Source organism: Lissotriton vulgaris, chromosome 12 (genome assembly GCF_964263255.1).
Source record: "Lissotriton vulgaris chromosome 12, aLisVul1.2, whole genome shotgun sequence".
In the NCBI taxonomy this organism is placed as follows: Eukaryota; Metazoa; Chordata; class Amphibia; order Caudata; family Salamandridae; genus Lissotriton; species Lissotriton vulgaris.
The window spans coordinates 402,525,342-402,640,280 of NC_141700.1; the positions used below are offsets into that span (position 1 = coordinate 402,525,342).

Genomic DNA, 114,939 nt, shown 5'->3' on the forward strand with positions numbered 1-114,939 from the left:
GGACGCGCGCTCGGGCACGTCACTTCCGACTAAGACGAGTGTGTGGTTTACTGGCTGACGCTGCGCGCTAACACCCCTGCGCACGCGGCCTTAGCTGCCTGCTTAGGCCTACACACACCCGCACAACATTGGCGACGAGCGGAGGGAGCCCAACCCTCGCCTTTTCATTGTGCGGTGCTGTCCGCTCACCCCCGCGGTGCTTACCGCGTGTGTACCGACGCACCCTCCTGTGTCCTGTGAGCCGGCGCGCTCATTTCTGCCCCCGCCTGCTGGAGGGTGCTGACCGCCCGCCTGGGGGAAGACCCCCGGTGTGTATCTGCACCTTCGACCGTCGCGGAAAGGAAACAGAGCTGCCCGACGAGGCGCACGTGGTGCCTGCTACACGCCTGGGCCCGCGTGGGAGTTGAAACACCTCAGCCTATCAGTTCAACGATCCCCGGGCACTGCCACCATGGGGGACGGAGATGCAGCGGCCCCGGTCATCAACATCCCGTTTCAGCATGCTGCCGCCGGGGTGTTGCCACCCTTCAGTGAAGCGAGCGACCCCTCTACGGCCTCCCCCTGCTGGAAGATCTGGCTGGAAAGACTCGAGAATTACTTCGTAGTCACAAGAGAAACGGACGACGCAGTAAAACAATCACTGCTCCTTCACTACGCGGGGGATGAGGTCTTCCGGCTCTTCAAACATTTGCCCAACTCGGCGGGAGTGACCACGTACGCTGCCGCAGTCACCGCCCTGAACAATCACTTTGACCCTCAACTAAATGTGGACTTTGAGGTCTTCAAGCTAGGGCAAGCCCGCCAACGTGAGGGCGAGTCTATGGACCAATTCCATACCCGGGTCCGGGAACTGGCTAGTTCCACGGACGAAGACCAGCCAAAAGCCATCCGACGCCAGCTGATACAGGGGTGCCGAGATAAAACCCTGAGGGGCCACATCCTGCGAAAGCCTGGAATCTCACTAGAGGAAATCCTCGTCCTGGCCAGAGCACATGAACTCTCAGACGCCAGAGCAACGGCCATGGAGCAGGCGTTGCATAAAGTTCCCGCCAAACCGGAAACAGCCAAGGTTGAGTGGGCTGACGCAGTACGTCCACGGGCACGTGGCCTAGGGAAAAAGGGATTCCGAAGAGACGCGCCACAGAGCCGGTGCGGATACTGTGGACATGAACCGCATGCGGCCAAAGACTGCCCCGCCCAAGGTCAAACTTGTGGGAACTGCGGAATCCCCAATCATTTCGCAGCAGTTTGCCGCAGAAAGAACAAACCCCAGAATGCCAAGAAGTCGTGGACATCTACCAAAGCGGTCCGCCAACTATCCCTAGCAGACTCACCTCCGGGAAGAACGGACAAGTTTCGACCAACGTCATATGACGAGTCAGACTCGGAGGAGGAGGAGGCGTACGTAATCTCTTTTGCCAGGGAACTCAAGATCAGACGTCGACCACAACCAACATGCGTGGTCCAGGTAGGGGAGAATGAGGTGAAAGCCGTCATTGACACTGGGGCCACCGTCAATGTCATGGGCCTGCAAGAATTCAACAAACTGCGCCCTCGCCCGGATGTCCTATGCTCCAAGACCAAAATCTTTGCATACGGTGCCGACACTCCCCTTCCTCTGAAAGGAAAAATCATCATACCCATACGAGCCGACGAAGCCGAAGTAACCGCAACGATCCACATCATTGATCGAGAAGCCGACACGCTACTAAGCAGCCATACGGCGGAGGATCTGAAGCTGATTGCCTTTGCCAACCGCATCCGGAACCACCAGGTGGAGGAGCTCCTGGAGCGCTTCCCCGAACTGTTCAAGGGTCTGGGCTGCATCAAATGTGCTCCAATAAAGCTCCACATTGACAAATCCGTCACCCCCACAGCCCTCCGCCATCGGAGGATACCATTCCACCTGCGGCCGCTGGTGGAGAAGGAACTCGAGAAGCTCGAAAACTTGGGGGTCATTGAAAAAGTAACGGGGCCCACCCCCTGGGTCTCTCCCAAGGTCATCGTCGAGAAACTCAAGCAACCGGGCGAGGTCCGGTTATGCATTGATATGAGGCTGCCGAACACCGCAATCAAGAGAGAGAGGCACTTAACACCAACCATGGATGACATAATAGCGGATGTGAATGGTTCGAGGTGGTTCTCGAAGATTGACCTCAATGCGGGCTACCACCAACTGCCCCTTGCCGAAGAAAGCCGCTTCATTACCACCTTCAGTACCCACCTCGGCCTCCGGCGGTACAAACGCCTCAACTTCGGGATATCCTCGGCGGCGGAGGTATTCCAGAATACCATCAGGGAGCTACTATCTGGACTACCGGGGGTCATCAACGTGAGCGACGATATCCTCATCCATTCCGCCACGGCATCCGAGCACTACAAGCAACTACGCGATGTATTGAAGAGACTAAGCACATATGGAGCAACTCTCCACAAGGAGAAATGCCAGTTTTTCCAGTCCTCGATCGAGTTCTTCGGTTACGTGTTCAACCAGGAAGGGGTCCAAATTGATCCGCGGAAATCGAAATCCATCAAAGACGCCCCGGCACCGAAATCTCCCACAGAGGTGAGGAGTTTCCTCAGAATGGCCACGTACTGTGGCCGCTTCATCCCGGGATTAGCCACCCGCAGCGAGCCCCTTCGAGCACTGACGAAGACAGACGCCGCCTGGGCCTGGGGCCCAAAAGAACATGACGCGTTCCAGAGCATAAAAGACGCACTCCTAGAGAACGCAACACTCTCGTACTTCGACCCAACCAAGCGGACCGAGGTAATCGTGGACGCCAGCCCAGTAGGGCTAGGGGCGGTCCTGACACAAGAGCATGAACCAGGGAAATGGACAGCCCTAGCATTCGCTAGCAAGGCTCTAACCTCCACCGAGACAAGGTATGCACAAATAGAACGCGAAGCCTTAGCTATCAAATGGGCCTGCAGCCATTTCCACCTTTATCTGCACGGACAGTCGTTTGTAATGGTCACAGATCATCAGCCCCTAGTGCCGCTCTTCAAGGGCACTGCTCCCCATCCGCCGCCACGCATCGAGAGGTGGGTGATCCAGCTACAAACATACGACATGGAAGTGGTCTACAGACCAGGAGCCAAAAATCCTGCCGATTACTTGTCACGTCACCCACTACCCCGAGAGCCAGCAGCTGCCGATGAAGAGTGCGAAGGCTATGTCCACTGGGTGGCTCTCACATCCTGCCCCCAGTGTATGACTCTAGAGGAGATTAAGGAGGCGGCGGTGGACGACCACCCATATATGCGGTCACTACAAGCGGTGCAAGAGGGGTCCTGGACTGACTACCTACGCCCCCCCAACAATTGGACGGCTGCGGACAAGGCAGCCCTCACGAAGTTTTGGCAAATTCGTCACGAGCTCAGCGCCACGGAGGAGGGCATACTACTGAGAGGAACGCACCTAGTAATTCCAGGACGCCTTAGACACCGGGCTACCCAGCTTGCCCATGGGGGCCACCAGGGTGTCACCAAAATGAAGGCGTGCATGCGCGAGAAGGTGTGGTTCCCTGAACTAGAAAGCACTGTGGACGAGTATGTCAAGAACTGCATGTCCTGCCAACTAACCAGCGACCCTGAAAGACCAGTTCCCATCATAACGGAAGAAGCATGCACGGCTCCGTGGTCGAAGGTTAGTGTGGATTTCGGAAGCTTCCCCGGAGAGGGACATACCCTGGTAGTCATAGACTCATACTCCAAATACCCCATTGTAGAAAAGGTACCATCCACTGCGTTCACACATGTGGGGCCAGCGTTAGAAAAAATATTCTCCCTATTCGGACTGCCAGGCGAAATCAAAAACGACAATGGACCACCCTTCCAGGGAGCGGAATTCGCCACCTTCTTGAAAACTCAAGGCATCAACCATCGGCGCATCACTCCCCAGTGGCCACAAGCCAACGGGGAGGCAGAGAGGTTCATGCGAACACTCAATAAAATGTTCAGGATCGCGGTGGTTGAAGAGGCCGACCCCGAACAGAGACTGCATGAATTTCTGAGAGAATATCGCGGGACGCCCCACTGCACCACTCAGAGAAGCCCGTGGTCCTTGATGTTTCAAGGTCAACGCAGAGACCTCCTCCCCATGTCCCCGAGGTCAACACCGGAGGGAGAAGAGATGAGGGAGGTACAGGAACGTGCGCAGGAACGCCGGCGCAAGAACAACATGCGAACGAGCCACCGCCGCAAGGCAGCACCAAGGCAGCTACACCGAGGGGACCGGGTTGTCATCAGGAACCGACGCCCGGGAGGGAAGTTCCGAACATTCTATGAACCGGGACCATGGACCGTCACCAACACGAAGGGCACAATGGTGACCGCCAGCAAGGAAGGAGAAGAAGTGTCAAGGAACTCGTCCTGGTTCAAGGTGGTCCCTCCCAGCTATAATGCAAACACTGAGGTCACGGCTGAAACCAACAAATCACCCAGAGCAGCGGCACCAGGAGTGATGGACAGTCCACCAACAGATGCTGGGGGCCCAGTACCCGAGCTTGAAACATCAATCAGCTCTACTCCCGTCCGGAATCAGGCACGCAACAGAGATCGAGGACCGGGCCACACACCCCGCTACAACCTGAGGCCCAATCCCCGCCCCAACCAAAGACTCAACGACTACGCCTGTCAGCTGAATCCATGAATCCATCATCTGAGGGACACGCAAGTACAGATCATCTGATTTGAATCTTTCATGAACAGTTTTGTTTGAACATTCTCGAACTTGTGTATAGTTGGATAGAGATGTAGTGCGGTTAGCACTCTAGCAGACGCACGTACGCATCCATGCATCCGCAGGCCAGGCGTGGCCTGCGGGGTCCAATAAAAGGAGGACGCGCGCTCGGGCACATCACTTCCGACTAAGACGAGTGTGTGGTTTACTGGCTGACGCTGCGCGCTAACACCCCTGCGCACGCGGCCTTAGCTGCCTGCTTAGGCCTACACACACCTGCACAACACCTAGCACTGAGCATCTGCACGGTTGACTGACACGGCTGGTTGATGCCTCTATTTAAACAGCTTGGTTTTGAGCTCTGGTTCACTAGTCAAGCACGGAGACATCCCAGACGAGCAGCGGCGAGTAATCATGTAGCATTCGGCTTTTTACTCTTCTTTCACGCACACTCTGAGTGCGAAGTTCGAGTTTACTAACTGGAACCAGCCACGGACGGTAGAGGGAGTATCTGCCGGGTGGTGATGAGGGGAGGGGCAGGGTGGGGTGGAGGGTAGTAATCTATGGATTACGGAGGTTTACAGGAAAGTAAACATATAAATAAAGAAAACGAATTTTGTTGCACGCACTGCATCGCATTTGGGGATGCAGTGCACACAACGAAATTTCTTTTATTTATTTATATGTTTACTTAACTGTAAACCTTCGTAATCCATATATTACTACCCCCCACCTTGCCCCTCCCCCTCCCCACGTCACCGCCCGGTAGGTACTCACACTACCGACCGCGGCTGACTGGAACCCTTTTGTTTCTACCATTTTGAATGTGGAAGAAACCAGGACTATTTTGGCCTATACCTTTAAGTTCAGGTAATTTAATCCTTCGTTGAATACAAGGTGCACCTTGTGCCATGTTTACCTTGCGCACAGCTACTGTGTATGTTCTTAATAACCTCTTTTAAGTGTACTGGTCGGTTTTTACGACAACGTTTTCTGTATATGTCGACAGATTCACTCTGAACCAGGGACTTTTCTGCCTAACTGCTTTACTGTAGCACAGGTATTTCACTCCTTTTCGCTGTACGTTTTGTAATACAATGCAGTTTAGCTATTGTGGTGTTGTCACATTTTAGGTCCTTAATAGCGCTTTTTCATTTATGTTTTCAGATTTTATTAATTATGCCAGGTGCAGCCGATTAATCCAGCATGGCCCAGCTAACGTTTAATTGTCTATAAAGTAAGTGACCGTTTCTGGTCTTCTTTTCCCCAAATCAGTTTATCGGTTTGTTAACCTGATACTGCACCTTAACTTTTCAGGTGCTGGTTCTCATTCTTGCGATCTAGGAGTCTAAGCGGCCTATTCTGTCCTCAGCCTCTATTGAAATGCTTCACATGGTTATAACCGTTTTGGGCATAGGCCCATTTTTGCATTTAGATCTTTTGGGATGACCCCAGTTTTAAGGTGTTTTATGTTTTATCCCTAGGTTACTCCCCCTCCCTTCCCTCCCACATCTGTCCTGAGGAAGACCCCGGCATAAGGGATATAGCAGCCTACATTTTTCTTGGGGTCGAAACGTCAACATCTATTTTTTTAGCAGCTTGAACAACAGAGATTAAAGACTGTGTTATTGTTTAAAACCATGGGTATTTATTGTTTTGATACATTGTGAACAATAGGCTCTAAAAACGAGCCACGTGTTTTCTAAGTAACAGGCTGTTGTGATTTACACTTGATTCTGCATTCACTTCCTTACACTCACTTGAACCACAATCACCCCGCTTCCCTTCTCCCCTTTCCTTTCTAGGGGCACTTTACTTGCAATTGTGTTTAAATGATTATACTAATTTACCTATGATTAAATAACACTGAGTACAACAAATATCTTTTGTGCTTTCCAAAATATTTTCTGATCTATGTAAATTACGTGTGTTGCATTATTGTTTTCTGGGACCATAGTTCCTACATACTAAAGAACATGTGGGTGCATTTCTGGCAGTGTGATCAGTGAATAACTTGGGTAAAAACTTGGCAAGTTCATGTAACACTGTTTTAACACTACCATCACCCCTTCCCTCTCATCATAGCACATTTTCCCCATTGGTTTTACCCCAACCCAGAGGTCCTAAGTGTGTGTGTTTACTGAAAGCAATACCATTCAAGGCAGGAAAGTCATTCCTGCAGCCCATTAAGCTGCTGACCACATCACTGATAAACAAGGAAAAAAGTGTAGGGGCTAGCACGCATCCCTGACGCACCCCATGCTGTATTGGTATTTTATCAGTTAATTCACATTGTGTACCCCATATGACCTGGGCGTAGCTGTTCTCATGGAGTCTGGCTATCAGAGTCACCAGTTCAATTGGGGCCCCAAGGTCGAGCATTACTTTTCAAAACAATTTATGTGGCACTAAGTCAAATGCAGCTCTTAGGTCGACAAATGCCACATAAAGTTTTTGTCTACTCATTAGCACATACTTCTAATTCGGGAGAGTAACTCTAAAAGCCTGGTCAGATGTGGTAATTGTGTAGTGAAAGCCTGCTTGATAGGGGGACAGCACTTTCTTCTTGTCCATCCAGCTCTGTAGTTTATCCAGAATTAAACTGATTGGTCTGTAGTTGGATGGGACAGAAATGTCACCCTTCTTAGATATAGTGATTATCTCGGCTTCCCTCCATGTTGAAGGGCTAGACCCTCCAGCCGATATGCAGTATGTTAGGGTGTTTATTTATTTAGGGGGCCCAAACCATAGGTTCAGATTTATAAAGATCAACTGGTATTTGATCAGGGCCAAGGGCCTTTCCTGCCTTAAGTCTATTCATTGCTAATACTGCCTCATCCAAACTAAAGACCAATACTGTGTTGGTCGTTGACATAAAGGAGAGAGTAATCGAAACAAATTGTTCAGTGTTTCCACTGTGAATGCAATCGTCATCTGAGTTCTTAGAATATAGTGGGGTAAAATGCTCAACCCAAACCTCTGGCTGGATGTGATAACTAAGAGTGTTTGAAGTATCCAAATTGCCCTTTGTGAGGATGTGCCAAAACAGGCGAGTATCTTTGCAATTAGCTGGTAATACAAGTTCCTGCCAGTTCTTATTTAGTTCAAAAGTTTTATTTATTTTAAAGGAGCAAATAAATAGTAAAATACAATAAATAGTGATATAGCTGAAGAGCATTGAAGAAGAAGAATATAATAAGTATGACTAGATTACAAATATTTCATCAGATAAATTCCATACGTATGTTGTAAAATATGAAAAAATTAGAAAGCGGAAGCATAAAGAGCATCAAAAGTATCACTGTGAGATAAAGAAGATATATAAAGAAAGAAAAGAGAGAAGAAGAAAGAGAATATAGAGAAAAAGAGGAAGAAAGAGGGGAAAGAAGAAAGAAGAAAGAAAGGAAAGAAAAACGATCTCCCGTGGGGCTACACATACAAACAAACTCCACTCACTCAGGCACCACAAAGGGATATTGATCAACCAAACCTTTCGAGGCCAAATCCATATATGCATCCAAAGCTCTCCAAACGCCACTAGAGATCGCAGGGGAAAGATGGGCCTTGTCAACCGAAGTGTGTGCACTTCTCAAAAAGGAAACCCATGCCCACCAGGTATGGTATGAGACTGAGGAAAAAGACTTCCACTCCACAAGAATCACTTTGATAGCAACAGTCAATAGAAGATCCATTAATTGTAATTCCAAGGAATCTAAGGGCAGAGGGACTGGAGAGGCCAATGGGCCCAACATATACATGGGAAGGAAAGCTGGAATTGAATATCAAAAATTAAGATAAGGTGTTTATGTATCAAAACCCAAAAGGATTGAAGAAGCGAGCACTCAAAAAACATATGTGGATAATTACCAGCCAATAAACCACAACTCCAACAAAGGCCATTCTACTTCAGATTCAGGGTATGTAAGCGTACTGGAGTCCAATGAAGAAGATTAATAGAAAAAAACTTAGACTGAATCAAAGAGGGGGCAATTTCATTGCGAAGAGAAAGCTTCCCAATCAACTGCCAGGAACCTGGTGAAATATGTTCTGTGAGATCATGATCAAAGTGGCGCAGCCATTTTTGTTGGGTAACAGTATGCTGGACAGAGGAAGTGGAAGACAGAAATTTATAAATTTTGGAAGCCACATGACCAGTTCTAAGCCACAAGTGAAATAATGTAACGGTAGGAAAATTGGGAACTAATCGCAACTTAGCAAGAGCAACTTTAATTTTTAAAAAGGTGTAGAAGTCTAAGTTAGTGAGAGAAAATTGTCGAGCTAAGGATGAAAAGGGTAACAGATAATTATTTGAATCATAAAGATGACACACAAGCGAAATCCCTTTAGTAGCCCAATAAGACATCAAAGTAGGATCAATAATAATTTTAATCTTAGAGGTACGCCAAATTCAGGACCATCTCGATTTATGTATTGAAGTAGCAACCCTCTTGTCGACCAACCGAACTGCTGCAATGGTATCTAAGATGATCAAACGAGAGAACGGAATAGATAAGGTGGATGTGGTTAAAAAAGAAGAAGTTGGCAAAGGGGAAGAAAGCTCCTGCTCAATCAACAGCCAAGAAGGCATATGACCAGGGGCAGAGGAAAACCAAAGAGCCCCTTGAGAGGCTAAAAAGGCAACTTGGTATTTCTCCCAATCAGGAAAATTGCAAACCCCATAACATAAGGTTTTCTTAAAAACGTATATGCAATTCTAGCTTTTTTGTCATTCCAGAGAAATTTAGAAGTAAGGACATCCATCTCATGAAGAAAGAAGAGGATAATTTCACAGGAAGCATAGAGGATACAAAATTAATGATAGGTGTTATCATCATTTTCAGAGTTTGGAGACGACCCCACCATGAAATATGTTTAGGAGACCAGGTATATAAAAGATGTCGCACTTTGATTATAGTCTGGGATTCATTGTAAGCCACAGTATCATAAAGGGTACTACAGAACCAAATCCCTAAATATTTGAGCTGTTTAGATTGCCATTTAAAGCCTGCGGAACCCATATGCGCTGGGAAACAATATGCTTTCAAGGGGAACATCTCCGTCCTATCTCTATTAAGGGTATAACTCGAAACCTTGGAAAAAAGAGAGATGGTGTCAGAGATGACGGGAATAGCTAGCACTATGTCATCAGAGAAAATAAGAACATCGTCCGCATAAGCAGCCGTCTTTATACAATGGGAACCAAAATTAAAACCTTTAATATCAGGGTGGAGATCAATCAGTCTAAGGAGCGGGTCAATAGATAGTAAAAACAAAAGCGGGGATAAGGGACAGCCTTGTCTGGTGCCTTGGCAAAGATTAAAAAACGAATACTTAGCCCCATTCACTCTAATATTGGCTCTAGGCTGAGCATATAGAGACATAACCATATGAACAAAAGAGTCCCCAAGATTATGTGTGTCAAGCGTACCTCCACCAGGTTCCTGTTGTTTCCGTCTTGAAGATGCTCAATCCCAATTCCTTGAAAAGCTGACCAAAGTGACAAGGAAGTAAGCACTTATCACTACCAGTCAACTCCCAAAGGGAAGGGGAAGTGGAAGAGAAACAAACAAAGAAACACTGGATCTCTTCTGAGATGTCTGGCGTTGTTTCTCTTGAAGTATTCTGGGCAGTGTGTCGTGATTTGCAACACCTTGAAACATTCAATAGTTTAACAATTTGGTTACTAACATGTCTACCAACAAGAAGATACCATGGACATATTATACATACATTTAAAAAAACATACCTAAAGTAAGATCAGCCCATTCCTATACTTCTTTTGCAAGGACATAAACTCTTTGATATTATGTTATGTGCACCTTCAAAATAAACACATATTTATGATCGTTACTACTTAATTCCAAAGATTGTTCTTTTTTTTCAACTGGTTATTTTGTTAGTACAACTTATTAGGTAACACCAATTAAGGTAACTTCTCTTACCTTGCTTATGTATTCTAAAGCCGTAAACGGGGGTCTGTAAAATAAGGTAGACAAGAAAACACAAGGCAGCCTAATAGTCCTTGCACTGAATTGTTGTGCTCACTTTTGGTGCAGTTATGGCTCACTGCTACAGTTATAAATCACTGCAGTATTAAGCACTGTGAATGTTACTATATTGTGAATATTAACACTCTCTCACAAATGAATCTAAGTAATTACAATCATTACTCAAATTAACAAAAGCGCTACAGTTTTAAATGTCCCAAAACGTTACTAGAAACAGTCTCAGAAATTGTCCGAATTGCATTTGCCAAGGAATATTTGTTTTCGCACTGTCTCATTGTCTATATTCTTACTGTCTCCTAGGATACCGGAAGGAGCATGTTGGGGCCTGGATCGCCGTGGGACAAGGTCCGGTCGAAAACTCGTCCCGTCTGGAAACCGGAAGTTCGGGTGTCAGAGCGCCAACGGAGTCTTCGCTGCAGCTCGGAGATTCCTCTGAAGTCCGGCGCGATGGAGAAAGACGAAGGGAAAAGGAAACTGAGGTAAGCGGGAGCTGGGACTGGAACGCTCGTGAAGGGACGCTGCAAACTCCAAGCGAAGCGTCTTTCACGAGTTGGGTGGGGTTTATATAGTCTTTTCCATGCGTGAGGTTTACGTGAGCCTGTGTCTTCACGTGCAACAGAAAGACGGTTTGGGTAGGGCTTCCACATGTATGTTTAGAGAATATTCATCGGCCTTCTTGATTCTCAAAGGAATAAAGGAATAACAAGCCTTGGCAACATCAATTCGTAGCAACTACCCTTGGTAACATTATTGCATACAATAACCAACAAGCATTGCTAGTGCCAAAATAAACAATGCATTCCAGATGTGTTTAACCCTACTAAACCCTATCTAAACCCTATTTACTCATAACAGTTCCCCCCAAAGGTCTTCTAACTGGCCGTGGTTTGTTTGGGTGAAGAGCATGAAATAAACAAACCAATCTTGGCGCGTGAACATTATTCTCAGGTTCCCATGATCTTTCCGAAGTGTCATAGCCTTTCCAGTCTATTAGATAATGTAAACAGCCACAAATGCGTTTTGCATCTAGAATTTTCCTGACCTCAAACTCTTCAGGATCTCCAACTATAATAGGGGGAGGTGGGTCATCAGGACGAGTGTTGGGTTGTACTGGTTTTATGAGAGACACATGAAACACGGGATGAATTTTATAATCAGAGGGTAAGACTAGTTTAATGGAAACTGGATTGATGATTTTTTCAACAGGGAATGGACCAATGAATCTAGGTTTCAGCTTTTTAGGTCCCTCAATTTGTATGTTTTTTGTAGATAACCAAACTTTATCTCCTGGTTTATAAAGAGGAGCTGGAGTTCTACGTCTATCAGCGTACTTTTTCATAGTATCTTTGTGTTTGGCCAATGACTTTTTAACACTTTCTTGAAAGTTACGTAAACTGTTTAATCTTTCTGAGATTGCAGGCACGGCACTTGTCTTTTCAGGAAACAGAATTGGTATGGTTCGGGGATGCTGACCGGTAAGAAAATAAAATGGAGAGCATCCCAATGCGGAGTGTTTGTTATTATTATAGGTAAACTCTGCTAAAGGTAAAACTTCCAACCAGTCGGAAGTCAAGGTAGTGGTCAAGCATCGTAAGCTTTGTTCTAAATATTGATTTAATTTTTCTGTTTGACCATTTGTTTGAGGATGGAAGGCTGAAGATAAGGCTACATCTACACCTAATTGTTTGCTCAGTTGTTTCCAAAACTTAGATAAGAATTGTGGGCCCCTATCTGAGATACTTTTTTGTGGCAAACCATGGAGTTTAACAATGTTGGCTAGAAATATATCACTGAACTCAGCAGCTGTTGGCAATTTAGGTAAAGGAGTAAAATGCCCCATTTTGGACAATAAATCCACTACCACCAATATGGTAGTCATACCATGTGACTTGGGTAAATCAGTGACAAAATCTAAGCTGACCGTATGCCAAGGAGTGGGAGGAATTTCCATGGGCAGTAACAACCCCATTGGTAGAGAGTGAGATGATTTCTGTCTTGCACATACCGGACAGGTCTGAACATATTGATGTACACTTGTCAGCATTCCATCCCACCGAAAATATCTTTGACATTACTCCAAAGTTTTACTTTCTCCTGGATGAGCGACTATCGCTAGATCATGGTTCCATTTTATGACTTGTTCTCTTAGTATTACAGTAGGAACAAATATTTTATTCTTACGATAGAATAACCATTCGGAAATTGAGGTGTGTTTTTGTGAAAGCCAATGATCCTGATTTAAATTTTTACTTTGGTTTCTGAGTATGGTCAAAAAGTCTGTAGAAGTTATTTCAGCACAAACTTTCTCTACAGGGATTATACTCTGTAATTCTGAGTCTTGTTCCTTGTCTTTATTACACACTAAACATGAAAGTGTATCTGATAACAGTTGTTTTACTCCTGGACAATACGTGATTAGAAAATCAAATTCGCTAAAAAATTGTAACCAACGCATCTGTCTAGGAGTGAAAGCTTTCACTGTGGACTAGAACTGCAAATGTTTATGATCTGAAAAGATTGTGATTGTATGTTTGGCCCCAAGGAGGTAATGTCTCCATTCTTTGAAAACCGCCTTAATTGCTAAGAGATCACGCTCTGCAATGGTGTAATTTTGTTCAGCCGGTAACAGTTTTCTTGAGTAGAAAGCTATTGGGTGAAAACGTCCAGTTTCTACATCCTTCTGTAATAAAACTCCACCAATAGCTGTTTTAGAAGCATCCGCTTCTACAAAATATGGTCGGTCTGGAAAAGGATGTTTTAAGATTGGTGCAGAAGTAAATGCTAGGTACAACCAGGACTGCCGGAAAGCCAAGACAGATCTAATTATAGCAGTCAGGGGGGGTTCAACGGACATCGTGAGAACTAAGAGAGCACAGTACAAAAGAATTTTATCAAAGGCCAAGAAAGAATGGGACGAAAGGGTTTGGTCTGACTTACTGGATGCATGTAAATGTAAAGATCAGACCACTTTTTGGAGCCTCATTGCTAGAGGCACCAGGGGAGTGACAGAATGTAAAGATACATTTTTAGAGGAAAAGACATGGGTCGAGCACTTTACTATGCTATATTCTTGCACAAGCTCAGGTGAAAGTGGAGGATGGGACAGTTTGCAGGCCCCCTTGGTAGCGCACGATGAACCTCTTGTATTTTCTTTAACAGAAACTATCTCCGCAATTAAGGCAGTCAAATCAGGGAAAGCACCAGGCCCTGACAGAATACCAGGTGATCTTTGGAAACACGAAAATTACATCTGGGCCCCTTACATCAATTTATTATCCAATGAAATCGCCCAAGGAGCTGCCATTCCGGAAACCTGGAAGGGGGCAGAGATTGTGGCTCTGTTCAAGAAGGGTGATAGGTCAAATCCCTCGCATTACCGGCCTATCAGCCTTATTGACGTGTTACAAAAAATCTTTGCACGACAAGTTCTTGGTCGGCTTACCTCCTGGATTGAAGAGCACTCTATTTTTACAAAATATCAGGCAGGTTTTAGATGCAAGATAAGTACCGTTGACCAGGTTTTTAGATTTTTATGTTTAGTCTGGAAATATACCATTATAAGGAGTTCCCACATATACGTGGCTTTTGTTGATTTGAAGGCAGCTTTTGATATGGTCCCTAGGGCAGCCCTTTGGAAAACATTAAACAAAATGGGTGTCCCTGGAAATATCCTTCAAATTTTAATTAGACTCCATGAGAACAATTATGCACGTGTAAGATGGGGACCGAATGGAGAAGTCACTGAGAAAATAAAAATAGCAAAGGGGGTAAGGCAAGGGTGCGTAATGGCACCCACCTTATTTTCCCTATATGTCAATGACATCCCTGATACTCTTTTGGGCTGCGAGCATGACTCTCCCAAATTGAGTGGGCAAGCCGTTCCGGCACTATTATTCGCAGACGATACAATTTTAATTTCTCAGACACCTAGGGGGCTCCAAAACCTTTTAAACACATTCAGTTTGTATTGTCATGATAAGGAACTAGAAATTAACTCCTCAAAAACCAAAATCATGACAATCAACCCCCATAAAGGTTTCAATAAGGTTTTTAAAATAAATAACGAACCTATTGAAGAAGTCCCTAATTTTAAATACCTGGGTATTATTTTAGACAGTGACATCACATGGAAAACGCAATTGGAGAATTCAAAACTAAGGCTAACCCAAAATCAGGCACCAATCCTAAGGAAACATAGGAATAGCCATTACAAAGCAGTCTCACCAGCTATTGAACTATTTAGATATAAAGTGCAATCTTCTTCACTTTATGGTGCGGACCTTTGGGCTTATGCTTTAAAGGATACCTTCCGAGTGAGGGAAAATTCCTTCATTAGGAAACTTTTAGGGATACCTGGGTCAACCCCAATGACACCCATATTATGGGACCTTAACTTTAGGCGTACTGATGATTATGCTTCTCTTCGCCCGCTACTCTATTGGGTCCGTTTATGGTCCACGGAGGAGCTGGCTGTCTATAGAGAAGCTTTACAAGAGATATTGGCAATAAAGAACATCACGTTTTTACCATGGCTAGAGTACGTCAAAAAATGGTTCGAAAAGTTAGGGTTAAGCGACTTCTGGTTTGACCCCGATTCCCTTACAAATGGTTCAAAACACATCCTGAAGCAAAGGTACTGGGACTATATTAGAGACTCAGTGCTTGCAAATCCCAGAACAGGGACTCTAACTTCAAAATTTTTTGAAATTAAAATGAACATGCAACTAGAGCCCTTCATGGACGAAATCCACCCTCCGTTGGCTAAAAGCCTATACCTAAAATTCCGCTATGGCATTCTGCTATTAAAAGATAGAACAATTGGCTGGAATTGTAATAAGGGGTTGACTGGGGTTGCGGGCTCTAGCATATGTGAGTTATGTGAAATGGGGGCAAAAGAAGATGAGTCCCATGTTTTATTTATATGCCCAGCATACCTTAAAGCAAGGAAAAAATGGCTCAAGCCGATTTGTAATAGGCTAGGCCTTAGACAAACCAAGGTTGGTTTAAGAATATTTAAAGGCGATACTGCACAACCGATTGTGTTTAGCCTAAGTCGTTTTTTCCTATGTGTTGCCTTGATTAGGAAAAAGAAAAATCAGAGAACTTAAATATAAAGGGGCTATTTTACCATGTTATTGACTGTCTGTTAGTATAATACTGCCTGTCTTATTGTTATGGTGTATATCACTTTTTAAACACAACAGATATTTAATTATTTTAACTATGTGTATATCTAGTTAGTGTTCCTTACAGAAAGGGGACCGACCAGGAACTAGTCAACTCCGGTGTGGATGACCTTGGCGTAATTTTGCACAAATAAGATGTGGTGATAAAATTTTACCCACTGCTGCTATTTACTATGTATTATAATGATGTACTGTGATTTTAATGTATTGTATCTTACAAGGTTTTTTAAACCGAATAAAGATTGAAATGAATGAAATGCTAGTTTAATGGTTTTGAAAGCTGAATCAGCCTCTGAATTCACTGAAACTTCTTTCCCTTTTGCAATAATCGTGTAATTGGCACCACAATTCGTGAGGTTTACGTGAGCCTGTGTCTTCACGTGCAACAGAAAGACGGTTTGGGTAGGGCTTTCACGTGTATGTTTAGAGAATATTCATCGGCCTTCTTGATTCTCAAAGGAATAAAGGAATAACAAGCCTTGGCAACATCAATTTGTAGCAACTACCCTTGGTAACATTATTGCATACAATAACCAACAAGCATTGCTAGTGCCATAATAAATAATGCATTGCAGATGTGTTTAACCCTACTAAACCCTATCTAAACCCTATTTACTCATAACAATGTGCACAAAGAACAGCACGCAAAAAAGGCCAAGAGACCTTATCAAAAGCCTTTTCGGCGTCAAGGGCCAAAGCAGCAGCCGGAAGGTTAGAACGTTTAGCTGAACCCAAAATAAGGCAAAAGGTACAAATGTTGTCCCTAGCAAGTCTACCCTTGACTAAACCCGTCTGAGATGGGTGGATAAGCTTAGGAATATAAAACTCCAAGCGCCTGGCCAGAATCTTGGCAAAAATCTTTGCCTCCATATTAAGCAGGGAAATAGGGCGGACATTTTTGGGATCGGAATGATCCTTACTCTCCTTTGGAATCACCACAATAGTGGCGTTAGCTGCCGAACCCAAAACTGACCCCCCTTGAATAAATGCCTCAAAAACAGACTTAAGATAAGGAACAACAGAAGCAAGAAAGGTCTTTTAAAACAAAATGGGTAGACCATCAGGACCAGGAGCTTTTCCAGATCGTGTAGCTTTAATTGCAGTTATAATTTCCTCAGAAGTAATCAAGCCACCCAATTTGCTTCTATCTTCCACAGACACAGATTGTATAGGTATTGTCTTCAAAAAGTCTTGGCATTGGTCAAAGGAGGATTGAGTGGTGGGAGTATAAAGCTTACTATAAAAATGTCGAAATACGTCGGGAATCTCTGTGGTTTGAAATGTTTTAACACCAGAGCTATCATTAATAAAGGAAATCTGAGAAGACTTAAAAGAAGATTCCTGAAATTTCAACATCGCCGCCAAGATTTGACCTGCACAAATTTTTCAATAGCCGTCGTTTAGATTTCTGAGCCTGTACCCCTATATGAGCTCTCTTGGTTACAAAAGTGTTATAGGAATACTTTAAATTCTTAATGGTTTGTAAGCAATTTTTGTCCTTAGAACTTCGATAGAGAGACTCTTGTTGCTTGATCTCATCTGCTAAATATGCAAATTCATTTTTGATGCCAGCATTCCTCTTCACCATACATTTAATAATTTGACCACGAAGAGTGCATTTGAAAGCATCCCACAAAACTATTGAAGAGCTAACTGAACCTTCATTATTAGCGAAAAAAGTTTCAATTTCTTTGGACAGAGCCAGAACCTGAGAGTCATCATGTAAAAGCTCTGTATTTAATCTCCAAGAGCGAGGTCCTGTTTTAAGAGCAAAGGTCAAAAGTGAAAGGAAACAGCCGCGTGATCAGAGACGAGAATAGGATGAATGTTCGGGGAAGAGGAAGATTGTACAAGAGACGAATGGACCAAAAGTTAATCAATACGAGAGAAACAAGAATGGGGAGAAGAAAAGAAAGAAAAGTCACTACCCGTAGGATTATGGAGACGCCAATTATCCTGAAGATGAGCAGAAGAACACATATTTGTCATCTGCTTATGTGCTTTAGGAGGACAAAAATTCAAAGCAGAATTCCTATCTAACAAGGCATCCATTGGTAAATTGAAATCACCACCCACAATTAGATTACCTTTATGCGGTGTGTCAGCTAACTTTTTAGTAATCGTTCGCCAAAATGAGGGGTCATCACTGTTTGGAACATAGATATTCAGAACATAAAGATCATCAGTACTATCAGAGAGTTTGGATAATAACCACCGGCCCTCTGAATCATGTTCAACAGAGATCACAGATAACCCAGAATTCTTAGAAATTAGCGTTATCACACCATTCTTTTTTCCCAAGGCATCAGAGCAGGCAACATCAAGGACCCATTCTTTCTTCAGAAACAAAGCCTCCTTGTAGGAAAATATTGTTTCCTGAAAAAGTACCAAGTCTGAAGATAAGGATTTACAATAATCCAGAATTTTTGATCTCTTCACCGGATGATTCAATCCTCTAACATTAAGGGACAAAACAGTCAATCCAGGCATAATCCTACTAAAAAAGAGAAATCATAATACATAGATAGCAAAAAAGAGAATATAAATACAAAATGAGATATCGAACGACCCATTAGAAACACCACAAAAGAAGAGCCCCAACAAGAGATCCGAGAAAAGAAAGAAGAAGGGAGAAAAGAGAAAAGTGAAAGAAAAAAGAGAAGGGAGACCGAGAACAAGGAAAGTAGAGAGATAAGAAGAAAGAGACCCACCAGGGGAGGTCTGTAAAGGACCAAATTCATACCAGGGGGGACATGGAGAGGCAAGAAAGGGAACTACCAGGAGGGATAACGGAATAGAGATATAAACCCCCCATAACTTAGCATAGTATAAGTCACCAAAATATTGGAGGCAATATATGAAACATTAAGAAGAAAAAACCATTATAAATATATATGAGGAAAAATTAGAAGAATAATCACAAACTGATAAGCACTGCTCAAAAATACTAAATCTTAGCCAAAAACCGAAGAACGAAAACATAATGTGTAATATAAGCACGAAGAACCAATCAAGAAGAACAATAAAAATACATCAATGCACGCAAATTTCATTACACGGAATAAAATAAGCATCCAAGTATGTACAAACAATTAATGAACAATATATCAGCAGGCAAAATAAATAGGAGGAATTAAATAAGTAAGCAATATAAATAGATACATATGAAGACAAAATAAATCAATCTCAAATAACTTCTAACATATACCTTATCTATATATAGGGTAGAAGAACTACCTGGATCCAACACACCTGAGAAAAACAGAGCAACAAGGACCAACAAACATCTTCAACGTAATCGCTACGTATATAAGACAACAACTCGACAGAAAGGGCTAACAACAAGAAACAAAGTAAGAGAACAACTCTACACAGAAAGAGAAGAAGAACACATTTCACAGCTTTAGAAGACAACAAAGAAAAGTAACATTCACCAGAAACAGAAACGATAGACAATGAAGGGAGAAATAACAGAAAGAAGAGCACAAAATCCAAAGAGCAGCATAACGTAATAATAACAAATATGACTAAAAAAGAGTACAACAAAGGCCACGTTGTTCACCAACAAGAGGCCTATGAGAGAAAAGAAAGAAAAACAGAAATCAATAAAACATAAGTGGGAAAAGACGTAAGGAAAACCAAACAACTAAAAGACCTAACTACGACTAATTACAACATGCCATCTATAAAGCTGATAGAAACTCTTCCTGAAGCTAGAGGAATATAAAATCTAACAAGCAGCTCTATGAACATAAGGCATAACTAGACCTAGGCAAGAAAAATCACCACAGAAACAGCAAAATATATCAGGAACCAGAAGGACCAGGTGCAGGCGAAGAGTCCATCTGAGATTCCATCTTATTATCCAGGAAGGAAGAAAGGCCAGAAGGCTCATTGAAGATTCTGAAGCGACCCTTAAAGGCGATACGGAATTTCGAAGGACCAGCAAAGGAAAAGAGGATGTTCCTATCAGTGAGACGTTTCCGTAGGTTAAGAAATCCTTGCCTTCTGATGACCGTATCCCTGGCAAAGTCTTGGGATATTGAAATCCGATAACCTTCCCAATGAACTGCTTTAACCTTTCTCATATGAGCCAAAATTTGTTCTGTATGTTGATGTCTTAATGGCTTAAAAATTATCGCCCTTGGATGAGTCGAGGACTTAGGTCTAAAGGTAGGTACACGATGGGCCCGCTCAATTTCAAAATCTCTCTGAAACGAAATCTGCAGAGTAGATGGAAGCCATTGATGTAGATAGACTATCATCGAAGGAGCGGATTTTTCCACCTCCTCAGGTAGACCAAAAATGCGCAATTTGGATCTACGATTGCGATCTCCTTCTCTGTGAGGTCCCTCCGCAACGCCGCCATTGATTGTGCCATCTGTAATATAGATCTAGAGTGCTGTTGCGCGTTGTCCTCCACACCACTAATACATGTCTCTGCAGTCGAAACACGAAGGGATAGTGCTTTAAAATCATTTTTGGTACCTGCCACCTCAACCTGTAGTAAGTCAGTATTTGTTTTAGTAGATTGCGCAATATCATGAACAGCATTCAAACGTGACAAGATGGTTTCCAGAGTGGAACTTGTGTCCTTTTGAGATGACTCAGGAGTCGGGGAGACTTGTTTAGACCTCTTTAGAGAACCTTTCGAGTTCTTTGAGTCTTTAGCATTCGGTGACAGACCCATGTTGTCAGCCATAAGGCACCCAGCCACGGAAAAACCAACAAAATCACTCCAGAAAAATGCTTACAAGGAAGGACAAGAAAGGACAAAATCTCAAAAAGACCAGCAATGTCTTCAGAGAAAAAATAGAAGGAGGTCAACAGCTATAGGTTGAAGCATTGAGAAACAAAATGGCGGGCATGTGCAGAGAGAGCAAAGGAAGCCATCTGACAGGTGAAGAAAACGTTGAAAAAGCAAATTAACAAGGCTCCAATGACAAGTAAAGCAAGGGCGACATCTCAAATCGCAAATGTGAACCAGCTCCTATCAGTTGGCCTCAAACTGAGGTATAAGGAGTCAGCAATGAGGACCAAGAGTCACAAAGGTCCCCAAATATGAGCGAAAAACAGGAAACGACATCATTGGAGCTGATACGTAGACAAATGTGGCCAACAGTACCTTGTATCCAGCATATACGACCAATTTCTGTGTGATGTCACAGATTCCTGAGGAGAAAAACACGAGCGACGCCACCAAAACAAAATTGGGGACGCTCGCGAAAATCCAAGAACCAAGCTTCAAGGCTCCAAAAGTCAGGATACAGCTGTAGTAGAGGTATAGAAAGCACGTCGAGACCTCCTGACAGCCGTTGAATGCCCCGGAGCTCAAGCACGAGCCGCCATCTCGCAGCGGCGTGCAAGCCAAGTTCCTGCCAGTTCTTACCTGAAAATTAGCTTTTTGCTTTTGATATTGCAATTCTATATTTGGTGCGTGCTTGGACAACCCCTGGATGATTATGGGCCTTTATGGCTAGCTGGAGAGCACTCTTGCAGATTTACATTCCGGGTTGTACCAACTATTAGTTCTTTTACTAGCAGGTCTACCAACCGAACTTTACTTGGAGTGCTTCAAAAAGATCATTGTGTATGGGACGTATCAGAGTTAATCCACCTAGCAGTTTGCAGTCTGGACTACTTAAGAGCCTCAAAATAAAATGTACAAATAATTCATAAATCAGAGTATATAAAGAACAATTGGCAAGTAAATTGGGCCAGGACACTCTTCTGCAATTGTTGGTTACAAGGGGTTCATGCCTTGAATAGTACCAAGGTACCAATCCTGCTCATTGCGGACGATTCCTTACTTATTTCCACAACCCCAGTGGTTTGCAAATCCCCGTGGATACGTTTTTGGATTTCTGCAGGAGTCTGTAACTAAACGTTACTAAGACCAAATTAATGGTGTTTGGGAAATCCAAGGGTAAATCAAAAGAGGTCAGGATCGCACTGGAACCCCTTAGAGCGGGTGAAAAGCTTTGATTACCTGGGCATAAGACTGAGTGATACATTAGGTTCTGAGCAACAATTGGAAAAAGCTATTTAACTCTTGTTCACAGGTCAAAATCAATACTGAGACACTTTAAGCAGTCTTATACTCGATCACTGACTCCAGCTCTTGAAGTGTATCGAGCAAAAGCTCAGAGTGGTGCTTTGTATGGAGCATAGATATGGGGGTATATCAACATAAATAAATTGACACTATCCAAAAATATCTTTGCCATTCATCTCAGTACCTATGAATACTACCCTAATTCCACTGTTCTTTGACAATGGGATGAAAAGAATTGGTGATATGGCGTCACTGAACCCTTTATTGCAGTGGCTGCGCTTGTGGATAACGCTTCAGCTCTCTGATTATTGCAACACCCTAAAGGAGGTCTTGAATATTAGTGGTGACGAAAGCCTCCCCTGGTTTTTTTGCGAGTTGGTTTACAACTCTTGGTATGACAGAGCTTTGGGAATATCCAGAGGAGGCAAATAGAAAGGATTGTTCAAAGTTGAAGATAAGGTATTGGGCGGCTGTGGAAGAATGTTATGTCACCAGGCCAGCAAATGGTCAATTACCAACACAGTTTTTATGTGTCAAGCCATGCCCTTCCTTTGAAACCTTCCTGGATCTAATCACGCCACCACTTGCAAAAATCCTATATGTTAGAGTTAGGTATGGTAACCTTCTACTACGGTTTTTTAGTGATCGGACTGCGGGACTATCTTTAGAACCCTGCCCTGCATGCACTAAAACTTTGGAGACAAAAGCACATCCTTTTTTTCTGTACAAACATCAGGTTGCCTATAGAATCCTGAAAACTAACACCACAGGACCAATTGTTTACGCGGTCAGTAGTTTCCTATTCTCATTCTGGATCAAACGGGAAAAGCTTCTGCGTATAATTGGTGCTGATTGTTAACACTAAAAATAAATCCTTATGATTCGAATTGATTTGCTGGTTTAAATGAATTGTACGCTATAAGCAAAAAACTATTTATTACTGTTACCCTAGTGTCATGCTCCTCAATTCTATGCTGTTTTACATGTTATTAGTTGATAAATGTGCTGATAATTGTTTTTAGAATTTTTAACTACGCACTCTATTATCGATTTTAGATATGTCTGATGACTTTATATTTGGTTTAAATACTTTTAAAAGCCAAGTATTGCTTGTACTTGAATTTGTACACTTTGATGGTTTTAAACCGAATAACGTTATTCAACAACAACTACTCAATCAATCAATCAGGAGTTTGTTAAAGCGCGACTACTCACCCGTAAGGGTCTCAAGGCGCTAGGGGTGGGGGGTGTGGGGGGGTGCAGGTTCCATTCCATCAAGGAGGGGTTGTGTCGAAGAGCCAGGTTTTGAGGTTTCTTGTGAAGATGGGGAGCGATGTTGTCTGTCTGAGGTGGAGCGGAAGGGCGTTCCATGCTTTGGCCGGGAGGAAGGAGAAGGAGCGGCCTCCCGATCTGGTCTTTCTGGTGCGGGGGACCACGGCGTAGGAAAGCTGGGCTGATCGTAGGGTCCTTTGGGGTGCGTGGAATTTGAGTCGGCTGTTCAGGTATGCTGGTCCGGTGCCGTGGAGGGCCTTGTGTCCGTGGGTGAGCATATTAAAGGTGATTCTCGCCTCGACGGAGAGCCAGTGGAGTGTGCGCAGGTGCTGGGAGATGTGGCAGTGTTTTGGCAGGTTGAGGACCAGTCTTGCGGCGGTGTTCTGGATGTTCTGGACGTTCTGTAGCTTGCGGATGAGGTTTTTGTTTATTCCGGCGTAGAGTGCATTGCCGTAGTCGAGTCTGCTGGTGACCAGGGCGTGAGTGACGATCTTTCGGTGTTCGAGGGGGATCCATTTGAAGGTCTTACGAAGGAGGCGGAGGGTGTGGAAGCAGGAAGATGAGACAGAGTTGATCTGGCGGTCCATTTTGAGCTCGGAGTCCAGGATGATTCCCAGGTTGCGTGCGTGGTCTGTGGGGGTTGGCGGGTTTCCGAGGGCGGTGGGCCACCAGGTGTCGCTCCAGGCGTCGGGGTTTGGGCCCATGATGAGTACTTCTGTTTTGTTGGTTTTTAGTTGAAGGCAGCTGTTTTTCATCCATTTGGCGACGGCTTCCATGCCTTCTCGAAAGTTGCGTCTGGCGGTGTTGGGCTCGTTGGATAGGGAGAGGATGAGCTGGGTGTCGTCTGCATATGACACGATGTTGAGTCCGTAGGTTCTGACGATGGGGGCAAGTGGAGCCATGTAGACGTTGAAGAGCGTCGGGCTGAGGGAGGAGCCCTGGGGGACTCCGCAGGTGATCGGTGTGGGGTCCGAGAGGAAAGGGGGGAGTCTGACCCGCTGCGTCCTGCCGGAGAGGAAGGAGCAGATCCAGTCGAGGGCCTTGTCCTGGATTCCTGCATCGTAGAGTCTGCGTATTAGAGTGCGGTGGGAGACTGTGTCGAACGCCGCTGATAGGTCGAGGAGGATGAAGGCTACTGTTTCTCCTTTGTCCAGTAAGGTGCGGATGTCGTCTGTTGCAGCGAGGAGGGCGGTTTCCGTGCTGTGGTTTTTTCTGAAGCCGGATTGGGAGGAGTCGAGGATGTTGTGTTCTTCAATGAATGTGGCGACTGAAAGCAATAGGTTTAAAGCCATTATGCATGTGTCACACCAGTGTTTCCAGCACACGTAACCAGGAACAATATGAATCCCTGGAGATTTAAGTTGATACACAACCAGCCCTGCTCAAAACGTTCTGAGGCCAGTTTATGCTCACACTAGAGAGTGTGGCCTTTTTAATTTTGTTTAAAATAAGCTTATTAGAAATGAACAAGGTACAAGAAGATAATGCAGTCAAACCAATGATGAAAAATATAGTTAAGGGGAGGAAAGAGGGAGGGAAGACATAAAATGGGAAAAATATGGCAAGATAAATATACACTGTCCAAATAAAACTAATCTGATATCAATGTGAGAGAAAGCTTAAGTATTTAAGCAATTTAAAAAGAAACCAAATTACTTTTAAGTTATGCGTTTAAGAAATAGGAGAATCAAGCGGGTTGACGCACTTCTTCTGTGAGAAGTTGATGTTAAAAAGAGAATTTTTCATATTAATCTAAAAAAGCAGTTACAGGAGACCAAAAGGCAGAGGGGCATATTATCAGGACAGGCGATAAAATTAACGGCGTTTTAGCAGCAGAAAACTGCTGCTAAAACGGCAATAATGGGCTTGATAATATGTTAAATGTGAAGGACATCTGACATGGGCTTCAATTGGAATTCCATAGAGCATATTATCAAGCCTTTATCTCCGTTTCAGCTGCAGTTTTCTGCCGCTAAAACAGCGATAATTTTATCGCCTGTCTGGATAATATGCCCCAGAATGTTTAAAAACAAGAGAGAGAGGGTGAGCATATGCTATATTGAGTCTAGGAATGTAGCAACCTGTGTACTACCAGGACTGAAAGGATAACTGGTTAAAAGCTTTCCACTGCTTTGATATTTGTTGAAATGCTACAACAGACAATGGATCTATCATTTTTTTGCGCGGTGAAACTTCTTTCCAATTATTAAATAAAATGCCTAAACATATATAAGCAATGAAAAAAAGGTACTGATGAGCTGAAAATAATATTGAGTTGGTCCTAAACTTATGTCTAGAAAGTATCCATTAGAGGGCAGGTAAATAATAAAAATGTCAAATCTGCGTGTTATGAATGACATGACCAAAACAGAAAGGTCAGCTTAAATGTGGTGAAGAGTGAAAGGAGAAAAGAAAAGTCTGTTATAAATATAAATTAAGGCTTGGGTTGTGTTAGCGGCATGGGAGGTTTACCGCAATTTACTCCAAACTTGTCTCCAAGTGGACATAGGCCAGGTTACACCCAAGTCAAGTTCCCATGCTAACTCAATATTATGTTTGTGTCCATCAACAGAAGCTTGTTGTAACAGGCAGTAGATCATTGAAGCTTTAGGAGATGTACGATGAAGAGTACCTAATTTAGAGGGGCATGTTGAAGGTTGTAGGCTAGAAAATGGTTATGAGCATTAGTAATGATAGTTTGTAATATTTAAAACTTAAGGAGTAAGTATATTTGTTATGGGGTATAATTCCAATTTTTTCCTGATTTAATGCTGAGATGAGAGAATAAGCATCTACTTGGTTTAAAAAAATTTAATGTGGTGGTTGTGAGATAAATAAGAGAATGCCATCTGCAAAATTAGTCATTTTAGTTAGGGGCGGGTGGTAAACTCAGCTCCTCTGGCAGAGTTTGCAGAGTTTTTTCTTGCTCAAGGCTCGTAAATGATAAGTTGGCAAGTGTGAGCAAGAAAATAGAGCACTAGACCAAATCTCAGAGAGATTTCTCAATGTTGACGCTGCAGCAGTCACTACTGCTCAGATTGAGAAAGTTGTCACCCGGTTTCAGATAGCTGCACCACGAGTAGGAAATCTGCTTAAAATCAGGGTGAGCAGTGCAATGCACCAAAACTCCACAGCACACGGAACTCTACACAGTCTCTCAGTGTTTTAGGGTAACTCTGCAGAACTCTGTGGGGTGAAATTCTGCAGGTTCCACCCATTCCTAATTTTAACTTGTTGGGTGTTCCATGAAAAACCAAGGATAACTGGGTTTGGTCTGATCCTAGAGTGGAAGGGCTCCAATGCTAAGTTACAAAGACAGGGAGCAACCTTGAAAAACACCTCTATTCAAACTAAAATGAGAAGAAGTAAGCCCATTGGGAAAAATTGCCACTTGGGAGAGGTATCTAAAAGAAAAATTATAGCGATGATTTTCGGCCCAAAATCCAATTTGAAGAACTATGTGCAAATTCTGCAGTAAATCTATCAGGAACAGGGAATTTGTCTGGTTATAGGCAATAGTGTGGTCTGAAATTCTGGCACAGTCATGCCTACCTCTAGTTCTGAGAGATTAAAATGAGGATCAAAAGATGTATCTATGAATTTGAAGTAATCAATAATATCTGGATCCACAGAGTTGTTTTCTAGAGTATCAGGGTCTTATAAAACTGGACACATTTTTGCAGTATTTCTGAGTCTTTATTCAGCATATCTGAGTGTTTGTCATTGAAAGATTCATTTATGTTCTTGTCCTTTTTTATTTTAGGATAATTTGCTTGTAGTTTGCCTGACTTGTTTTAACCTCTGTAATATCTAGCTTTGGATTTGAGTAGGAAAGAGGATGCATTATCAATAGAGAATTTATTAAACTGAAGATTGGCATTATAAGTTCATGTAAACAATCCTTAGTATTGGAAGTATAGTATGTGTGTTTCCAAAATTATTTTTTTTTTTAAAGTTTGTTATTTTTATTTGTGAAAAATTAGCTTCTTTTTGGAAACATATCTAATATTAAAGTCTCGAGCCAACGTTTAAAGCATTCCAAATACAGGTAAAGGCAATTGCATCTGTATATTGTAACTGAAAAGTTTGTGAAAGAAAGAGTAAAAATCTAATGTGAAAGACGTGTCTGATAATATCTGAAAATAGCTAATTATTAAAGCTACATCTGTTAAGTTTGACAGTGTTAGGTAAAATGTCTAATTTAACAGAAAATAGTTCATGATCAGAGATTAGAAGGAAACCTATTTCTGCACAGTGTAGAATTTGAGAATGAGTATGTGAGATGAAGACTTAATCAATTTGTGGGTGTGAATGATGTACTGGGGATTAATGAATATATTCTCGGAGAGTAGGGTTAGCTTGTTTCAAGCTAGTGCAAGTTGTTTAAGGACATGAACGAAAAAAATTGAGATTTCTTAGGAACATATATTGTAGAGGAGTTTCTATTGATTAAAAGGTCAATGATCTGATAACAATCATCTGAAAAGATAAAATGATCTTCTGGCTATTGTAATTTATTTTTGAGTAACTGCTGACCAAAATTGGCAATCTGTGTAGTGGTCGGATGGTATAAATAAAAAAAATGAAACAGGAACATTGTCAATGATAAGGTGAGTCAGTAACCATCTCCCTTCAGTATCAGTGTCTTGGGATAACAATCAAACATTGAGAGATTTGACATGGAGTGGCAACACCATTCTTTTTACCAATGCCTGGAACAAAATAAATATTACAAGTCCACCCTCCTCTCAGTTTCAAAGATTTCGATTCCGTTAAGTGAGATTCCTATATGAGAGCAATGTCAACTTTGAGATTACATAAATGTGTTAAAATCTGTTGACTTTTAATGGGTTAAGCTAGACCCTGACATTCCATGATACAATTTGTAATCACATAAGGAGAGAATATTGAGTGATAATACAAGAGGTATACCTAACAATGACTAAGTTTGAAGTAAAAAGTAAAAAAAAGATGAAGGAAAAGAAGTAAAAAAGGAGATACAGAAATGAGAATAGAGACAGTGCAGGATAATGGAAACAAATAGATATAAAGAAGATATCATACAATAAAATAGGAACAAGAAACAAAAAACATGAAGGGAAAGGGACATAACTAAAAATACTTTTAGAATCCAGGGGGTTGTTAAGACCACATGGAAGGATGACACACCTGGACTCTGGAAAAAGGACGCAGAGGAGATTTGAAGAGCAATGGCATCGATTCAAACAGAAATATAAAACCTGTGAAGGGAAAGATAACTTTTGTTGCTGAAAAATATTGAAAATTGCAAATCTAAACGGTTACAAATAATGTAAACAACAACAAAAGCAAATCAGTATCAATGTTAAGATGAGCCGCCTGTAAAAGAAAAAATTGAGAAGTAAGTGAAAAATGTCGTCTTAGTAGATTTGGAGATATCCATTGCCCCAACTCGTAATCAATGAAAAAACACTTTCTGACATGGAGGTTACTCCTAGGTGGAGTTCTATTTTTGTAAGTGACCTAAAAACAAGCAATGGTGAAACATGCCACAGCAGGTGCCAAAGGAGAAAATAGCTGGGTTTGTATGGAGAAATTATTTGCATTGGTCTGCTGTGATTTTTGGCATAATCTTGCAAAAAGTAAATGTTATTGCCAGGCCGAGAAATCGCCTTTATCAACCTAGTTACTGAGAGAAGAAAATCGGTTTATTCTAGAAATTAGAGACTAAAACTAATTTCCTCCAATAAAATATCCACAGAAACCAAAGGAGGAGGTTTAGTAGGAGAAGGGGGATATAATTTGTGTCTTTTTAGTAGAATTATTTCTAACTGTGGGTGGTGGTATGATGACTCCAGCAGTAGCAGCTGAAAAAGGATGTGATCCATGAGTCGTGGGAAGAACAGTATCTTCCAACTCTAAATTACTTGAAAGCTGAGGAGGATGTTGGTCAATATGTGAGTGTCCTGAGGAACACTTATGAGGTACCTTAGCCTTTTTAATCTGCCCATATAGCTGTAAGTATTAGGAAATGCTGTGAGTCTTCAGTCAGGTAAATGGCATAGCAACAAGAGTCATTATTGTAATGGTGATGCTGAAAGAGAATTAAGAAGTAAGGTATTTGTCAGGTAAATAACTGAGCATTGAAAGAGGAGAGGCAGTCTCACTTCAAGACTTAGTGGAGAACTAGCTGCATACCTAAATGAGCGCTTATGGTGAGGCAATATTTGGATACCTAGAGAAAAATCCCCAGGGAGCCATATGAATAAAGAAATATGGGGTTGATGTAGCTGTATTTACTCAAAGCAGTCAAATCCGAATCAGGAAAGAGTTGCAGTGGATTCCACATTCATTGTAAGTTCTCTATTATGGGCTTTTTAGGAGGCTGTCATTGGGGCAGAATTCTTAGATGGCAGGTACTGTGAGAGAGATGCATGTGTCACAATGAAAAAAATCATGACGTAACCTCCTCTCCAATGATAAAAGTGGCAAGATTTTGCTCTGGACCGTCGCAGCAACATAAGAAAGAAGAGCTGCAAGTGGTGAAAGGAAAAGGTGCTGTCACTTGAGAAATTCTCTCCTTGGCCTGCTGAAAACTATGTGGATTCCGCTATCCTCGGTAGGCACAAGCCATCCCTCCCCCAGAGTGTGGCCTTTATATCTAAGCTACAGCCTCTCCCAGGACCTGAGGCCCTTCTTCCAAGTTTGCAGTGACTCCGCTAACTCTGAGCATCTGTTTGAGAAGTCCATTCAACTTTATCTAGTACTTCTTTATACCAACAACTAGTGACCTTCAAAGTAGAAGTCTCTCCCTCTTTAAATTGTGCATCATGTTACCAGTTGCAATACCGCTGGCCGTGTTGACCTGTTCTAATATCCTCCACTTGTTGGCACTAACAAAATGAATGCCCGACTACCTATCTCAAATGTGCCATGACCAAGAACCAATACCTTTGAGTACAGCACAAGATAAGCGTATCCCATTGGGTGCTCATGATGAGCTCAGCTCATCATGGCACACAGTGCTAGTGTGCTCATGACGAGCCCAGCTCGTCATGACACCCAGCACCAGAAATCCCTCTGGTGCGGGAACCAGAGGGATTCCCTTTTCTCCCCCAAAGCCTCGGGAGCTGGGGAAGAGCTTCCCCAGCTCCTGAGTTCCCCTCCTGGTTTCCCTGAAATGACGAACAGCGCGCACGTCGCGCTGATGTCATTTCAGTGAAACCGAAACTGATATGAGCCAAGGGGCTCATTTCAGTTTCAGTTTCTACATGCTCAGGGGTCTATCTCAGCCTCCTGAGCATGTAGAAACTCAGGAGAGGTATTTTTGGAAAGGGGAGAGTCTCTTCTTTTCAATGGTATCCCAGGAGGGCGATCCCCAAGCAGGCATCCACCCACTAGGCACCAGGGTGGGGGAGCGGCCCCTTGGGCAAGGGCCTTTGCTCCCCCCAAAAAATATTGGCAATATTAGTCTTTCTGCCCCCCCCGGGTAGATGGGGCAGTAGCCCTCAATCTGCCCCCCCCCGGCGGGCATGCCAATGCCCCCACACCTGGCCCCAATCAATACAGTCTTTCTGCCCCCTGGGGGGCAGGTGGGGCAGTAACCCCCAATCTGCCCCCCGAGGGGGCAGAAAGCCCACTAAACGCCAGGGATTTTGTTTTTGCACCATTTGTTTTAGGGTGGGGGCTGCCCGAAATGGACACGCCAATGCCCCCACCCAAGCCAACATTACAGCCTTTCTGCCCCCCAGGGGGCGTATGGGGGCAGTAGCCCCCAACCTGCCCGCCAGGGTTATTTTGAAGCAGATCTAAATTAGGGTGGGGGCTCCCCAAAATGGGCATACCCATGCCCCACCCCCACCCCTGCAAAAATTACAGCCTTCCTGCCCCCCCAGAGGTGGATGGCCGGGGTGGATGGGGCAGGAGCCCCAATCTGCCCCCCAGGGGGTAAAAAGCCCAATAGACACCAGAGCTTTTTTGGGCAAATTAGCTCAAAACAATCCCTGGTTTCTATTAGCCTTTCTGTTCCCTCTGGGAGGCTGATGGGGCATTAGCCCCCAATCTGAACCCCTGGGGGGGCAAAAAGATCACTACTTGCCACAGATTTCTTTAGGCAAATTAGGATTAGGGTGGGGGCTGCCCAAAACAGAAATTTCCATGCCCCCACCCCCTCCCCCACAAAAATGACTGCCTTCCTGCCCCCTTGGGGGACAGATTGAATGAATGAAAAAATGAATGAAAAACAACGTATAATGCGCAACTAAAACCAGAAGGCATCAAGGCGCCCAATATGCCCCCGGGGGGGGGCAAAAAGCCCAGTAGACTCCAGGGAATTTTTGGGCAAATTTTAATTAGGGTGAGGGCATTGGCATGCCCATTTTGGGCAGCCCCCACCCTAATTTAAAGTTGCCAAAAAAAACCCTGGGTGTCTAGTGGACTTTCAGACCCACTGTGGGGCAGATGGAGGCATTACCCCCCAATCTGCCCCTATGCGGGGGCAAAAAGCCCTCTAGATGCCAGGTTTTTTTGGGGGGACAAATTTAAACTAGAGTGGGGCAGCCCAAAATGGGAATGCCCATGCCCCCACCCCCTCCCCCGCAAACATTACAGCCTTCCTGCCCCATGGGGGGCAGATGGGGCAGTAACCCCCAATCTGCAACCCTGGGGGTGCAAAAAGCCCATTAGACACAAGGGATTTTTTGGGCAAATTTATATTAGGTTGGGGCACTGGCATGCCTACTTTTGGCAACTCCGGGCAGATAGGTGCATTAGCCCCAATCTGCACCCCTGGTGGGGCAAAAAGCCCACTAGTTGGCGGGGATTTTTTTAGGGCAAATTTGAATTATGGTGGGAGCTGCCCAAAACAGGCATCCTGCCCCACCTGGGGAGCAGATGGGGCAGTAACCCCCTCTATGCTCACCCCGGGGGGGGCAAAAAGCCAACTAGACCCCAGGGATTTTTTGGGGGAAATTTTTATTGGAGTGGGGGCATTGGCATGGCCATTTTTGGCAAACTCCACCCTAATTAAAATTTGCTCAATAAAATCCCTGGTGTCCAGTAGGCTTTCCGCCCTCCCCTGGGGGGCAGATTGGGTGCAATAGCCCTCAATCTTCCCCACCAAGGGGGCAAAAAGCCCTGTAGATGCCAGGTTTTTTTGGGGGGCAAATTTGAATTAGAGTGGGGCAGCCCAAAACGGGTATGCCTATGCCCTTACCCCCTGCCCCACAAAAATTACAGCCTTCCTGCTCCCCCGGGGGGCAGATGGGGGCATTAGCCCCAATCTGAACCCCCGGGGGGGCAAAAAGCCCACTAGTGACAAGGGATTTTTTGGGGATAAATTTGAATTAGAGTGGGGCTGTCCAAAACGTGCATGCTCATGCCCCCAACCCCTCCCCCACAAAAATTGCAGCCTTCCTACCCCCTTGGGGGGCAGTAGCCCCCAATCTGCCCCCTGGGGGGCGCTAAAGGCCCACTAGACACCAGGTAATATTTGGGGGAAAATTGTAATTAGGGTGGGGGCTGCCCAAAACGAGCATGCCAATGCCCCCACCCCCACCTGCAACAATTACAGCCTTTATGCCCCCCCTGGGGGAAGATGGGGGCAGTTGCTCCCAATCTGCCCCCCTGGGGGGCAAAAAGCCCACTAGAGACCAATGATTACGCTGTCTTTTTTATGTGTGGGGGCTGCCCAGAATGTGCCCCTACCCCCAAACAAATAGCCACAGTGTTTCTGACCCCCTTGGGGGCATATCAGGGCAACCCCATTCCCCGATATCCCCCCCAGGGTGGCAGAAAGCAGACTTGGCACTGATTTGGTTTTAGCAATATGCCTACCTGTCGATTTTGGGCCCTAGCACAGCCGGCAAATAGGGAAACCTAGCCAACCTGTACATTTTTACAAACGAGACACCAGGGGAATCCAGAATGGGGTAACTTGACTGTTACCCAGAATCCCTTGCAAACCTAGAAATGTGTCCAAAAAACCAAATTTTCCTCACATTTCTGTAGTGGAAAGTTCTGGAATCTGCATGGATCCACAAAACTCCACCCAACCCGCGTTTTCCAAAGTCTTCCAAGAAAAATGACACCTCACTTGCATGGGTAGGCCTAGTGCCTGCGACAGAAAATGGCCCAAAACCCAATGTGGACACACAGCATTTTCACAGTGAAAACTGACCCTTTTTTTGCAAAGTGCCTAGCTGTAGATTTTGAATCCTAGCTCTGCCGGCAACTAGGAAAACCTAGTAAACCTATACATTTTTTAAAACTAGCCACCCAGGGAAATCCAGGATGGGGTGACTTGACTTGCGCTCACCAGATGGTGTTACCCAGATTCTCATGCAAACCCAACAAATTGTAAAAAAAAAAAAAGCACATTTCCTAACATTTCTGTAGTGGAAAGTTTTTTTTTGTTTTTTATTTTATTGAAAAAGGTTTTATATAGCGCTGGCTAGACCCAGAGTTATCAGAGTGATTTACATGGGTATCAGACAATAAATTGCAGGTTACAGCTTTACAAAGGTTACACAGTTATTAGAGCATGGCAATTTTAGTTATAAGTATGGTTGAGACAAACAAAAAGGAAAATATAGGTAGGGGAAAAAGCTGGCGAGGGGAGATAGTCTGGGGAGTGGGGGATAAGAGCAGGGGAAGTAGACGGAGTGAAGGACGGAAAGAGGAGGGAAGGGTTAGAGACATGGCATGGCAAGAGGAGGGGGGTGACAGGGACACAAACAGGTAGGTGAGTCAAAGCTGCGCCCAAAGTTCAGAAGCTGTGATCCCAGGGGGAGTGGTATCATTTCCCCATCTCTGTTGCAAGAGGCCCCCTAAGTGCAGTGGACTCTCTCAGAGGGGTCTCTGAGACTTCAAGGCCTATTTACAGGATCCTTCCCCAAAAAGGGGAAAGGGAGTGCTTTGGCAAGGGGTGCCATACCATACCTCAATTGTGAGTGGCACCCTTGGCGCTGTGGACTCTCTCAGCGGGTATTCTGAGACTCCAGCGTATATAACTTGCATCTTTCCTCAAAAAGGGGAGATGGAGTGCTTAGTCAAAGGGCACAAAAGGACAGAGGGCTAGGTGGTGAAAGCAGGCAAGGGGAGATATTCCGTGGAATGGGGGGTAGGAGCAGGGGAAGTAGACAGAGAGTGAAAGAGGAGGGGAGGATTAAAGACACGGCATGGCAAGAGGAGGATGACAGGGACACAAACCAGTAGGCGAGTCAAAGCTGCACCCAAAGTCCAGTAAGCAAGCTGTGAACCTAGGGGGAGTGGTATCAATTACCCATCTCTGTTCGAGAGGCTCCCTAAGTGCAGATGACTCTTTCAGAGGGGTCTCTGAAACTCCAAGGTCTACTTTATTGGATCCTTCCCCAAAAAGGGGAGAGGGAGTGCTTTGGCAAGGGGTGCTATACAATACCTCAATTGTGAGTGCCTCCCTTTTGCGCTGTGGACTCTCTCAGCGGGTATGCTGAGACTCCAGCATATATATCTTGGATCTTTCCCCAAAAAGGGGAAAATGAGTGCTTAGTCAAAGGGCACAAAAGGACAGGGGGCTAGGCGGAGAAGCGGGCAAGGGGAAAGATTCAGGTGAGAGGGAATAGGAGCAAGGGAGTAGACAAAGAACGAAATAAAGCTGAATAGGAACAGCAAGGAAAAAACAAAGTCACAGAAATACAATGGGGGTGGGCAAGACAAGGAGCTGGGGAGAAAAACTGTGCCCAAAGTCCAGCTGGGTAGGTGACGGGTCAGGGGATGAACCAAGGCCGATCTCCATAGCTGAACAGAGCAACACCACCGGCTGTCAGACATAGTGCTCGGACTCCGCTGTCAGGATGGGGATCTGGGCTGGGCACTGCCAGAGCAGTTCCTGGTCTTCGTTACGTGTATCCACCATTTTTTCAAGGTCATCTGCCCTCTCCCCCATGTCTGTTACCTGCTGCACTGGGTCTTCCTTGGCAGTCCACGCCTGATCCACTGCATCTTCCTCCGGCTCCTGAGAGACTCCAGTCTAGCGGCCCCTGGGCTTGCCCATGGTGGTAGAGACTCTCCTAGCACCCCTCCACTTCGCCTCTTGTCCGGTGAGAAGTGCTCTGTAGTTACAACTCAGACCGTGCTCCCTGCTCAGCTGAGATGCAGTCCCACTATATTCTACAGGGGCCTGGCCTTGGGTGCCCGGCGCCCACAGCCCAGGCCAGTCCACAACTGCGATGCCCAGGCTCTTCTCTTACTTCCCAGACCCCCATTCACCAGGGCCGCCTATGAGAGTCATCTGCTCACTGACAGAACAGCCCAGACCTGCTCCACAGATACTGTCTCCACTGGGGTCGCCATAGATTCACTCTAGCCGCTATCTGCGCCACCCGCTGTGGTACCTCGTGTCTTCAGGTCTCAAGCCAGTAATACCCTACATGTGTTGCAGGTCACTTCTAGGCGCTGCTATGCTGGTGTTCTCGCTGCAATCACCACCTTCCCATCTGGTAGGGCGCTCCTTTTCAGCTCAGCAGCCAGCACCCAGGCAAGGCCTCAGTCATTCTCAGGGGCTCCCCTCAGGGATAATCTCCTAGGGAGCCAATGCCCCTGCCAGCAGCCCCTTCCAATGACTGGCAGGGGCTGATATCTGTGGGACCCTCAGTGATCGCAGGTTGTGCCCCTGCCAGGGCCTCCACCAGGCAGCAAGACAGTCTTTCCCAGGCAGCCCCGCCTATATCACCAGGTTCAGTCCTCCCGGGGGGGATCGCAATCTTCCTGCTGCCACGATTCTGTGTCCCCCCGGGCGCCACTTTTAGTCAATGTCACGCAGCTCTAGACTGATGCTGATCCGTGTTTCCTGTAAACGGCCCAGTTTGGGGTCAAGGGGTGGCAGCACAGTCCCCTAAGCCACCATGCCCCGCGTACCTTCTGAGAGCCGCCCGCTCGCTCTTCATCACCGGCCCAAAGGGCAGGCCGCTCCTGGCGCCTCTCCAGGGGTCCACCGAGCGCCTGCAAGCATGCAGGGCCCTTTCCTCAGATCAGCTCTCTCTCGTCTCCTCCAGCCGGCACTTCAACAACCCCCTTCTGCCATCAGGAAGATTTCCGTACAACCTCTGTGGAGACCAGTCAGGTCACGGCTGCCCACCGCTCTCTGATGGCCCCACACAGTGCTAAGCCGTCAATCGCCTCCAAATTATAGCAGCGCTGCCCCAGTTACTTCCACAGGGCCGCTCGTGCTCCGGTTCGGAGCTCAGAGCACTGCATTCGTTGCTGCAGCTCTCGCCGCCATCTTGAGACCTCCCGGGACGATTCCTCGGTCTCTGCCGAAAGACTCTAGTCTCCGTTCCAAAATACAACCCATCATTGCCCCAATTTTGTCCATCGGCTGGTAGGCTCCCACGACAAGCCTCAATGCCAAAACTAGTAACTTTCCCAACCGAAGATGCGCCCCTGCTGCTAGAAAGAAAATCTAAATCTGGTCCCTTTTTTCGTTCAACCCTACTACCTTTGTGACAGCTTCAAATGTACTATTTCTTAAATGGAGCTCACGCTGCGGGCATGGATACTAAACAAATAATACTTCAACTCAAACAAAGGGAAAAAAAATAGTAAAATTGAGGGACTCTCCAACAGTAAGGCCATCATTTCCTATTTGACTGTCAGAACCCGAACACAACTGCAAAGCTCCTGGACAACACAGCCTGACCTCTGACAAGAGACGTAACCACGCACGCCAGGCGCGACCACGCCATTCTAGAATCTGCGTGGATCCACAAAATTCCACCTACCCCACGTTCCCCAAAGCCTTCCGATAAAAACGGTGCCTCACTCGTGTGGGCGGCCCAAGTACCCGCAACAAGCAGGGGCCCAAAACGTATTGAGGCAGCATCAAAATTGCCTATCACCAAACAACCTGGTTTTGAAAGGGTCGTCACCTGGGTTTTTGGCCCACGTACTCGGCGGCCATCTAGGGAAATCTAGCAAACCTACACATTTCTGAAAACTAGACACCCGGGGATTCCAGGGAGGTATGACTTGCACGGATCCCCCAACATTTCCTTACCTAGAATCCCCTGCAAACCTCAATTGTGGCTGAAAAAATCACTTTTTTCAAACATTTTTGTGTGGGAAAGTGTGGCATCACTGGGATCAGACACATTTCCTATCACCCAGCATTTCCCCAGGTCTCCCAATAAAAATGATGCCTCACTTGTGTGGGAGGCCCAAGTATCCACGACAGGCAAGGGCCCCCAACATTTTTTGACAATGTTGCCTCAAAATGTTTTGTGCCCTTACATGTCGCGGGTACTTAGGCCTCCCACACAAGTGAGGCACCATTTTTATCATGAGACCTGGGGGTACTCTGGGTGGTAGGAAATTTGTGTGAGCCCTGTGATTCCACAGTTTCCCACACAAAAATGTATGAAAAAAGTGATTTATTTCAGCTAAAATTGAGGTATGCAAGGGATTCTGGGTAAGGAAACTTGAGAGGATTCATGCAAGCCATACCTCCTTGGAAGCCCCCAGGTGTCTAGTTTTCAGAAATGTGTGGGTTTGGTAGATTTTCCTAGATGGCCGCCAGGCACAGGGCCAAAAACCCAGGTGACCCCCTTGTAAAACCAGGTGGTTGTGAGATAGGCAATTTTGATGTCGCCTCACCACATTTTGGGCCCTTGCGTGTCGCGGGTACTTGGGCCTCTCACACAAGTGAGGCACCATTTTTATCAGGAGACCTGGGTGAATGCTGGGTGGTAGGGAATTTGTGTGAGCACGGTGATGCCACACTTTCCTACTCATTTTTTTCTGCTAAAATTGAGGTTTGCAGGCAATCCCGTTTGGTGAAGCGCTGTGACCACCCTACCTTCCTCGGAAGCGGTTGTCGCTCCTAAGGCTCCCTGATCCTCCAGACTTACTGCTTGCTCTCTGCTGCCTGGGATCTGCTGCCTGACATCGTAGCGCCATTCTGACCATTGCTGCCTGGTATCGTAGCACTACACTGCTCATTGCTGCCTGCGATCGTAGCGCTTTACCGCCCACTGATTTGATTTCCTTGCATTTGCTCGCATTGCCTGGTGCTGCCTGGTACTGCATTATTGCCTGACTCGCCTGATTACCACTGCCCATTCCACAGCGTCACTCCGACTGTGCCCCAATATCGTACTGCTTAACTTTGTTTACGTCTCCATTTTGTTGTTGAGCCAGTCCCTACACCCCGCCCCCGCCTCCCATGTGAGAGCCCCTCGCTCCGCCCCCTCTTCTATCCACATATGTCAGATGTCTTCACGCGCAGCGGTCGCGCCGAAGGTGCGCCAAAGGTAAGCCTGCCTGCGCCCGTCCGCGCTAAGCCTGCGCCCAGCGCCAGACCCCCTGGCCCCCGTCCCATCCACCTCACCCGCATTACATACGTCGCCTTTCTAACAGAAACATGGATGAACGCCTCCTCAGCCCCAGACATCACCATTGCCATCCCAGAAGGCTATAAGATCATCCGTAAGGACCGCACCATCCAAACAGGAGGAGGCATTGCTATCGTCCATAAAAATTCCATCCGCATCTCCACCAGCTCAGACGTCAACCTTGCTAGCGCCGAACACCTTCACTTCCAGATCCACACCGACCCCAAGACCACACTCAGAGGCACCCTCCTCTACAGACCACCAGGACCCCGTGCACAATTCAGTGATGACATCACTGACTTTATCACCCCTCACGCCCTCCCCTCCAAGGACTACATTTTATTGGGAGACCTCAATTTTCATCTGGAAAAAAGCAACGACAGCAACACCACCACCCTTCTGGACAATCTCGCCAACCTCGGACTCAAACAACTTGTTAATACCCCCACTCACTACGCAGGTCACACACTCAACCCTATCTTCACTTCCAGCAAACATATCTCCTTCAGTCACACCACAGCTCTCCACTGGACAGACCACAGCTGCGTCCACTTTATCTACAAAAAGACCACAACCCACAACCACCCTAAACCTACTCTGCGAAGAAACTGGAACAAAATCACCATCGACCAGATCGCCTCATTGCTTCTTCAAATCCCCCTGCCCACTCTTCGAACCCCAACCAAGCAGCCATTAACCTCACTCAATGGCTAACCAACAGCGCCGACAACCTAGCACCTTTGAAAAAACGTCAAATCAAACTAGGCTGCAAAAACGCCCCCTGGTTCAACGATGATCTTAAGAAATCCAAGAAACTCTGTCGCTCCCTTGAGAAGACATGGAAAAAAGACCCAAACACCAGCACCAGGGACGCCGTCAAAAACGCCACCCGCATACACCACCAACTGATCCGAACTGCCAGGAAAGCCGCATTCAAAGACCGACTAGACAACAACGCCCACAACAGCAAGGAATTATTCAACATCGTCAAAGAGTTTACCAACCCCTCTGCCAACTCCAACGACATCACTCCCTCTCAAGCCCTCTGCGACTCCCTAGCTTCGTTCTTCCACGACAAAATCACAGACATCCACAACAGCTTTGTCAACCAACCCGGAGACCAACCCACCCAACCTTCTGCCGCACCTTCACCCCCCTTGAACATCCTTAATGACTGGAACCCAATCTCCACTGAGGACACCATCCGCCTGATGAACTCCATCCATTCAGGATCCCCCACAGACCCATGCCCTCATCACATCTTCAACAAAGCAGATTCCATCATAGCACCACATCTCCGAGACGTCATCAACTGCTCCCTCAACTCCGCCACCTTCCCGGAAAGCTGGAAACACGCCGAACTCAGCGCCCTTCTGAAAAAACCCACAGCGGACCCCACCGAACTCAAAAACTACCGCCCCATCTCGCTCCTCCCATTCCCGGCCAAAGTCATCGAGAAAGCTGTCAACAACCAGCTCGCCGCCTTCCTCGAAACCAACAAATCCCTCGACTCCTCACAGTCCGGCTTCCGAGCCAAACACAGCACTGAGAACGCACTCATCGCAGCAACAGATGACATTCGAACTCTACTAGACAATGGAGACACAGTTGCCCTCATCCTCCTCGACCTCTCCGCAGCCTTCGACACAGTCTGTCATAGCACCCTCCTACAACGCCTCCGAAACATTGGAATCCAAGGAAAAGCACTGGAATGGATCACCTCGTTCCTTGCCGGAAGAACACAGAGAGTCCGCCTCCCACCATTCAAGTCAGAGGCCTCTGAAGTCATTTGCGGCGTGCCACAAGGATCCTCACTCAGTCCCACCCTCTTCAACGTATACATGAGCCCCCTCGCGGCCATCGCACGCCAACACAACCTCAACATCATCTCCTACGCTGATGACACTCAACTGATCCTCTCACTCACCAAAGACCCTAACACCGCCAAAACCAACCTAACTGAAGGAATGAAAGAAGTAGCCGAGTGGATGAAGCACAGCCGTCTGAAACTGAATTCCGACAAAACAGAAGTCCTTATCTTAGGTACCTCCCCCTCTGCCTGGGACGACTCTTGGTGGCCAGAGTCCCTTGGAAAAGCACCCATCCCGACAGACCACGCACGGAACCTGGGCGTCATTCTGGACTCCTCACTCTCGATGACCAGACAAGTCAACTCCGTTTTCTTCATCTTGCTCCAACATTCTTCGCATGCTCAAAAAAACATTTCGCTGGATCCCCACTGAAACTAGAAAAACGGTCACCCACGCACTGGTTACAAGCCGACTGGACTACGGAAACACCCTATACACCGGTACCACCGCAAAACTTCAGAAAAAACTCCAACGCATCCAGAACGCTTCAGCCAGACTCATACTAGACATCCCGCGTAATGACCACATTTCTGGTCACCTGAAAAACCTCCACTGGCTCCCCGTCAATAGGAGGATAACATTCCGCCTCCTAACCCACGCACACAAAGCACTTTATGAACTTGGACCCGAATGCCTCAACACACGACTCTCCTTCTACTCCCCCTCCCGCCAGCTATTCTCCTCCAACCAAGCCCTTGCTGCTGCACCTCGCATCAACAAAACCACCATGGGAGGAAGATCCTTCTCCTACCTGGCGGCTAAAACCTGGAACTCACTTCCCATTCACCTTCGCCTCACTCAGAACCACCTAGCATTCAGAAAGCAACTTAAAACCTGGATATTCGACAAGTAACTGCCCACCCTTCCCCAAGCGCCTTGAGACCCTCTGGGTATGTAGCGCGCTATATAAATTAATTGAATTGAATTGAATTGAATTAGGGAAACGTTGGGGGATCCATACAAGCCATGCCACCATGGAAGCCCTTGGGTGTATACTTTTCAGAAAGGTGTGTGTTTGGTAGGTTTCCCAAGGAGCCGGCAGAGCTAGGGTTCAGAAACTACAACTAGGCACTTTGCCAAAAAAGGGGTATTTTTCACTGCAAAATTGAGGTGTGACCACTTTGCGTTTTGCACCGTTTCTTGTCATAGGCACTAGGCCGACCCACACAAGTGAGGTACCATTTTTCTCAGAAGACTTTGGGGAATGCGGGGTGGGGGGGGATTTGTGGATCCATGCAGATTCCAGAACTTTGCACCACTTAAATGTGGGGAAATTTGTGATATTTTCTGGCAATTTTTGAGGTTTGCAAGGGATTCAGGGTAACAGAACCTGGTGGGAGGCAGTCAAGTCACCCCATCCTGGATTTTCCCGGGTGTCTAGTTTTAAAAACTGTATGGGTTTGCTAGGTTTCCCTAGGAACGCCAGATCTAGGGTGCAAAAACTATAGCTAGGCACTTTGCAAAAAAAGGGTCATTTTTCACTGCAAAATTGAGGTGTGACCACGTTGTGTTTTGCGCCGTTTCCTGTCACGTGCACTAGGCCGACCCACACAAGTGAGGTACCATTTTTCTTGGAAGATTTTGGGAAACACGGGTTGGGTGGAAATTTGTGGATCCACGCATATTTCAGAACTTCCCACAACAGAGATGTGAGGAAAATGTGTTTTTTTGGATAATTGTTTAGGTTTGCAAGAGATTCTGGGTAACAAAACCTGGTGGGAGGCAGTCAAGTCACCCAATCCTGGATTCCCCTGCGTGTCTAGTTTTAAAAAATGTATGCGTTTGCTAGGTTTCCCTAGGTGCTGACAGAGCTATGGTTAAAAAACTACAGCTAGGCACTTTGCCAAAAAAGGGTAATTTCTCACTGCTAAATTGAGGTGTGATCACGTTGCGTTTTGAGCCATTTCCGCTCGCAGACACTAGGCCGACCCACGCAAGTGAGGTACAATTTTTCTAGTAAGCCTTTGGGAAACACTGGTTGAGTGGAAAATTGTGGATGCCCACAGATTCCAGTACTCTCCACCACAGAAATGTGGGGAAAATCTGTTTTTTGGGATAATTGTTTAGGTTTGCAAGGGATTCTGGGTAAGAGAACCTGGCGGGAGGCAGTCAAGTCACCCCATTCTGGTTTTCCCTGGGTGTCTAGTTTTTAAAAATGTATATTTTTGCTAGGTTTCCCTAGTTGCCGCTAGAGCTAGGGTTAAAAAGCTACAGCTACGCACTTTGCCAAAAAAGGGTAATTTTTCACTGCAAAATTGGGGTGTGACCACGTTGCATTTTGTGCCGTTCCCTGTCGCAGGCACTAGGCCAACCCACACAAGTGAGGTACCATTATTTTTGTAAGACTTTGGGGAACTTGGGTGGGTGAAAAACTGTGGATCCACGCAGATTCCAGAACTTTCCACCACAGAAATGTGGGGATAATGTGTTTAAATAAAATGTAGGTTTGCAAGGGATTCTGGGTAACATAACCTGGTGTGAGGCAATCAAGTCATCCTATCCTGGATTTCCTTGGGTGTCTAGTTCTCAAAAATGTATAGGTTTGCTAGGTTTCCCTATGTGCCGGCAGAGCTAGTGTTTAAAAACTACAGCTAGACACTTCGCAAAAAAGGGTAGATTTTAATTGTGAATATGTGGTGTGTAAAAGTTGGGTTTTGAGCCATTTCCTGTCGTGGGTTCTATGCCTTCCCACACAAGTGAGGTACCATTTTTATTGAGAGACTTAGAGTAATTCAGCTTTGTAAAGCAACTGTTATTACCTATTGATTTTTGATGCATTTCTGCCTTCCAAGTGAAAGATATTGTGTAAAAAGGAAGTCATTTTGAAAAATAATCGATAATTCTCATGCTAGTTTGAGTTTTCCCAATTTCGAAAATGTGCAAATATTTACTGTTTCTAAACTCTAAAATTCGTTCCAATTTTAGAAATACATAGGTGTCTTTCGTACCAATTTTTCCATGTATACATTTTCCCACAATAATGGAAAGGGGCGACCAACTTGGTCCCCCCGAACGTATGGCTGAGTGCCTCGATCCCCCCGGGAAGCCATTTTTGGGCGGGAGGCGCGTCTCGGCTGGTATGCCCGAAGCGGCGTAGCCGGGGCGCGCCTGTTCCCGCCCTAGAGTGGGCTGGCCTAGACACTGACGCAGCCAGCCACGCCCTCGGGGCAGGCAGGGGCGGGTATACGCCCGCCCTGAAGACGGATAAAAAGGGACGCAAGACCAGAAGACGGCCTCTTGTTCTTGTGCCCTGAAGCTGCACCTCCTCGCTGCACGTGAGCTCGGGACAGAACGAAGAGCCAAGTTTGAGCGTTTTAAATCTTTCTTTTTGTCTTCTAGATACTTCGTGTGGAAAATGCCCAAGAAAGGCGCGAAGAGAATGTCGACTGACCAGTTGGTTCGGGTTCTCATGAAAGAAATGTCCGAGATAAAGAAGCAGTTGGCGGGGCGAGACGGTGAGGAGGGATCGGGGCGTCCACCGGCCGGAGGGAGGCCTAAGAGGCCGAGAAGGGGGCCGGTCGGGGGAGACGTCCCGGTTCCCTGTTCCCCGCTCGAGCCGCCAGCCTCGGTACCGGCCCCGGTACCACAGGAAGGGAATCCGATTCCGGTCGTAGTCACCCCGACATCCGCTGAGGATATGCCTCCCGAGTTGGCGGCACAGTTAGCAGCGTGGTTGGGGGACAGTAGTGAGGGCGCCACGGCAGCCGAAGCGCAAGCACTAATGAAACAGTTGCGCGAGAAACGTGATACAGCCAAGGTGCCCGCGCCGGATGCGGTGATAGTCAAGCCACGAGGGGCGGAAGTAGCGTCCGGTGCAGGTAAGCGGCCATTGCCGATCGCAAGGGATGAGTCAACACCCTCTCGTAGAGAAAAATTGGGGCAACATGTTCCTTTGGTAATAAAGGAAAAGATTTGGGCGGGGGAATACGTAAACATTTTCTCCCTGCTCGTTGATCATTATGAGGTCGAAACTGTTAAGGGTCAAAAGGATCTGATGCATCCGAGTGTTTGGCGCGCCAAAATGGCCGCCTTTAAAGTGAATGAGAATATTGGCAACTGGGGTAATGCTTGGGGAATTTTTACATCAATTTTGGGGGAACGTAGGCCTGAATTGCTCCCTGAATTTCCAGTATATCAGTCACGAATTATGGGGTACTCGACATCGCACCAAGGTAACCAATGGTTCTGTTATGATAACCTTTTTAGGAAAGCGATGGAGCATAACAAAAGTTTGACCTGGGACTGTTACGATTCTTTGACATGGAATAAAATGAAAGAGTCGGGGATGTTGAAAGTGCCGTTGGTGGGTAGTACTGTTGGTGAGTCCTCCCGCCAAAATGGGGGGACGCCCTTTCGGTCGGGTACGGGTACAGACGATTATCCGAGACCCGCCGGCAATACAGGGAAGAGGGGTTTCTGTTTCAATTTCAACAAAAGTAAATGTACTAGGCCCCCGGGATCTTGTAAATTCAAACACGAATGTAGTGGTTGTGGGGCACCCCATCCTGAGTCCTCGTGCAGAGCCAAATCGGGTGAAAATGGGGGTAGAGGAGGCGCCAAACAGGTCTAATATAGTCCGAGGGGCGCCTTTACCAACCCCGATTGATACCCTGGCGATGATTCCCTGGCTCAGCGAATACCCGGATCGTACTTCTGCTGGGGTGCTACGAAACGGTTTTTCATATGGTTTCCGCATCCCGGTGGGGGACTTTTGGGGTGTCGGGACGTCCAAAAACCAGCTTTCCGTCTTGCAGCATACGACTGTAGTACAGGATAAGATCCGGAAAGAGGTTACCCGAGGTCGGGTTGCCGGCCCGTTTAGTGTTCCCCCGGTACAGAATTTTGTTTGTTCTCCTTTAGGGGTGGTCCCCAAGAAGGACCCAGGTGAGTTCCGATTGATTCACAATTTATCAGCTCCTCATGGCCTCTCTGTAAACGACGCAATTGATCCAGAGATATGTTCGGTGCGGTACGCATCATTCGATGAGGCCGTAGAAATTTTGAATCGCCTGGGGCCCGGGGCGCTGATGGCGAAATCAGATATCGAGTCAGCGTTCCGTTTGCTCCCGGTATACCCGGAAGACCAACGTCTTTTGGGATTCATGTTTCAAGGTTCATATTACATGGATAGGTGTATGCCGATGGGGTGCTCTATATCTTGTGCATATTTCGAAAAATTCAGTAGTTTTCTGCAATGGGTTTACACGATGAAAACGGGTTTTCGAAATGTTACGCATTACCTCGATGACTTTCTGTTCCTTGGGGCCGCTGGGGAGGATGAATGTGCCCGGGCCTTGACTGATTTTTGTGTTTTAATGAATCAATTTGGCGTGCCATTGTCACCAGGTAAAACTGTGGGTCCCACGACTTGCCTCGAGTTTCTCGGGATCGAGTTGGACTCTAGTGAGGGTTGTTTTCGTTTACCAGCTGCCAAAGTGTCGAAATTCAGGGCAGCCCTGCAAATGTGTATTACCGCATCTAAAGTTACGCTGCATCAATTGCAGCAATTGGTGGGGAAGTTGAATTTTGCCCTAAGGGTGATCCCAATGGCCCGCCCTTTTTCCCGTTCGATTGCCCAGGCGATGGTCGGCCTAAAGGAGGGTCATCATCGCACAAGACTATCGGCTGAGGTCCGCCAAGATATGCGTATTTGGTTAGCATTTTTGGCGGATTTCAATGGTCGAGTCGTCTGGAACAAACCAGCCTTGTCCTCTGAAGAGCTTGGTCTATGGACCGATTCAGCGGGAAGCATGGGTTTTGGCGCCATCTTCGGCACAAAATGGTCGGCACAAAGGTGGCCAACATGGTGGCATGAAGAGGGGCTGACGAGTAATATTGCTTTCCTTGAACTGTTTCCCATTTTGGTGGCCCTCAGAACCTGGCCCGATGGATTCAAAAATCACTCTGTCATATTTTGGTCTGACAATATGACCGTTGTAGAATGCATCAATAGTCAGGCAGCACGTTGTAAAATGATTTTAAGGCTGCTTAAAGAAATTGTCTTACTATGTATGCAACTGAACGTGGTATTCAGAGCGAAACATGTCCCAGGGGTGATGAATCAGGCAGCTGATGCACTGTCTCGTTTTCAAATACAGGCTTTCTCGGGTTTCCTTCCCTCGGCAGACCCGGAGCCGGCACCCTTTCCCGACGCTCTCTGGTCTCTCGGTGCCCCGAACTTCGTTACCTCGTGGGAGAGAGTCTAGCACCAAGAACGAGGAAGGCATACGAAGGGGCGTTTCGGGCCTATTTAGCCTTTTTGGGGACTGAGAGAGAGGGGCTTTGGGGGCACGAGGATTGGGTAGTACATTTTCTGATGTCCTTGCGTAGGGCTGGGAAGTCGGTGGCTACAGCCCAGAGGCATCGTGCTGCCATTTCCTTCGTTGCCAGGGCTCATAATATCCAGGACCCGACAGCGTCTTTCGTGGTACAGAAAGCGCTACGTGGGTGGCAACGCCTTGAGGGTCGCAGAGTAGATGAGAGGCGCCCGATAGGTCTGGATAGGTTGGCCCAGTTGCTGGCCACACTCCACGCCACATGTTCGTCTCAGTTCGAGGCCTGTTTGTTCCGAGCTGCTTTTACGCTTGCATTTCACGGGGCGATGAGGATAAGTGAGCTGGTGGCAAGGAACAAACAGGATGTGGTGGGGGGTCTGTGCCGGGAACACGTTCAGATCAGGGGTGAGACGATGACTGTATCCTTTGTCAAGTCAAAAACCGATCAAGGTGGGGTGGGAGACTGCATAGTCATTCGCAGGATTCCAGGGTCCTCCATGTGTCCGGTGAAGTGTTTGGAAGATTACCTAGCACAAAGGGTGGCATCATGGGGAGGGACATTGTTGAGACACGCGGACGCCACCCCACTGACGAAGTTTCAGTTTCAGCGGGTGCTCGCGATGTCAATTACTGCAGCGGGCTTGGACCCGGGAGAGTTTGGGACCCATTCCTTTCGGATAGGGGCTGCCACTGAAGCTACGGCCAGGGGTCTTAATGTGGAACAAGTAAAACGAGTGGGGCGTTGGTCCTCCAATTGTTATAAAAGGTATGTGCGGTTGCACATGTTGTGAAGCTGTAATAATGTACTCACGCTTCTTGTCTTTTGTTTGGTTTTCAGTTACGCAAGCCTTCGAGGCGGGGCAGACTATGCAGTCGACCCAACACCAGGCCAGCGGTCAGACATCACCGGCTGTGAGAAAGGAGGTGTGGGTCGTGGGCCACTCATACGTGAGGCGTGCCGCAGACGTATTCGAAGCAGGTGACATGATTCACGTAGCTGGGGAATACGGGTACAGAATGTCCTTCTACGGAAGGGGCGGTCTCTGTATTGACCAGTTTCAGGCATTCTTTGAGGGTTTGTTAGGGCGGACGAGGTCACCGCCGTCTATAGTCATAGTACATTTAGGGGGCAATGATTTGGTCACCACCGGTAGACGACTTCTCCTGGAGGCAATGCTTTCCACTGTAAGTTGGTTGGCGAGGAAAGTTCCGGGGTGCATAATTGCGTGGTCTCATATGATCCCACGAAAAGTGTGGCGGGGGGCTGTTTCGATCCCTGCTTTGAACCATTCGGTTAGAAAAATTAATAACAAAGTGAGTAGGTTGTTTCGTTCCAGGACATTGCATTCTATCTCGCACGGTTGTATTAATGATGACAGTATGTATCTAGGGGATGGTGTGCATTTGTCTCGGGTGGGAAATGAGTTACTCATAGGAGACTTCTTAGCATGGTTAAAAACGTTGAAACATGACCTTTAGCTAGGAGTTTTGTGGGGGGCCCGGATAGCCGGTCAACTATCCGGGCCTGTGGCGGTAAGGTCATGATCGGTGAGCACTAATTAGTAGATCCCTATGAGTGGGCGTCACCCAACACGGATGGGAGCGCTCGGGAGAGGTGGCCATTGGCCCCTCAATGGGGAGGCGGTCCCTTCTAAGGATGGGTCGCCGGAAGTAAAGGAAAGGCGGTCAAGGCCCCTTCCTTTGTAGGAGGGGTTACAGCCCCCTCCTGGGGAATTTCCCGGGGCCAGTGACATCTGCGACGGCAGATGCGGTAAGTTGTGTGGGGTTGGGATAAGGTCTACGGTACCTTCTAGATACCTCACACGAGTATTCGAACGACCTTTAACTGGCGTCGAGTCTTTAGGTGCCCCCGTCAAGTCAAGGGAAATTGGTAATAGTTGCACTTGAGGTACGCCTCCGTGCTGTCGCCCAGCCCAAGTGGGAGGGGTAAGTCTGGTTAGGGATCTTGACACCGGTTATGACCTTGCCGTTGGCCCTTAAACGTTAGGTTGTACAATTTCAATATGTCAAGAAATGTTTTGTAGGATGCTAGTTCGGCTAGGAGAACCTCTGTATTAGAGAATCTGTTAAGGTTAGCCAAACATCGCAATATGGTAATGAAATTGTACATAACATGAAAACGTTTAATGTTTTTAATTTTGTTTTAATAAATACGGCCGGGATGGTCACTCCATCCCACTTCCAAAAACTCAAGAACTGTTTCCGGTTTCCCTCCTTTGGGGATTGTGTTGAGAGGGGGTGGCGGGTATCTCGGCCATATGGAAAGGGGCGACCAACTTGGTCCCCCCGAACGTATGGCTGAGTGCCTCGATCCCCCCGGGAAGCCATTTTTGGGCGGGAGGCGCGTCTCGGCTGGTATGCCCGAAGCGGCGTAGCCGGGGCGCGCCTGTTCCCGCCCTAGAGTGGGCTGGCCTAGACACTGACGCAGCCAGCCACGCCCTCGGGGCAGGCAGGGGCGGGTATACGCCCGCCCTGAAGACGGATAAAAAGGGACGCAAGACCAGAAGACGGCCTCTTGTTCTTGTGCCCTGAAGCTGCACCTCCTCGCTGCACGTGAGCTCGGGACAGAACGAAGAGCCAAGTTTGACCCGCCCACCAGCCCCTGAAGACAGCCAGTTGTTTGTAATAAAGTTGATTAATTTTGCTTGTGTTCTCGTTTCCAGGTTGGAGTATCATGTTGATATTGAGTTAATAAAGAATGGTCTGTTTGAGTACGTTTTGCCATTAAAGAGATTCAGATTTAGTGTAGAATTTTATGCATGCCTTTTCGGTCATAGTGGCCAATGTATTCTGAGTTTTAGTTAGCACTGTCGTATTTATTTGGTAGGCGGTAAGGTCATGATCGGTGAGCACTAATTAGTAGATCCCTATGAGTGGGCGTCACCCAACACGGATGGGAGCGCTCGGGAGAGGTGGCCATTGGCCCCTCAATGGGGAGGCGGTCCCTTCTAAGGATGGGTCGCCGGAAGTAAAGGAAAGGCGGTCAAGGCCCCTTCCTTTGTAGGAGGGGTTACAGCCCCCTCCTGGGGAATTTCCCGGGGCCAGTGACATCTGCGACGGCAGATGCGGTAAGTTGTGTGGGGTTGGGATAAGGTCTACGGTACCTTCTAGATACCTCACACGAGTATTCGAACGACCTTTAACTGGCGTCGAGTCTTTAGGTGCCCCCGTCAAGTCAAGGGAAATTGGTAATAGTTGCACTTGAGGTACGCCTCCGTGCTGTCGCCCAGCCCAAGTGGGAGGGGTAAGTCTGGTTAGGGATCTTGACACCGGTTATGACCTTGCCGTTGGCCCTTAAACGTTAGGTTGTACAATTTCAATATGTCAAGAAATGTTTTGTAGGATGCTAGTTCGGCTAGGAGAACCTCTGTATTAGAGAATCTGTTAAGGTTAGCCAAACATCGCAATATGGTAATGAAATTGTACATAACATGAAAACGTTTAATGTTTTTAATTTTGTTTTAATAAATACGGCCGGGATGGTCACTCCATCCCACTTCCAAAAACTCAAGAACTGTTTCCGGTTTCCCTCCTTTGGGGATTGTGTTGAGAGGGGGTGGCGGGTATCTCGGCCATATTGCTATATACCCGGTAATAATAAAAAGCCATTGCTAATTGGTGCTCAGTTTTTGACTCTGGGTTCATCTGGTTCTTGGTGAACCTACAAGTCCTATATATCAACACAACCAGGAAGGTCCAGCGGATGTAATGGTATATTGATTTCAAAGCTGTCATATTTACAAGAAGTTACAGGTGAAAACGTTGACACAAAAGGCTGTTTTTTCAACTAAATTTCAATTTTTCCAATATTTAACTGTTAGTTTCTATAAAGAAACCTTGATGGATCTACACAAATGACCCCTTGCTGAATTCAGAATTCTGTCTACTTTTCTAAAACGTATACCTTTTCAGGATCCATTATTGCTTTCATAGCCATTTCTACCATTAACTGGAAGGCGTTTGAAAGCACAAAAAATAGCAATGTTCCAAAAAATGCAAAAACCGTGTAAAAAATGTTGGTTTTCTGACAAAAGTCTGTCATTCCCTAAAAGCTGGGAAAATTGTGATTTCAGCCCCACAAACACTTTGTTGATAACATTTGCAGGGAAAAACCCAGACACTTTAATTTGCAGCCCATTTTTCCCCCCAAAAAACCAAAATGTTGCTGTATTTTGGCTAATTTCTGGGACCCCTCCAAGGCAATCTACAAACCCTGGGTACCTTTCGAATTCCCATGATGTTGCAAGAAAAGGACACAAATTTGGCGAGGATACCTTATGTGGTCAAAAAGTTACAAGGGCCTCAGCGCGCACTACTCCAAAGAGCCAAAAAAAGGCTTAGAACGGACGGGGGGTGGGGGGCAGGGGGGGGGGGGGGGAAGGCCTAGCACCGAAGGGGTTAATAAGACTGAACTAAAATGCACATAGAAAATTCTGCACCGTAGTCCTACTGTCGAGCTTCAGGCTTTAACCATTACGGTGCAGGTCTGGGTTGATCACTTCACGGCCATTTAAAAATCACAAAGCCTGTGTTGACCCAAAAATGTTATTCCAATACAAGATGTCTCTTCTTAGGAAAGGCCCCTGGCCAGGACAGAGATTCTGATGACCTATATATGGACCACATTGATTTGTGGGCCCCCTTACTTACCTTACATTTAAATGCATCTGTTAATTGCCCTTTTGTATCTCATGTTGCATCTCTTGGTTATTGTACAAATTGATAAAAAATGAATTAGAACAGACCCAGCTTGTTACAGGCTCATATCTCTGATTGATTCAGAGATATAAATATTAGGTTGGGTATTTTTGGATTGCCTTTTATCCTGGGCTGAAGAGTACAATATTTTGTCAGACTTACAATATGAGTTTACGCCTGGGCAGGGCACAATTAAGCAACGTTTAAATCTTTATCTACTCATTTGCAAATGCACTAAAGTCAACAGGGGTACAATGCACCTGGCCTTTAAGGACCTCAGCTTGGCTCTTTTGATAGAGTGAACCATGCCAAGCTGTGGTCCTTGATGGTGCATATGGGGGCTGGGCCTGCACTAGTCACTTTCTTACGTGATTGGCACAATTGCCTCCCAGCCTTGGTAAGATATTGCTCCAATGGGGAATGCCACTGCACTTTAATTTGAAGTGTGGGGTTCACCAGGGTTGTAATCTTGCACCTTGACCATAGACAGCTATGCCTGCAAGGGTTGCGGTTAAGGGCCAGTTGCACTCATCCAAACAGCAGAAAATAAGATTTTTAGAGGGCTCCTAAAGATCCCAAAAATTACACCCACTAAGATATTTCATAATGAATAGGGCATGGGTTACGGTTCTGATTTTATTCACCTTTGCCCTCTGCTTCTTTAACTTTCCGTTTGGCTGATGGTCGAGATGGAGCTCAATAGATTAATTACACATGACTGCCTGGGCCTGGAGCACTTGCTACAAATCCCTTGCCTGCACAATGTTTTATCCAGTCTGAGAGCCTTGACGAGACCAGAGCTCTTTCTCTTGATCTAGGCTGCATTGTTAAAACAATGTTACATTTGATAAACAGATCTTTAGAGGCAAGGCAGTAGCCAAACTCACAGCGCTTGCTTTGACTAAGCATTCACTGCACCAATTTACAATGGTAAAAACTGTGAGTGGCATAGAACCTTGCTCAGATCTGAATATGTCTAGTTCCCATCGAAGACTGTTGACTTTTTTAAGGCCAGATTTGTTTCCGTGGCTCATGTCTTCAAGCCGTAGTTGTTATAAAGACTGGGGGGCATAGTATCAAGACAGGCGATACAATTATCGCCGTTTTAGCGGCAGAAAACTACAGCTAAAACTGCGATAATGGGCTTGATCATATGCTCTATGGAATTCCAATTGAAGCCCATGTTAATTGTGAAGGACATCTATCATGGGCTTCAATTGGAATTCCATAGAGCATATTATCAAGCCCTTATTATCGCCATTTTAGCTGCAGTTTTCTGTCGCTAAAATGGCGATCATTTTATCGCCTGTCTTGATAATATGCCCCTATGATTAACCTGTACACACTTGTGATGATGTCTCCATTGCCAATATTTTGCACATAGTTATGATCTGCCCTAGGTTCACTAATTTGCACAAAAAATGCATACGTCCCTTCTGTAACCCATGTTGTAAACAAGATGTTCTTGGTTTGACAGTTTATAGCAACCTTCCACAGTATGTTATTTGGCATGGCATCTTTCAGGAATTTTGATGTCGAGTCAGCTGTGATATTTTTTATTTTGCTTTTCTTCTATTTATGTATCATCTGTTGCTACTGAATTTTAATTGTGCTGCTTTGTGCTTTGAATTTTATGATAATAATTTTAAAATCTAATAAAGTGTTATTAAACTTAGCTGAACTGAACTATGAGGTATAGACCAAAGTGCATCTTCAGTGACAAAGAGAGCAATAATGAGGTAACCAGGATTGATTTTCTATCAAATTCCTTTTGGAGGTCTCATTCTATTGGTGAAGACCTGAATCTGGAATTGATCCGAGAGGCAGCTTGGGTTCAGACCCAATCTGACAATCGATGTGAATGTTTATAATGACAAATGTGGTATACTCTTAGCAACTCATACCTGGTTTTCTTGTGAAAACTTATGTTTGTTCCTGTGTTGGATTTTTTGGGCCTAGTTGTTACCAGGCTCTGAATTTTGTTCTAGGTTGATAGTATCCCTTGTGAAGAGGTGAACATACTAAATGGTTTTGTGCTTAAATATACTCGATCCAATTATCTTTCACTAAACACGTTATTTACCATTCCATAAGCTACAAAAACGTTGGATGGGTTTCCACATTATTATCCTTAAATGCCCATAGTGTCTTTCATATAGTAATAAACGTTTACACTGTATTAATTTGATTGTTGAACTTTTTGTGTAGTCATTTTGCATAGATTAATACTCAGGAGGCATTATTGACGTGTAATTAAATTGTTTTCTATCTTTGATTTATGTGAACATATTTCTACAACTTTTCAATTCATTTGTTGTGATACTATTATTTTACATTTGCAGTACAGAATATTTTGCAATAGCCGTGATTCAAACGCTGGGAATCCTGCAGGCAAGGCAGGTATATTGCTGAACATGTATTTCCAGTCTCAAATTACACACCCTTATGTACACTGCAAATATTCAAGTCTTTACTGTATTAATCTCCTCTTCAGGGAAAACGCCCTTTCAAAACAATTACAGTGTTTGAAAAACAATTATAACATTTGAAATAGAGGAAAACTCAACACAAAATGTAACATCAACACGTTATTAAATACTTTAACATATTCCATGTTTTAGAATGGTTCTTAATAAATATTATCATGGTGGAATATATAGAAATATTTAGAATGCTTTTCTGTTTTTTAATATATCATCATTGCTGGCTCATATTATTCTTTTATTCTCTAACAGAAATTCATGTTTTTCATAAACATTATGTACAACATATTTAATTGGCAATATTTAGGTTGTAGAAGGGTGGATGTAACTTAGAAAATCTGATAGTCAATGTAATACTTATTATCCCTCCATAACGTCTATGTCCCAATCTTTTGGTCATGAGAGGTGTGTCTATATCCCTGAGACAAGTATCGGACCACACATCCAAAAGGAAAAAACATGTTTACCTCCCTCCAGGTGGGCCTATAAAGGACTCTCTCTGCTCAGAAACCTCATCTCTTGTATAGCTGCTATGGAAGACAGTTGCCCTTTTTGTCCTGTCTCTTGATGGGAGGTTCAACTTGCCTTGTGGGCACAATTTGGCCCTTTCCCCCTTGCTGTAAATTGTTTTCCTGATATTTGTTTGCTTTTTTGAGATACCCCTCATCAACTCCTAGTACACAATGAATGATAAAGGTATATAAGGGAATAGTGCACCGGCATGGTAGACACATTGGCCAGTTGCTTAGGGCTGATGCTGAAGGACTGCATTGTGACTACTGTTCTGATGAGAGCAGAAGTTTTGAAGGAAAACTATACATTGCTTGGGATGATTAAGACTTTATAAACTAATACATGTATACATGGTGGATGACTGTTAATCATTAGACATATTAGGTAAGGAATGCACCCATGAGAAAAGGTATGTGATGACAATTGATCAGGGTTTGGTTAGAATTTACCCATATTTGCATATTGTATGGTGTGTTGTTTATAATAATCATGGGCCTGATTATGATGACAGAAGGCCTGCCACCGCCAGCCATGCGGTAGCGGGCTCTCCGCCATCGGAAAGCAATTTTCCCCCTGCCATATTACGATGACGGGGGAATCGTTCCGATACTGTGGCGGTCGTAAAGATCGCCTGCCACCATTCCACCACAGGCAATCGTTCCGATTGCCTGGCATGTTTATCATTGCAAAAAGAACTGTGGGAGAACCCACAGTGAAGGGAATGCACAGCTTAAGGACTAAATGTCTCAAAACAAGTTTATACCAGAACAATTTAAACAGTAATGAGGAACGCTTAGAGGCAACAAGTTCATTTAAGATCATCAAATTTAGTTAGTGTGTCATTACACAGATCATATACAAAAGAACATTGTTATCCTTCTCAACTCATTTGAGTTCAATATAGACTACACTGTCTATTTTAAAAAAAATCATAAGCAAACGCAAAAATATATACATAAACATGTGAATCCATGTGGATATAGTTCTTTTTCAAAAGTCCCAATGCATTTCGGGTTTATTACAAAACCCTTCGTCAGGGGAATCAATTTTCATAAGTGTGGTGATCTTCGCAGTCAAAAGAGCGTCCGCAGAAATCTATAACACAACAATATGCAGTGAAAATACTGCTTGATATGTAGGATTTGCACCCCAAGATGTGTGGTTTTGAAAAGAAAACTACGAGGATATGCCCAGGTGGATATAGATAACCAAGGTCCATATAGTTGCTAAGGGAGGTATGTAGAATTGATATATGATGATAGGTAATGAAGGTTCCCAAGAGCCCAAAGTAACAGGGTTTAGCAAAACAAAATAAGCTTGCCTGAACACTCCGAAAAGCGCTGAGTGCAACAAAGAGTCTATTCCAATGTAGAATTGGGTGTGTGAGGTTCTACCAAAAAAGAAGGATGAAATGAAAGACTAATGTGAGTGTGCCAGATAGAGAAATACTTGTAAACGAAAAAGAAGAGTTGCGAGTATAGGCTTACCAGAAGCCCGGGGAAGTTCTTGTCTGTTGTTGCCCAGAGCGGGAGCTCGAAAGCTGATCTGTAAACTAATCGGAAGCGCGCGGTTAGTAAACTGCGTGCGTCGAGTAAAGGAAGCGGACTGAAAATAAACGGGGAAATGGTTTAACATACCCGAAGTGTAGAAGGTTCGTGACCGGTGATTCCAACCATCGCCGAGACGCGTAGTGTGTGTTAGCCTTCCCAGGATGCTGTGCATTAAAAGAAGGCGTGCTCAGCCAAGGAAACACGAAGCTCTCAGAGTTTCAAAAATAGGCCCTATTGTATGAACGATGTAGAAACCGGGCTGGAGTTCTATCATGTGTGGAAAGGCTTGTGAGTGAAATGGTAGAGAACGGACTATTGTTCTATAATAATGTGAAGGGGCTTATGTGAGAATAGTTAGAATCGGACATGTATAGTCAGAAAAGCGCTATGAATAGTAAATGAATGCAGACAAAATGAAAGTACAAGAGTAAAGCAGAGAGTGTCTATGAGGAGAAATAGAGTAGTCAGAGAGAGTGTACATGAAGAGAATCACCCTGAAATGGTGTAGACTTAGAGACCAAAGCAGGTGCAAATCCTGTACAATGATAAAAGAATGATAAACTGTACACTGATGGCTATAAAAAACATAACATCTCATAATGATCGTTGAGCCCATTCGGGGCCAACGTGCGTAGTGTTTTGATCCAATGTGTTTCTCTACGGGCTAATGCAGTGTTGATGTCTATACCTGAGACCTTTGTAACCCTTTCAAGGATTGTGTAGCGTAGTTGAGGTATAGTGTGTCCCGCCGTGTCCCAGTGTACTGCCAATGGGGATGTGGTATTTTTGTTCCTAATTCGGCTTTTATGCTCTATGATGCGTGTCTTTATCTTTCTGCTTGTTCTGCCTACATACACGAGGCCACAGGGACATTTAATTGCATATATTACTTGTTCTGTGTTGCAATTGGATGTGTGGTTTAATTTCAGTTTTTTGCCCGTCTGTGGGTGCATTAAGATGTCACCTTGAATTACATTGCTGCATTGGCCGCAATTATAACATTTTGTCATTCCTTTGAAGCCTCCCGTGGGTTTTGCTTCCTGAGGTTTTAACAATTCACGTAGGTTCCTTGATCTTTGATGGGCGAATAATGGGGGTTCCGAAAAGATGCTTTGGAAGTCCGGTTCATTTTCAATGATCTCCCATCTTTTCTTGATTATTGTTTTTATGAGAGGGGCTTGAGTAGAGTGTTTTAGAATGAATACTTCTCTTTGTGATGTTTTCACGGAGGCTTGCAATAAGTCCTTCCTGGGTTTTTTTTCTACTTGTTCTTCGGCTTGATTGAGTATCGTAAGTGGGTATCCTCTTGCTTGATATTTGCGTTTTTGGTCCTGGATATTATCCCTGCATGGTTGTGTATCAAAGGTGATCCTTTTTATGCGCATGAACTGGGAGATTGGTAGGTGTTTTTTCAGTGAAAATGGATGTGCGCCTGTAAAATGAAGTGCACTGTTCGCATCTGTAGGTTTTGTGTATACTGACGTGCTCAAGCCAGTCGCAGTCTTCCGGATTGTAAATCCGGAAAGTAAGCCATGAAGGCATGTGTTGGTGTTCAAAGTAAGCCATGAAGGCTTACTTTGAACACCAACACATGCTCACCAACCCCACGTGGCAATACAACGCAGTGTCAATCTTTCGATACATTGATGACATCCTTGTCATTTGGAATGGCCAAAGACATTTACTTGAAGACTCAATCAGGATTCTTAATTCACACAACCAGAGGATTCAATTCACATACAACATTCAGGAAGAAAAAATCAACTCTCTGGACATTGAAATCCGGAAGACTGTGACTGGCTTAAGCACGTCAGTATACACAAAACCTACAGATGCGAACAGTGCACTTCATTTTACAAGCGCACATCCATTTTCACTGAAAAAACACCTACCAATCTCCCAGTTCAGGCGCATAAAAAGGATCACCTCTGATACACAACTATGCAGGAATAATGTCCAGGACCAAAAACGCAAATATCAAGCAAGAGGATACCCACTTACGATACTCAATCAAGCCGAAGAACAAGTAGAAAAAAACCCAGGAAGGACTTATTGCAAGCCTCCGTGAAAACATCATCACGAAGAGAAGTATTCGTTCTAAAACACTCTACTCAAGACCCTCTCATAAAAACAATAATCAAGAAAAGATGGGAGATCATTGAAAATGAACCGGACTTCCAAAGCATCTTTTCGGAACCCCCATTATTCGCCCATCAAAGATTAAGGAACCTACGTGAATTGTTAAAACCTCAGGAAGAAAAACCCACGGGAGGCTTCAAAGGAATGACGAAATGTTATAATTGCGGCCAATGCAGCAATGTAATTCAAGGTGACATCTTCATGCACCCACAGACGGGCAAAAAACTGAAATTAAACCACACATCCAATTGCAACACAGAACAAGTAATATGTGCAATTAAATGTCCCTGTGGCCTCGTGTATGTAGGCAGAACAAGCAGAAAGATAAAGTCACGCATCATAGAGCATAAAAGCCGAATTAGGAACAAAAATACCACATCCCCATTGGCAGTACACTGGGACACGGCGGGACACACTATACCTCAACTACGCTACACAATCCTTGAAAGGGTTACAAAGGTCTCAGGTATAGACATCAACACTGCATTAGCCCATAGAGAAACACATTGGATCAAAACACTACGCACGTTGGCCCCGAATGGGCTCAACGATCATTATGAGATGTTATGTTTTTTATAGCCATCAGTGTATAGTTTATCATTCTTTTATCATTGTACAGGATTTGCACCTGCTTTGGTCTCTAAGTCTACACCATTTCAGGGTGATTCTCTTCATGTACACTCTCTCTGACTACTCTATTTCTCCTCATAGACACTCTCTGCTTTACTCTTGTACTTTCATTTTGTCTGCATTCATTTACTATTCATAGCGCTTTTCTGACTATACATGTCCGATTCTAACTATTCTCACATAAGCCCCTTCACATTATTATAGAACAATAGTCCGTTCTCTACCATTTCACTCACAAGCCTTTCCACACATGATAGAACTCCAGCCCGGCTTCTACATCGTTCATACAATAGGGCCTATTTTTGAAACTCGGAGAGCTTCGTGTTTCCTTGGCTGAGCACGCCTTCTTTTAATGCACAGCATCCTGGGAAGGCTAACACACACTACGCGTATCGGCGATGGTTGGAATCACCGGTCACGAACCTTCTACACTTCGGGTATGTTAAACCATTTCCCCGTTTATTTTCAGTCCGCTTCCTTTACTCGACGCACGCAGTTTACTAACTGTGCGCTTCCGATTAGTTTACAGATCAGCTTTCGAGCTCCCGCTCTGGGCAACAACAGACACGAACTTCCCCGGGCTTCTGGTAAGCCTATACTTCCAACTCTTCTTTTTCGTTTACAAGTATTTCTCTATCTGGCACATTCACATTAGTCTTTCATTTCATCCTTCTTTTTTGGTAGAACCTCACACACCCAATTCTACATTGGAATAGACTCTTTGTTGCACTCAGCGCTTTTCGGAGTGTTCAGGCAAGCTTATTTTGTTTGCTAAACCCTGTTACTGTGGGCTTTTGGGAACCTTTATTACCTATCATCATATATCAATTCTACATACCTCCCTTAGCAACTATATGGACCTTGGTTATCTATATCCACCTGGGCATATCCTCGTAATTTTCTTTTCAAAACCACACATCTTGGGGTGCAAATCCTACATATCAAGCAGTATTTTCACTGCATATTGTTGTGTTATAGATATCTGCGGACGCTCTTTTGACTGCGAAGATCACCACACTTATGAAAATTGAGTCCCCTGACGAAGGGTTTTGTAATAAACCCGAAATGCATTGGGACTTTTGAAAAAGAACTATATCCACATGGAGTCACATGTTTATGTATATATTTTTGCGTTTGCTTATGATTTTTTAAAAAATAGACAGTGTAGTCTATATTGAACTCAAATGAGTTGAGAAGGATAACAATGTTCTTTTGTATATGATCTGTGTAATGACACACTAACTAAATTTGATGATCTTAAATGAACTTGTTGCCTCTAAGCGTTCCTCATTACTGTTGAAATTGTTCTTGTATAAACTTGTTTTGAGACATTTAGTCCTTAAGCTGTGCATTCCCTTCACTGTGGGTTCTCCCACAGTTCTTTTTGCTGTTATGATATGGGAAACTAGGGTAGTTTTCCACACATGGAACAGCACGCAACTTCCTTATAAACCTGAAAAATACCTTACCTTACATTTGGAATCACATATAAAATTGTTGCTACTTAGTTGTGCACCTGCACCGCCCTCTATTGATGTTTATCATTGCGGCAGGTACTGCAGCCAGTAGCAGCCACCACAATCTTAACGATGCACGATGCGACCACCACGGTGGTGGTTGCATTGTTATTTGACGTGCAGGACCGCTGCACTGCAGGCTGGCGGTCCCAGGCATGCTACGGTGGTGGGCCGATTCAAGTCCGCCTGCCATCGTAATAGCGTGAGCACATGGTATATGAAGTCCAAATACATTTTTATTGCATTAAAACGGACTACAAAGTCAATAGCATTCTTCATTACCTCTGAAGATTGTAAAGATACTTTCAGCATACCATCTAGCAAGTGAGAAGGATCTCTTATAGGGAAGCATTCAGCCATAGGTATCGAAATTGTCAGATCATCATACAACTTTTTCACATATGTAGCTGAATTACTGCAAATACAAACCATAGCACTCCAATCTTTATTGAACTTGGTAGGAACTTTTTTCAGCAGCATTCCAAGTGACACTGCATTCCATGTTTAGGAAACGTCTGGTGTCATGTTTTCACCACTATCTCAGATGCTTGATGACAACATTCGTTTCACATATACCTGTCAGTACATCTTGCATTGAATGTTTGCAGCTTGGGGTGTTTAGCAATTCGTTTACAATCAATACTGACTCACTATAAAAGGGGGCTAATGTATAAAAGGTTTTCACCCATTCTCTGTCTGTGGGTAACTGTGATGGTACATATTAGGAAAGATTCTTATGAAACCAGCCATTTTACCTATCAGTGAAATCAAATGTAGCCATATTAAATATGATTTTGATATTTCCCAATTCTCTACAGTTTAAAAAGTAAGTAAATAAGAACAAAGTCATGCTTCTAAACACTGCATCTTTAGACCAAAGACCGCAAAACTGAAATAAGCAGAAGGAAGAAGAGAAAATGTCTTAGTGACATCCCTAAACAGCATAACTCAATCAGAAAAATGTTAGCCCTGTCTTTCTTGATGCTACCTTGTATAACAAAGTAAAATTGTATTGGCCCCTTCAGGAAGAAATAAAAAATGTCTCTTTCACTCATCTTTTCCTTTCTTTGAATGGCACTTAGGGGTCGATTAGGATGGCGGACGGACTTGCGTCAGTCCGCCACCCCTTAGTAGGAGGGACCGTCCGCATGGGCAGCGGCGGTCCCTCCATGGCAATTAGGATGTGACCGCCACCCTGGCGGTCACATCCTGTATGTTTTACATTGCGGTGGGTGCTGCTTGAAGCAGCACCCGCCGCAATGTAAAAAATGAAAGCAGTGCATTTGCATGCACAAAGCGGCAGGCACCGCGCGGTGCCTGCCGCTTCGTGCACGCAAAGGCAGGGGAGTACCATAGGTACCCCCCATGTGCACCCCCCACGCAACCTTCTCCCAGGGGGCCCACAACGGGCCCCCAAAGTGAATGTCCGTATGCTTTTCCCTGGCGGAAAAGCCGCCGTGGAAAAGCATTACATTCCCTACATCCTAATATGGCTGGCGGTGTCTGATAGACACCGCCAGCCATGTTAGTGCTTTTCCGCCGTGGTCGCCTTCCGACCGCTGCAGAAAAGTGGAGGACAGATTGTGAGACCCACCAGCCATCCTAATTTGGCGGTGGGTCTTTCAGGCCTCCTCGGCGGATTCCCCGCATACTCCGGGCCGGCGGTGGCTTCCGCCGGCCCGGAGTATGCGGGGAATCCGCCATCATAATGACCCCCTAAGTTTGTGGTTGCAAAGTGTTTTTTTCAGTGTTTATATATTTTCACCAGTGATTGTATTTTCCTTTCTGTGGGGTTTTATCAGTTATTATAGGTTTGAACCTAAAACCGGATAGTCTATTATGATGTATGTAATTTGTAGACAAATAATGCATAATAAATAATCATGTAGTTGTAAAATACTCCTCAATATGTATGAGTACTGATCTGGTATAAAAGGGTGGATCTTTGCTTCATCATCACCTGCATCAAAGATATTATTTGATAGGTACATCTAACATCTACCACTTCCTGTCTAACAGAGCATGTATTCATAAAAAAAGGATAAGAGACATCTGCCAGTTCCTCTTATCTCTGGTAAGAACCCAATTCATTTTCGGAGTAAGATTCTGATGCTGATAATGTTGGAGCAAAAGCAACATCATCCAACCCTGCTCAAATTGTTGGGTGTGTAGTGATGCTCTAATGGTGGTTGAACTTCTCTTCACTGCTTCCTAATAGGGGGTTCTTTATAGATTTGCTCAGTGTTGCAAAGATATGGGCCAATCGTTGGCTATATATTTTTGGTGGACTAGAGGCCTGGGCCATTTCCCTTCCTAATGTGGATTCTGCTAGACATAGGGCTTGTGGGAAGTGTGCCTGACTTTCATGTCCATCAGCTGTACATAGCCCAGCCTCCCTATTGGGCCTCCCTATTTGGCTTTTGGGCTTTAGGGAGGTCATTTTGTACTGGTTCTGATGTTTATTCTGCCCTTTACTAGCTCAACATTTGCCTTAAGGCTGGCGTATACTTGTAAGCATGAGGTGCTGGAGCACCTTCACTAGTGGAGAGGAAAGTGCTTTCTCACAACCTCTGTTTTTTTGTTTGCTTGTGTGGGGTGACCTTCTGCCGCCACCTTTTCCCCCTGCTATACTTAGGGGGTTTTGAGATATGGGCCCCATTTCAGTCTCTCATATCTGACTCTGTGCCTCTGCCTCTTTGGTATGCTTATCTAGGCCTCCTTGGTGCTGATTCTGATGATCAGCCTGTATTTCCTTGCTTTGGTGATGGGCTTGGTTGTAGGATTGTATTTGTACACCTTAGCTGATGTGCTAATTTGCAGACTGGGTTTGGTCTTCCTAGTGTGAACCCACGGGGCTTGGGAAATGTGCGAAGTGTGCCCTTGCTTAATGTCCCTGTGCCCAGAAGCTCACTCCCTGCCCATTTTCTTGTTCATAGGTTTTGGGGTTTGTAATGGTGCTGTCTAATGTGCTCTGCAAGGCATTACATTGTCTTTTCCGAGCATATTGATTATGACTTTTAATGCTTATGAAATGGGAAATTTCCTTTCTCTCCCATTCTATCACCCTGACATCCATTCTCTGATTGCTTGGTGTGAGTGTTTGTTGGTGGGTGATCCAAATACTCTGTTCTTGGTTTGGCTTGGGTTGAATATACTCTGCATGTGCTGTACTTCTGCCATTCTTCTTCATTTGACCACCAAGTTGCTTTTGTATTAGGACCCCCGTCTCTGTGTGGGGTTGCTATTTCCTAGCTGGGACCTTCTGACCAGTTTTTTTCTCTTGGTGGGGTCTGAGTACTTGGTGTGGCAGAGTGAGCTAACTGGCTTTCAGTTAGTCAAGTCAAGTCATAAAATTTGTATAGCGCACTACATACCCAGAGGGTTTCAAGGCGCTTAGGAGGGGAGGAGGATTATTTGTCAAATATCCACGTTTTAAGCTGCTTTCTGAACGCTAGGTGGTTCTGAGTGAGGCGAAGGTAAGCGGGGAGTGAGTTCCATGTCTTAGCGGCCAGGTATGAAAAGGATCTGCCTCCCATGGTGGTCTTGTTAATGCGAGGTACCGTGGCGAGGGCTTGGCCGGAGGAACGTAGTTGGCGGGAGGGGGTGTAGAAGGACAGTCGAGAGTTGAGGCAATCTGGTCCGATGTCGTAGAGTGATTTGTGTGCGTGGGTAAGCAGACGGAAAGTGATCCTCTTATTGACGGGTAGCCAGTGGAGGTCTTTAAGGTGACCAGAGATGTGTTCGTTGCGTGGGATGTCTAATATGAGCCTGGCTGAGGCGTTTTGGATTCGTTGGAGTTTCTTCTGGAGTTTAGCGGTGGTGCCTGCGTAGAGGGTGTTTCCGTAGTCCAGTCGGCTCGTGACCAGAGCGTGGGTGACTGTTTTCCTTGTTTCGGAGGGGATCCAGCGAAATGTTTTTTTGAGCATGCGAAGAATGTTGAAGCAGGAAGAGGATACGGCGCTGACTTGTCTGTTCATTGAGAGTGAGGAGTCCAGGATGACGCCAAGGTTCCGTGCGTGGTCTGTCGGGATGGGTGCTTTTCCAAGGGCTTCCGGCCACCAAGAGTCGTCCCATGCAGAGGGGGATGTACCTAAGATGAGGACTTCTGTTTTGTCTGAGTTCAGTTTCAGACGGCTTTGTTTCATCCATTCAGCAACTTCTTTCATTCCTTCGTGTAGGTCAGTTTTGGCGGTGCTGGGGTCATTGGTGAGAGAAAGGATCAGTTGGGTGTCGTCTGCGTAAGAGATGATGTTGAGGTTGTGTTGGCGTGCGATGGCTGCGAGGGGGCTCATGTATACGTTAAAGAGGGTGGGACTGAGTGAGGATCCTTGGGGTACGCCGCAAATGACTTCAGAGGCCTCGGACTTGAATGGAGGAAGGCGGACTCTCTGGGTTCTTCCGGTGAGGAACGAGGTGATCCATTCAAGTGCTTTTCCTTGAATTCCGATGTTATTGAGGCGTTGTAGAAGGGTGTTGTGGCAGACTGTATCGAATGCTGCCGAGAGGTCGAGGAGGATGAGGGCGACTGTGTCTCCATTGTCCAGTAGAGTTCGAATGTCGTCTGTTACTGCGATGAGGGCGGTCTCAGTGCTGTGTTTTGCTCGGAAGCCAGATTGTGAGGGGTCGAGGGATTTGTTGGTTTCGAGGAAGGCGGCGAGCTGGTTGTTGACGGCTTTCTCGATGACTTTGGCTGGGAATGGAAGAAGCGAGATGGGGCGGTAATTTTTGAGTTCGGTGGGGTCCGCTGTTGGTTTTTTCAGAAGGGCGGTGAGTTCAGCGTGTTTCCAGTCTTCAGGGAAGGTAGCGGAGTTGAAGGAGCAGTTGATGACGTCTCGGAGGTGCGGTGCTATGACGGAGTCTGCTTTGTTGAAGATGTGGTGAGGGCATGGGTCTGTGGGGGATCCTGAGTGGATGGAGTTCATCAGGCGGATGGTGTCCTCAGTGGAGATTGGGTTCCAAGCGTTGAGGGTGTTCGCGGGAGGAAGAGGGTCGGCAGATGGTGGGGTGGGTTGGTTTCCGGGTTGGTTGTCAAAGCTGGTGTGGATGTCAGCAATCTTGTTGTGGAAAAAAGAGGCTAGGGAGTCGCAGAGGGTTTGAGAGGGGGTGATGTCGTTGGAGTTGGCTGAGGGATTGGAATCGCATCTCCATTTGTTCTCTGTTTGATTTGGTGCTTGTAGCTTGCTCTTGGCATGAACCTTCAGGTTCTGTTTGTGCTTCACTTTTCCCTTCCCTGCTGGTGGGCTGTTTCTGACTTTGATGGGACATTGATACATCCCCAATCATTTTAATTTTTGGAGAGGTGTGTTCTACTCCTTCCTCACTTTGTGGCACATGTGAAGGGTTTACATTTTTTATTGCAGGTTGGCACCTTTGGTTTTATTTCCTTGTTCCTATTGGCCTTCTACTGGTACACTCATCTTCCTCTTTCTAGGATTGGATTACTTGTTGTCTGTCCCTCAATGCCCCTTCCTTTACCTCCACCCAAGTTTTGTGTTGCTTTCTCAGCACTGGGGCATGTGGGGCACTGTGATCTCCCTGATGTATTTTGTTCTTCTGGCAGAGCTACATTTGTTTGTTGATTTTACCTCAATCCTGCTTATTTGGCATGTGGTTTAGTGGTGTGATGTTCCATGTGCTTCTTGTTAGGACTTGACCATAACCTGGGGTGGGGTACACTTGTCATTTTGGTGTGAGACTATTCATCCTGCATGGTTGTCCCACTTAGCAGATTATTTTTGTTGTGTATTACCTCCCCTCATGGCCATGTTTGTGGTGTAGAGGGCCTATTGCATGAGCCTAACTATCTTACAGGGTACTTTTTAGGTCAAACCTGTAGGCTTGCAGCTAAATGTCTTCGTTCTTGAGGTTGGTTTGCTGCGCCCTTTATTTCTTGTTTTTTTACTCCAGATTTGCATTTTGACTTTCTCTGCTCGTCCTAGAGTTTGGGTTTTTGCCCCCTTAGGCACTTTTAATACTTTATGCCCTCAGTCCTTCTCCTGGTGCTTTTTGTTTCTCTGTGTATGAGATGATATGGGCTGGCTTGTCATGACCTCTCTCACTTTCAACACCATACACCATGTGTGTTGGGGGTGTTTCAAAATGGAATTTGTGGCTCTGGCTTTCCACTCATCTCAGGCTTGTATTATTTTAGGGCTGCCCTCTCCTATGTGCCATCCTGCAGATGTGGTGTTGGCGATCTTTGATGTTTGATAGTATTGCCCATCCATGTCTGCTATGCTTGTTTTGTCTTTGCTGAAATGGGTGGCTGTCTCTGCTGCTCCATTTTGCCTATTCTGATGGGTCCTTCTTTTTCAGTCTCTATGGCTTCTCTGGTAATCTCCAGTGATGGCTGCCTTTTGGGGTTTGAGCTTAGGGCATGGTATACAGAAGAAGTGCCTTTTCTTGGTATAGCACCCTTTCTTATTGGGCTTGTTGACCCTGGTTTCCTGGTGGTTCCTCCACCATGTTCCTTGTTTGACAGGCACACACTTAACATTAATTGGGCCTGCTATGCCTAATGTTCATGCCTTCTTGTTGGGACTTGGGGACCCTCTCCCATTATATTAATGTAGGATCCACTAATGTGATTTTCTTGGTGCCTCTATTAGGACACTGTGGAGAGGCTTTTCAAACTCCCTGCTATTGCTGTTTGTTCCTTGCTTCAATTTCTTAACCTTTTCTTTGATCACTTCTCTTGAATTCATGCACTTTGCCTGGCTTCACCTGTGAACTTGACTGTGTAGACATGCCTTAATGTGATGCATGCATTATGTCTTCTCAGTTTATCGCCTTCAGTGTCTTGCCAGGTCCTGGCCTTGGTGTAGGTAGTACGTCACCTAGGGCCTTCTTGCAGTCTTCCCCTTATGTGTTGTGGGTACAGATCTTCTGCCTTATTAGTAGGTAATATTCTGCTTCGGGCTTCCCCTTTAGTTTGCTTTGGTAACTTGCTCCGGTCAATGTGCTTTAATATACTGTTTGGCGGTGGAATGTGCTTGTATGGGACCGTTTTCCTGCAGAATCAAGGGTCCTTTGCATTTGGTTTGTTTTTGGAGTCTCTGCATCCTGTACCAGATCTAGGCCTTCTAATGTAGGATTACTGTTCTTGCTTCCTGTCCACATTGATGGCATTTGGTGACATTCTCTTTCATGAACTCTCATTATGACTTGAGCATATGAGTGCCTGCTTTGTTGGAGCATCTTTCAGGTGGTGTTTATTTTTGTTCTTTATGTATCTTTCCCGGCATTGCTAGCTGTGAGAAGGTAATGCTTTGTTTACCCACTGGTAATTTATTTCACTGTATTTACTTTGTTGTCCTATTCTGTGTCAGCCTTCCACTGTCACTGGTGTGTGCCTGGCTATGACTGCAGTCTCCTGAAGCAGTATTGGTAGTCAATACAGGGTGTTTCTAATAGAGGCGGTCCTTAATGTGTACTCGTAGAGACGGAGGAGCTTACAATTGTTTTATTTTAGGTAGATAGCTTGGTATCAGTCTTCAGGGTGTGAACACACCACATGACGTAAGGACTTGGAAGCAAAAGTATAATTGGAGTGATGGGATTACTTGTATGTGATCAAATCATTTTTAACTGTTGGTTTTGTTTGATTTCAAGGAATACTATTTCTGGTTCCCTGTATCATCCACTGTTAAAACATCTAAAATGTAACCTGAGCTGAGGCATCTAAGCAATCAAAAACATATCGAGGTTGATGGCCACAAAGGCTAATGGATAGTGGATTAAGCACATTATTCTCAAGTTGAGCTATTCATATGTTAAATTGAGGAATTACAAAATGAAAAAAAAATCCATAAAGTTGCCTGAAGAAAATTGAATATATTTTGCAATTTTGCCTTCAATTGGAGTGAAGGTGCCAGCGAGTTAGTTATCTATTTTGATGCAGTGGATTACAAGTGAATGAGTAATAGATCAAAATGTTTCAATAATGGCACAACTCAAATTAACATTGTATTTATGTCAGAAGACTCCTCCTGTTAAGAGACATCCGTGCAATGGCATCTCAGAATGTTGTTAATCAAAGATGAAGTAGGGTGGCAATTTTACGGCAAGACCGGAGGCTCCTAATATGCTTTTCCTTATCTTGCTTTATTACACAGCAGCCAAGATAAGTGAATACTACAGTTCCCAGGGGCCCAAGCAACAGGCTGGCCAATGGGAACGGAGAAAAAACGGCATAACTGACCAATCCTATCTAAGCATAGTAATAAAGGTCACCAATGACTGCGCAGCTACCTCTTTTCTTGCTGTTCGCAGTCAGATAAGTGCCTTTATCTTTATGCTCGATATTCACTGTATTTGTTTATGGTTATGTGCTAATTTTGTTCTACCTTTATTGGACGCTTATCCTGCCTTTCTGTTGACCGCGCCTCCGGCGCTCCTTTCTGTCATTTTCTGCCAGTTTTAGGCGCTCTGCGCCACTCGTGTTCTACCGCCCCTCCTCTGGGTTCCTGCTGTTGGTTTCTGCCGCTGCGCGCGTCGCGCGCTTTATTCTCTCAACGCTCGGCGCTCACCTGCTTCTGTTCGGTGGCGCGAGCGTTTCCTGCACATTTTGGGCTCCCCTTCTGACTTCTTGACACCAAGGCTCCTATATTTTCAGTCCCTCTGCTGCCCGGAGCCTTCGCTTTCTCCTTCGAGGCTTCCTTCTGCTGGGCACTTCCCCGGCTCTTCCTTCAGGATGACTTGCCACTCCCCCTGCATTCTCTATTAACCCTCGCCTGCCTCCTGCTCCTTTACCAGCCTTTTTGACAATGGAAAGCTCTCATGATCCTATGCATCCAATAACTGTATTAATAATTCTGTTGAGACTGCAGTTGCAGTCTCTATGAGGAAAATGTCCAAATCTATGGAAAATACAATGATAAACCTTAGTGTCCAAGGCTCTGGCCCAATCTGGGGGGGGAAGCAGAAAAAGAAATGTGGCCTCTTCTGTTTCTCGTGCTTCAAAAACTGCGTCTGGATTGACCAGCGAGGTTTCCTCGCACTTGATTGAGAACAGGGTTCCTCCCAGGCCTCCTTCTATGGAGGGGTATGTTGGTACTGAGGACAAGCGCAGACAGAAAGCTAAGCACGTACAGTCCCCAAAAGAGAAGTTGGTAATTTCCCCCATCTTGAACATAGATGATGATGACGACATTCCGGACGCAGATGATTTATTTGCTGTTTTTTATTACGCTGACCCCCCTTCCCCCCCCCTCTAAAAAAGCAAAAACTGATTCCTTTTCTTTTGAACCTGTGTTTGATGCCGAAGGACTTCCGATGTTTGATCCTTCTTCCATTCGTCATCCCAATTCTACAGAATGGCTTCCCATTTACCATGTGGGGGAATACATTACGGCCAGGCTCCGCCTTCCCCTAGAATCCACAGTGAGGTCCAGTCTTAAATCTGAATGTCCCAAGCTGTTGTGAACGTATCTAGGACCGCTCAAATCCCTGGAGTGGGGGATAGAGTAATTCCAAACACGAACCGGAGAGTCTTCTTGATACAAGAAGCACACATGGGATTGGGTCTGAGGCATCAAGAGATCCTGAAATCTCTAGTAGAATTACAATCACAATCCTAGTGGCCGGGAATGAGTGTGCATGTTTATAACTTTGCAATGGACTGTCAGGACTGCAATAGAGATCGCAGTTGTGCACCGGACCAGATACCAGCCCAGACACCTCTATTAGACAGCATTATACTGTCTACACGCAGACGTCCGACCGGACAAATGCGGTCCCATAATTATTAAGACGAGATTCATTTGGATGTGGCCCCAGCGCTCGGCTGACGCCAGAACTGTTATAAAAGATTTGCGAGTCTTTATCGGCACATACGCAATTGGCATGCTACATTCTGCAATGCCCTTAGACTTGGGTCTTTTTTCGATCGGCAGCTTTCTTTTGCTGCTAAATATCACAGTACTTTGAGTGCTATTCACAGTATCAGTTACGGGTTATCATATGGTCACCACTGGCATTGCTACCACCTCAGTTCTACTTCCCAGGGGTATTGATCCACCTCAAAACAATCTGGGTTGGCCCAATGGCGGGGTTAATCTCTGGCAGGACAGTCAGTAGTCTACCATACGTCCATTGGGTTGTTTGTGTATAGCGATTGGGCTGGACACAGATGAATTGTGCGCTAACTGTGTCCTTTTTTCTACACATCAGAGCGGGCGAGGTGAGGCTTTCACCCACACAAAGCTGGGTGAGTATCACTAGGAGGAAATGCCTCTTTGTGACGAAGCTAATATGATTATTTGTTATGCGGAACGCAAATTGTTCTCGCAGGTGTGCCATGTCTTGATGGTGTCTGTGGGGTTATGTGGACACTTGTGTGTAAATGAATACATGGTATTTTATGTGTTTTTTTGACAGGAAGAAGATTCCTTTCCTGTCTTCAGTGGACATTGGGGTTCCAAGTTCCGGGTAGATACTTGTCTTCCTCAAATACATTTAACGATATTGATGTAACTAATGTTCTTCTACATTTGTATACCTCTAAATCTGTGTTGCAGTAGCATATCATCTTTAAGGTCCTGATGAAAGCTGGAGTAATACTCCATCTAGCTGAAACTAGTTGACCACCCTGCACAGTGCCATAATGTAGTCTCACTTACCCACTACTAGGCGTGTTTTTAATTTTGACACCTACACTATTCTCTATAAGCAATTCCTTTAGTCTAGGTAGTCAATTTTAGTAAGCACTTTTTCTGTAGCACTGCACTTCCTTTTTGTACCTTTTTTTGTACTATACTTTGAGCATGACTGTGGCTAAATGCGCCGCTTTTCATTTCCGCACCGTCACTCAATGGTATGGGCGGTGCAGGGAACGACTGCCTATTCCCATATGATGATATGCCGCCACGAGGGTGGTCTGATGGGATTTTCTTAGCCCAGTTAGACTCAATACACTTTTTTTCACACATGCATCCGTGTGATCCGCGTTCACCCTTCAGGACAGCACACCACTTACGGACCTGGTCTTTTCTTTCTGTGTTGTTTATCTTGAGTACAGGGGCATGAGTTGACAGGTCGATAAATTATTTCCCCTTTTGACCCTCCGCACATTTGTTTTTCCATGCTACATTCTGACCAGAGTCCTGCGTTTAGCTCTCGGGCTTACAAGGAGGCCATGGCCAGCATGGGCATTGTATTGTGGTATTCTAGTCCATTCCATCCCGAGGGAAATGCGGTAGTGGAGAGAAAAAACTGGGACATAAAGCAATCTACAGCAGCGAGGGTATTAGGTTTGGGTGACGGGTGGGTCAAATATCTAATAAGTGTCCAACGTAGTCTTAATAACATGCCAAGAAATGCTCTAGGAGATATCAGTCCGTATGAACTTTTATTTGGTACTAGAATGATCATCCAAGACTTGGATTGTCAGACCTCAGTGGTGCAGCAAAAAGCCTTTGATATCAAAGATCGTTTGGCTGTTTTACAGGACTTAAATGAAACAATAAAAAGTCTGAGTAACGAAAAGCTAAAGCCAACTACCACTGAAGAAAAACCACCTGTCCCAGCAAGACCTGTCTGGATTCCAAAGATTGGGGATCTGGTCAGAGAAAAGATCGCGGTGAAGAAGAAATTTGGGCCTTCTTACAGAAAAGCAGTACCTGTCTTAGCTGTCAGCGGAACAAGATCAGTTGTGCTACCGCCCCTTGCTGGTAAAAAGGAGAACCGAGTTGTATCAATCGACCTGGTGAAACCACAACCATGTGGCCAATAATAGGTAGTAGGCCCAGTGAACTCCCAAGAAATAGCGGAAGACCAAATCTTGCTACAATCCAAGAGGTTCAAACTGAGAGACTAATCACATTTGACAAACCTGCAGTGATTACAAAAGGACTATGCAACAAAGCCATGGAACTTGTGCCTCTTGAAACCCAAATTGCAACAGTTCATCAAGAAACACTAGTCTACAACGATGTAGCCTAGGACTATACAAATGTAACAAAAGAAAATGCAAAGATCAATGGAAATCCGGAAGCAATCCCACCAATTTACAGAACTGCATCTGGCTACTTTATCAACTTTGATGACTTTTCCAATGATCCAAGTAAACATTGAGACAAGCCAGCAACAAAAACTTTCAAAAATAAAATCACAGAGCTCTTTCATCAACTCAGAGAAACATATCTAACTTCACCATGGATTAAATTATGGATTGTGTTAGGTTTACTTTTCCTCCTTCGATGGCTCATCTTGGTTTTAAGTTTGGGTAGATTTATTGATGGAAAAAATAGTACAATGGACACAGCAAGTCAGAACATCAACTTGGTTCTGAAACCACACAGATCCTCACACATCGAAAAAAGAGAACTGTCATCATTCAACATCACAGCAAAGCCTAGACCTGGTGGTATAGCATGGGACAAAACTGATTATGAAATCTATGGCCTGGTTGAGCTCTTGAAATATCCATACCAATTTAAGATCTCCTTAAGTGACTTTGTATCACCTAGTATTTTCTCTGATGATTGGGACTTTGAAAATCTTAATAATATGATGTCAGATTTAGAAATGTCAGCAAAATTTACAGAACATGATTATTTACAGGGTTCGTCGAATTATGAGGAAATGTATTGTTACAATAACTTCGGGCATCATTATCTGCATAAATCTGCAAATCCTAGAAATGTTTTCAGTTATAATCAATGGGAACATTGTTCAACTCCGCCAAAAGGCAGTTCGAAAACATTTTATGAGAAATTTCCGTACTTCTCAGGGTTTAATTACACTAATCCAGAAGCGTTTTATTTCAAAATGTTAAATAAGACAGGAGTGAAAAACATGTTGACAAATACTAAACTGATTTATTCTGAAAAATGTTATGAAAAAATGTCTACATTTGGTTTTGAATTTTGGAAAAACAACATTGAGGCAAAAACCATCTGGGGTACAAAAGAATGGCAGGTACAAGGTCTAGAAGCAATGTTTAGAGCATGCATGATCCCAGAACAAATAATGTTCCTGAATGACACAATTCAGCAAACAACCTGTCTTGGTTTAGCCAAGATAAATGATTTAAACAACCTGTCGATATCAACGCCTATGCCTGATAGAAACACCACTATAGATGGGTTAGACGCGGCCTATATTTTAAAACAAAACAGAACACTTCCTGATTGGAACAAATGGTTGATCTGGCCCACGGACACTAATAACTGTCAAGATAGATTCCTGAACAAAATACAGGGGTTCAAACAGAACAGGCCAGACCCAAGATATTCCCAGAGACAACATCCAGGGATAGTTACAACATACAGTGTAGGAAAACTATGCCTCGACTGGCTACAGAGATCCTCACTTGCCGAAATTAAGCAACACTTAACTTTACTTAAAGAAGGTGCTGACTTGCGAGATTTCATACTGGGACCTCGCAAACAGCGTCAAAAAGGTTTCATATACGCCGGTATATACGCAGCTTAAAATGAAGCTTGGAAATTAAGTCACGTTGAAACTGCAGAAAAAATACGAGAAATTGATCGTATTAATTTGGAAAAAACACTTTCTGTTGTGGACAATGGGTTAACGACTCTGTCCTCCAGAATCTATTCACTGGACAGCATTGTATCATCTGCTATTGATATAATAGAACAGGATATGATAATGTTACAACATGGTCAGTCCCAATTGCGTTCTATTATACAGCTAGGGTGGACGTTACAAAACCTGAGTTAAGGTCACGTGCCATGGCGTCTAATCAACATAACGTCATTATTTTCTATCTTTAATCTTACTGATAGACAAATCTCGTTGGCACAAAAAGGAGCAGACTATACGGTGCTGAGCATTGAAAAACGTGAGAGATTACCATTGACAATGTCAGAAAGACTTGTCATTGAATGGATAATACATGACACCATTACAATCCCTATAACAACTTTTCAGTTTCAATACTGCCAAAAGTATATACTAGCAGGCCTGTATGAAAGGTTGGGTAAAGGATACATCAAATCAACCGGGAATTTACCTTATACACATAGATGTTGGAGTGGGGGCAAGAAAGAGGTATTTCTTAGTGGTAATAAGTGTAAAATATCTCTGAGCGGTACACTTCTATGTCAAGGTATAAACTTGCATGGAGCCTGCAAAGGTTCATCAAACAACCTTTCATGTCATCTGCACGGCACCCCAACTACACAGATAGAGCCCTTTTTCAGACAACTTTCCAACGGTAGCTACGCTATATTAAGTGACCACAGCTGTTGTGGCATGATGCCAGGAAAACCCTATCTCGTGAGCATTACTTCCAGGGTCATTTGTTGTATGCAAGTATTGTATCCAAACAGCAATCCAGACATGGAGGCAGCATTATGGCCTTCTGTAAATATCTCTTCTATTCGAATTGATACTTTAAGCAGAATGAAGTCTATTCTTTTACAGACAACTGTGCCTTTAACCTCGTCCAAAGAGACGTATGACCTGCAAGCTGCAAGGACAGCGGCAGAGATACATACCCTATCATCGACAAATTGCCCCATGCATTTCGTAGAAATGTTAAGCCAAATTTTAAACATGTCAGATACCAGTGGCATCGCACATGTATGTAAAACAATTTTTTCGGGACTGTTAGCACCCTTTGAAACAGTTCTGGGCATCTTCCGCATTTTGTGCATTCGCTATTCGGCGGCCTGCCTCTTATTTTGGGACTCGTAGCAGGAATTTTATTTTTGTTCCTTCTGCTTCGATATGGCAAGCCAAGTCACAGACAAAACTCAGGCTACGATGGGACAAACGATCCTAGCAATATGATACCGAGACCGTATCACTAAGGTCCTCGGATTGGCCCGGCTAAGAGATCTGAATACTACCTGGTTTCTTTCATTCAGACCAATCTGGCAAGATTGCATCTTACCTGGGCTTCTATGTCTGCTATGCGGAGTAGAATGCATGTTGGACGTCTGTCTTACACTACCATCAGCAGTACCAATTGATATTGATACTTTGCTCAGTCCAGTAACGACTCATGCAACATGTTGTCCCCAGCGACTACCGATTCTGATTACGGCATTATGTTGAGACTTCACCATTACGATTAGGTGGCGGTGAAGTATGAGATGAAAGCGGCACCACACAGGTACAACCTTCTGTGAACATTGCTGATCCTGACATCGATGATAGCAATGCATCTCACATATGCACTATAGCAGCTTTTTCAAACTTGGTAGAACTTTCACCTACTTTAGTAGAGGAATTTTTCAACAGCCTATCAGATTTGATGTTCTCTCCTAGCAACTAGAATATCTTTTGAAACAGCGAGCACACAGCGTTTTCTGAACTCTACATTCGACCTTCAGTTTTTATACCAACACTACTGTAAACATTTGGAACTATTTTTTCCCATGAAAGCGAAATTATTTTTCCCAATTTCCAAAATATTTACCTTTTTTCTTTTTTTTTGGCACATGGTACTCTGCTTAAAGTAGAACTATTCTTAGAGAACAGAACTTCTATTTTTAGAGACTCTAGAGACAATATTTTGAATCAGCCTCTAGCACATATACAATCTTGTATAAGTATGTGATGAAATGGTCTCGACCTTCTCTTCTGTATTAAGAGCCATTTCATAAATGTAATTGTCGCAATTCATGCAGCTGATATTTATATTTGAATTATCTGATTGATACCACTGCTTGAAAGCGTACAGTATAATACTCATTTTCGTGTATCTATACCATTTCAAATACATTTGATGTATTTTGGGGTGGGCTAGAAAACACATGCATACCTATATGTTGATATATTGCTTAATATTTAGTAATGATGGACATTATATGTGGAGTGGGTGTTGTGAACGTATCTAGGACCCTAATTAAATATTCCCGAATTATGCCCTTATGTGGTTATAACAAATCATATCCTTATAAAGGCATAAGAATCATATCCATATTTAGTCATAGCTAATGCAGTCCAAATATGGCAAGGCTACTTCCTTAGACTCCTAGAAAGTACAGCGAGTTCTTTCAACAAACCAAACCTCCAGCAACCTGGGAATTCCCCATGCTTTTGTTTTGATTGGTCCTAGGACTACCCCGAGTCCGAAAGAACGGCCAGTTCTTAGTGACATCTTTTATTGACGTCTTATGTCCAACCTTACGTCAAACACGGCACCTTCCAGGTATAAATATACCAGCGTTTGCCATTAGCAACACACAGTGGTTTGGAGCAGAGCGGCTATCTACTTATCCGAAGCCAAGCTGATGCAAGTGCCGAAGAAAGCTGTCCCTCCCATTTGACGCACTGAGAAAGACGCTGTCTTTTTCTCCTGCCGAGAAAATCCAGCTCCAGTGTTTCCAGTCACCCTTGTGGGTTACTGGGAGATCGAGTCCTGAGAGCGAGATACAAGACCTCCTTCATTCTAAAACCAAGGTACGAAGCTGATTAGATCCTTAGAGAATTCTTGAGTCAGATTCTTGGCAAAACTAACTTAACTTAAAAACGCCTTTACTCCTTCCCACGTACTAGGCTTAGGTTAGGTACACTGGGGTAGGCGTTATTTAGAAACATCAGTTAAGTACGTTTAGTCAACTTTTATCGTTGTTTGTAATTGTATATCTTTTGTACATTTTAAGTATCATATGGCTCAGAAACCATATCAATGCTTTTACAGTAGTATTTCATAATATTCCTTTAACTGTACGCACTTTACTTTATGACAAGTATTGCAATTGTAACAATTCACTTTTCTTGCATGAGAAAGAAGACTGCTCAATAAATTACACCTTTTATTGAAAACGCCCGTCTCTCTATTTCTCTGCACTCTGGTGAAACTAAGTATGCACGATTGACTGAGTGAAATAGCTATCTATTGTTTTCACACGACTCTGGAGATATACTCCTTATTCTGGGGGAGCAAAGTTCTCATGTTTATACGGTTGTCAGAAGCTAATCCCTTCATGTCTAATCAGGGAAGGTAACTCCTCCCTGTTCATTCGAGAAAGTTTCTAGTGATCTCTGAGCTAGCTGGCAAACCTAATTAAGTTTAACATATTCAACAGAGACCTAGTCAACCTCAGTCCTATGTCTAAACTATTGTTTGTTATTCCAATGCGCAGCGCCTATTGGGAAAATAGGAACTACACTACGAAGCCTTCTCTTCCTGACAAAATTACTCTTGTTCCTGCCATAGATCAGCCGTTGCTTACTTTCTTTTCAAAATTTGGCAAGGACCCTCACAGAGGGGTGCATAAAGCCTGGTCCACTTGCCAGGATACATTTTTGGACGTGGTGGGTCCACTGGCTCATGTTCTTGATATGGCAGAGTCGGCCCGCCTTGACGGTTCAGACCTGTCGGCGGAGGACGTCTCCATGTGGGCACAACGTGCTTTTTGCTTATTGGGCAATGCTAATGCGGCCATCACTCACGAGCGGCGCAAAGGCCTTCTTATAAAACTAGATCCAAAAATGGCCAATCTTGCACCCTTGGACCCAGGTTCCAAGGCGAATGGTCTCCTCTTTGGTGAGAACCTTATCCACGATCTTAGTAGGTTTGTTTCTACGTTTGCATCTTTAGACAAGGCCCAACACTCAAAAAAGTGATTGCCCCTCGGGTTTTTGGAAGGTCTGGCAGAGGCAGGGGTCGCTCTTCCGGCCATCCTTACAACAACCAAGGCTCCAGAGGCTCGTACAACGCTTCCCAAGACTACAAACCCCCGTTCTACCCTTAGTGGGGTAGAGGTTTCCGCGGCAGAGGTCAGAAGAACTTGCGGAACAATAACTCCAACCAACAAGGTGAGGTTTCTTCCCCTTCCTCCCATAGGGGGCCGGTTAAGACTCTTTCTAGCCAAATGGCAAACGATTTCCACAGACTTATGGGTTCTCAACACAGTCCAAGGTTATCTTATAGAGCTCTACTCTCCGCCTTTCCAGCCTTCTCTTCCTACTCCTCCTGTCTCCTCCTCAGACATGGCCCTCCTGATCTCCAACGAGATTCTCACTCTCCTTTAAAAACAAGCCATCCAAATGTCTTCCTTCTACTCCTCAGGCTTTCTCAGCTCCATTTTTCTGGTCCAATAGAAAAACAAGAAACTGCGTCCAGTGATGAACTTAAGATGGTTCAACCAATTCGTGGTATCTCGCCACTTCAAGATGGAAACTATTCTCCATCTTCGGGACACTCTCCGTCCCAACGATTGGATGGTCCATCTGGACCTTCAGGATGCCTACCTCACTGTTCCCATTCACGCTTCCCACTCAAAATTTCTGCAGTTTCAGTGGTCGGGAGTGACGTACAGGTTTACTTCTCTTCCTTTCGGTCTCTCTTCAGCACCCTGGGGCTTTACAAAACTCCTCAAACCTGTTGTGGCCTTCCTTCGGTCACTCAGCATCAGACTCATCATATATCTGGACGACATTCTCCTCATGAATTCAGATAAACAGCTTCTCTTATCCGACCTACAAGTCACCTAGAGTCTTCTGCTGGATCTCGGTTTTCTGATCAACAACGACAAATCGTCTCTTATCCCATCACAGACCATGGAATTCTTGGGGTTCTTGAGAGACTCCCCTGCAGCTTCTCTCCCTCTCCCTCAGGCCAAAGTTTCAACGATCAAGGCGGAGATCGCCAAGGTCCTCGTAACATCTCTTATCTCTCTTCGCACCTTGGCAGGGATCGTCGGTCTACTTTCCTCTTCCATCCAGGCCATTTCCCCAGGCCCTCTTCACTATCGCGCTCTTCAGCGCTTAAAAATCAAGCACCTGCGCCAAGGTCTGGCCCACGCCGATCTTATCGCTCTGGATCCAGAGTCCTGTGACGAACTTCAATGGTGGACAGACCATTTAGATGCGTGGAACAGTCGAACTATCTTCGCTTCGGCCCTAGATCTTCAGTTAGAGTCCGATGCCAGCCTGTTGGGTTGGGGCGCCCGGTGTGGTCAAATATTGACTGGAGGTACATGGTCTCTAGATGAGTCCAAACTGCACATCAACTGTTTAGAGATGCTTGCCAGTTCCTTTGCGATCCATAGCCTCTCCAAAAACAGGATCCGCTGTTCCATTCTTCTTCGAATGGACAATGTTTCTGCGGTCCGTTACATAAACCACCTAGTCGGTACCAAGTCCAAAGCTCTGGCGGAGCTGGCGAAAAGTCTTTGGGAATTTTGTCTGTCAAACCAACTTTCCTTGACAGCGGCATATCTTCCTGGAGATTTCAATTCAGTAGCGGTTTGGCATTCGCGTTTTCACCGAGACTCCAGCGATTGGAAGTTGCTTCCGTCCCTCTTCCTTTCCCTATCTCAACTTTGGGGTCCTTTTTCCATAGATCTCTTTCCATCCCGCCACAACTCTCAGTTGCCCCGCTTCTTCAGTTGGTGACCGGATCCGTTAGCCTTAGCAACGGATGCCTTCCTCCAGGACTGGTCTCGCCATCTCAATTATGCCTTCCCTCCTTTCCTCATGATCAGCAGAGTTCTTGCTCAGGTACGCCGTCAGTCGACCTCTTTGGTCCTTGTGGCCCCCTTCTGGCAATCCCAGATTTGGTTCCCTTCTCTTCTAGAAATGTCAGTGGATTTTCCAGTACTTCTCCCGTCTTGCGACAACCTTCTCTTGAGTCCCCAGGTTGCCCGTCACCATCTAATTCTGGACAACACTCTGATTCTGTCGGCCTGGAGAATTCTAGGGAAAGAAAAGGTAGCCTAGAGGTGACATTGATCGAAGTAGAGAAGTCTGAAATACCTGACTCTCCGATGTCGTTTTGTATCTTTACTCGGGTACAAAAGAATGATAAAAAGATAATGATCATTCCCTTTCAGAAATAAGTGGTAAATGTAAGCTCTGCTGTCTCCTGCTTATGTCCTTCCTTTTCAGAGGCTGAATGGAAGGACACAGTTTATTGATACCAGAAACACTGATGATGAATGCTTCAGTTCCTGATGAACACCTCTATTTCTGGAAATAGTCATTTGTATACCATCATATATATTAGAAAGTTTTTCATGCATGATCTCCCTTTCTATATAGTGATTGCAACTCAAGAGGTTCCAACTGCATCGGATGTCTCTTGTACAAGCAATTCATGAATATTACTAAATTGACATCATATTTTCCATGCACTATGGTTATTTTACCAGTATTCTAATGAGATTTTGCACCTCTGATTCTTTACCTCTGATGTGGTCTGATGTCTCCCGAACAGTCTTCAGACTCTAGTGCCATTTTTTGAGTGTTACATTCTTACAATTTAAATAGCCTGACAAAATCAGGCAACAACTGGGGAACACAACATTATAAGGAAGAATAAATATCTGTCAAAACTGTCTCACTTGCTCTCTATACACCACACAATGACCGGCAGATTAGTCAGGTAGCCCTGTCACTCCTTAATTTGAAATTCAGCCACCTTTTTAAATATATTGTATTAACATAGGCAGAGATTTAACAAGACCACTAGAGCTGTTCTTTTTGCAGTTGATCCTCTAATACTATTTCCATACTTATTAGTTAAAAGGTGATAAGATGGCAGACCAACTTAATTAATATTTAAACTTTTGAGCACTTTATACATAAAGTGATCTGAAAGTGGATTACATTTTTAAAGTCAATACTGTATTCATTTAAACTCAGATACTGGAAGGATCACATGATGTGACCAGTAATATTTGAATTTGAGTTGTGGTCACAGAGACCTATGTATTTAGGTAAGTCTGATTTACGAAAGCAAGTGGCTTGATTTACCAGTGCACAGCGATATTAAAAGGCAGTCTTGATTTGTAAATAATTTGACTCATGAACAATATTTCCCCTTATTTGTGTTATATTGAGCATGAATGTTTTCTACTGAAGAATGAGGGTGGGGAAATCGATGGTCCAGATGTGTCATTCATACATTTGGGATCACCCACAAGTAGTTTGTGTGTGGGTATTCTCAAACTCCTCCCTAACTCATTCTCAGCCTGAAACTAGCTAGTGATTTATACCAGCAGGTTGAATGAGTGGGTCCCTTTCCAGAGTGGGAAGGAAAATACACCAAAATGGAAGAGGTGTAGTAAAAGGGCTTTTTCACAAGAAAATAGTTTCTATCCGGAGATAGAAAGCAATTAAAAAGGCAATGGCTCTTCATCATAAATAATTGTACTTGTAAAGTCACACAAGCTGACATGACTTTGTATAAGTGTGAAAAGAATGTATCAAAGCTTTTCATGAAGAAAACCTAAAAAACCTCGGTGGTGGAGATATCCTGGCCTGCTTCTAGAAAACATTGTGAATTCCCGAAACAGTGTGAATCTGCACTCAGGAGGGGTTGTAACTATCAAGAGCAGATTTGCAACCTTTCTCCTAGATCAGGCACAATAGTCTGTGTTTTAAAAGTACAGGAGTAAAAAGTCAACATTTGTTTGATTAAAAAAAGGAAAGGACTTTTTGGTTTTGGTATTGAGTCAGATATCTACACATTTTTCTTTGAGAAAGAAATAAGATTTTCAAAGGCAAAAAGATATATACGCAAGGGGTTGCATTCAGTGGCTATTAATGGTGTGTTTACAATGATTGAATGTAAGAATTCCTGTATGAGCTCACTATTGATTTCATGAGCATATCGTGTGAGGGGTAATTGGGCACGTTTTAAATTGCTATTATGCTGGTATTGTATCAATTTTGGTTTGTTTCTTTACTGTTGGGGGATGTGCAGAAACTCACTTTTTACAGATGTCACTCCTTGTTAATAAGATTAGGAAAAATATTAGTGATGACTGCTCCTTATGAAACTGGAGATAGAAACAACTATCCAATCCAAATAATATCAAGGCACAGCTTACCTTAAAGTTCTGGCCTACACTTCCTGTAAGAGTCTGACTTGCTTTCTCCCCAAAATACCTCAATGCCTGGCAGGTAACAAACATTTGTCTATCATCTGCGTTCTACTCTCCACACTTCTTGCACCCCAAATCCCCAGCCATGAGCTTAGCAAGCTTGACGGATGACCAAGAAGCCCTCTGGACAGTAATCAGATTATTTCTTTTAAGTGGTGGAGCTTAAACTGTTTAGTAGAGAAGGCTCAAATATACTCACCTGATATGGCCTCCTCCCGCCATTGCTGGTACAGAGTACCAATCTTCTCGTCTAGTGCATTGATGGTTGTCCAGTACCATTGGGAGATTTCCTTCTTAAGATGTCCGTTGATCTTTTTCCATGTAAAAATGGCCTCCAAAGCAGGACCTCCTGCCTCTGACAAGTTTTGTTCTGCCCACCAGAACTTCAACTGCAAATGTTCAAATTTGGAGAACCTTCCCTCTGGCAGATCAGAAAACTCCTGCCATGGGATAAACGCATCTCCTTCACTAAAATATCCCCATGTGAGAAAGCTCCCAACTTGAAGAGTATTTTCAATGTATTTTCAAGCCAATCGGGTGTACCGGCAGAGTACCAAATTGGTGCAGGATCAGCATAATAATAGATCCCCAAAACTTTCCTTTTGTATACCCAGACCCTTAGAGTGGCCAGAAGCACCTTCAATCAGACGCACTTGAAATGTTTAGGATCTCCAAATTTAAACAAAATGTTCATCGGGTCTACCTGTTGTACCATTGCCCTGAACTGCAGACCCATGTAAAAGTCATCCAGTTTACCAGCCAGGAGCCTAAAGTTTTTAAATTGGAAGGCATAATAATAAACCATAAAAACGGGGAGGGCCAATTCCTCTTGATTCACCCCCTCCTAATTTCTTCTAGGCAATTCTAGGATCCTTAGATGCCTATATAAAACAGCTAACCTTCCTGCAATCTTTGTAGAGCCTTGCCGGAGAGGATGAAGGTATGGCGTTAAACGTGAATGTTAGTTTAGGGAGAACCAGAATTTTAACAACAATGTTGATCCCCCCATATATCCTGAATCGCACCTGCCCCATCTTCTGAAAAGAGACTCTATCTTGATGCCATCCGTGGTCGGATTCACTGTTGGTAATTCATAAAGAAACTTTCTAAACAGGGCACCTAAGTACCTAATCTAACTTTTAAATCTGTTTTTGATTGAAGGAGTCCCTTTCCTCCTTATTTATTTATTTATTTATAAAGTTACATCATCTCTGTCTTTTCCTTGAAAACCAAACACCCCAACAGTTTTCCAAAACTCCCCACATGTTCTTCTAATCTAGGAACCACATGTATTGGATTCAGAGTTTATGAAATAATATAATTTGCGTGGAATGCTCATTTTGTTGATAGACCTGCTACTTCAAAGGGAATGATAGTATTGTCCTTTCGAATCTGATGGGCAAAGGGATCAACATATATATCAAAACGTATAGGGGAATGAGGGCTCCCCTGCGTTGTACCCCTAGATATCTGCAAGGAGGGAAATCTGTATAAATGTGGGTTACTGCAAATCCCCAATAGTAGAGGAATGGATACGATCTATTAGTTACATTTAGGGATTAGAGTTAAGTTGTAAAATAACTATGGTTGAAAAAGATGGAGCCCCTATCTGGCTTGGTGCACTAGATGCTGAATGTCCTATGATTACACCTTAGTGCTTCACACAGAACAAGGTTGTTTCTTTCTCCCTCAGTTATCATGGAGGACAGAGAGATATTCAGCAAATGATTACACCAGGTACTGTGGGTGGAGGTGTCACAGCCTTAGACCACGGAGTCTGGGTGGTGGTATAAGGAGATGAAAGAAAAGAAATCATTTTTGTTTCTTGATTTTGTTTCACAACTTTACATGAAGCATCACTCCTAGTGAATAGGTTTGCTTTGCCTTTTGTAATGCACTGATAGCATTTAATCTTCTTGTGTATCTTGTAAATGTACATTTTAACAAACCTTTCAAATAACAATGCTTTGTTGTAACTTGAGAAAGGGAGGCAGTCAGTCTTTTCCAAACCTTTTCATTTTTTTGGGTTAAATATAAGATAGTGTTTTGAAGGATACAAATTATTTATTGATTTTGCTAAGAATTGTTTGCTGTAAACAATTTATGTAAATGATTAAATACAACTAATTATGTCTTTTATGAAGAAAATTATGAACTAATGCCCCCTAGAAAGAATGAGGTTATCTAATGTATTTTCTAGTGTCAGTTGTATGGAGCTACGTAAGTTACAGATGTTTTATTTGTTGTTACACACTGACTTTGTAGCTTAAATTTAGAGATGTGCAAACTTGTGAAACTTAACAACCTGCACATTTTTCATGCATTTAAAAAAAAAACTTTTTCATAGGCAGACCAATTAGAGCTTCCATACTTGACATCATCCATACCCCACTCCTCCTACATTCACTGTTCCCAAATGTGTTAGGAAATCAAGGCCCCTTTCTTTACTTTCCTCTGCACAGTCCACAAGGCTTCTAACCCCCACTAGAATTAACCTCTTACACTATCAAAAAATGGGTGTCTTTGCAGCAGTAGCCACAGTGTAGGAAGGCATGTTTTCAGTGTATGATGGACTAGAAAATTGCCCAGTTATGAAGGCCAAGGGGGAAGAACTTTGCCTTTGCAAAGTCAGGCAAAATTGAAAAAATGTGACACTTCACCTTTTTTCACAGTGCAAAGTTTTACCTTCAGATGCCTTTATTCAAATTCCCATTGAAGAAAAGCTAGCTTTCTGCATGGTCACAAAGGATTTTTCACCTTTTGCTGAACCTCATTTTTTGCCATCTTTACCCCTGCTAACCATTAATAATGTTCCTGTTGTGTACCCTGTGACATGGTTAAGTTGGCATAACCTTAAGTGCCATATTTAACTTACCTAAACATCCTAATATATGGTATGAGTTAAATGCCATTAGTAGACTGCAAAAAACAGAACAATTGATCGATAGAATGCAAAACAATGTCATACATTCACGGTCCAGCCAGAACTGCCAGGCCAGGTCCTCCCTGGGCTGGAAACAAGCATTCTAGGACCGGTTTCTTAACTGAGGGAGAATGTTTGAATCATTCAGCATTCCGTCCATCATTTGTTGCAGTTACACTTTTTGCCCTAAGTGGATTTGGTATACCCAGACCGGGGTCCCTTGCTCCCTGTGCCACTGGATTCAAGCTAGCCTGGCTAATGAAGGGTGAAATACCCTGAAACAAGTCCCAGGATGCTTATTTCTGGTCCATGGAGGACCTGGCTTGGCAGTTCGGTCTGGACTGTTTCCACGAGGCACAGGGTCAAGACTGATTTGCATATGACTGGCTCCACACTGGGTTGGCGTAGGGGGCAAAAGAACAATGAATTTAACCCAGATCTCTTGACTGGCAGAGAATGTTTGAATCATTCAGCATTCCGTCCATCATTTGTTGTAGTTACACTTTTTGCCCTAAGTGGGATGGGTATACCCAGGCGTCGACCCTTGCTCACTGTCCCATTGGATTCAAGCAAGCCCAGCTGAGTACGGGTGACATACCCTGAAACCGGTCCTAGGATGCTTGTTTCTGGTCTAGGGAGGACCTGGCTTGGCAGTTCGGTCTGGACTGTTTCCATGAGGCACAGGGTCAAGACTGATTTGCATATGACTGGCTCCACACTGGGTTGGCGTAGGGGGCAAAAGAACAATGAATTTGACCCAGATCTCTTGACTGGCAGAGAATGTTTGAATCATTCAGCATTCCGTCCATCATTTGTTGTAGTTACACTTTTTGCCCTAAGTGGGATGGGTATACCCAGGCGTCGACCCTTGCTCACTGTCCCATTGGATTCAAGCAAGCCCAGCTGAGTACGGGTGACATACCCTGAAACCGGTCCTAGGATGCTTGTTTCTGGTCTAGGGAGGACCTGGCTTGGCAGTTCAGCCTGGACTGTTCCCATGAGGCACAGGATCAAGACTGATTTGCATATTGCTGTGTCCAAATTGGGATGGCATAGTGGGCAAAAAAACAATGGGTTTTACCCAGATTTCTTGACTGGGGAGAATGTTTGAACATTCAGCATTTCGTCCATCATTTGTTGCAGTTACACTTTTTCCCCTAAGTGAGATGGGTATACCCAGATGTGGGTTCCTTGCTCACTGTACCTCTGGACTTAAGCTAGCCTGTCTGATGAAGAGTGACATACCCTGACACCGGTCCCAGGATGCTTGTTTCCAGTCAAGGGAGGACCTGGGTTGGCAGTTCAGTCTGGAATGTTCCCATGAGGCACAGGGTCAAGACTGATTTAGATATGGCTGGGTCCCAACTAGGGTGGCGTAGTGGGCAAAAGAACACCAGATTTAACACAGATCTCTTGACTGGGGGAGAATGTTTGAATCATTCAGCATTCCGTTCATCATTTGTTGCAGTTACACCATTAGTGGACTGCAGCACCCATTGTGCCATCCACTACAAAGGTAGTGAAAACATGGCTTCAGGCCTACTATTCTAGCCTCACTGTAGCAGTTTAAAATCCACAATGTGACCTATGAAAATATAAATGTTTGACGGGTCTACACCATCCTTTTAAATATATATAAATCCCCCTTAAGTAGGCCTTGTAACCCATAAGAAGTGTGGATGGAAGTTAATAGTTGGACATGTAGAATGCTAATGTTAAACATGTTCTTACAATTACTATCACCTATTTATTTCCACTGTAACGCTGAATGCTCCATAGAGAAACTCATGGTTTCACTTTTAAATTTAAAAATGCTATATTCCAATAAGAAACACTTCACGGAGTGCATAAATCTCCACTTCGCGATGTGCAACGTAGTTTTTTCCCCGCTCGCGAATGGTAAGTTTGCGATTGCGAAAGGTACATTTGCGAACACGAGCTGCAGCTCTGGTGGAGTATCTAACCGTTGCACTGCGCTCTGCAACTCATGGGACTTCGCAGACTTTTTTTTAAACTTAGCGAACTATGCCCTGGACTACACACAGGCCCTGCACAAGGGTAGAAGGGTTAAACCATCTAGGATTTAGGCAGAGAGGGGAACTGTGGCATTGTTGCAGTAGGACACATAGATAATCCTGCTAAAGCAAGTAGGGTTATCCCATTTGTTAGAACTGGGGCTCCCTAGTTGGAAATGGTGTCCAACTTTGACCAAATAGGGACCCTTGCTTCTAAGTCAGGGAAAGGGGAATACACTACTGGATAACCCCTGCTCACCCCCTTGATAGCTTGGCACTAGCAGACAGGCTTATCACAGAGGCAGTGTGATAAGCATTTGTTATTATACACAACAATACAGTGAAAGGTTCTGCAGACAAAATTCACAGCAAGAAAATTCAGAGGGGAGCTGGTGGTGAAGTTTTTTGTTCCTGAGACTTCAGCAGGAGGCAAGCACAAGTTCAAGCCCTTGGAGAAATATTCTGCAAGATGATGAAGGTTCTGTAAAAGTCCCTTCTCCTTTCCTTGGCAATAAAGAACCCACTGCAGGCCAACCCAGCAAACAGTACACTGGCAGATGGGCAGTCCAAACTCCTGCAGCTTCCTTGGTTCTTCTCCTTGGCACAAGGTTTGTCTCTGCCAAGTCCAAACCCGTTCTGGTCAGTCCTGGAGCACTTTGTTGACAGGACTCCTTCTGTAGGCCAGGGACATCAGACACACCACAGGAGGTGGAGCCAGCATTGTGGAGGGAAGGCCCAGCACCATTCAGGCCCCAGGTGCAACTCCTCCCACCCATCTAGATGCAGATCTCTCTATTCAGCACTTTGCTGACTCATTCTGTCTCCTGGAATCCCCCAGCCCCTGTCACTCAAACTCCAGACAAGGAATAAACAACCTAGCAGAGGCAGGCTTAGATAGTTAGGCAGGAAAATACCTACTTTCTAAAAGTGGTATTTTTAAACACAGAATGTTAAAACCAACCTCACTAAAAGATGTATTTTATGTATCATTCTGAGTTCAGGCATACTAAACTCGAATTTCTACCTAGTTCCCTGAGTCAGTTTGGATTATAAGATGTAATAATCAAACTGCCCATTATGGCCAATGGTGAACAGGTAGCCTTGCAATGGTGAAAAACAAAAATGGCTGTAATTCACTGTTAGGACATGCCACACACACCAGGGCATGTCCTACCCAATCCTTAAAATGCACCCTGCCCTTGGGCCTACCATATAGATGTCTGATATGAAGAAAAGCAAAGGTTTAGGGACTGGCAAGTGGGTGCACTTGCCAAGTCAACATGGCAGTCCTTGACTGCAAATAGGCTCTGCAATGGCAATCCTGAAACACACTTTATAAGCTGCTTTTGTGGGTGGTGAGGTTCTGTGACAATTGTAAGTGATGTTTTCGACTCGCACGAATATGGTCGAGTTCGGTATCTATGAACCGCAAATGGCGAGTTTAGTGGGTGTACGCGTTTTCGCTGTGCTAGCCTAAACCGTTCGTCTGTTTCGTGGGTTTCTTCATCTGAACCCACGGGTTCCATCTTAGATACGGCATCCATTTTGTCTCTTGCCCTCAAGTAGCCAGCGAACGGACGTTGTCCGCTTCGTGACCCTGGGATTCCCAAAGACTCTTGCGGAAGACACGTTTTCTTTGAAGGTGTCTTTATGATGAGGGGGATGACACTGTAAGGCAGATGGCCCCGCTTGAGGCACATCTTGCCGTGCCGGTCTATTGTCTTAGTTGTGCATCTCATTAGGCACGTCCCTTTGGTACCTGCAGCTCGTGTTTCCCGATACCACCCCTTTTACCCCCTTTTCGTTCTGCTCACTGTTTCTGCCTTCCTCTGCACCTGTTTCCGTCTCTTCCTTGATTCGTTTACTACTGATTGGAATGTACTAATGGTGGGAAAAGGTGCTTTTACAGTTGGGAACTACTAAACGCCACTGTACTTATGTTCCGGGCCCTGAATACATGAAAGCAATCCCTTATGGTCTTTACGATGGGAACCAAGTTGTAAACCTTTGTGTACTGTGTTATCCTATGCATGAAAATTGTATAAAAGGAGCGATCCACAGATACAATTCGAATCAGGCTCCACGAACCTACACTTGTTGTACTTCTTGTGACTTCTGTTTTCCCTGCAGTAATAAACCTCGAATCTTTGACGCCGAAGGAAGTGTCCCGTGTCTCTGTCATTTGTACGCCGGAACAGGTTACCCACGAAGGTTTTAGGTGTTATCCCTGGCACCGCTGGGTCTTAGAAAAACCCAGTCCTTCAGTTGGCGCCCAACGTGGGGCTGCATCAGTGGTACCGGTCCAAGCCCGACGATCGTGAGGAACTTCGTGTGAAATCTCCGGGGGAAGGTGCACCCCGCTTCATCGATCCTGTTGTCGAAACAAGTGGCCCGACGACTTTTCCTGTGAAGATTCCCGCCTCCTGACGGCTGTGACTGACTGCTGCCCTGACTGTAGACCTGTTTTGGCGCCTGGCGTAGACCTTGGTACAGCGAGACGATTGACGGGCCTTCCTGGTGACGCCATCGATCTTTGAGTTAAGTATTTGTGGGTCGCTCCCAGAGTCCTTAGTTGTGGGTGCTTAGTTGTTGCATGGTTCCATTGCATTTGTGGTTCTTAGTACTTGGTTCTTTGTTGTGATATTTGACGTCTGCAGTCGCCAAAAACCGAGGGTTTTTGCTTTTTTACAGGGACGTTGTAAATCCTATAACCCTTGAAGTTTGTGAAACTCGGCTGGTGTGCAAGATGCCTGGCCGTAGTACTTTGTTCAGTTGTTTTAGAAAATGTGGTGCGGATTCCCGATTGGAGGACTCGTGTCCGATACCTCCGGTTGGAACTCCAACTTACGAATTGTACAGTAAACACGGATTAGGTCCAATTACATTCAATGAGTGTTGGGTTCGATATACTAAAAAGGATGGTGTGGTCAGTTGGCCACCCCATGGTAGTTTTGAGACCCCGATTTTAGATAATCTTGAAGCTAAATTGTTCCAAAGGAAAGCAAGGCCGGCCATGTTTGATTCCTTTCGGTTGTGGCGCAAAGAAGCCAAGCAGAGAGAAATCAAACAGATTAAACGTAATAAGAGAGAAGGAATTGTTACAACGGTAAAGAATGCAGAGCAGTTCCAGCGAGATAAGGAGGAAAAGGAAAAGGAAGTTTTCGATAGATTGCAGCGTATGACTATAGATAAGTGTTATCCCGCTTTACCGACGGGTACGGATAAGAAGGATGAATCAGTAGAGGACCCCCTGCTGTCCTATCTCTTAAAATCACCACCTCCGTACGCACAGGGTGCCGCAGCTCCAGTGGTTCCCCCTGTCCCTGTTCCTGTACCTGCTCCCCAACCTGTTCCTCAACCTGTACCCGTTCTTCCATCTGTTCCTGCTCCCTTGCCTGCTTCTGTCCCTACTGCTCCTCCGCTTGTACTTCCTCATACTCCTGCTCCCGCTGCTTCTGCTGTTCTACTTACTCCCGCTGTCCCTTCTGTTTCCGACACTTCCCTTGTTAACCCATTGTGTTACTCTTCTTCTCCATCTGTTCGACGCTGTACTCCTTCTGTTGCAGCTAACTCCTTTAATTCTCTTGGACCTATTCTTGAGTCCGCTGGTTCGGATGGTCCACAAAGACGTAGTCAGCTTCCCGGTAGTAGGGAACGTGACACATTGTATAATATGGCGATGGGTTGGATGAAATACCCCATTAGAAATCCTCCACGTGTGGTGCTTGATACGTTTTGTCAATTCAATGTACCGACACAAAGGTTCGTGTTTGAAGAAATGTGCAAGCTTTTACGGGACCAAATATCGGCTGATGCATCTGACGATGTATTGACTGCTTTAACTAATCTTCAGCTTCAGTTTGCGAGCGGAATGTTAGTAGGCACCAATGTTCGACGTGCTGTCGAGCAGTTGTTGTCTTTTCGTCCCTCTATAATGCCTCGAGCATTGTTTGTAGAAGACATTGAGGGACCGCTAGGAGCGCCTGGTCAGTATCCCATGTGCGAAGTACCACCGGTGTGGATGCCTGGCAATCCTAATGCTAATCCCATTATTCCCCCATTCTTCCAGAGGGTGTGGATACACCTTCCGTGGAAACGATCGGAAGTTTTACAAGTGAAGCAATCTTTGCCAGACCCTCGCAAAAATCCTGCAGGGTACTATAAAGAATTGTCGCAGCTTGTGGATGCTGCGGTTATGAACCTTGCCGACATTGACATGTTGTTTGGTAATGTCGTACCACAACCGGTATGGGCGAAGATTCGTCAGGAAAATCATGTAAACGAATTAGGTGGTGATTGGGCTGCTCTTATTGCGGCGGATGCCTTGCAAGTTGGCGGGGCTAAACCTGAACAACTGATTGCTAATCTCCCTCAGAGAATTATTACCCTTATGAAAACGCTTATGCCAGCTATGAAGGTGAATTGGGACAAGTTGTCCGCTTGCAAACAAAAGAAGGACGAGAGTGTCTCTGATTTCTTTACGAGATTTGAGGAGGCATTCATCGATCATAGTGGTCAGGATATGGGTACCGAGGGAGGTCAGAGGTTGTTTGTGGACAAATTTGTCTCTAACTTGTTGCCGGACTTAAGCAACAAATTAAGAAATTCTGAGAGTGCGTGGGCTGTTTCTACTTCTGCCCAAATATTGGCTACGGCACAATATTATGAAAATAGGGAGAAAGAGGAGAATGATCGTGCCGATAAAAAGACAAAAGAGCTCAAAACTAAAGTGTTGTTGCAACAAGCGTATCCTCCGCGTTCGAATCAGAATGACTCGCAACAGCGAAATAGATCACAGTCTCAGTCAAATAGGTCACAATCACGAAATGACTCCTCTTCGCAGAGATCTTCGTTGGGGTACAATCAGTGTGCTTATTGTAGGGGTGAGGGTCATTTGAAATTCGATTGTCCAGTTTTACGTGATCGAAATAGTGGTAGTTCATCTAGAGGAGGTCGTAGTGGTCCGCATCAGGCATCACGTGGTAGAGGCCGAGGTGCTCAAAATGATCGTTCAGATAACTCGTCAGATTCCAATAATTGTTTTGATCAGCGTGGATCGTCGCAAGGAAGATCTGCGCAGTACAATGTAGACGATTATTACGTCGATCAGGGCACTGACGACGGTAATTACTAGGACAGCCATAGACAAGGAGAGGGAGTAGTATCAGTTCCGGTTGATCAGAGAGGGCCTTACGTCGCAGTTGCCACCTCGGGCGTCGTTGAGCCTTTTCTGTTGGACACTGGTGCAGCGAAAAGTTCAATCATGCATTCGAAACTCCCTGGCGCACCTTTGTCTGGCTTAACAAATGTTTCCGTTGGATTCTCTGGCGCCCCTGTTAGCAATCCAGTTTCGCACCCTTTGCCCCTTACAATTGGGCCTCGTGAGCTGCAAGCTCCTCTGATTTTGACCACTGGTTGTGGGGAAAATCTCTTGGGCGTGGATTTGCTTAAACGTCTGTATGCGACTTTGTATTGTTCTCCTGTGGGAGTGAAGCTTACTTTGGGTGAGAGAGTTATCTCTCCAATGTACTTGTCTCTCGATAAGCTTCCACCGGAATTGAGTTCGCTTCCTGCATCTTTGTGGGCAACAGGTCCCAATATCTTCACTTATGTTGTTCACTTGAAATCTAATGTGCGATTGCCTCGTATTCCCCAGTATCGTATCTCCCTTGATGGAGAGCGAGCATTGTTAGCAATCATCTACGATTTGATTGAGAAAGACGTCATCGAGGAGACTAGGGGAAACGTGTGCAATAGTCCTGTGCTGCCTATTCTGAAGCGTACTGATCCATCAAAGCCTCCTGTTTATCGTTTTGTCATCGATTTACGGGAGGTGAATAAAATTGTTATTCCTCAGTTCCATGTGGTGCCTGACATTACGGCTCTACTGACTCTGATTCCAGCTTCTGCATCTTGGTTTTCGGTGATCAATCTGAAGAATGAGTTCTTCAGCATTCCGATTGCTGAGGAGAGTAGAGACCTTTTCGGTTTCTCTCTTGGTGGCCGCAACTTTAGGTTTAAACGTGCTCCTCAGGGCTACTGTGAGAGTCCATCGATATACAGTCAAGCCTTGAAAGGCCAACTTGATGCGTTTGTGTTGCCGGCCGGTGCGGCCTTGATCCAATACGTCGATGACCTATTGGTGGCTGCAGATACTCAAGACATTTGCAAAATTGCTACGTTGTCGTTGTTGCAGCATCTCTGTGACTTACATCACAAGGTGTCACCTTCTAAGCTGCAATATTGTTGCCAAGAAGTAACCTATCTAGGTCACTTATTGTCAAAGGAGGGAAGAAGGTTGACCCCAGAGAGAATTGCAGCGATTGCTCGAATGACTGTGCCAACGACCCAGAGAGATGTGCGTGCCTTTTTAGGTATCACGTCATACTGCAGGAAATGGATTCCAAATTTTTCATTGCTAGCGAAACCATTGGTAGCTTTGACGTGCAAGGATGTTCCAACTCCTTTGCCATAGACGGAAGAATGTCAGAAAAGTTTTTCTGAACTGCGTGACGCGTTGTGTTCGGCTCCTGTGTTAGGTACCCCTGACTACAGTAAGCCGTTTACACTATACGTTCACGAGAGGGAAGGTTGTGCGTTGAGTGTTTTGACGCAACAATTCGGCGGTAAGCAGCGTCCATGTGCATATTTTTCCTCGACCTTGGACCCGGTAGCTAGAGCATTGCCGAGTTGTTTGAGCGCAACGGCCGCAGCTGCGGTGTCCATCCGACAATCTGCAGGATTGGTCATGGATAATATGCTTACGGTGTTGGTTCCGCATGCAGTTGATACTCTCTTGAATCGTACGAAAACTCAACACCTGACGAGTGCAAGGTTGTCTGGGTACGAGTTGACGCTTTTGGCAAGTCACATTCAAATAAAGCGTTGCAATGTCTTGAACCCGGCGACTTTGTTGCCAATTAGTATGGAATCAGATGTAGCACCTCATGACTGCTACTTACGGACTGAGGAGGAAACAAAAGGTCGTGAGGACCTGAAAAATACTCCTTTGGAAGATCCCGATGGGACCCTGTATGTGGATGGGTCGTGTTTTAAGTTGCCGAATGGTGATGTGACGACTGCGTATGCTGTGGTAACATTGAATACTGTTGTGGAAACTGCGAGATTGAATCAGAATTCTGCTCAGGCGGCAGAGCTGATTGCTTTGACTAGAGCGTGTGTGTTGTCGAAAGGGAAACGGGTGAATGTGTTTACCGACAGCCAATATGCTTTTGGCGTCGCACATAGTTTTGGACGGTTGTGGAGAGAGAGAGGTTTTATGACGTCGCATGGCACTAAGATTCAGCATGGACAGCTTGTGAATGATCTTTTGGATGCACTTACATTGCCTAAGCAGGTGGCGATTGTTAAATGTAGTGCGCACCGTAAAGTGACTGATGATGTTGGTCGTGGTAATGCGTTTGCAGACGAGACTGCTAAGGAGACTGCCCGGAATCTTAGCACTAGAATGTATGTGACGAGTTCGGTTAGGTGGCCTACAGAGACTGGTATGTGTGAGGACACTATCGAGAGTGTGAAAGCGATTCAGAACGAGGCCACTGAGACTGAAAAGACGAAGTGGAAAGAGAGTACGGGAAAGTTGGATGCGAATGGCTGTTGGATTGATCTGTCGGAACATAAGAGATGGATGTTGCCGGATGCGTATGTGCTAGCTGTCGTGACGATGGCACACGGTTTAGCACATATTAGTGCGAAAGGTATCTGCAAATTGTTGTCCCCTGTGTGGAAGAATGACAGTATTACTAAATGTGCTGAGAGATTGGTTAAGAATTGCATGATATGTATGATGTACAATCCTGGTAAAGGAACCCCTACACCTCCTGGCCATTTTGCTCCCCCTTCATGCCCCTTTGAGGTGATTCAGCTAGACTTCATCCATATGGAGAGATGCAATAACCTGAAATACGTTTTAGTTGTGGTTTGCGCATTCTCCCGATGGATTGAAGCCTACCCTCTCAAAGATAACACTGCTCTGTCCACTGCGAAAATCCTACTGAAGGAATACTTTCCTCGGTATGGAATGCCACGGATTGTATGGTCTGATAACGGAAGTGAGTTTGTGGGGAGTGTGATGAAGAGTGTATGTAGGGGCCTTGGAATTACTCAAAAATTCCATAGCGCCAATCATCCCCAGTCAGCAGGTTTGGTTGAAGGGTATAATGGCACCCTTAAATTAAAGTTAGCAAAGATTCAGGCTACGACTGGTCTCTCGTGGCCTGACGCTTTGCCTCTAGCTCTTTTGTCAACAAGGGCGACTGTACACTCCCGAGTAGGGCTCAGTCCCTACGAAATAGTGTTCGGCCGTCCTGCTAATGTTTGGGGGGTCCCTAGACCGAGTGTGTTTTCTGATCTTGAGTACCCAATGTTGATCGATTATCTTCATGATCTCACTGCTAAACTGAGGTTAATTCATCAACAGGTCTTTGAAGCACTGCCGACGCAGACGGAGGGTCCAGGCGACCAGCTCCAGCCTGGAGACTGGGTGGTAACACGCAACTTTGGACGGAAGCGTAATCTTGAACCCCGCTTCACTGGACCCTACCAGGTGCTCCTTGCCACAAGAACTGCTGTTCGTTTGGAAGGACGGAAAAACTGGGTGCATGCCACTCATACTAATAAGGTACCTATACCTTTATCAGCAGACTCGTGGGTGAGGAAGGGCATTGCCTCGTCTGAAACAGAAACATTGCCGACCTTCGTTCCTTTTAGCGACGCTCAGCCTGTCGGAGAATCCTCAGTGCAGCAGAACGACATTGTTGAACATTTGTCATCACAAAACTCAAGATCTGAACAATTGACTGATCAACAGAACTCTGTCCCCTCATCGGATCCATTGTTTGATGAACAGACACATCCTGGGAGAAGCGATATTTTCTGCGATCCAATATCAAAGACTAATAAATTCTTGCTTTGTCCCTTGATATCTACGTTACCCCATTGCCCCCATTCAGTCTGAACACACTCGTATAACTGTGATTTTCGTAATATTGAGTTTCTTCCACATGTGTTTTTGCTTCCACAGCTAGGAGATTTTGTATATATTTGTAAATTAAAATACCTTACATCCGGGTGAGCCGGAGGGCCGCGCGGGTACTTCCTTCTGGTTAGTAGGTCTTGACACTAGGTCGGAGACCGTCGGTTCCTGGGAAATCCTGGGGATTGACTACTACTACACAGAACGAAGTGAATCAAAAACGTTGCGGACGGTTTTAGAGGATGGCTTTCTCAAAGCTGTTGGATTTGGAAAAAGCTCAGGCCCAAAGATTCAAACTGCAACAAATTACTCGTACAAAATGCTTCATGTTTCAGGTGTTCCTTCTGTTTTTAACTGTTTCCTCGTTATTGGCGGGTGGGGTGTATTACATGATACAGTTCTTCTTGCCTTCTGTTTCACTTACCCATACTTCTGAACCTAAACCTACCTCCACTGTTTCTCCCCATTCCTTCCACATCCTACCCCAACACGAGCAGGTTAGACGTGCGGAATTCATGAACAATTCCTTCGTTCAGCTCCTTCATCAGCATCAGTTAGTGGTGAACACTACCAATTGTTGGGTGTGTGGGTTAATGCCACATACCACGGATAAGGGAATTCCGTACTTGGTCCTTCCTTACAGTTCCCAGGGTTCAGCTCGAGCATTCCAAACAATGTTTCGAAGTGCACTAGATTCCTACCCCGATCAAGAGCCACGTCCCCCACACTTTGGTCCCGGCCCGTACCATAAGTCTTTGGTAATAGCGATTGCTGATTTAGATAGGGATATATATGAGCCTTCGCTCATCCCAGAGGAAGAGGTGCGAGCTTATAGGGATCTGAGTGAGGTTGAGTATAGTGCGCTCGTAGGCGATAGACAGCTTAGAAGTTCATCTCCAATATGGGTCGTACCCCACCTTGGTAACTTCTACTTGAAAGGCCTTGGCCGAAGCCCGAGAGCTCATCTTGGAGAGAGTGCTTGCTCTGAGACATATGTCTTACCAATGCTCTCTTCCCCTGTTCTCCTGACTGCCAAGGGTACGTACTTTGTCTGCTACGACCGTGCGTATACATGGTTGCCCCTGGACTTCGCGGGCACATGTTATATTGCAAACTTGTTTGCCTCCGACGTTTACCGTTGCCACAGATTACCACAAGACTAGAGTTGTGAGGGGCGTGATTAGCAAAGAGGACACTGCCGGTCAAGAGGCAGGAGACTTTTTCAAGGGTTTCTTTCCGTTTTGGGGGCCTATGGTTAATAGTAGGAACCTGAGACAGTTGACTCGAGTGGTGGAATCGACTGCTAATATCACTGCCAGTGCCCTTGGCAACATTACGGCAGAGCTTCAGGCGGATAGGCTTATGACGTTGCAAAACAGTATGGTTTTAGACGTTGTTCTAGCAGATCGAGGTGGAGTATGTAAGGTGATCCATTCGAGTTGTTGTATATTCATTCCAGACAACGCTCCGACTGTCTATCAAGCCATCTCAAAGTTGCACAAGATCTCTGAATCCATACACGTGGACGTAGGGGATTGGACGCTTCTTGGGTGGTTTTGGGGCCTAATGTCGACCTGGGGTTGGAAGATTCTGATGATCATTGGAGTTGTTGTAGCATTTCTGTTCACGTGTTGCCTTTGTGTACAGTGTGGTCCTGCCTTATGTGGCCTCTGTGCTACAGCGTGTATAAGACAGCCGCCTGTTACCAAAGGGACTCTGATGGATAGAGTTATGTTGCAGCAGCATCTAGATGGTCTGATGAATATCGAGATCGATTATGATTCCGAGTTCCGACTAGTGCTTGCCTACATGAGGGCAAAAGGAGCATCTGAGGTTCTGTGACAATCGTAAGTGATGTTTTCGACTCGCACGAATATGGTCGAGTTCGGTATCTATGAACCGCAAATGACGAGTTTAGTGGGTGTACGCGTTTTCGCTGTGCTAGCCTAAACGGTTCGTCTGTTTCGTGGGTTTCTTCATCTGAACCCACGGGTTCCATCTTAGATACGGCATCCATTTTGTCTCTTGCCCTCAAGTAGCCAGCGAACGGACGTTGTCCGCTTCGCGACCCTGGGATTCCCGAAGACTCTTGCGGAAGACATGTTTTCTTTGAAGGTGTCTTTATGATGAGGGGGATGACACTGTAAGGCAGATGGCCCCGCTCGAGGCACATCTTGCGGTGCCGGTCTATTGTCTTAGTTGTAAGCATGGGCGAATTTTGCGAATCTCGCGTTCGCGAATTTTGCGGATTTGCGAACTCGCAATCCGCAAAATCCGCGAATTCTTGCGAATTTGCGGATTTTTTTTTTTTTTTGTGTTCGCAAGGATTTCTGCCAGTTCGCGAGGGTTTCGTACCAGTTCGCAATTGCGAACTTACATTTCGTCGCGCAACGGTCGCGAATTATGTTGTTTCTACGTCTGGTTCATCATCACAGGTTCCCAGCACCCTCTGTTTCACCACTGCAACCCTCTGTTACATCAATGCCACCCTCTGGTTCATCATTACTGTAGATTATGGGGGGGAAAAGCAAGCACACCAGCCCTGCTTCAACTGAGATGAATTAATTTGGGGTTAGTTTATTAATGTGTCACTGTTTTAAAATTCAAGTCTGGCACCTGCTTCCTTATCTGTAATTTTGCTTTCTGTTGCAGTGCATTTTTTTTCCCCAGGACCTTCTTTGTGGCCTACTTGTAGCTATTGTATGAGCCTGCTGTGAGGGTCAGAGCAGGGTCATACAATTGTTGCAACTAGCAACTGAATTCTGGAGGGGCCCCAGTCAGGAAGCACTACCGGGAATTGTTACTAATGATGAGTTTGAACTCTTGCCCCTGCCGAGTGCTTTCACTTTTGAAAAACTCGTTTTTCTGCAATTTCGCGGGGTTCGCGGGGTGCGAACACGCGCAAGATCGGATTCGGAAGCCGCAAATTTGTGCGAATATGCAATTTGTTTTTTTTGCGGCGTGTTAGTTGGCAAGGTTTTGTGCGTTTTTGCGAGCCGCTCGTAGCGCAAGACGCGAAGTTACCCTCGCGGTCGTTCAAGGGCGCAGCCATCTTGTTTGCCTGACGTATTTCCGTTTCCGGGCGCGAAGTGTAATCTCGCAAAGTCCGCGGCTTGCCAGTACAGTCTCGCGCGTGTTCGCAAGGAAAATCTTGCGCGAACTTACCCGCGCGGTCGTGAACGGGCGCGGCCATCTTGTTTCTCATTCATTGCTATGGTTCTGGGCATGGTCTTTGTATCCTCTGTCAATCTCTGCCATCCTTTGCTTGTTTGAAGTTTTTTTTTATCTATTTTACTTATTATCTATCCCTCTATTTTTCTAGCCCTATATTTTTGTGTTTACTGCTACTTTTGGTTAATTTTAAACTACTTTTGTAAACTCTTTTCTTTTCTTCTCTTCCCTATTCTATTTTCTTTATTCCTTTCCGCCCAGACCATGGTGAAGGGAGCCGGGAAGCATCCCGAGAAGGGGAAGGGTCCCGCACCCCGTGCCCGGCTCCCGTGCGGGCGTTTGAGGGGGGAGCTAGTGATGCCACGGGAGATCTTTACCCCGGAGGAGGTGGCCCAACTCATTTTTTATGTTCAGCGCCGCCTCCCCAGGACCATCATGGGAGGCGGCAAGATCAGTGCCGGGTACGGGGCCCGGGAGCGCCGGAAGCGGTGGGAGAAGGTGTGCCAGGCCATTTACCACCACTCTCGGGTCTGGCGCACCTACAACCAGGCCACCCACCGCTGGACGGATGTCCTGACCCGTGAGCGAGATCTGCTCGACCTCCTTGGCCTTGAGATCCCCGGGCTTGGTGAGTAGTAGTAGCTATGTCTTTACTACTATGTTTTCTCCTGCTGTGTTATTATATTGCAAATTTTTGTTTTTTACCAAGAGCAATAATGCTGCTCATTACATTGTAGGTACATTTTATTTCAAAATCTTCTGTGCATTTCAGGTACACTGCTCTCCTTCTCAGTAGTGTTGCTACTATGCTTATTTGTTTTAGATTTTGTGTTCATTTCATTGGCCTGTGAAATTATGTATGAGTGTAGTTGAAAGAACTGCGCAATGCTACACACTAAGGTTCAGATTTTTAATTACCGGCGCATCCCTGCAAAGTTGCAGGGATGCGCCAGTAATTGTGCGTCACGCCACCATCACCCATGGTGCGCCGTATTTACAATGCGGCGCGCCATGGGCCCAAAACGTCACCAAAGCGTTACGCATCTGTGCCGTAAAGGTGGCGCATTGCTGGAGTTGCGTCGCAACGATGGTGCAGCTCCATCAATTCTCTGGGGTGCCCTATCTCCCCAATGCTGCGTCAAGCCGTACGTCTGCTTCAAGCAGGCGCAGGGTTTGAGTCACGCATCATTGTCCTCAAAGTGACTGATTGAAATCTTGTAGATTTCCCTCAGCCACTTTTAGGATGCGTTCCTGCGCAGGAACGCCCTCCCTTGCGCCGGAACACCCCTATTGGCGCAGGGCTTTACAACGTGATGCATCTCCCAGATGCGTCACGTTGTTAATATACGCCGCACCATTGCGCCTCTTTTGTGCTGTTGCTGCGTCACAAAAGTCACGCAACAATGGAGCAAAAGAGCCGCAAGGGCCTTATAAATCAGCCCCTACAGACTCAATTCCAGTCCTTCCTTTGTACACATGGCGATAAGAAGAAATAGTGGTGGTGGATTAATAGTTTGAGTATTTTAATGACTGGTGAATGTAGTAGGAAACTTTAGTGTTGTCGCTGATCTTCAATCACGATGGACTTTGGCTGTCACTTTGCGTGCTGCGGACTGCTGCCTGCCAATCCTAGGCAAACCTTTTTAGGACTTTGTTTAGTGAGTTACATAGGGTAGTTTCCAATTCGACGGTCCGCAAATCAAGCAATACTAAAGTAATGACGTAGTCGACCACATGAGATTGGTCAATAATATATCCCGTGGAGTCGTTCCCTATTTGCTATTTCGCAAAAATATTTTGTTACTTTGTTAGTTCTTTTTTAAATGTTTGATTTGGTTGAGAAATATCATCCATGTTTTCTGTTTTTCTTTCTTTCATGTTGTACATCAGCTTCCCCCAGGGGCAAGAGGAGGACACAGGAGGAGGAGGAGGAGGGTGCTGTTGTCGATGCAGGCCAGGACCGGGCAGTCGAGGGCTCCTTTGCTGGCCCCAGTAAGTTTTAATTTTAATGTAGAGTACTTATTTTTTCCTAGCGTTCCTCATTCGATTTTTTCTAAATCGTCTTTGATCTTCTTGTAGACAGGATCTAAATTCTTATCCTGCCTCGACTATGACTCCGTGTGGTATTACTAGATTATTCTTATTAGTCTGTCTGTGTAGCTAACTAAGATTGCACATTTGGCATTTCCATTGGACTCCCATTCTAGTCAGCAATAGCTCTATGCACTGAGTGTAGTCCCCTGGGATTGTCCATAATGTCTTTTCAAGTATTCTAAATGTTTATGCTTTGACCATTGCCAACAATAAAAAGGTGAATGACCACCACCAAGAAATAATAAGATACTACTTTACTTTTGGTTTGGATAGGAGGACAATCCATTCTACTACTGTTGCAGGGACAAATCTGCACAAACAGAACTATGGACACTAAATAATGCATCGCTTAGCTTATCAATTATAATAGGTGCTGTAACTGTTAGACTTTCCACATACCTCAGTGATAACAGACTTTGTAGTTGAACCCCCAATCTCCTTACTGACTAGATAGTGTGGCAGAGTCATTTAGCTCCCAAAGTCACTGATGGCAGAGGCACGGACTCATGCTTGCAAAAATTCGAAAACCTTTAGCTCATCCACTCTAGTCTGGAGGACCAAAAACCACAGAGTCTATTTAAGTTTAAAAGCTTTATTAAAAGTAAACACATTTATTAAATTCAAGTTTGTCATAAAAGTGAACGTGTAACTGAAAATGGAAAAGTGCTTAGTGCTGACGATTAATTGGACACATTTCTTGTGGTCGAGCCGAGCTCTCACCTGGTTTGAACTTGATCCTGCTCGTGTTCTTAGAAGTCAAGGTTCTGTCTGTTAGGAGAAAAAGTGGTGCGTGTTAAAAAGTAAAAAGCAAACATTCATCAGTTGTGCCAAAAAGTGCAGCAAGACAACAGCCTTCCCTGGAAAAAGGGACATTTTTACTCTAGAGTACACAGTCAAAAATTATTAAATTGTACACTTTTTTTCACATTTCTTTCTTCCTCCTAGACCAAATATTATATAGTAGTGAGTGGTGTATTCTAACATTATTAAATGTACTTTGTAGGTGGAACATCTGGAGACGGGGCCAGCGCGGAGGTGGTGGCATTGGACGAGGAGGACAACTCTGGGGAGGAGGCGGTGCAAGTGCCGGAAAAGGACATGCCTGTGAGGGTTCAAACGGTGGTGGCGGGCAGAGGTAAGCTATACATTCCTTAGTCATTGAGATTGAGGACTGCAGAGTGTGCTTTCTGCACGGGTGTATTATAAAAAAAGCAGGTAGTAGCCTCCTCTAAATGTACTTCGACTTAGCTGTGAAGTTTTTGGCGAGAAGAATCCCAATCAGATCTGAGGTGAACTTGATGGATGGGATGAACGAAAAGCGAAAGAAGGGTGTAAGTAAGTGTGGAAGCACGAGAAATGTAATGATGACTGACAAAGAAGAATGATATGTGTTTGCTTGGTCCCCGAGGTGGCTGGGAAGGTAAGAAAATGGTATGGTGCATGGCTGGGTGAATGATGAAGCAAGGATGGGTGGAAGGAGAACAGCCTGGGTGGGTGAGACAGAAACTGTATGTGTGCAATATACTTTGAATGGATGGATGCCTGGATCATTCATGGTACTATCTGACTCTTAGATAGCATATGTGAATCTAGAGAGAGTAGACGGTCACTGGATGAACTAAGTGTTACTTTGAAGAGCATGTAACACCGCACCCGCACGTCCGTTCCAGTGTAGGAAAGGCAAGGAAAAGAAGTTGTAACGTTGTCCAAAGACTACCATGAATAGTAGCAGTAGTTTGTATTGCAACTGCAAGCACAGCATATATCCAGTTATTACGGTGGACACTCCCTACCTCCCTTAATAACTTTAGTTTAGTAGTAGTACGTCATTCATGTGTGGGGGTATCACTGTTCACTCAATAATAAGCAAAGCACCTAAAGTCATCCCATATGTCATCAAATACATCCCATGTGAAGTGATAGATAATCAGATAATTTAGCTTCTTCATTTTCCTTTTCTAATACTCATTTGCACTGTAGGGTGAAAGCTAAATTAATTAAGCAGTAGCCCTTTTAACAGAGTATTCTCAGTGCCACCCGTAATAGAAAAGTAAGAGCTTCACCACCTGCATGTACTGGACCGGTACAGTAACGCAAGTCTGTCTCACTCACCATGGTGTGCGTCTGTTTTTCTCGGGTGCAAGTTCACTGCGCTGGCATTATGCCGGCTTGCATAGGATAACGTACCAATTTTCCTAAACAAGAGAGAAGAAGAAGAAGAAGAGTGGTGTACTGTCATAGTCGACTGTAATAGAAGTCCATAGTGCTCGTAGAATTTGTTCCTTAAACTCCCACTAATGTTAGAGCAAGGATGAAGAAGTCGGAGGTTACATAGATACTGTCCTCAATAGTTATGCACTGTGCTTTCAATTTGCTACTTGTACTGTGACAACTTTCTGCTCAATCATTTTGTGTTAATCTTAAGGAGCATTGGTTACAGACTATGTCTTTCTTTTTTCATGTAGTTGCTCCTTCCAAATCCAAGACACCATCAAGGAGGAAGGAGCTGGCTCGAATGGCCCGGCAACGGAGGCTGGATGCCACTGTTGCTGAATATCGGCGGCTGGTGGCCCTGGAGGAGGAGGAGACGCAGTCTGGAACAACAACAACGTCCACTGGGACAGCTGCATCCTCCTCCGTGCGGGCTGCCAGCCAGCGCAGTGCTCCAGCGGTACGGAGCCGGGCTACCAAAGCCAAACACCACCGCCCAGCAGCAAAGAAAGCAGCTGCCCCTCACAGGATTTGCAAGGCACACCGGCGCCGCTTATCCCTCAGACTGTCCTACCTGGAGCAGGAGGTCCATAATTATAAGAACGTGGTGGAGGGCCTCCGCTTCGAACTTGCCACCCTCCGCAAGGAGCATGATGCCCTGGCTGCTAATTCCAACAGCACCCTGCCATAGTGTCCCTTGCCCCTTTTTTAGAGACTTTTGGGGGATGGGAATTGGGAGTTGTGATTTTTGGGGACTTTTGAAGGACAATCGTTGGGGTTAGGGAGGGTCTTGCGGGAGATTCTTTTGTTAGGGCTATAAAAATATACTTTTTGAAACTTTATCTGACCATACCTGTTTTTTACTGCTTTTGAGTCTGGTGGGTGGGGGTTTAACATAACAGTAAGTTTGTTTTCCTGAATAGTCCTAGGACTTTAGTAGTACTACCGTCAATCAAATCTCTCGTCTCTCCTAATACTCCATTATACTACCTCCAACCAAACGCCTATCTTACCTGTAATTTCTGTTTGCAAGTAGGGCTAGGCCCAGGGCTGGCTCCACGGGAAACAGCAAATAAGGTTGGCAATCCTGGGCGGATAAAATTTCCTCATAGCGGTGGTACTAGTGGTGTGACACAGTGGCAGTTGCTTGCCTATGAAAAAAAAGAAAATGAAATCTGGTTTGTCCTCCTGAGCAATACAAAGGTACAATACAGAATATAGCAGGTGACAGAAGTACACTAGAACAGTGCCACGTTGTAGCCTAACAAATGTTAAAGTATAACTAATTCGGTTGAAGTTCTTTGACATTAGCCATGGGTCTTTGTCAAGCAGAGTAAGAATATATCCTCGGATTTCTTCACCAGCCTGTTGCTATCACCTTATCCTCCCCAGCAAGTGTGTGGATTTATTGCTGTAATTTAGTCACACATCAATCAAAACCACACAGCCCGGGGGAAGAGGGTTAGGGTTTGAAAAATGGATGGGTACGGGGGTTTTTGGGAAAGGTTTTGGGAGACAAGAAAAAGTAGCACAGCATGGACGAACAATTGTGAACATAAACAAATCTTTGGGTACAAACCTATCCATCAATCTTTGAAAGTGCATACACTACTGCATGCATGTCAGTTAAAAGTAAGTAGTACTTTCGACAACTGTGGAAGAAAGAATGCGACAGTACAGGGCGTGGGTGGAAATATTGATAACTATATTCAACATAAGGTCTCTGTAGCCAGATACCTGAGAGCCTTGCTGGTCACTATAAATCCATTCACAACAACACTCAATGGGGTTGGTCTGGAAGGTATAGTAGATAGAAAAGGAGAAATTGCTTTTTTTCTAGGTGTCCCCTCACTCACCAGAGTTGCCCCTTGGTGACATGCTTCATCATTGGGGCCATCCCAGTCCTCTACATGCTGGGGCGTGCTGCGACTTGCGAATTACGTAGGAGCACTTACAAATGACTATGTGTGGTGCAGATGTGATAGTGGAGTGGACTAAGTGATGTGTTAAGGGATCAATTTAGAAGCAGAGAGAGATCCAAGAAATGCAGTCACAGTCAGAGAAAAAGGCAAGGGATACTGTATCTATGTGGTTGTAGTGGTCCTGTTGGAAGTGGTAAGTAAGTTGCCTGCAGAAAAAAAATCCTCCTTTTAGCGGCACTCCTCCATTGCAGCCGACGCTTCGTCCATCGATGTTGGTCACCAGAAGACACCCTGTAAAAAAAAAGCACAGCATACACAAACAATGGAACATAAACAATTCTTTGGGTACAAACCTATCCATCAGTCTTTGAAAGTGCATGCACTACTGCATGCATGTCAGTGAAAAGTAAGTAGTACATTCGACAACTGTGGAAGAAAGAATGCGACAGTACAGGGCCTGTGTGGAATTATTGATAACGATATTCAACATAAGGTCTCTGTAGCCAGATACCCGAGAGCCTTGCTGGTCACTATAAATCCATTCACAACAACACTCAATGGGGTTGGTCTGGAAGGTGTCAGGTTTACTCCCCGTGATCCAGTCGATGCAAATATGGTTCCACCTCCAAATGTCACCAACACCCAGAAGTGTAAACACAGGGTGTTCGAGGCATTAGGCGGGGGAGAAAAATAACAAACTAAAATAAAAAATGTGGGATGGGTAAAGGTAGGGTCAGCAGGGAAAGGATACCTGTAACAGAAGACAAGACAGGCATCAGTGAAGTGCTGTCCTAACATACAAGGGTACTCTCATATAGTCTCACTAAATAGTCTGCAAGTCTCCCGCCTACTCATGGGAAATGTAGTTTCATAGTACGGTAGGCGCTTAGGGGCTGCGTAACCTGACAGAAGGTATAGTAGATAGAAAAGGAGAAATTGCTTTTTTTCTAGGTGTCCCCTCACTCACCAGGGTTGCCCCTTGGTGACATGCTTCATCATTGGGGCCATCCCAGTCCTCTACGGCCTGGGGCGTGCTGCGACTTGCGAATTACGTAGGAGCACTTACAAATGACTATGTGTGGTGCAGATGTGATAGTGGAGTGGACTAAGTGATGTGTTAAGGGATCAATGTAGAAGCCGAGAGAGAGCCAAGAAATGCAGTCACAGTCAGAGAAAAAGGCAAGGGATACTGTATCTATGTGGTTGTAGTGGTCCTGTTGGAAGTGGTAAGTAAGTTGCCCGCAGAAAAAAAATCCTCCTATTAGCGGCACTCCTCCATTGCAGCCGACGCTTCGTCCATCGATGTTGGTCACCAGAAGACACCCTGTCCACTGCCTGCCTGATGCTGAATTGTGGCTCGCTACTGTGAAGCCTGACTCCATCCTTTTTTCCCCATTGCAGAGACTGAAACCCGGCCTGTAATTATTCAACGAAAAACAGGAAGTGATATAATATTACAACACCACTGATAAATAAATATAAGGTATGTAGGCTGTGGAGTGCAAAAAGTCACAATTTGTTTTTCCTAGTAGACAGTACAATGTTTTTGAAAGTGCGTACTCTGAGTCACCTTTTGAAGGATAAATAAGTATGGGCAAATTAATGTAGCGGATCTTGCCCCTCAAGCTAGGTGTACTGTAAACTGTGTTTTAGAACAAAATTAGATCTTCCTAGCAGTGCTCCCACCCAGACCCTTACTAAAGCCAGTCGCAAAAATGTAGAAGACCCCCAATCAAATCTCAAAAAACGAGGCCTAGCAGAAAACTGGTGACAAAACTTACTTTGAAAGTAAAAGTAGGCCGAAGTACCCTAATTACCCATTACCCACCGTGGATTGCATTCAAACCACTTGCAAGCAACCAAGCAAAAGTAGCCATAGCCAGCATCGCTCCAAGACTCGAAATCCCCCCCACTCAAACACATGCAATAGAAATACTGCTAACCCTAACGAACCCTAAGTTAAGAATAGTGGCAAAGGCTTTCTTTAACTATGCCAAATCCCCCCTTTCCCACCATGGATTTTCTTCAAATGACTTGCAACCAAAATTACACATTCTCACGAGTGCTCTAAGACCCCAGAACTCAGTTTGAAAAATCTAGAACACCCCGAAACACATGCAATCCTGCTGCTAGGGCTAACCCTAACGAACCCTAAGTTACAAAAAGTGCCAAAACTAAAGGCTTTTCTGCGCGGATTTTGTCCCAACCACTTCTACCCGGTATTAGACCTTCCCAGGAATGCCCCAAGACCCGGCAACCCACCCGCCAAGAAGCGTAACACCCCCAAACAGGCCAAAAGCAAAATCTCATACTTGCAATATTTCTGGGCCTTCGGTCCAAACGCGCTGCGTAGCTAGGCCATAAGTCGGGGTTGGCACGACGGATTTCCTGAAAAGCAAATGCAATCAAGATTAGAGTGTCCCAGCAGTGCTCCCAGACCACGAAACTCACCCGCAAACAGACGGAACCCCCCCTAAGAGCACCTCAAAGGCAAGCAAGTCATCAAAAACACACAAAAAATTCCGCCTGGGATTTGGTCCAAAACACTTTTATCCGGTATTAGAGCTTCCCAGCAATGGCCCCAGAGCCGTCAACCCAGGAGAAAACGAGTAGAAGACCCCCAAACAGCCAAAGAGCAAAAGTACAAAAATGGGGACTTAGTCAATTTTTCACAAATTTCCCAAATCACTCCGCGCGCGCTCTGCAGCTAGGCCCTAAGTCCCCTCTGCCACCATGGATTTGCTTCAAACCTCTTGCAAAGTAAAGTATATATAGCCAGCAGTGCTCCCAGACCACGAAACTCACCCACAAACACCAGGAAGCCCCCCAAACAGGCCCCCGAAAACGCTACATAGAGCAAAATGTCAGAAATAGCCAAAAAAAATCGGCCTGGATTTTGTCCCAACCACTTCTACCCGGTATTAGACCTTCCCAGGAATGCCCCAAGACCCGTCAACCCACCCGCCAAGAAGCATAACACCCCCAAACAGGCCAAAAGCAAAATCTCATACTTGCAGTATTTCTGGGCCTTCGGTCCAAACGCGCTGCGTAGCTAGGCCATAAGTCGGGGTTGGCACGACGGATTTCCTGAAAAGCAAATGCAATCAAGATTAGAGTGTCCCAGCAGTGCTCCCAGACCACGAAACTCACCCACAAACACCAGGAAGCCCCCCAAACAGGCCCCCGAAAACGCTACATAGAGCAAAATGTCAGAAATAGCCAAAAAAAAATCGGCCTGGATTTTGTCCCAACCACTTCTACCCGGTATTAGACCTTCCCAGGAATGCCCCAAGACCCGTCAACCCACCCGCCAAGAAGCGTAACACCCCCAAACAGGCCAAAAGCAAAATCTCATACTTGCAATATTTCTGGGCCTTCGGTCCAAACGCGCTGCGTAGCTAGGCCATAAGTCGGGGTTGGCACGACGGATTTCCTGAAAAGCAAATGCAATCAAGATTAGAGTGTCCCAGCAGTGCTCCCAGACCACGAAACTCACCCACAAACACCAGAAAGCCCCCCAAACAGGCCCCCGAAAACGCTACATAGAGCAAAATGTCAGAAATAGCCAGAAAAAATCGGCCTGGATTTTGTCCCAACCACTTCTACCCGGTATTAGACCTTCCCAGGAATGCCCCAAGACCCGTCAACCCACCCGCCAAGAAGCATAACACCCCCAAACAGGCCAAAAGCAAAATCTCATACTTGCAATATTTCTGGGCCTTCGGTCCAAACGCGCTGCGTAGCTAGGCCATAAGTCGGGGTTGGCACGACGGATTTCCTGAAAAGCAAATGCAATCAAGATTAGAGTGTCCCAGCAGTGCTCCCAGACCACGAAACTCACCCACAAACACCAGGAAGCCCCCCAAACAGGCCCCCGAAAACGCTACATAGAGCAAAATGTCAGAAATAGCCAAAAAAAAAATCGGCCTGGATTTTGTCCCAACCACTTCTACCCGGTATTAGACCTTCCCAGGAATGCCCCAAGACCCGTCAACCCACCCGCCAAGAAGCATAACACCCCCAAACAGGCCAAAAGCAAAATCTCATACTTGCAATATTTCTGGGCCTTCGGTCCAAACGCGCTGCGTAGCTAGGCCATAAGTCGGGGTTGGCACGACGGATTTCCTGAAAAGCAAATGTAATCAAGATTAGAGTGTCCCAGCAGTGCTCCCAGACCACGAAACTCACCCGCAAACAGACGGAACCCCCCCTAAGAGCACCTCAAAGGCAAGCAAGTCATCAAAAACACAAAAAAATTTCCGCCTCGGATTTGGTCCAAACCACTTTTAGTGCTTCCCAGCAATGGCCCCAGACCCGTCAACTCACCTGCAAAGAGGTAGAACAACACCCCCACAAGTGCTGAGTCTTTCTTCATTGGGCGTAAACCAGCCCTCTGCTTTGATGGAAATAGGAGTCTGGAGGAGGAGGATAGAGGAGCATGTTCTTCTGAACTTGTGAACCTGAGGAATGCAGACTGCGGCACCTTCAAATAAATTAGCAAACAAGTGAAGACAGTTCTGCTGATGGGCTTGTTTTTGTGATTATCTGATTAAAGTTTGAATTATATTAACTGTGCACAACAAAGAAAGACAGACACACAGGAATAAAAGTGAATAAGGATGAAAAAGAAAGTTATTGATTCGTTGTCTCATTTTCAGGGCTCGAAGTCGGTATCACGGTCCAGGAATAAGAATAAGGCTTCGTCATCATACTCTGCGAATTCAGGCAGGGTGAGGTCAGTGTCACCTGACAGAGTAGAAATTCCCTCATCTATGTTGCTGGCCACCTCCTCTTCATCCGGCACGCTCTCTCGTACTCTGAAATCTGGTGGTATGAGGTGATGATTCATCTTGATCATTGTTAACCTCTCCACATTTTTGGGCGAGAGGCGGCTCCGTTTGGGAGTTACAATCCCACCAGCCGCACTGAAAACCCGTTCAGAAGACACGCTTGCGAGTGGGCAAGACAAGTAGTTTAAAGCCAGGTTGGTGAGCTGTGGCCACAATTCTTTTTTCCCATGCCAATACGCCAATGGGTCAGAATTAACATAGACCTCTGTTGAGTCATTCAGATAGTCCTTCACCATCGACTCAAGGTCCTCATCCAAGGTTCCTCCACTTTGCTTAGCTCTTGCTGTGCCTCTGACCTTTTGAGAACCAAACCCACGCAGAGCTAGCCAATCCTCTTCAGCCTCCAATGTTTCTGTTGTCTTTCGTGCAGATGATCCGGTTGCCGGTGTCTTTAACGGCTGAGAGGTCACTTGTGCCACAGCCACAGGTGCAGAAGTGGATTGTTTTGACTGGGGATGGCCTGCTGATGTACTGCCATTTCCTTCAATTTCCAGCCGTTCTGTTTCAAACTTCTTGGCTGACAAGGCTAGCCAACGTTTGTACTTTAGAACATGTTCATCATCAAAAGGAAAGAATGCTTGGCCTGCCAGCGCCTTTTTGTAGCGTGGATCCAGAATAGTAGCACAAATGTAATGCTGTTCTGAGTGGATCTTTTTAAGACGTTCATCACCTTGTAGGAGCTCTAATAATTGCTCGGCCAGAAGCAAAGAGTCTTGGTTTTTATCTTTTCTAAACACAGAACACACCTCCTTCAGTTGGTCCTCCAGCATGTACAACAATGGGATAGCTTTTCCCAAATTAGAGTCCTCCTTGCTGACTGCACGCGTGAAGAACTCAAAAGGACGAAGCATGCGTGTCAGGCTTTCAACTATGTTCCATTGCGGCCCACCCATCCTCAGCTCCTCTGCACCCTCTTTAAAGAAATATTGATCGAGTTCCGTATACTGCTCATACAGACGCTCAAGCATGTAGAAGGTTGAGTTCCAACGTGTTACCACCTCCTGGATGAGTGCTTTCACTGGCATTTGATGTTGATATAGCAGGCTCCTCAGCTGCTTCCGGGCCTTAAAAGAATGGCTGAAATGCTTGCACATTTTTCGGCAGGTGTCCAATACACCGTACGCTGCACTGCCTTTATTACCCAAGAATTTTTGGACAACCAGGTTTATACAGTGCGCCAAACACGGCACTCTGAAATAGTAACCGTCCCTCATGGCCTTAACTATATTGGAGCCATTGTCCGTGGAAACATAACCAACCTTGCGTTTTAGTGGGGACAGCCAGTTAAGGACCTTTGTGTTAAAGACATCCAAAATGTTTTCTGCTGTGTGACGTTTCTCCAAACCAAACATGGATAGTGTTGCATGTTTCCGAGCACCTTTAAAAACAATGTTAGTGTCAACACCTGAGTTTAGCTTTGCTTTAGCCCCTGAAAAAGAGACCCAGTGTGCAGTGATGCACATGTAATCAGCGCCTGCGCCACTGGTCCACATGTCTGTTGTCAGATGTATAGTGTGAACAGCACTCTTCTGCAAAGCTGCCCCAATCACCTTCAGAACATCTTCATGTAGTGCTGGAACCGCAACTCGTGCAAAATAGAACCGGCTAGGAACCTTCCATTTAGGGCAGAGCGCTGTCACTAATTCTAGAAAACCAACCCCTTCTACAAAAGAAAAAGGGAGAAGGTCCAGAGCTAGCATTTTAGCCAGCTTAGTGTTATACAGACGGGTCATTGGGTGGTTGCGTTCATATTGCGCTTCTGTAAACAACATCTTTTTAATGTTGCCCTGGACCAAGGATTTACGGGATGATGATGATCTCTTCGACTCAGTTACGCTCGCTGATGAACTTTTCCGCATTGATGTCTCACTCTCTCCCACACTCTTAGTGTGGCTCCCATGGGGTGTGCTGCTGACAGGGGAACTGGGTTTAAGTGAAGTGTTTGAATCGTCTTCTACCTCCTCGTCATCACCAGATGAAAAAACAACGTTTTCATTGCGTGCAATTGCGGCTTCCTTGATCGTGTGTAGGTGCGCAAACCATTGGACATCGTGCGTTCTCCTAAGATGACCTCTCTGGCCTCCGGTACCATAGTTGGAACCCAACTTACCACGACTAACTCGAAGCTTACAAATGCTACAAATGGCTATGTTTTCATTTTTTGGGCAAACACTAAAGAAGTCCCAAACTGGAGACTTGAAATGTCTTCGGGGGGCAGAGGAGGCGGCGATACTGGTGGTGGTGGTCCTGTTGCTAATGCCAGATGAAGTGGAGGATGTGGATTGCCGAACTTCAGTACGTTTTGCACAATCCCCACCACGAATTGAGGTCGAGGACGAGGTGGGTACCTTCTTGCGAGGAAGAAATATGGAAGCGGTAGGTTTTGGTGTACTACTTAACTCCAAATCTAATGATTCCATTTCCATTGCCTCCTCGCCGACATCATCATCACGCTCAGCAGCTTCTCGGGATAGGGTCAAAATGTCTCTTTGCTGCATGCCCGGTGGGGCTGCAGTGACCTTTGTGATGACTGGCTCGTCGTCATCGTGAGAGGCTTCATCACCAGCAGTATCTGTCACTTCTTGTTGAGCCTCATCACACTCCATAGGTTTGAGTTTTTGGACGACCTTCCTTTTACGCTTAGGTACCGGTGTCAGATCATGGTGTGCCTCACTGTCAGACCGCAGTTGTGGTTCCCAAGACAGATCACTTGCATCAGAAGGAGGTGGGCTTGAAGAAGATGTAGACACCCCCCTTGATCTTTTCCTTGCTAGGGATGTGGAAGACAATGAATGATCATCAGGAGGAGTGGCTTCCAATGATACCTCGGCTTCATTGTCGATTTCCAAATGTGCCCCTACTTCGGGAGGAACAACTATTGTGGGCACTTGTGAACCTCCATGCACCTTTGCTTGCGCATCTCCTTTTGCTGCCTCTCCTTCCACATGTACTTGGGCGTGTACTTGCACATGGTGTTGTTGTTGCGGCTGTGGTTGTTCAACACTTGTCAGATGAGTTACAACAACCTGTGTTGATTCAGGGACATTGCTGCTACTTTCTTGCGATGAGCCAACATCACTGGTCGATGGTGATTGGAGAAGTACACTGACTGCCTCTGAAGCACTCAAGGGCTTTGACTTAAGTTGGCGTGGTGGTGGAGGCACTGAACCCAATGGAGCAGGGGTGCTGCTCCCAGCTTGGTCCCCAGCAGATCCTGCTGCTGCAGGCGTACTTTTTTTTTTGCTCCCAAAAAAAGTGGCGGGTGGCACACCAGCCTCCTTGGTAACTTGCTTCTTCTGCTCCTTACTAGCAACTTTCTTGCTAGAGGAGCTACGGAGAACTTTCTTTGGGGGCGGGGCCATCTTCTTCAGAGCAGGTCAGACAGCAGGCCGCAGTTGCACGAATTGTAGAGTTGTCTGAGGCCAGACGTGACGTCGCGTGACGTTATGCTGCACACACACACCGCTGCAGGACTTCTTCCAGGCACTGGTGGTTCTCTTGAGTCTTGTGCACCTAAAAAAAATGGAAGACAGAGGAACATCAGTTCAGTTATAGAGCACCAAAAAATCGAAAAACACTGCAAAATCAGCACAATCCCAATCCATCCATGCCCTCCATAATGTTTAAATTCAAGACAACCCAGAGAAAGACTAGGCCCATGCAAGACTCACTACCCCTGGGCATAAATAAAGGTTGAAAAGTAGGCAAAATGGTTGGAGGCCTAACAACAAAGCCTGCATTTAAAATGGCCACTTGCCTGCCAGCACATGGCCAGTGCCTGTAGCTGCACTCAAAATGGCCACCAGCCACATGGCATGTCCCTCCCCATGAACACCCCCAAAAATCGAAAAACACTGCAAAATCAGCACAATCCCATTCCATCCATGGCCTCCATGATGTTTAAATTCAAGACAGCCCACAGAAAGACTAGGCCCATGCTAGACTCAAATACCCCTGGTGAAAAGGCCACAAGTACAGGCCCAAAAATCGAAAAACACTGCAAAATCAGCACAATCCCATTCAATCCATGGCCTCCATGATGTTTAAATTCAAGACAACCCACAGAAATACTAGGCCCATGCAAGACTCACTACCCCTGGGCATAAATAAAGGTTGAAAAGTAGGCAAAATGGTTGGAGGCCTAACAACAAAGCCTGCATTCAAAATGGCCACTTGCCTGCCAGCACATGGCCAGTGCCTGTAGCTGCACTCAAAATGGCCACCAGCCACATGGCATGTCCCTCCCCATGAACACCCCCAAAAATCGAAAAACACTGCAAAATCAGCACAATCCCATTCAATCCATGGCCTCCATGATGTTTAAATTCAAGACAACCCACAGAAAGACTAGGCCCATGCAAGACTCACTACCCCTGGGCATAAATAAAGGTTGAAAAGTAGGCAAAATGGTTGGAGGCCTAACAACAAAGCCTGCATTCAAAATGGCCACTTGCCTGCCAGCACATGGCCAGTGCCTGTAGCTGCACTCAAAATGGCCACCAGCCACATGGCATGTCCCTCCCCATGAACACCCCCAAAAATCGAAAAACACTGCAAAATCAGCACAATCCCATTCCATCCATGGCCTCCATGATGTTTAAATTCAAGACAGCCCACAGAAAGACTAGGCCCATGCTAGACTCAAATACCCCTGGTGAAAAGGCCACAAGTACAGGCCCAAAAAACGAAAATCACTGAAA

The 114,939-nt window shown here is 45.2% G+C and overlaps 1 protein-coding gene across 1 annotated transcript; it reads left to right on the top strand.

Moving 5' to 3' along the window:
- The first annotated feature begins 9,202 nt into the window (after window positions 1–9,202).
- On the top strand, window positions 9,203–104,158 carry LOC147674099 (uncharacterized). Its single transcript, XM_086945562.1, has 6 exons — window positions 9,203–9,329; window positions 10,993–11,171; window positions 11,962–12,019; window positions 101,053–101,154; window positions 102,260–102,391; window positions 103,722–104,158. The coding sequence occupies exons 1-6, from the start codon at window positions 9,203–9,205 to the stop codon at window positions 104,156–104,158; spliced, it is 1,035 nt and encodes a 344-aa protein (XP_086801688.1).
- Window positions 104,159–114,939: the final 10,781 nt, after the last annotated feature.

Bases quoted from the DNA above. Each gene is read 5' to 3' on its own strand.
- LOC147674099 (XM_086945562.1), top strand. From the start codon at position 9,203: ATGTGGTTAAAAAAGAAGAAGTTGGCAAAGGGGAAGAAAGCTCCTGCT. The intron at 11,172-11,961 runs GTAAGCGGGAGC...TGTTTTTTGTAG, and splicing joins GAAGGGAAAAGGAAACTGAG to ATAACCAAACTTTATCTCCT. The intron at 101,155-102,259 runs GTAAGTTTTAAT...TGTACTTTGTAG, and splicing joins GGGCTCCTTTGCTGGCCCCA to GTGGAACATCTGGAGACGGG.